The 144,179-nt window shown below is 37.3% G+C and overlaps 2 protein-coding genes and 1 long non-coding RNA gene across 6 annotated transcripts; 2 read left to right on the top strand and 1 right to left on the bottom strand.

Annotated features, from left to right (window-relative positions):
- The first annotated feature begins 30,637 nt into the window (after positions 1-30,637).
- Positions 30,638-54,407, top strand: LOC134796674 (uncharacterized). The gene is made up of 6 exons (XM_063768824.1): positions 30,638-30,768; positions 42,721-42,875; positions 42,951-43,158; positions 52,400-52,515; positions 52,846-53,032; positions 53,841-54,407. Exons 1-6 carry the CDS (start codon positions 30,729-30,731, stop codon positions 53,888-53,890), a joined length of 756 nt encoding a protein of 251 aa, XP_063624894.1. The 5' UTR covers positions 30,638-30,728; the 3' UTR covers positions 53,891-54,407.
- An 894-nt stretch (positions 54,408-55,301) lies between these two features.
- LOC134796675 (uncharacterized) lies at positions 55,302-56,006 on the top strand. The gene is made up of 2 exons (XR_010144986.1): positions 55,302-55,657; positions 55,888-56,006. It is a non-coding gene; the product is annotated as an uncharacterized LOC134796675 (long non-coding RNA).
- Positions 56,007-57,422: 1,416 nt separating this feature from the next.
- On the bottom strand, positions 57,423-142,920 carry LOC134796690 (uncharacterized). Of its 4 annotated transcripts, none has more exons than XM_063768858.1 (15): positions 142,840-142,920; positions 140,275-140,344; positions 88,086-88,186; positions 81,130-81,270; positions 65,427-65,920; positions 63,979-64,198; positions 62,321-62,954; positions 61,689-61,829; positions 61,334-61,493; positions 60,687-60,796; positions 60,158-60,377; positions 59,516-59,636; positions 58,999-59,153; positions 58,252-58,396; positions 57,423-57,663 (listed from the first exon to the last, which is right to left on the bottom strand). In XM_063768858.1, the coding sequence occupies exons 1-15, from the start codon at positions 142,894-142,896 to the stop codon at positions 57,466-57,468; spliced, it is 2,967 nt and encodes a 988-aa protein (XP_063624928.1). In that variant the 5' UTR covers positions 142,897-142,920; the 3' UTR covers positions 57,423-57,465. The 4 variants fall into 4 exon arrangements, with proteins under 4 accessions (XP_063624928.1, XP_063624929.1, XP_063624927.1 ...); XM_063768859.1 differs by having other exon boundaries at positions 140,275-140,341; positions 142,840-142,911; XM_063768857.1 differs by lacking the exons at positions 140,275-140,344; positions 142,840-142,920 and adding an exon at positions 93,846-94,742.
- Positions 142,921-144,179: the final 1,259 nt, after the last annotated feature.

Below are 144,179 nucleotides of genomic sequence, written 5' to 3'. Positions count from 1 at the left end.
CAGTTAGCACAACTGACGCAGTTAGAAAGACAAACAATTTGGAAAAATACATTAATTGGGATATTTTCAAGCGCTTAAGAATAATAATAAGAAAACATTTATTGCCAGACACAAAAAGAAGAGAGATTACAGAGTATGTTAAAAATAACATGAACAATTGGCATGCGCGACAAAAGGAACGGGCTCAGCATATGTTGCGTCAGCCATTTCGTTACAAATTGACAGCTCAGCGCTGATTTTCAGTCCGCCCCCTTATTTTTTAACAGAATGTCTAAGTGCAGCCGGCCTAGCCAATGTGACAATCGCTTGCGCTACGACTACGAAACGCTTTGTCTCTCTATCACTCTTCCATATTAGTGCAACAGTGACAGTTGCGTATATCGGTACGGCTCGCACACAGTTTGGTCCTAGTTTTGCGTCTGCTATACTGTTGTTCAATTTAGTTCAGTTTAAGGCCACATACAGGGTGTTGCCTGTAACACGAGCAAAAATTTAAACTGTATGTGGGCTGTATTTCTCAAACAAACCAACATTTGTTCAGCGACTAGTGAAGTCTTTTAGACTTCCTATTTTTCATACAAATTAAATATTACCGTCAATGTACGCTGTCATCAGTGTAATTGACGTTGCTTGTCGCGCTTTAAACATAACAAAATTCACAATACATTGCGTCTTAGAATAAACTTTGAAGTGTTCTAAAAATTGTATTACTAATTACTTTTAAAAGCAAATTTTGGTTAGTTTCGGGAGTACCTACAGCCTACAGTTTAAATTTTTGCTCGCGTTACAGGCCACACCAGGTACATGACATATTTCACTGAGGTTTGATGTTCATATTCGTCGCAACGAGCCCGCACGCTAATGCGCCTGCTGAAAAGCCAAATAAGATTTCATCGGAAAGTTATTTGCAGTGCACGAGATAGCGCTGGATATTGTTATTGTTTTCGGGACATTTGCTGCCATTATTTCTTGCAGTAGCTTCTGCTTCTTACGGTACATTAATTTTGGCGACAATTTTAGGGTTCCATATAGCAAAAAAGGCGCATGAAAGTCGTTTTCATCTCTGAAACTCGTTCTATTTCAAAGCCTGTGTCGTTTTAAAGTCCATAAAAAAAACTGCGGGATTTTCCATTTTCTAAGACTCCATAATTGACTAAATAGATAGAATATTCGTTGTTGGCAAAGCTCGGTAAATGATACAACTAATTTAAATTTATGGTTAAAAAAGGAGGGAGTTTGAATTTATTTCTTAATGTGTACATTATTTAAATGAAAACTTTTAGCTGACTGATTGAAAACTTATAGCCGTAAATTTACTAAACGCAAATTTCAAATTTCTCATATAACTTGACCTATAGATAACCTTTAAAACTTTCTATATAACTTCACCGTTCTAATTATTTACGTCTCCAAATGTTATTTGATAGTCTTACCTAGAGCAACTTGTAGGTCCTAAGTTGCTATACAAGAGTTCAAGAGAGAGAGAGTTAAGAGTAAATATTTAAAAAAATTGTCGCGATGATCGTCATAGGTCATAGGGCAAGAACTCTCGTATTTGAATACCTACTTCGCTCAGACACAGACATAAAGGAAGAGCTTCGCTCTTTCTGCTTTACCAACTTCTGTAAGTGGTGTATATGTACAAATGCAAAAGTTAGAAGCGACGAAAAAGCTTGCAGACGGCGTAACCTGATAACGATAATTAGCAAATGTAAGGGTGAAAAAACATCCCATCACATACCATCGGATGTCGTGAGTGTTGTGTGTATGCAAAGTGACAACCCTAGCGTACAAGTGAATCATCAAGATCAAGTGCGGGTAGTTCGCAAAACCCGCGCAGCAAGAAGATGTTGATACAATTCCTCGCCAGTCTGCCCGTGACCACGAACGTAACGTCACGTTCGAAATGTCAGGCCATAAATAAACGTAAGTTTTACGCGATTAAGCCCCGTGTTAGTTATAAAAGTATGTGTAACCTGATAAATTTTCAATAATTCTATTTTATTTTGATAAGTATTAGCGCTGACTAATTAAATACATAACAAACAAATTACCTCAACCATTATTTGTCCCTATACAGAGCACAGAGCACTCGATTACATTTATTTAGCTAAAACCAAGCTCTCAAACTGTCAATACGGACTTTCCTTTCATACTTGCGCCAACTCTTGGTACAAGTACTATTATATTAATAGGTTTCGGTGCTGGACAAGCAAACAATGCCACAGAAACATACCTTTTGAATGCACCGTATTTCCTGAATGTCGGTTTCTGCTCTTAATAAAGGTCACAGTAAATATTCATAGAAAAACAGTATGTTAATGTCCTTGTTATATGACTATATAATCCTAATTCTTTATAGGACACAATAACATATGAGGCATGAAACCTTATAACATAAAAATATTTTTTACTACCTTATAGTTTCTAGTCCTTATGGTGATCTGAGGTAATCTAGTCCGTCAAGGGGCCCACTGATTACCAGTCCGCCGGACAAATTCGGCCTGTCAGTTAAACGCAAAATTTGATAGCTCCGAACAACTGACAGGCTGGTATCGTCCGGCGAACTAGTAATATGTGGGCCCATTTAAGGATTAAAAAATTATATTGATATTTATTGGAATAAAATTTTACAGCATTACAGCTAAGGGGCGCCAATGTGCTGTAAAATTAAGTAAGTTATAAAAAATTGAGAGTGAGGGTTTGCAGAAAATATAAGTAGAATAAGTCGTTAAGTGCAAAGTTATCACGCTTTCCGCTACGTAAGACCGAATGTCATTTGATATTTTATTGATTATTTTAGCTTAGGTAATTATATTAGTCAGCGCGTTGTTCACAAATAAATATTAGTATTTAAGTTTAAGTTTGACCAAATTATAGTTGATTTGGATAGTGTTTTTCATTTTTAGGGTCCCATATGAAAAGGGTACAAAGGAACCCTAAAGGATGACTCGCGGTCCTGGTCGAGGTGTTCGACACTTCGTTTTGTATATAAAGCATCACGTGATCACACATCACCCATCATAGAAAACGAAGGGCCGGACGCCTGGGTCCGGACCCGGATCGTTATAGATCGGATGAGTCATCCTTCATGGTGCCCGACTCCGTCCGTCTGTCCGTCTGTTACATCGTGATCGCTAAATATCTCTAGATTTATGATATATATATCATAAGCTCTGCTATGGATTTGAAATAGTTTTATTGTTTGCTTAACACAGTCATGTTCTTTGTGTAACGTACTTGAGGATTGAAATTGATTGATTTTACTGTTTTACTTTATACACTGTGGACCCAGGTTAAATTGCATTTCTTGCCTAACAAGCTTCTGCACTTTGGTCGCCGTCTTATTGATCTGCTTACAAGCACTAATGTTTGAGAAACTATTTTAAAATGGGACTAGAAATCCTGGACGACGAAGGAAGTCTGTAAGTAAGTGAAGCAGAATAAAATCTGCTTCCAAATCGAGTATAATAGTTATTTGTTTTACAAGGGAGCAAAGTTGTTGTTTAACCCAAAGTGCTGATATTACAGCACGTACGTAGCGATAGCGTGTGGTTCGAAATGTGGAATCTTCAGTGTTACGAAGGTTTCAAGGCACGAGGGTTAATCCTTTACCAGGCTAAGGGCCACTTGCACCATCCCACTAACCCGGGGTTAACTGGTTAAACCTGGAGTTACCATGGTTACCAGTACAATTTGACACTGGGTTAACGGTTTAACCTAACCGGTTAACCCCAGGTTTGTGGGATGGAGCAAGTGGCGCTAAGGGATATATGTATATTTACCACATAAGGCATTTGTGTTCTATTTTCGATGAGTAAGGCTTACATTCGATTGTCATTTTTGAAATGTCAATCTGGTAAAGGGTTAAACAAACTTTCCTACCTTACATCGTGTGATATATCAAATAAATGGACTTATTACAAGGATCTCGAACATTTCATTCACTACTATTGATGCTGACCGGACCGAATTGAATTGACCGGACAAAACCCTTTAGCTAAGGAGATACTTTTGCAGAAATTGCGCTGGATAGGACATGTTTTACAAAGGCCAAACAATCACCTAACCAAGCAAGGGCTGACTTGGAAAAAGAGGGCAAGGTCGCCCACGTACCACCTGGAGGCGCACAGTGGAAAAGGAGGCTGCACCAGTTGGCCTCGGCTGGGCGAGCTGGAGGATGCCGCGCTGGACCGCGATAAATGGAAATCCCTTCTTAGAGCCCTATGTCCATGATGAAGGATAACAGGATATTATCATCATCACGATGCTGACTGTACAGTGACAAGCACTTTAATTCATAAATTATGTTAGAGGGTTTTTTTTCATTTGTTGAAACAAGCGCCCTTAAAATCGGCGCAGCGAGCCGGCACGCTAATGATGCTTACGTTCAACGTAACATAGATTTCTGCGACAGCGGGAATAAATTAGCCGTTTCTAATTTGTCCGCTTTAATATGAGTTAGAATCAATCACGGTTCGACGTAACCAACTCGCGCTTAATTTGATTTATTTGCTTAGTTTCTGGAAGCTTCGTTGGATATTATATTACTATTATGAATGATAACATTAATTGATAATTACGAGGTAGTCGTTATTTTAATCGAATTCATTTAACTTATCGGCGTGAGGTCCGGATCCATATTAATTGTTTTTAAGTTACGTAATGTTCTTTATTTTCTTCATTAATTTATAGGCATTATTATGTGATCAAAACGTACCAAGAAATTATAGAATTATGTGTAATCTTCTTGTTCCTACCTGTGCCATACCTGTTTTCGGTTATTTATATTCTGCTACCTTAAGGTTGTATGGAAGAGATCGCTTACAGCGATAAGACTAAGTCCTTCCGGATCGTTCCCAACAACTGGGAAAGGGAGGCCGAAGGTCGCGACCACTGGAGGAAAACTCTGGGTGAAGGGGTAGTTGCACACGATGAAGCGTGGTTTAGCCTTGTTCACACTAGGCGAGAACTGACGGCGCGATTCAGGAAATGAATTAGAGATTCACTAGATATGAAATAGTAAAGATATGTGACCTTCCACGACAAAAGGTACCATTGCCCGGGCTGAATATTGGAGCGGCGTTAATAATAGCGTAAGCCTTCATCTCTAATTCATTTCCCGAATCGCGCCGTGAGACACCAGCGCGCCGCTCTCCCACCTTCGTCACCGGGCACGGCATTCTCCTGCCAGCTGTGCGGTCGCGGCTGCCGCTCTCGCATTGGACTTAATAGTCATTTGCGAAAGTGCCGCACTCTTATGGACGCTGTTTAAGCCATCATCTCATTGATGTTACTGGCAAATGATGATTATGATGAAATCTGTAATAGATTTTTTTTTTTCATTTTGTGGTGCAATCAAAAGTGTATTTACCTACTTACTTACCTATATTGGTAGGTGGCTATAATTTTAAAATGATTTCTTGATCTGCAGTTTCTACAGAAAAATAAATTAAAAAAAACGTTTATGTCAATAAACGTTTTTTTTAATTTATGCCTTGCCTGTCAAGGCAAGGATCACCCATGAAAAGGAAAAATATAAGAAAACCTTAGATACAGCACTTAAAGCAGAATAAAAGTAATAAAATGCAACGAAACATTTATAAAATTGAATTTTGTAGAATTTTGAAACATACTACTCGTAAAAGTAAAATCCTACTCAGGAAAATAAGATATAATCCTTCAAAATGGAAGCTCCGTAAATGCAGTTAAAGTACGTGTACCGTCCGGTGGTAACGTACGTTTGTGGTGGACCTAAACTAGGTATTATTTTTCTTTAATTTTCTGTGTAGTTAGCAGTGGTTTGGTATTTTTACTGTTATGTTTAACTTGTTTGAAATAAATAAATATGGGCGTATACAATGTTTAACCACTTCTCCATACTATTGTATTATCAACCATAGTTATTCTCCTATTTGTTTGACTTTTGAAAAACAAATTCCATACACATTAAAATCTCCTTTTAAAATAATTAAAAAATCTAAACAGTCAAACAATGGGGGAAAACTGTGGTTAATGTTCATTAAATTGATTAAACATAATTATTTTCTTTAATGTTAATATCCAGAGAGGAAAATGGGGACTACATTTTAATAATTGTTCTTGAGATTATTTTCATGAAATGCCATCAAACGTGGTGCACCAATAAATTGAGAATTAAGTATGAGTAGGACAATAGTGGATTGTGTCACAAGGGAGCAAAATTACATAGTTACGGCGAGGGCGTACATTGAGTCTTGAACGAAGCGAAGAATTCTATAAATAAATAAATAAATAAATAAAACGTGTTAACGCCTAAGGAGGAAATAGTTTTGCTACCTTATGACACATACTGCTTTTCATATCACCTATGAGCAAAATATTATGTTTCAAAATATTATTTAGCCTAAAAACCTAACAAAGCAGGGAAGAAAAGTCCCACTTTGATTCCCGCTAGGAGGCGGGTGGTCCTTTAAGGATAGTCAGTGAGGGCTTTAAAAAATGTCGTTAGTTATATTGACAATACAAAAACACTGTTGAAATTATGTTGTTCATGTTATTACTCCCGCTTTCATATTATAGTTTTGTTAAATTTTTAACCTGTAAAATTGTTAAATATTTCTGATGTAAACTTGTTTTTGCTGTCCATTACCCCCGTTAATCCGTCAGACGTCCCCACTGTCCGACCCCCACAACCCCACACGTCCGCAACTTACAAATTCGCGATTAAATATTTTTAAGACTACAAAGTTCTCAGATCCCGGGCGGGATTCGTCGCGAAATCTTCTTATTCGAGTAAGAAGCTTACCCGTAAGTCTTTCACAATCGAATACGAGCAAGATTGGGGACCGCCCTGTTAGAATTTCAACGAATTTAAATTTTCCAAGCTGTCTCTGAGTGAATTAATTTCAACGAACGTTAATCCGGACACCTCTCGATTTAAAGTAATACATCCAGAGACGTTTTTAAGTGGGCTGATTTGTATTCAACGGAGACGCCGGGTTTATGGTGTGAAAAACGACCAAAGGATAAAGTTCGTAGTTTAAAACTAGAATTTAGCGGGAAACTTGTGCTGATAACGGTTATCTGTTCTATTGCTTCGTGAAATTTATTGTTCTCGCAACTATTCTGCGAGAATTCAAATGGAGATAGTGAAAAAAACCTTTTGTACGGACCGTGCAAAATTAAATCTTGTTTCAATGACACAACGGGTTTAGAAGTAGGTTTCTTCTTATTTTATCTGTATTGAGTTTCGTGGAACCTTTGATACCGTTTACCGATTACCTTTGGTTTCGCGAAACTCCGATATCAGTTACCTTGGAGCCTAGCCAATCGACAATCGCTTAGAAAATAATCGATGCGATTCGGGAAATGAATTAAAGATTCACTAGAAGATTAGTGAATCTCTAATTCATTTCCCGAATCGCGCCGAATGTTAGCACTTTTTGTTTCATTGGTCATCCTAATACAGTCAGCAGCAGAAGTTGCTAAGCGGGCGAGGTGTTCAAAATTACCTTGACACGCTCTTATTCTCTTAACAAGTCGCGTCAAGATTTTGAACGCCTCGCCCGCTTAGCAACTTCTGGTGCTGACCATAGGTACATACATTTATACGTCTTTTCGATAGCCGTTTGTATATAAATAACAGTTCCAAATCTCTCCTGTCCAGAGTAGCGCTAGAGCAGCTAATTAGCTATAAGGCATGAAATGAACTTAGCCGTTATTGACGGAGTGAAGTGCGCTGTCAGTGATTTGAATCTTATTTTAAATTTCTAGGTATTGTGGCGCCACCTATTTAAGGTTTTTAGCGGACACTCTTTTATAGACAGAGACTGTTATTTTTACCTGATGACATTAATTTTGACACTTGTCACGGATAAAGCAAAGAGTATCGTGACGGAAGTATTTCAAATGTAGGGTGACCATGCATGGCATGCATGTCGTAAATAATTAAAATATACTTTCTTTCAACACTAGAAAATAACGATGTAACAGTTCCTAGCTTATCATTTACTGAATGCCTAGGGTTGTAACCTGCTCACGATTCCTAAATCAGCCAGTAAATAAATTTTACCTTTGTTCAGATCTGAAAACATATTTGAATTATTCAGCTTTGTTTATTTAAATAAAAAAAACAGTACTCATGTTAGGCAGACCGGGCTTATAAAATATAACTGTGGAAATAAAAAAACATTTTATCAAATTTACATTTAACTACGTAATAAACTAAATATAGAAATTATTCTGTGCCATTAGAACTAATTTCTAAAGAAGATCTTGATACCGGCTTTTAATAAAACAGTCTTATAGAAATCCTTATTTCTTTAGAATTAACTTAGAGAAAGAAAATTCTACCTAAAATTTCTAAATTATTCTTAATCTAAATGATAAATGACAGACTCACCGCAATTTCAATTTCATTACGTATTTTAGTTGCAATCAGCTAGAGGTAGTAATGAAAGATTTCCACGAAATATCTTTATATCTCCAAAGAATTCCAAGAACACAAACAGTGAATAAAAAAGTCAGTATATTTTTAATTAAAAAAACAAGGTAGCGCGCTTGTAATCCAGGTGACCCGTTATCATTTAGCTGAGCTCTGCTGCGAAGGTAACACAACGCGACTTATATTTTTCTGCACCCAAGTGCATGTTTCATGGGAACGTATAACTTGTAATACAAGCGGAAAGATTTTTTTTTACTACATTAGCTTGTAAAGGCTCTCTTTATACTTAAAAAACTGATGAGAAAGTTGCATTTTATCCGCAATAGTGGAAAAATAAGTTGATGCAAATTTTAAGTTGATTCCTCATTGTCTGGTAGAATAGACTTTTAAATGATATAATTTAACGGGCCAATATGGGCCATATAGCAACGCAACTAAATAGGAAAAGTATCAGATCTGTAACAAATTTGAATAGAGCATGTAGAGAAGGTAGAGAAAGGGCCAAGGCCATAGGCGAGCGGACTTAGGCGGGTATTTTTTAACAGAATTTTTTCATTTGATGGCAGTACAAAGTTGGTCCTGTATTAGAAGAAATTGGAATATCTTTTTGAACTTGTGATACCTTTCATCCCGCTCTAACACAACTTGAATGATAATCATGGAAACAATTGAACCCTCAATCTACCAAGATGTCCAAAGCTTTCAAAACTGTGGTCGGAAAATCAGTATTAAAGCTGTCAATGTGTCACTTCATATTTGTCACTCAAGTCAGGACAAAGCCTCAGTCACATCGTAATTGTGGGATTATTTGTAAAAAACTTTTTATGAAGGTAACACTGTGGTAGCTTTGGCAATGTTTCCTTTGTCTCATAACAATGGGAGACGCGGGCAGAATTCTAAATTTGAGTTCGAACGAAAAACAAATATTGTTTGGTACATTAAAAATTAGCTCGCGCAAAAAAATGGCGTTCATTATTTTATTTTTGTACTGTTTCTCTGAAATATTTTACAGAAAGATTTATTATGTTTTGGTGCTTTTTATTGAAGCTCACATTTTTTTAGAAATTTAATAGCCAAGATATTATATATTATTGAAGTTTTTATTTTACAATGTAAGTAGGTATCCTTTCCGACGGCGCGATTCGGGAAATGAATTAGAGATTTACTAGATTCACTAATTCACTTGTTAGGTTTAGTTTTAGTTATTTTATTTTATAAGGTACTTAAGTATTACTAATTGTATGTATTTTTGTTCAATAAAGAATTAAGTTTTCACTAGATATGAAATAGTAAAGATATGTGACGTTCCACGGAAAAAGGTACCTTATGGCAGCTGGCGCTTACGCTATTTATTAACGCCGCTCTAATATTCGACCGGGACAATGGTACCTTTCGCCGTGGAACGTCACATATCTTTACTATTTCATATCTAGTGCATCTCTAATTTATTTCCCGAATCGCGCCGCGAGTCTTTCAAACTTTTGACATTTAACTATTATTTTCGCTTGACATCATATTATAATTAGTGCATGCTCCATCTCTTCTGATTTTATATTTGTATGCCAAATGGAAAAACATAGTGAAACATAAAGTACCTACTTAGGAAACGATGAAGTTTATAACTTATCTTGTGATACCGTCAGCATAAATAGTAGCGGATGAAATAACGCACCAAACGTATCTGCCACCGTGGAATATTTTTCCACATAGAGATTTATCACTACAGCTCGCGTTGAACCTTTTTTTTGTCACAATCAATCTAATTAGGTTAAGGTTTAAAGATATTTATTCTCATAAAAGACGTACAAGTCACTTAAACGAGAACAGAGTTACAAAGTAAAAGTAATCCTATCTACGGTAGCATACAAAAGTCGCTCGAGACACGCTCACACAACTATTTTTTAAGGTGGGTAGTGGTTTAAAATGTATTGTATAGTTTTAAACGCATTGAATGAGATGAGCCTATCTCTCTCAGATCAGACGGTAATTTATTATAAAGCTGTGGACCTTCATACGTAAACATTTTTTCCCTAATTGTGTTCTTTACGTCTACCATCAGTTTTGACATTGACATATACGCTCACGTCTACGTAACTTACTTTCTATGCATCTCGCTCGTACTCGCATATTAGTGCAAGCGAGATGTACAGAAAGTAAATTACGTAGACGTGAGCGTTATGTCAATGTAAAAACTGGTGGTAGACGTACTTATCTTTGGTAAAACAATGAAACTCGCACGACGAGTAGTTCGTTTGGATATTCGCTTCTTCGTCATAAATGCTAAGTTAGTATGGAGTGCACTGTTTAATATTTTCCTAACAAGAATGCTGGTACTATACATATACAATTGTTTAATGTTCATTAGGCCAGTTTCTGCATATACATTATACGTGTGGTAGGTGTTAGACGGTGATAGTGAAAAAGAATTTTAATTATTTTAATTTGGAGTATTTGTAGGGAAGTTAATTCGTAATTGTTCTACATTAGAATAAAAATAAGAATAATTTATTGATAATAATTGGGAATACAGTACATGTACAGACATTTATTTTTAGTTAAGCTGTTAAAGAATGGTAAATACTTTTGACGCGTAGTCTGATCGGATACTTCTGATACTTACTGTATGATTGCATACTTACTTGGATATATCATCCTGTTATTGCATGTACAGGTCAGAACATTCATTTAATAATAAAAATAGCATTGTATCAATATAAATACCGAGATAATAATATCCAACAAACAATTAATAAATCACGTTATTTACACTCGCAGCGTAATTAATTCGTTTCCTGCCTACTTAAAATTCCAGAAATAATTTCCAATTTGAGCCAAACAAATTTGTAATGTTCAATCTTGCGAAATTTCACTTTAACCTTTTGGCATAAATTAATTTGAGGGAAAAATCTATCGTGAACGACTGGTACAATACAGATTCTGTAATTTATTTAAAGTCAGGGAAATATTTGTTCATTAATAACATACTAATATTGCCTACTGACTCATGAGCATACGTGTGCTCGGGGCTCGATCACTAAAAGTTATGTTTATTATTAAAGTTTATTACCTTAAGAGACTCGATATTAGAAATAATATTTAACCTCTTTACAGTACCAAACAGAGGATTTACAATGAGCAAATACATAAATATACATCCCACCAAAACATTTTCATGTAAAATGTTTCCAAGGCGAGACCATATGGCTCGCACTGTCAAAAAGTTATTAGATCTCATGTAGAGCCAAGCTTCTAACTATACATACCTTCACTCTCCAAGCCCTAACTTCGCAAACTACACCTTAGTCAAATATGTGGCTTGGCCATTTAGTTACTAACAGAACTAGAGTTAGACCAAAATAAGTCTAACTCTAGTTCTTTTCAGTATATAGGATAACGTTTTAAACGTTAACGTTTAAAATAACGTAGTGCCAGTGTTATTTTAAAATAACATTTGTACTGCTTATGCTATCAAAATCGTTGCAGACTTTTCTTGGTTTAACTCTATTATATAAAATTAAAGTAATGAACAGTGAATACATTTTTCACCTTACGCCCATGTGACTGTAATGAAACGCGTAAGTAACGCCAAAGAGAACTCATGTAACAGGGAATCCTAATAAAAGAAAAAGGCCAAAGTATCTCCCAACTTCTCGTTATTACAAAATACTAATTTCTTAAAAACTTCAGCATGATTAGAACCCGTCATCTGAGATTCCATTTTCCACTCCCACTTTCGTAGATTTAAAGCTCTTAAACTGAAAAGAAAGCGAATAGTTATTAAGTAGGTATGAGGACAAAGCCTCTGAGGGCTCTGAGACTTGCACTAATCTTCGAAGAGATAACGATATGGAAGAGACAGTATTTATTTGTTTTATAAGGGGGCAAAGTTGTTGTTTAACCGCTCGTGCTAATATGTTCGAGTGGTTCGAAAAATTGTATCTTGAGCGTTGCGAGGGTTTCAAAGCACGATGGTTAAACAAAATTTGCCCCCGAGTGAAACACGAAAATTTTCACCACACCAACCCGAAGCAGATAAAAGAAGTAAAATTTCAAACAAAATCAAACCAAATCAAATCCAAATGAATGTTATTAATCTAATCATCATTTAAAAGTCAATTCTATCAGCAAACATAAGAAAACAACTCAAAATTTGCATTTGATTACTTTGCCTCACATGTGAATAAAATGCAACTTTGTTATTAGTTTTTGAAGTGCAAAGTAAGCCTTTCCGAGCTGAGCTGGTGTGGTGAAAAAAATATTTTTTAAATGTGTGTCGTTGGATCCTGGATGGTTTTCATGGATGGGATGTCATTAGCTTTTCCGGTGTATAATTCGACAAGTATTTTATGATTGGTTAGAAAAGATTATCTTTTGTAACTCTTAAGCTTCGAATTTCTCATTTCCATAACTTACTCTGTATTATGTTTACAACTGGTTATATTTACAAAGAACATTAAATTAAATAAGTACTAGTAGTTTCAACTATTTCGCGGCCTCCTAGCCTAGTTAGTAGTGACCCAGCCTACGAAGCAGGAGGAGGTCCCGGGTTCGAATCCGAATCTATCATTATCACAGATATTTGTTCCTGAGTTTGGATGTTTCTTATGTATTTAAGTATTTATAGATATCGTCGTCTACCCGTAACACAAGCCACATTAAGCTTACTGTGGGTCAAGGCCGATGTGTGTAAGATGAAAAAAAAACCCTAATAGATACAAAAAAACGCGTTACCCAGGCGACATAATTCCATAATGTTGCACATCATTGGCCGAATTATCGTTAACTGTTTATTATTAACATTATTTAAAGATTCATAAGCGTATTATTGTCTTCGTGCATGACTGTGGCACTACCCTAGTGGGTGTGGGCCATTTATTGCTTATTTGACAGTTGGCAGCTGCCAAATAATATGAAGATGTAATCCCACGAAAGTTCATATTTTCACCACGTCGTGTGCGGCGTCGCTTGTATTGCCCCCACCACCAACTTCGCATAGCCAATAATTATGCCTCTGGCTATGGAAAGTACAAGTTCTTCCAGTAGCGCAGCTTCATGCGTCCGATCCACAAAGAGTTTTCAATTGGCGACGGATTTCCCAGACCTCGGCCTTAGTGGACTATATATAGCGCCAGAGAGAGTAGACTTTGTCATAGCGCTAAAGAAGTAAAGATATTGTACTGTCTCTGACGTCTGGCCATACCTAAGGTGGTCGCACTAGTGCTCGACATGCTAATGCCCAATAGATGACACCCTGCTGTCACCGCTATTGACAATAACTTAAGTAGTACATGTCACTACTGGTACCGCGTCGAGCACCAGTACGAATCTTATAACGAATTCTATGATTGTGCTTCTTGGCAAATAAAAAGAAGCTTCGCTAGAGCTAAAAATATCTTCTACGAAGAAAATACAAAAGAGGGTGTAAAACTATGTATCTTGTTATATACAGTGCCAAGATAGTAAAGGGTTACGTAGTAGTAGTAAAACATTTTATTGTCAAAAAGTATTCGAACGTGCTGCCTTATATACTTACGAAAATGGCTTGCCAGACTATATGTAAGTAGATAAACCTATACGAACTCATGTCTCTTACGTAGAATGATACCAGATAAAGACAGCCACATTACGAGAATGTTCAGGGTATAAAATTCAATATAATTTGACATTTCGCGTTACCTGCACAGTTCGCTACGTGCGGCGTGCCTGAAGGGCGTCACGTCTCATAAGATACGTTGGGCCGGCACGTGGCCTCTATTACTTACAGCCCAACATTCGCCTTAAGGCGCCGTGAGTTCAGGTTCTTTTCTCACTCTCACTGAGCGTGAGCGAGACGGCTGTGCTTGCCCGGGATCGCGGATACCTATCATTGTTATTTAAATGTTATTTTTAACATTTAGTTATATACCAAAAAAAAATTCCATGTAAGTAAAATAAAATAGCGCATTTTGAAAAGTATTTTTTTTTTCCTTTTGTACCCAAATTTTAAGGTGCGTTTTAGGCTTATATGTTCGTATTTTTTTTCTAACGAGCTAAAGTTGTTTAATAAGATTTCGAATCGATGAAGTTGCTATAGAAAGGCCTTAAGATTGCTATTCATTTTGTTTGGCAGCCGTATAATGATCTACAAAAGCGCCACGATTTTTCGATAACTCAGCTGGCTGAACCCACAGTACCTTAATATACGGAATGTTTCTTTAACTCTGAGCTAAAAGCGAGCGACGACGCGAAAGAGCTTCAATATGGGGACTTCATAATAATTATTAATAACATTTACCATAGGAGCAATTCCGGAGTCGCAGAAAATTAACTTTCTATCATTTTCCTCGCGTTATCCCGGCGTTTCGTCACGGCTCCTTAGAGCCTGAGGTCCGCTTGGCAACGAATCCCGAGAATTGATGTGGGCACAATTTCTTATGATAGTGACTGTAACTTAGAGTCAGACCAAGAAAAGTCTGCAGCGGATTTGATAGCCCACGCAGTGCAAGTATTATTTTAAACGTCAAACTTCTATAAAATTATGACGTATGTATAAATAACACTGGCACTGCGAGGGCTATCAAAATCGCTGCAGACTTTTCGTAGCTTAACTCTATCAATCATTGAATAAAATGTCAGCTAGTTACATAAATTTACTACCGGTAACATTGGAAACTTACTGGTAATACTCCCAAATTGAAAATTACTGTGGTGACAAGAATTTATTACCTAAGACCCCTTACCTCTTTGCTGGTCGAGGGAATCAATCAGACCCCAGTGCTTCGCATGCATCGATCGACTCTGAAAGCAAGTCTAGACACAAATTCGAATTGTTTTGAAGAGACCTCCTAACTTGAGTCCGCAATCTCGTCGAACTGTCAAGATGTTCGTGTAGGTTGGTGAGAGAATGAACAAAATAAAATTAATATACTTAAATACTTAATGGCGCAGCGACCGCGAAGCGAAAATGAGTCTTGGCCTCCGACACGAGTGGCCCTAAGCGCCACTTGCACCATCCCATTAACCCGAGGTTAACCGGTTAAACCTGGAGTTACCATGATTACCAGTACAATTTGACACTGGGTTAACGGTTGAACCGCTTAACTCCGGGTTAGTGGGATGGTGCAAGTGGTGCTTAGTGATTTTGTATGTTAATTCACTAATAGAATTTTAAGTTCCCGATGACGAAAGTGCCGTGCGTCACGTGCGTGGGTTTTAGAAGCCCTGTACAAACCTATTGCTCTAAAGTTTTAATACAACTTACATTCTCAGTTGCGAAATTGTGATATAACTTTTTACTTTTTAAAACTTTACTTTATAAAACTAAAGAAGCCGTAGTTATTACCAAAAATAATTTAATATAGATGCGGATTGTCAAATTATTTCTTTAGCCACAGTAGATTTATTGCCGTCTTTCGACACATGATTAAAACTTTTAGAAAGCCATTTGACTTTGATCCTTGTTCTTTCACTGATATGTTTAAAATTTTATAATGTCAAAAAGTGTCAACATCTACACGAGCATAGGCCAAAGGTATGGCTAAGGTAGGTACATCTTTAGTTGGCGCCATACCTTTGACAATCCGCCTCTATACCAGTGGGGAGACACTCCTCACTTCGGTCGAACTCAGCTCCGTTCGGCTCAGCATTGCTCCGAGTAATTATTAGACTTGGCACCACTTGACTTCCTTTTGCGTGCGACCACAGATAAGATAATTAAGTACTATAATTTTGACAACCCTAAATAGTCGAAAGGGATAGTGCCATAAGTTAGAAAGGGATATCATGATTCGACCCTGAATCGCTATCAAACTTCGGTTTTGTAGGAAGTGTCCTTTCTGTACGGTAGTACTATTACTTATTCTGTGTCTATGCTAAATTCTCTTTGGTTATTACTAACAGCATCCAACTGAGCTAGTAACTTAAAGTTGAACTTTTAACGAGGTTTTTGGGTTTATTAAAAACTGTGGAGCTAGTTCAGTTTAGTACCTGGCTAGTCTTAGTTCAAAAGGTTGCAAGTAACATGGTTTTCCTATAGGCTTCTGTCATATTTGTAAAACCCGGTTTTACCTAAAGCGGTGAGCACTTTTTTAATCTTGTAGATTAGATAGTCGTGTCTTGCACAGTAGGTAAACAACTCCTTAATACTTTAAGAACTTGTATGCAATATTTGATATAAGTATTGCTAACTCCAGAGTAGTAATAATTAAAATTAAAGACAATCGAATGCAAGTTTTTGATACGTCTAAATGTGGCTATAGAGTAAGTTTCACTTGTACGCACACATTATTAAATGTCAAATCCAATTGCACCCGTCAAATCGGGGTAAGTTTAGCGCTGGTCGCCTAGCGGTAGGCGTCACAAACCCGGTTTCACCGAAATCGAAAAAATCGGCTAAACCTTTAAGTATTAATATAGTTTTTAAGCCTTATAATATGTAATACTAACACAATGGGATCTCTGTTATCTTGAATTAAATAAATAATTGAATTGAATTGAATTAATACCTAATAATAATAATAATAATGGCGCACACCTCTCGATACCCCTGAGCCGCTCACACCGGTGTTGCCCTTGAGCCATCCTAGATGTCGCTCTTTGTGGGGGCCCATCTTGTGAGGGCGAGTCACCGTCTGCCGGAAATAAAATTGCATACCGTTTTATTAGGCAGGCGTCCGGTTTTTTACCCCATAGCCTATAGCTCAATACTTAGTCCATCGCTTTCACCCAATAACCTAGTTCATTTTCGATACCATCAACTCTCAATAGCCCTTACACCCTGGCGGGTGCTGCCTCTGCGTGCGTCCCATGACACGGGTAAGGGCAGCATCCGCTCGGTGTACCTCTTACATTTCATTAAAGTGTCAAAAGGGCCTCTACGTGTTGGCTTCGGCTCCGCGCACGCCTCCCAAAGGTCCGGAACACCATTGTTCCGTGATGGGAAAGACATAATAATAATAAACCGGGTTTACAGCCAATTGCAAAAACCGGGTTTTCACTTTGATAAAACCGGCTTTTTCGAGTTTTTCGATTTTACAGTTGTACAGTCAGCTTCAGAGTTATGTGACCCCCCCAAGAATAAGGCATTTCTACGGTTCCTGGTTCAAATCTCATAAAGACCATACTTTTTTTTTTATTAACTGAATTGTATAATTTAAACAAACATTTAAACATTTTGTATGACAACTATACAAAAAAAAGATGACGATAAAGGTAAGTATTAGAAAGAAATTTAAAAAATCCTTCCTGCCAGTCATACCTAGAACAATAATTTCGTCAGAAGAGCAAACGGCCGTGTGGCTTAACGGTTAGCAGCATTGACTATGAATCGTAAGGTTAGTAGTTCGAACCTTGGCCTGGGGAATTTTGATGTTTATTTTTTATTTGATGTTTTATTTTTTTTATGCATAATATTATGTTATATTATAACATAATTAAAAAAATATATGTCTTATTATATATGTAAATAAAAAATCTATAGATGATGATCATTTTTTATTAATTTATAAAAATATTGTTTACAAAATCAATAGTGCGGGTATCACGCGGGTATAGATCGCTACATCCACGAAGACGCGCAGATTTGTCAAATTTAACCGTTAATAACATGATAATAGGAACCAAGGCGCATGTCTTCGTCAATGGCATGATCTACAATAGTAAATTGGTTTCCTGTGAATTAGAATTTTGAGATAGTTTTATTTTATTAATATGATCTGGCCAGCTAGCAGATTATTACATCACAAAAAACAAGCTTGAAATAACAGTGTAAAAGTGTTATTGTTATACTGTATATCTTATACAATACATATGTAGATAAGCCAACATCTGAAGGGGTTTTAAAGCAATTTGAATTATGTAAAATTAAGACGTAAATACCTTCAGCTTTTTAATCTTCAAAGTAACAATGTCTCAACATTTTTTTTGGTGTGTTAAATAAGTAACGTGGTGGTTTACCAAAGTAATTTTGTTTATAATGTTTTGATTGTCAGTTGGCACGTTGGTCGTTTACTTTCTAAAGGTGCGACCACACACATTTTTGATCGCATGCAAAAGTATGGAAAAGACATGACGCGAACGGCACGCGTATATTGATTTTCATACATCTGAATTTCCGGACCGTCACCGTTTTTAGGGTTCCGTATTTAAGCAATGTGTGGTTGCACCTTAAATACCAATGTCATGTTTTCTTACACCTATGTAAATATGTGTTGAGTCTTGCAAAAAACGCATAATAATTATTATATATAAACAAATCCGATAACTTCAGTACAGTATAAAAAAAATACTTTCAGTTACAATCTTGTTGACAAAAGGAAAACTTGTAGACGTAAATTAGAATCAATTTTAGATTGGACCATATTATATGACAATATACCACAACGTTACTTTTCTTTCTGATTGAAATAATCTAAACGAACTTTGACGTTACAGCGAGAAACCACATGTTATCAAAGATAACAATATTCATCTCCTGTAACCGTCGGCACTTTAAAACAATTATAATACAAGGGCTTTCTCCACTAAATGGGCCGGATTCGATACAGTCCCTGTTTAGTTAATTTTAAATTGCCGATAAATAAAAAAATGTATTTCGTAGTTAGCTATAGTATATATATAGTATATATATAGTATAACCGTAGTTGCTAAATTATATTACTGTCTAAAAATGTGACGATACGATTGTGCTTATGTTATTTTAAATTACAGGGAACTGTTTTTGAAACCGTGGGTCTCTTTTTTTTGTTTAGAAGACTATTATCGAGGCCTGTTAGTTAGGGAAAAAATAATGAGTTAATATTTGAACAATCTGACTCATCCATAAAGTTAACTGTAGGTATTTAAAAAAAATGTGATTACTTTCTAATAAGTTTAGTTATTTTAATTTATTTGAATACTTACATAGAGTTACCACGTCATTAAAGTCGAAATATGTCGACCTATTTTCGACCTTATATAATTTCAACATGTCTTATTAATTTGCTTTAACTTGCCTAACACAATTATTTCGCCAATAGTGGAGAAAGACCCAGAACACAAATGGAAACACAGTAGGTATATTTTTTTCATTAATCAATAGCGAAGAGGGTATCCATCACATTCTTCGACTTGTTTGAGTCGGCTTTTCATGCTCGCCACCATGTTTGAACAAGTGTTCGAGTTCCTCAACAATTCCCAGGTCCTGTGAACTTCGTCGTCTAGGTTTTTTTTGGATCTGACTTGGGTAGGGTCCCAGTTAAGCACCATTTGACTCCACAAGTTCTCAATTGGGTTCAGGTCAGGACTTTTAGAAGGCCAATCGAAGACTGTAATGTCCGCCTGAGAAGACAACCAGTCTTGAACTATACGCGAACGATGCACGGCACTATTGTCTTGCACTAAATAAATTTGGCCCTCAGGGTAGGCGACGCGAACTGATGGCATCATTACGTCACGCAATACCTCAAGGTATCGCTCACCGTTCATTCGTCCTCCTACTTCTACAAGCTCACCAGGGCCCATGGAAGACATCCATCCGTAATACGCTGAAAATAATTTTTGTGATAAATATCATTTACTTATACCTATAAATATCTATTCTCATACCCATAACATAAAAAAGTATATATTTTACCTAACGTTATCCTTCCGCTTGTTCTAAGGTCTAGCACATTTTTGGGGTTAAATCTCTCCCCGCTTCTCCGCTACAATATTTTTCGGCCATCTTTGTCGGACTTAAAACATTTTTCGTCCGTAAAAATTACGATTTCATTCTCCCAATCGAAATTTTCGTATTTTTGTGCGAACCCTACACGTTCGTTTCGATGAGCTTCTGTTAACTTTATCTTTTTGGCTGGTTTAAAATGGTGTATGTTAGCAGCATGAAGGTGTCTTCTAACCGTGCTAAGTGACACTTCAAAAGTTTCCGCAGTGGAGCGAGTGCTGGTAAACGGAGCATCAGTATGAATTTGCACTATATTACGATGCCGCTCAGATTGTTCAGTGTAAGCCGAAGGACGAGGGCCTGGTTTCTCACATTCCACGTCTCCCTGTTTTTGGTAACGTCTTACCCACCTACGAACCGTGTCTCTCTGCAAATAAAAATAAGAGGAGAACGTTTCATTATAAAAAAAATATGAGAGAAATATTTAGTGTATATATTTTATACCGTTTTGATTGAAATTTGTTGAGTCTATCTTGCATATATTGTAACTATACAATTTTACAAGTTTGTTGTTTACATGTTTAAAATAACTGCATGTAAAACCGTCCTAAATATGCAATAAAACATCACATGGACCCCTTTAAAATTTTATAGGTATTAATATTATCTTATGTAACAGAAAAATACTCTGCGAAGATTTTAACTATAATGTTGCGGTTCATAAGATACAGAAGATGGGACAATTCTTTAAAATAAAGTTAAAACACAATTAAATAGTAAACCGAATTTTTAGCTACGACTAACTTACTTTCACAAAAAATACTCCCGATGTGTTTTATTTGTTTGGGATTTCTCTAAACAGCCCCAATTCAAAAAACTCTTTTTATTATATATATACCCACACACAATATATCTGTTGGTTTATCTTATTAGGTAATACAATATGCTACATTGACAAACAGAAAAAAAAATCATTAGTCACAATAGTTACTTACCGTAATATTCAACTTTCGTGCTATTTCCTTGATACTTTTGTTATCTTCCCAGAGATTTACGATTTTGGATTTAAGAAAAACTGTTAATCGCACCATATTGTTGTTAGAAATTAGAATCGGGCGTGGGCTATTAAATTAATTGATTAAGAATTCAAAGACAAAGGTCACTAAATGTAATTGCTTTGACACACGGTAGGAATCACTTGGATCGTAAATTATTACTTGCCCTCAAATTGTATTTTTCTACACGAAATCACAAAACTGAATTACTCCAGATCTTCAACCTTAAATATAATTACTTAAAGTCGTTGTTAGTCGTCTTCGAAAATAATATGAGGGCAGGAAAATATTGATAAACCAAGACAATACTATATTGTAACACAAGCTTGCTAAACAGGGACGCATATATAATAATAGTTGGAATCATTTGCGTCTACGGCGCCGCCTGCTACTGGTTCAAATTTTCACATCCTTAAGCAAGCGCTCCCGTAGCCCAGTGGAATGAGGGCCGGTCTAAAGTATGGCATAGTTAAGGCCAGACATATCGCTGAGGTCCAAGGATCGATTCCCACTAGCGGACGTTGAATAGCATCGGAGAAATACAATTTTTGTAAGAATCGATTGGAATACTGAGTCTCGGCCTGCCGAGCGGCGAGTTAAAGTTTTCGATTCAGGGGGGTCACATATCTCTGCAGCTGACTGTACATTATTTTGAAGAGCAAATAAAAAAAACAATACATTATACGCACTAGTTGTATAAATAAACAGCTTTTTAGTCTCCAACGCTATATCTATTTGCGCAGTTTTGCATAGATAGGCTGCTTAGGTGCTCCTTAAAGTTGAGGCTTCAATCTAGGATGCTTCGGAGATATTTAGGAAGGAAGTTGTGTCGGAGAAGATTGCCCCTGAATAAACCCTCAGCTCCTCGTTGGCCAGTTTGTTGCACTGGTGAAAGCAGGACACCTCGGTCTTGGAAGTGCAGGGGCTCAAACGCCACCGAGAGAAATAGTCATCTAATAGATCCGTGTCCTTTTCCAGGCTATTTTGTCCCATTTCCAAGCTGTCTTCTTGTGTCACATACAAGGGCCAGGGCATCAGTATAAGCAAACTTCCGCGAGGTGGTGTTAGGCAGGATACGACTCAACCATCGGTATTTTCAGACCTATGACAACTAATACTAGGCGGTATTGAGAGTGTCGAAAATCCGCTAGCGTGTACTGCTCGGCGGCCACTGAGGTATCATCTATTGCTCTCGTGAAGACTAGGTCCGGGTTATGGTCACTTTTCTCCATCGATCTGATTTGAACGTTCCTTTGCCTTTGTTACAAACGGGTAAAACAGTGTTGTTCGTATCTGCCCAGTCCATGATCGCCTCACGGTTGTCGTCAGATTTCCTATATCCCAGCTGGACCAGATTTCCCAGCTGGTATTGTGTATAATATGTTGTGGAAGATTTAATATTAAAGCATTGATCCTAAAAATATCTACTTCCTTATTTTAAAAATTATACGTAAAATCGAAATCACCGAAAAAACCGGAAACCCGGTTTTGCTGTCTCACAAAAACCGAAAACCGGTTTTCTAAAATACGCACGGTTTTGTGACCCCTACCTAGCGGTAAGAGCGTGCGACTTTCAAGTATCAATCCGGAGGTCGCGGGTTCAAACCCCGGCTCGTACCATAGAGTTTTCAATATTTACCAGTAGCTTTTCGGTGAAGGAAAACATCGTGAGGAAACCGGAGTAATCCTAACAGGGCCCAGTTTACCTTCTAGGTTGAAAGGTCAGATGGATGTCGCTTATTTAAAAAGTTGTGCCTACGCCAAATTCTCGGGATTAGTTGTCAAGCAGACCCCAGCCATGAACCTTGGCGAAAAAGCCAGGACATCGCGAGGAAGATGATAAAACCGGGGTATATAATTAATCGTAACCTGCATGTGGTTGCTGGTTGTGGTGGAGGGTTTTGCTTATAGCGGTTGCAACTTGTAACATCTAAACAAGTAAGTAGGTATCCGTGCTAGCCTAGTTGTCTCCCACATCAGAGCTCAGTTGTCATAAGCCCTGAACCACTAAGCTTAACTGGGCTTAAAAACGATTATGTAAATCTGCCTTCATTAAACGTAACGAACCCAGTCCTAGGGGATTACTGGAGTTTTTCTCTCTTCTCGTTACGCTGGAACATTGTTTCGTTCGGAGCGATTTGAATTCGGAGTTATAAATCATACGATACGGCTGTTCCGCGTGTGAAAGTTTTTAGGATTTACGGACCGCATCGCCTAGCAAGTGTGATGCTGATGAAAAAATACATCGCTCTTGGTCGAAATTTAGGATTTACCGCATACACCTACGTGTAATAATACCTTTTACAAGCAAGTCTGATGAAAAAATTATACTCGTCATCCCTCGTGATCTTTATGAACATTATATAAGTTATCCCAGCGGGGTTAGACATTTGGTAAATAAATTTAATGTAGATACGCGATAACCTCTCGTTTTATTAAAATAGCTTCTACGACACCGAATTCACTCTAATGGCGTCGTTCTCGCGTCAATCGCCCGCGAAAATTAACCCAAAGCGCCGAAAAATCGCAATCAATGTATATTGTTGTTCAAAACTCCTGAGGAAATTCGTTTAGAAAATTTAACATTAAAATCAAAATGCCCGTGAAGCGTTCTCACTAATGGAGCAGAGGTGATTAATGCTGCTGCCGACATTACTTAAATGAGGATAAATTACATCTTTGAGTGTCTCTGTAATAGCTTTCTTAATTATTCTTTTGCTTGGTTTAAAGCTGTTAGCTTAGTTAGCGATGGGTTTCAGGTGGGGCGGAGGAAAAAGCCAGTCGAGAACTGGTAATTACATAGCGTTGCATTAAGTTATTGGAAGTTTTAAATTATTCACCTAACGTTAACTTTAGGTTCAGTCGGTAGTACAGTCAGACTTTAATTGTTGAGCCATTTAGGGTTCAAGCTAATTTGGTTGTCAATACTAACAGTACCTATGAAATGTTCAATGTAAATTAAGTCCTAAATGGCTCAACAATTAAAGTCCGTGACTTACCAAACCGTCAGTTTCATAGTTCACTGCCGACCGCTGTTGTCTATTTAGTTGTATTGACAAATAGGTAAAATATACATAAATATTTTTTTCACGCCACTGTTCGGAAATGTGGCAATAGATGGTCTAAAACCAAGCTGGAAAGTAGGCAATAGCTGTAGCGCCTGAACCACCACTACCACAATGTTTCTTTGTTATCATCATCTGTCATTGGTGATGGTTCACTACAGCAATGAGTATCATTTAAAAAATCAATAAAAGGTATTTTTTGGCGCAACTTTTTCCTTCAAAAATAAAATTAGATTATTTGTTTAACCATTTTTTTGTTTAAAAAAAGAAATGTCAAAACCATTCTGTTCACGCTTAAGGCGTTTTTTACTTTTGTAGCTGTTTGTGGTTTTTTTTATCAAAAACGCTTCTAAGTTTAGAGTCGGTTTGAAGCAAACAACCGAAAAACGCCTCTTAAAAGTGAAAAAAAAGGCGGGATCGGAAAATACTTACAGAATTGGATAGTGTACATTGTGTTTGACTAAAAAATACAAGAAACACGTATCTACGCTTGCTATAAAAATGAGTTCTTCTAGTGAATACAATTATATTCTTACTCTGACGCCTACCGAAATTCAAGAGACAGCAAAGGCAGTGGCTAGTAATTTGCTACCAGAGAAATCGCGGGCTAGTACTTATAGTTATGCAAATGTTTTCTTATTTCGTCGCAGTAGTCGTGAAAAGCACTATGTATAATGCCTCGGCCGGAAACGCTAAAGATGGACTCGTATTATTTAAGGGCCTCCACTAACGTGTCGGCCCTCAAACTCACTCGTCCATCTTTTAGCGGTTTTCGAGCGTCTCCTACAATGTACTAGTGAAGTTTGCGTTCAATATTATCTATTTACTTACTACGACCGAATGACGCAATGACCCAAAGTAAGTCCGGTCCTCCGACATAGAAAGTCCAATCGGGCGTCTCCCATTTGGTTGTCCCAAGTACTCTTCACGGAACGATCCTCTCCCAGTCTCTCTAAATATCCGAGCGACTGAAGCCTAGCCCGTTTGGTCAATATTATCTGCTACATTAACTTGTTCTACTGTTGATGCTAACTTGCTGACTTTACTGTAGGTACAGTAAGTATTCGGCAACCACACGGCCATTCCATTTAATTTAAAATACACGCCTCCTCTACAAATGCTGGATGAAAAGGTACATACATAAGTACCAGCATTTACAAGAAGCAAATACCCTCCATTATCAAAACATTTTTATAGCCAGAAACTTCGCAAATAAAGTACCGCAAAACCTCCGAAATATATAAAAATACGGAGTTAAACGAGGTCTTATTTAAACATTAATCCTCATCCCATTAGCGGGACCTAGCCTTTATTAATGTTCTCCATTTACACAAGATACATATTTAGTTGTATTTTGGGGCTCAATTTATTAAGATCAGAATAATTACACACAGTAATGAGATATACTTATTTCATGTTTTGTAGAGTTTTGTAATAAAATTGGGAACATCACCTGTGAGGAAAAAGGGAATAAAATAAAACTTTTGCTTTCGGACGGTGTACATTACTGCCCTAGGTCGAAATTTAGGATTTACGGACCGAATTGAATTATTAGTCCATCTCGTGGACGATTCACCAAAGCCTCTTTTTCCAATACTATTCAACACGACGGACACATTTAAATTTATCAAGCAAATATAGATATAACTCACAAAAGAACTTCGTAAAACTTCCTTTTTCTTTTGACAATGAAAATTTATCAATTTCATCGGCCGAATGCAAAGTATCGGTAACTTTTTTATAATCATTAGGAAGTTTTGATCACGGAAATGTGTTGGTGGTGTTCAATCGGCCATATTGAATTTCTTAAGTATTTTTGAATTATTGGTTCATCGTTTTAAGTTACAAAAGGCGCAGTTTTAAACCCGTTTCATTGAATTGTGTTTTAACTTTGTAACTTCAGGATTCTGTCCAATGTTCTCAATTAAGGACACATTTGTGCCGATTTCTGAATTCCTGGGCAGGAATGTTATATAAAATAAAGGGTTTATTTATTGCGAAGATTTAGTGAGATTAGGTTGAAATTGCCTGGCAACAGACGGATGGACGTATGGACAGGCGGACACCGGCACCCAAGTGATTGAATTCCCTTCTACCTACGAGTATTTGTGTTTTAAAACTTTCTGTTTGAAAATGTAGAAATTCAGGCTAGTGCTACGACTTGGTAGTAGACGCAAGGACGATTGATAACAATTTGACATCATTTTGTCATCAAAATGTAATTTCGAATTGGCCTCCTAGTCTCGATTTCCGGATCAATTTCGTAATAAAAAATGTTACACAAAATCCATCAAAGCAAAGTTCTGTTAAATGGAATAAAACTTTCGAAATAAAAAAGGCAAGAAAATAGAGAAACATATTGAATTTTCCGCAAAGGGGATTGAAATTTTTTAAATTTGGGTTCGGTGTACCGGAAAATTACTAGGTAAAAGTCCGGCTTCGACACGGGTACCCGGTACTGCAATGCCCTTTATACCCACTACTGGGATTGGAGCCTTTGTCGAATATATCCTATAATGGGAAATAGATTGGAGAATATTTGTTAGATTCAGTTACAAATTAAATGATGCGAAGGCGAGTAGATATTGTGACATCTCTCGCTTGACAAGCTGTTTGGTAAAAGACCAAATAATTTGTCTTTTGAAGACAAGTTACTATCAATTTTTTTTGATACACACTTTTATTCCTGACTATACTTCTCAAATGCATGTATATCGAGTACATCTTGAGACCTATCTGATGAGCCTAAACTCGATATGGTTATGTTCTTCAATCGAGGAGTCCCTTTGGGTACCTTCAACTGCATCATCTGATCAGCTCCATGTTAGCATATATTATCGCATTTTCATCGGAATTACGGAAGTACTCCAAATTTCAACTGGATCATATATCAGGAAGTGGTTTAAATTTAAGTTAAATATATACAAAGATACAAATATACGCAGGGAAGCTAAATAAAAGTGTGTAAAAAGCTTTCAGCGCCACTAATAATTTTGCTATGACATATCTATTGTATAATTTATTTAAAAACTAAGACCAAAAATGCAATTGCCATTTTCACATTTTAAGTAGTCTATCATGTGAGAATATCGTTCGTACCAGTATAATAATTCACGGAACATTGTCATAATAATTCATGAATAGCTCCTAAAATACATTTTCTTTTTTAATATTGTGTCGTCAAATAACTCATAACATAACAAATTGAATATGTAAATACATTCAGTAGAGAATAATACGAAGCCAATAAGTTTATTGACTTTTTTGAGCTCCAAATATAGTATGAATACATTGCTCCATTGATTTTATCGCCATATGAGATTTGGAGCGGTGCGTAGAAACAAATTTCCGTTTTAGGAGTATATTTTTGATATTTTTACGTGAAATGTTTCTTCCTACATTATTGAGTTCCGAAAAACGTGATCTTTGAGAAGTGGATAAGGCAATACGGTCCATTTTTATGAAAGGTAAATAGGGGTTCCCCGACTACCTGATCCATATAGGTACATATTATATGTAAGTATACATACATATCATTATTATTACTTTTAGTGTAGTTAAATCGAGGTAAATAGCTGTTAACTAGTTCTTGTTTGCATTTCTGGTCACTTCTATTTGAGCTTGTTTTAGATTTAGGTACTAACTTTTAATTTAAGATAAGATAAGAGCGCACCGCCAACAAACTGTTATACAGTTTGGCAAAATTATTGTTACTTACTCTTTTTGTATGTGTTTTTTATATAACAATAAATAAAAATAAATATTGAGATTTTTGAGCGTCATTATCGTCCGTCATTTTCTGCTATCACATGTTATTATAATGATACTTATAATGATTGTTTATGTCCAACTAAAACAATTTGATTGTGTATAAGTTTATTGTATTGTAGCTTTCAGAGTACCTACCTAACTGTAATTGGCTTTTAATAGATTGTTATTACATTAATTACATTATACCTATTAGGATTAGTCTAGGTAAATACTTTTTCAGTTTGACAACGTCAGGCATTTAATCACATCATTACTAAGATCGTAAATTCATAATATAAAAAGATAAGAATATGAACCACATGTTAACTACACACTTACAAATTTAATTATTTAAGTAGCTTTTTGAATACCTACTAAACCTACGTGTACGATTATTCGAGATTCGGTTTTAAGAAAATTATTTCGACGTAACACAAATTCATGTTTACTAAGGTCAATTTAAATAAAATATAAAAACAGCTTTCAGCTAAATTTTCCCCACATTAGCAACCCTTAACGCAAGATCGTTTACTGTATGCATAATAGCAACGCATTCAAGCGAGTAATGCGATCAAAAAACGTTGAATAGGTAATTACTTACTTACATGTGTTTGGGGAAAATCTCTCGTAAGCCCTCGCCCTGCCGGAGTTACCCTGTAATCCTGTTTATTATTTTAATCCAATTGTCCCTGGATTTTCGGAGTGCCCCTAGATATGCTTTAAAATATGAGATTTTTATAACTCTCGCGTCGAATGATGGTTCCTATGACAGTTCATTTTTATATGGATGTTTCATTTTTATATGACAGTTCATTTTTATATGGACTATAACGTAACATGTTTGTAAATATATTTTTTTAATTTACACATTAATTTATTTAATTATGTAACATTTAAGTAATAAAAATACGGTAAAAACATGTTTGACATTTTTTTTTAATTAGGCTCAGCCAAAAAAGACTGTGAAGGAATTGTCACAGGGACCATCATCAGTCTACTCGAGAAGTCTTGTATTTTAAAGTCAAGGAATTATTATAAATTATAAAGCATATTTTTCTTCTTTATTTAAATCGTGACTGACATTTGCTTGCTTTGACAACAATATCTACAGCAATCCAAAATTTGATGATGATATATGATATATGATAATAAATAAGTTTTTGGCAAAAAAATAATTTTATACCCAATCAATTTAATTATCAAACTTAACACAGCTTAACACTGACAGTTCGGTATCGTATCGCTGTGACTTCTTAGAAGCATTGTTCGAATTGGGTCGACAGTCGTCGGTCGCAGACAGTTAAGAACGTATATCGTTCATCAAACTGTAAAAAAAAAAACAGAGGGCGTGAAACAAAATCAATAGTTTAAAGCGTTCCGATATAGCGTGACGCTACATATTAAACCAAAACTCGAGGGCTGTTCATTATTCTATGCTCATTCAATTACAGCGCGCCGAACACCGATTAAAAGCAATTATTTTAAAAGGCCATCGACCAATCATAAAAGAGCTGCAACCCCCATACAAACGGCAAAATAATTTCACCCTTACAGTTTCGCGAAGGGTTCAGATTAAAATGGCTACTATTTTGATATTCCGATCATCGATAAATGACTGTAGTTTGATCATCGCTCCAAAATTATAACTCCGCCGAAAATTCAAAATACGTTTTGAGGTTGAAAATAGTTTATTATAATTGAGATTTGGCGTAATTAATTGATATGGATTTTGAAGTGAATAATAGCTTTGAATATGAATTATTCGGTTCTGTTATGGTAATTGAATTTCAGTCATTGAGATGAATGTCGCGTGGAATGGAATTTCAAATAATTCGAAGTGTTAAAATATTTAAATGCAAATGACTATTACGCGATGCTTCATATTTTATAGCAAGGTTTATTTTATCCTTTAGGAAGGAGCTTGACCTTGAGTACATTTCTTGTCGCCTCCATCTATTGGTATCTGCAAGTCTGTATACTGTTGTTACAAGCCTGTTGGAAAATGTAGGGCTTCTACGTAAATATACGTTCTGTTATATACACGGAGTTTCTCGTCTTGCATCAAAACCTTGTCACCCATTTTGCATCTGACCTTTAGTTACACTTACCTACTAATTCTACTGATTATTCTCTAAAATATTATGTCCAACTACATTTTTGATTTTGAGCTTAGTTTGTTGAAATAATATAATTCGTTTCCAAAAGCTCATCATAAAAATAATAAATACTTTGCGTTTACTTATGTAGATAGTACAGGACTATGTAATATCAATATGTATTAGCTCCTGTATACGATGGCCCAGCGCTGGACCAGTGAGATGGCCATGCGATGGATGAGAGCACGCAATATTTATTTATCGTCTCTTAACAATTATCCTTACAGGTAAACCCTAACACAATAGTGCCTTACTAACTATGTTGTGATGTATTCATTATAATTATATGGAATTGGAACACGTGTAGATGCGTACGCACCATCGCTGGCCCACTACCTTTGAGCGGACGAAAAACCGACACCGTGGCCATCCCATCGCCATCCCGGTGCGACAGTCTCTACACGCTGGCCCATCTTAGTGGGTATCTTAGTATGATGGCCCATCGTGTAGAAGAGCCATAAGACAGCATGTTAGTCTTATTACCAGAACAGGAAACATCTCAAGAAACGAAACAACACTGAACGCTCTCATTCATCAGTCGTACGATTAACTAATCAAAATCGTCGCCCGCGCAGTCAGCGCTAGTGTGTCATCGCGAGCAGTGTCACACGGACCTGTCAGTGTTATTAGTGCGCGCACTTGACTGTTGTGAGAAAAATGAGATTTCGAACGGCTACCAGTCTTCTATTGTTATTAGGTAAATAATTAATATCTAGTTACTATCTCTCTCTAGGTAATTAGTAAGAATGCCTACTAATATAGTTTAGTTTATTCATAGTCAGTTTTAGTTATGGTAATTTTTTTATTGCATTCTGCTCTCATTGTTATTGGGTAGGTAATTTGCTTTTGTTTAATGTTCATTTGTTTTAAGTGTATTGTTGTAATTAGCGGGTGACCGTGTTCACAATTGAAATGGGTTTTGCAAATTTTGGCAATTTCTTGTTTTAATGGACCTTATCTTTTTTGACCGTATTTTGTGGTGTTTTCCCTTGTCATTTTGATAAGCCGAAAACATAATTTTCAACTTTGTTTTAATTTTTAGGGGTTGGTATGAGTGGTATGTTTTAGGTTTTACTTAAATTTACTAGGTTTCTTTTTTTTGTGCTATATCAGGTTACCGATATAATTATTTTGTTTAAGCTTAGGTAATTACTTCATAATAAAGCTGTAATTTTTGTATAGGTAAGCAATTTCGTAATAATGTTTTGTTCAATTTTTCACTTTTGATTTCATCATTATGTATAACCGTTTTATGAAGTATTTTTAATCCATTTTCAACTTATTTATTTAATGATTTACATATTTAAAAAGGCCATAAAAGGCCAGAAATAAATATTATAAATTATAATTAAGTTGTGCATCAAAACAAAGTAAACATGTAAGTATTGACGTAAGAGAGTTGAACTGTAGGCATTTAAACAAAATACTTTGTACGTACTATGTTTTTAATACATCATTTTAAAGTGTTACAAAGGTAATCACAAACAGTAATTTAAGTACTTTTAATTTTATATCTCTGCTGTTACCATCCCTTTTTCAAACAATAAATTATTTATTACTAGTTTACTTTCTTACAAGCAAGCAAAATTTAAATTCAAAGTAGGTAACCTAAAGATTTTCATATTCCAACTGTCTCTAGAAGATTGCCAACATGCATTCCAATTAGAGTCTTAATGAACGTAATAACGGTCAACAGTTTAATTGACCCCGGCTTAAGTAGGACCCTTTTAGGGCTCCGTATACCGACTTGAATATGTGTAATATTCGTACTAGAATTTCAGTTACCAGATTTGCAGTCTAGGTCTATCCATATACAACACGTTTAAATGGGTCTGTATTGTTTGTCCGCATTTTCGTTAGTCATAATTTGGTTACTTCATAACGTGTGAGTTTTCAGGATTGCCATTAAACAAACCTAACCTATCTATAGGATAACCTTAAGGTGGGATCAGACGGTTCATTTTGTGTTCATTTTCGTGTTTCATTATTCATCTTTCACTCAAAGTGACACGTGTGAACACAAAATGAACCAAAAGTGAAAAATGAATTCATTAGTGAAATGATCCAACAGTGTTGGATATTTTCATTCGGCATCTTTCACTCGCACTCCGAATGAACAAAAAATGAACAGTGTGAACACAGAGTGAATGTTCATTCCGATTTTGCATATTGTTCTCGAATCCTGTGGGCAGTAGTACCTAGACTTAATGGAAAAAGCAGGATATGGTATTTGTAGGTACCTACATACTCTGTAAAAGTATTCCAGAATTCCAAAATAATCGCCAGTAGCAAGGTATCGCAGTAAAATTTGATGATTTATTCGGCTTGGTATATATATATATACTGCGGCTGTAGCACGGTCGCATTTTTATCGCCTGTTACCATGCCTTTCACGTTCTAACAAGTGTGTAAGTGCGAAACCGACGGGCATAGTGACAGGCGATAAAAATATAACCATGCTGCCACCGCTGATGTAACTAATAGTAGAAGTTGCGATACAATTCCGGATCTTCAATGGCTAGTTTCCCCAATGTATTCGAAGCTCGCGCCCACCACCGTCGACGTTTTCTTTGCTTTTTGCTTGTTAAGATCTTTATTAAATTATCACATTTTTTTTAATCCAAGACGCACAACTTCATTCGACCCCATAGTGAAAGAAAATGAAAAGTGAATAATCTTAGCACCAGCCCCGTGTGAACATGCAATAAAAGAAAAATGAAGCATTCACTCAAGTGAACATTCATTCGAGTGAACCGTCTGATCCCACCTTTACGAATATCGTAATAGACGTAATATTTTACGTATCTTAAAGGTCGGTTCGGGCCGTCACTACCGTCAGTCATGGAAATCTTCAATTACATCATTTAAACATTTTAAATAAGAAGACAGTTGCGATTTTAATCAAGTTCAATTGAAGCCAAATGCTAAGTTAAGAATGACTGTCCCTGGGTCCCGGTTACAAAACGTTCATTAAGACTACCCATTAAAGCATTTGCGTTTTTATTAAGAGGAAAGGGGACGATCGCTTCTACATACAAAGGTAGTCCTCATTTACCTTCTATATATTGTTCATCATCATCATCTCAGCCATAAGACGTCCACTGCTGAACATAGGCCTCCCCATTTGGGGGGGTGAATGCCATAATCGCCACGCTTGGCAGGCGGGTTGGCGATCGCAGTCGAGTACACCGAATTTGAGGGACGCTGGTGCCCGTCCACCGGTGGTCTTGGACGTAGTTTAAGGACATACCCGGGTATATATTATTATATTGATTGATATAATAAACACATCTATGCCCGCTCGTTCCGTTTATTTCGATTTTTATTATGAGATCACTTCGGTTTTGTTTAATTAATTATAAGTGAAAAGTGAAAAACAAATCACACAAATTATCAGATACATGATTAGCATCAAATTGTGTCAAAATTTTTCAATAATGATAAAATCCAGAGAGGAAAATGGTAATCCCATTTTCCTTCCCGTTTGTATGGAAAGGTGGTTTCGAGGCAGTCGTTTACAAGTCTTAACATCATATTTTTATACTTACACAGAATATATGTAGGCATCATTATGTATGTCCACTGTTTTTTTGTTCCGGACACTTTTTCTTCGTCGTTCTGAGTTCAAATAACCCAAAAGTTGATCGTTTTTCGAAAAAAGTAAATGGTACATACTCGTACGTATACTTACCAATTACATACTAACAAAAATCTCTGTTTTGAAATTTCGCTGGAACATTTGAGTTATCCATGAACATGACCAGTGTACCTAACCTACGTCAAAGCGTTGGAAATAAAGATGACAAATAAATTCGCGATAGACACAAAAATATTGTTGTTAAAATAGATAAGGAGTTTCTCACATCAGAATACTCAGAATAGGTCATAGTGTAAATGAGATTGACTTAAAATACATACGACGGCTCGTCATAAGCTGTGAGTCACTATCTAAATAACCAATTGACTTGAAAATTGGTACGCGTGTAGTTTTCAACAGAGATCAGTCACTTAATAGATGAACCATACGCGTAGAAATGAATGCATAGTAACAAAATATTATAACTAAACAAAAACCGAAATTATCGCAGGTTTTTCGATTTTTGACAAAGTTGCGTTCGGCGCTCGAGGTCACCAACTTGGATTATTCATTGGACCAACATCATAAATAAGTCTGCAAAAAATCAGAACTACCGGATTTGACGCAAACGCTAAATGTCTAAATTTACTGTATTACAGTTACAAAATCGGATATTGAGCAAATTTTATTTCTTGTTATAAATTCAGTTATTTTTTTAATTAAAATAACTGAACTTAATCTTCTTCTTTCCAGTCGTATCCTCATTGCTGAGGGTCGTGATTACCAACGCTTAATACCACTTTCTTCCAGGCACTCCTATCCTGCGCCATTTGCAGGCAGGTCTGGGCCTTGGATCCTGCGTATGCCTTTACTGTGTCTATCCACCGGGTAGGCGCTCTTCCTCTACTTCTCTTCCCTTCTACGTGACCGACCATCATCAATACCTCTAGACTATCTTCGCGTCTAGCCACGTGTCCGAAGAATCGAAGTATGCGCTGTGTGCAAATAGTGGAGAGTCGTGTTCGAATTTTCAGCTGGCTAAGGATTGATTCCTTTGTGCGGCGGTCCGTCCACTTGATCCCCAGCATTTTCCGCCAACACCACATTTCGAACGCATCAATCCTTTCTTTTGTTCTTGCCTTCAGGGTCCACGTTTAACCTGAACTTAATACCTACTTATTTATCCCGCGGCGCCAACATATCATAATACACTGATTTAAACTTTCACAATTTTTACACATTATTAAATTACTAATTAATTATTAAAACTTAAATACGCGATTAAGTCCCGCTGTACAAATTAATAATATCACATCATATACGGTGGAAATCTCAAACATCTATACAAGCCAACGTTTCCAAAATATATACACACGACCTTATTGTTAGTGTCATAGAAGTGTGTAAATATATTCTTAGAGCGTTGGATTGTAAAGATTGTAAACTCGATTGTACATTCTAATTCACATTTCATCGAGTATCCGCGTTCTCATAAACACATTGGAAGTGATGTCCTAAATACGGAACATTAAAGTATTAAGGGGCACACGACCGCCCAATTGAGCATATTAAAGCGTCGTCTTAAGGGCGGCGCGTATAAAGTAGGGACTACGCTTTGAGCGCTCGCGGTAGAGCGCAAAATGTACCATCACCAATCACCACCATCACCACATAATAACTAATAGTACTACCGTACAGAAAATTCACTCCTTCACAAAAGTCAGATTTAGGTATAAAATTATACCTATACTCGCCGCCTGCAACAAAATTGAAACTTATAACCGCGCACGAACCGTGAATCTTCTTTGCGCGAGCACCACGTGACACGACTATCGTGAGGTCGAGCGGCAGCCCACTGCCATACGCCTGCCCTACCCGGGAGGCCAGCCGGCCAAATGTACCTAAACTGCGTACTGACACCCCCCTGCCATCACGCTGTGCGATTGTTGCGCCATTTAGGGTCCTAGCTTAGTAAGCTTAATTGGTTGCTCAATAAGTAAGCTATAGAAAAAAAAAAAAAAAAAAAAAAAAAAAACTATAGAATAGAATTTCCAATTTAGCGAGAACCCTAAATGGCTTATAATTTTTGCGATAATAGAGATAAAAACCTATTCTTTACCTTGAAAGAGTGGGTGAATTGTGTTTTAAGAAGATATTTTTTTTATGTACTTATAAAGTGTCATTAAAAACATTGATCACCTTAATTTTTATCATTGCCGTTCAATGTTTTTGAACAATATACTGACTACAAAGACATGATGAATAAAAGTATCCAGTAAATTGACACAACAATATAATATGAGACAATAATTTCTATTTTTCCTGAGAATAAAGCACTTGTTGCGATTAGTTAATAGCAGTTTAACTTTGACAAGAACGTTTTTATTTTTAAAATTAGTTTGAGATTGATCTCCGAATACTTTTAGATATTATGGAACTTGCGGTCACATGGACTGGTTCATTCATTGGAGACTAAAAATAAGTAATGTGAATCACGTTATTCGATTAAACGAGGGCTGATTGCCTTTGGTTCAATGGACGGAAGCGAGTATTAAAATCAAATCAAAATCCTTTCAATATTGGTGCTTATTAATGCCATAACAATGTTTTCAATTATTATTTAAGGCAAATAGAACTTAATTCGCGGTACAGGATCAGAGTTGGATATTTTGATTTATATTTTATTGGTTTTGAATGAATGATTCAGTATTGTTTTCCAATAAATGTAATCTTTTCCACGTAGAATTAAAACAATAAAACAGCATAATATTATAGAGGATTTCATACCTTATTTTTAATTAGATTGCACGATATTATATTAATCAGTGCTTTGTGGTCATTAATTAAAAATGGGACATACAAGCATAAACAATTTTGTCCAAATAAGTAACGTTAGTTAGGTCAATGTACGTAATCTTTGCATTTGTTTCTAAAATATTTTCACCTTTCAGACTCACTGTTCTAAAGCAAATAGGAGGTTGCATTGAAATTTTGGTAGAAATTAAATATTTAAATTATATTGCAAGAATATAATTAAAATTTTCTTACAAGGAATTTCCTTTACACGTCGTGATAAATATTTAAGATAGAACTTAAATTCCTGTTAATATTTTATCCTGCATTTTATTTTATAAATAGTGTAGTGTGACAAACTAAATAAAAGCATAGGTACCGTAAAATGGGGTTAGTTGGGACAAATCCGAAGTTCAATAAAAATTTATTTTTATATGTGGCACGTTGATTTATATACTTGAAAAGTGTTCCGATAGAAGGTGTGAACTTTAGTTTTTCAATGATAATATGTCGTTTCATTTCATAGATTCAACGATAAACACAAAATAGTAGGAAATCCCAGGTCACCCCGTAGTCGGGGTTAGGGGGGATAGGAATTGAGTGAGATGGGACAATTGCTAAAATTGACACAATATTACAATAGCTTGACTTCTCAAGAGAATAAAGTATTTACGTAACAATGTGATAACTCTGGAGTCTAAAAATACCATCTCACCCCCCTACCCTCGTAATCCCTACTCACCCCATTTTACGGTTCTAAGTATCTGTCTATCTACTGGGTTGTAGGATAGATTATATATGTGAGCAGTAAAGCTTCATGAAGTGCGTCGTTAAAACTATACAGCACGTTTATAGCTAATTTTTATTTGGTTAAGTAATTGTATTACAAATTTCGCTGCCTGATTACATTATGATTCAAAGAAGCGCTGGTGGCCTAGCGGTAAGAGCGTGGGACTTTCAATCCGGAGGTCGCGGGTTCAAACCCCGGCTCGTACCAATGAGTTTTTCGGAACTTATGTACGAAATATCATTTGATATTTGCCAGTCGCTTTTCGGTGAAGGAAAACATCGTGAGGAAACCGGACTAATTCCCAATAAGGCCTAGTTTTCCCTCTGGGTTGGAAGGTCAGATGGCAGTCGCTTTCGTAAAAACTAGTGCCTACGTCAAATCATGGGATTAGTTGTCAAGCGGACCCCAGGCTCCCATGTGCCGTGGCAAAACGCCGGGATAACGCGAGGATAAGATTATACATTATGATTCAAGTTTTTTTATGTCGACTTCAGAATTTCTTAGAAGTTTTTCAACTCTTCAGGATCTTTGAGTGTTCTTCGATTTCTTGAAGACCAATTTGGAAAATTATGTCTTAATTGGAAAAGGAAAATTTAAGGAGAGACAAGTACTGTTCACGGTTGGTCCCGATAATCTGATTATGATATCCAGGAAAAATCAAATTATCTGTAATATAATAGATATTATTAGTCATTTTTAAAGCAAATTATTTATTTCCTTTTGCAAAGCGGAAATGGGAGCGCTGACCGATTTTGTATATAACAAATTACACTTAAAACATTTTTTTTGTAATAAATATAATCAATGAATAAGACTGACTGCTACGTACATCAAAAACAAACAAACGGATCATGTTTTTGATCAGCGCTCTATTGTCTGTATCTTTAGGTATTTAAAAAAGAGTAAACAAAATCTACCCTCAAATAGCTTCTTAAGTTAGTTGAGGGTTCGGGAGTAACGACCCCACGGACCCGAGTGCTCCCGAGAGTCGGTCAGGGTCTCCGTCTCCGGCGTGTCTTCGTCGGTCGGAGTGGACCCCAAGGGGACCCGCAAGACTCTCAGCTCTGGCTTGCCTTCATTGGCCGTCCAGAGAGGAGTCGCTAGAGCCATATGCTCCAGGGGTGGAAGTGAAAGATGCATAAGACGCGAGTTGGCACAGTGGCTGGTAACAGCCACTGGGTAGAAAGCGGCGCACACCTCTCGACACCCCTGAGCCGCTCACACCGGTGTTGCTCCTGGTCGTCTTTACGACGGCAGTTTCAGGGGCCCATCTAGTCAGCGGCGAGTCACCGCCTGCCTCGATGACGGTGTTAACATTGTTATGGCAGGTGTCCGGACCTCTTTTACAATAGCCCAGTCTCATTGTCCACCCAAACATCAATCCATAGACCGGCATACTGTTCACTTTTTCTACAATAGTCCCAATGCCTGCTGAGACCGGTTCATGGGTGTCTATTGTTGCGCCTGTGAACGGGTTCCAGCAGGCGTTCTACATGATATTAAAGCTCTCCAAAGGGCCTCTACGTGTTGGATCTATATCCCCACGCAAGCCTATCAAAAGACCGGGATTTATAGGCCCGTGATATCTAAGGAGATACAAATAATAAAAGATGAAAACATTACATGATCAAATAATTAAAGTCAGGTCGTTCAGTGACAGATCCAGGTGGTTTGGTATTTGGTTGGTTAATCAATAAATGTTATTATTACCCGAAAATTTACAAATTATTTGTTTACTTTTATTTAAGTACCTTAAGATACAGAGTGTAGTAAAAATGTAAATAAACGAAGGGCGAACCCTGAGCGCTCATGATCAACTAGTCAACAAACAGTCCAATTTAATGAGATATGATGGCTCGTTCCCTCTGTAATTCGTCTAATTTAAAAATAACACCGGTCAAGTGCGAGTCGGACTCGCGTTCCAAGGGTTCCATACATTACTCAATTTTTAACAATGTACTTTTTTATGTGGAACGTGAATGAAATGTCTTTTTAAAACCCGTAGGGGTCGGATCAAAAACTTAGTAATTAAGTCCGACTCACGCTTGACTGCACATTTCTAATAGGTTTTCCTGTCATCTATAGGTAAAGAACTATTTTGTGTATTTGCAAAATTTAGATCCAGTAGTTTTGGAGATAAATGGGGGGGGGGGAATGGTCGGACAGACAGGCAGACGTACAAGCGATCCTATAAGGGATCAGTTTTTTCTTATTGAGGTACGGAACCCTAAAAATAAAGCGAATTGTTACGTAAACCGGCAGTAATACGGGCTAATTTATCTCAGTTTAGGGCCCGTGGTAAGATAATTTCGGTACTTCCACTTCCGCGGCCATTACCGGCGTGTCTGCCATTTTGTGTCGCCCGCCATTTTGCATGGCCCACGAAGCATGCCGAACATTCCCGAGTCAAGTATCGAACACACCAGCGTATGAAGACCTCCAAATCAGTTAGAACTATGCGTAATCGTAGAGCTCCTTATACTGGTTTGTTCGTGATATTCAAGTGGTTGGAATATTACGCCTTGTGTTGCGGTGTACCTACTTTATAATGCTTGAAGTTAACGTTAAGTGATATTGGCTGTGGGTCTTTTCTCGACTGCTTTTGACGCATTGAGATTGGATCGAAAATTTTTGGATATACTTAATCAAAAAGTAAAAAAAAAAGAAAAGCAGCATAATTTGAGCATTTAAATATACTGAAATGTAGAAAGACTGGTTAATGGCTGACTTACTATGGATTGATTGACATACATACGTAAGTTTGTCCACCTCCGATATGGAGACGGCATATAAAGAAGAAGTATGCGAAGCCAGACTTTCTGCACTTAAGCTAGGGGTCAGACAAAAGCGTAAGCTCCACTGGTGGGAGTGGGGAGTGGGTACTAAGTAAATTGTGCAAGCTTAAACAATTAAATAAATAAATAATAAATAAATATTAAATAAATATTAAGGACATTTTCACACAAATTGACTAAGCCCCACGGTAAGCTCAAGAAAGCTTGTGTTGTGGGTACTCAGGCAACGATATATATAATATATAAATACTTAAATACATAGAAAACAACCATGACTCAGGAACAAATATCTGTATCATCATACAAATAAATGCCCTTACCAGGATTCGAACCCGGGACCATCGGCTTCATAGGCAGGGTCACTACCCACTAGGCCAGACCGGTCGTCAAACAAGTGCGAGTCGGACTCGCTCACCGAGGGTTCCATACTTTTTAGTATTTGTTGTTATAGCGGCAACAGAAATACATCATCTGTGAAAATTTCAACTGTCTAGCTATCACGGTTCGTGAGATTACAGTCTGATGACAGACGGACGGACAGCGGAGTTTTAGTAATAGGGTCCCGTTTTACCCTTTGGGTACGGAACCCTAAAAAATAATGTCAGAACCTTACACCATAAAAGGTTAAAATGCACGAGTGAGACAGACAACGTGGCGCTATCTCGGTCTTACACTTAGTGAGTGCTATTGAACCTGCTATTCCTGTTGCGATCGATGTTACTATGTACTAGTTTTTAATTTGTGTCATACGCTGCGGTGGCGCAATGCACTAATAAGTAATTAATCAAATTTTGTTTGATTTGAATTTGATTTAAATTGTTGTCGCCGAATAGATGCGCTGTTTACTCAAGCTTGTCACTTAGCTGTGACAAACATTCGTGGTGCTTGGTTTTTGAAAATTGCAGTGCCTTGCATCCGGTAAGTTTATGTATGTAAAATAAATTTTACGTTACATAAAATTTCCCTTTTCAATAAATTTAACAAATGACCAAAATTTTAAAATAATAACCTACAAATACTTGAGTACAAAGCACGATAAGGGCAAATAATAGTCTGGAAAAGGTCGAAAAAACTGATAGTGGTTAAGATCAAAGAAGTTGAGCGTACTCGTATAATCCGGTCTCTTGCGCGTTTTTTATTTGTTTGTTACTATCGTAGCAAAAAAGAGCGTAGGTGCATTTATATTATCAATATAACTTAAAAGAAACAAATAGAGTAGACCTTAGTAAGGTCAATGGGGTAAGACAAAGACTGGAGCAAGAGTAACACTTGTAGGGAATCCTCATACTGTTACTTATGCCCCGAGTAAAATAATCTGTCTTAACCCATCTGACCTTATAGATTTTCGCCATACCTACCTCATTTATATTATATCTTCAACCTTCAACGTTACCTTCTGGCGAAACGATCCTCATAAAACCCAGGTTTTACGATTATTAATTGCAGATACTTACATTATTAGATTGAAATTGAAGTACATATTGTGCGTGATGCCTCTCCGTTATACTAAACTACTTTGTATGACGTTCGCTACAACTCTTACTACTTTGCAATACATGCTATTTTTCTTTAAATTCTCTTGCTAATAACTTTGTGTGTTCACTGCACTGTCTTATTATTTGTAAAATAAAGGACGTATAGATGTATGGAACTATCATGTACATAAGTCCTTCTGGATTGAGCGGTATCCAGACCGGGTATTTACATAATTAATTTGTTCAATCCACCCAGGGCCCATTGGTCGACTAATATGGGACTATTACAGAGGCAAACAAAGGTTTTATATCTTAACTACGTAGTTTATTTGCTTGTCCCAGTTGGGTTGTTAATAGAAGTCTCTGGAGTAGGTAGGTATTAACTTTGACTTTAACTTTTGGCTTCCTAATGTATTTTCCGAAAGTTAAGCAAGAGTGGAGTATTATGTCTGAATAGAAGCACCCAAAGCTAATAGATGCAAAGATAAAAAGAGTGAAACAACTGTGGAAACATAGAAGAAGACACCTAAAAAGCATAACTCTAGTGCGTTAACAGGTCACTTATTTCAAAGGAATTTTGACCAAGATATCGGACATTTTAGACTGTAAGAGTGTAAGCTATCCTACATTCTAAAATGTCCGATATCTTATACCTATGTATGTGGTAAGGAAAATGAAACAATGGTACACATTATGGTGTAAATGTCATGCTTTCGATAGACAAAGAATGAATTACTTTATATAACCAAAGGAATTTAAGGGCATGAGCTCCATCATTCGTTACATGGAAATGATGGGTCAAATTCTTGACTGGGCGCAGTGACTGATTAACTTCATAAAATATCGCAATCGGACGAAATGGAAGGGCCCCAAACATATGATAATTTTATTAATATAAGATTTGATATGCTGAATATTTTTGTGATCCAATCTTGGATCTAGGCCTCTTCCTTCTTCTTCCACTCCTGTCGATCTTGTGCTCGAGTCATCCAGTCCCGACCTCCGTGTCATCGGATGTCGTCCACCCAGCACCCTCGGTTGTCCGCTCTGGGCCTCCATTCAAGGACTCGTCTTGACCAGCGACACTTATCCATTCTCGCAATGTGCCCCGCCCATGTCCAATTTCACTGCGCTATGAAGGCCATGACGTCTCTAACTTTGGTCTTGCTTCGGATCCAATCCAATCTTACAAGACCAATATTTATAATTTGATTTACAGGTGCAACGTACGGGAAAGTAGACGTGGGAATGACTGGACATTGGAAAGAGAACGTTGGCTGGCAGCTGACGTGCACCTGGACTTTGGACAGCAGACCTCTACAGTCCGTACGGCTGTACAAAGACGATACGCAGTTCCTGATATACAGGCCAGAGGTAATTTGACTTATTTATTTATTGCATTAAAGATCGAAAGCGCAAATCATTTCATACTCGTGAAAACTACTTCAGAAACAAGGAGTAAACTTCAACTTCGGGTCTTCAGCTGACGACTCGCGACTGACGGTCGACTGCCATGACACCGGGAGCACGGGAAAGTGTGAGCTGGAACACGAGCTGTTGACTCCTCCCATGTTCAACACGACGTACAAGTGTGAGGTGTCGGAGGAGGCGCCGAGGTTCGAGATGAAGTTTGCGGAGTATACCATCGAAGTTTTTGGTAAATATTCATCGAGTTTTGAAGTCTTCTTATAGGATGGCCGGGAATCCTCTGGAGTGAAACTCGATGTTGGCAATATAGTGTTTTATTACTACGATTACAAATATATTACTTAAACGAGATTAGTGCGCGAGGATACCGAGAGCGATTCGGAGCTCAGGGGTATTGACGCGATGCGAACTTCGGTGTGAACTGCGTGAACTGTACTGTGTTGTCCGTCGCTAGATCCCGGGGTTATATCCTGGAGCACGACGGGTTGAGTAGTAGGGGCGCGTGCCCATGCGTCACGTAGGCATCCGGAAATGTCTTAGATTTTTGTGTGTCTGGTATTTTATCACACTATCGCCCGTTGCATTAGCAAGAGTCATACTATTGTTTGCACTTGCACATCGTCTTGTAATGCACTGATAAGACTTCACTTTAAACATATCAGATACAGGGTCGCAGCAGGGTGCCGTCTGGCGCCGGTGTTATGGTGTCGCTGGTGTGGGTCGTGCGTCATCTCTTAACTCCTCCCCCCTTAGAAGAGAGCTTAGGGTGTAACGTGTTATACCCGGGCTCTCATTGTTGTGCTGATGATAGATTGAGTAGCCGCACACGCACAGGCATATGATTATGAGGAACAAGATCACTGTCCAAACGCTGGGAATCCATACATGTGTGGTTAGATCCGAGTCCCATTCTAAGGGTCTTAGTTGTATAGGATCTTCTTGTGTTATCGGCGATTCTATGTTGTGATCATTTTTGAGGTGCATTTGTATCTGTTGAATCTCGTTACGAAATAGGTGATTGCTTTGACTAATGATGCGGGTGGTGTAGCTTCCGAGTGTTATCTCGCAGCCTGCGTCCAATTGGATTTTATAGGGTCCTTTGATGTTCTCATAATGTGTTTCCATACATTTTATTTTCGCTCGCTGGGTATCCCTGGAGTAGATTAAAAATATCCCTTCGCTGATGGCTTCGATGACTTCCTCATCGTTGACGTTGGTTGTAAGACAGGTGTAGTTGTTCTTGAGGTGAAGCGCTTGATGCACACAGTCCGGTGTAGTGTTAGCGTCTTTCCACCAGACATGATGACAGAGTATGCTGTTTTCCTTCTTTCGGCATTGACTCTCTTCCGGATACGCATACCTTGAGTCTTTGATTAGGATTAGAGGATTGTTTATTTTTAACATTTGACCAAGGGAATTAGGGAAAGGGATGATATTATATGCGCTACCTCCTATTACTTCTACCTGAGGTACTTTTGCTACAAAGCTTATGACGTTGTTTACAGTATAAACTATTATGGATTCTACATCGACGCTACTAATCTCTTCAAAAATGTCCCTACAAGCTATGTTAGGTTTTGCTAACGTGATACCTAAATCTAAAATATTAATAATGTCCTCTATTAATATAAAACTAGTTACGATGTCTAAATTAACCTCAGTATTATAAGTTCTCTGAGCAATTTTGTTCAGATCTTTTCTAATGCTAGACATTCTTATTTCTACCTTAGAAATACTTTCATTTAACTCGCTATAGATTATATTCTCATTATTTGCTAAGATTTTTATGCGATGCTGTATCTTTTGCAAATCGTTCGCATCCGGGTTTCCTGCGATAAACTTTATTACGGTTCCTAAACCGTCTATTAGCCCGCGCTTTGACCGTTTCGCTGGGTTCATAATACTACTTAGTCTTCCTACTAGATGCAGATATAAATCGTTTACATAATGGTTGTCGTTATTAATGCGTGTAGCCATTAGTTTCGCCATAGCCTCTTGGAGTTCGGTTAAGTTGCAACTCTTCGTAAAGTATTCATAACCGTTAACCTCTTCGATTATACCTATTTCCTCGAAGTACACCCCGTTCGGGTTCCCAAGTTGTGAGATCTGGTAACTCGTGGCGGTGCAGCTGGCCCTGCAACAGGGCGTAACTTATTAGCTGATCGCCTTTTTCCACGTTTATCGAGGTATACTTTTGGTGCTTTAATGTCGCGGATGTATGTTTTACGCCTTGTACAGAAAACATTCGCTTGTTTATTATTAGTTTTCGGGCATCGTTCATGAGTCTCTAATTGAGGTTCTGGCAATTCGGTATTTTGATTAAATTTATCCGTTCGTCTAATTTGTGCTTCGCGCTTAATTTTAAATATATATTCGTATATTATTTTTAGATAATCCCTATGCTTGCTTATTAAACTATTTAACAATTGAGAGTCGTGAACAAAGTTTAGTAGTGATTCTACGTCTGTATGCCCATAAAGTATTTCTTGTGGAGTTAATTTAGTGTCAGACTGGATTGAGTTATTATAGGCTATCATGGCTAACTTCATTTTATCCTCATGAGGTAATTTATTGTTAAATTGTTCTGCTAACAACCTACAATGTTCGCGTAATGTTGAATGAAACCGTTCTACTACTCCGTGCGAGTTAGGGTTGTACGGGGTTGTAAAATGAACCTTAATTTTATAGAGATTAACTAATTCTTTTAACAAAGCAAACTCCTTGCCCGCGTCTGTCGTTATTTCAAGAGGCACGCCGAACTGAGCAAAAAATGTTAAAAGCTTAGACATTACTGTCGAACTGTTTTTGTCCCGTAGTTTTTTAATAACTGCGAACCGTGAGAAACCATCGATAATTGATAGATACTGCTTCCCATCAATGACAACAATGTCACAAAATATATGACTTAAAGGTCTGACGGCTATTGGAGGTAACAACATTGGCGGTTTATACGGATGACGTTCGTACTTTGCCGATTTACATATCTCGCAGTTGTTAATGAAATTTCTAATATCTTCCATTATGTTTTTCCACCAAAATTTCCTGCTAATATGCATCATTGTTTCAGTGATGCCCCTATGGTTTGTTTTTCCCTCGTGATAATCTTTAATAATGGCTATTTTCTTTTCGCGATCTGTTATAGTCTCAACAATTTCCCTACAACGAGTTAACCTAATTTTTGGGTTGTGCTCTTTCGTTAAGATTTTAACCATTTCTTTATAAAGCTCTTCTACGTAAAAGAATCCGTAATAATGAATATCCGGTTTCATGTATTCACGAACAAATTTTCTAAGTGCTTCAGTAGGCCGTTTTGACGTATACAAACTAACTTCCATTATTTCGTTTCCATCTTCCTGCTTCACTTCTACACTATCTAACCTATTGTGTAATTTAAAATAAATTTGATGTTTCTTTTTATTAATTACATCTTCTACTATAGGGATACCCGGGTGGATGTTGTCGTCTTGGGAGTGTTGAGTTTGGGTTTCCTCTCGACTGTCGTCCTGTCCCTCGGGTTCACCTGTTTCGCTACCATTTTGAGCTAATATCGACTCGTTGTCGTTAAAATTAATCTTGACACGTGATAGAGCATCCGCGTTAGAGTTGATTTTTCCCTGTTTATACTTTATTTCAAAGTCATATTCTGCTAACCTAAGCCTCCAACGTGTCAATCTGGAATTTGGATCTTTTAAAGACATTAACCACTCTAAGGGTTTATGGTCCGTGTAGATAGTAAATTTGCGACCATACAGGTATGGCCTAAAATGTTTACACGCCCACACTATAGCTAAAAGTTCCTTTTCCGTGGTGGAGTATCTAGTCTCCGTATCGGATAACGTGCGGGATGCGTAAGCGACTGGTTTCTCGACATTATCTTCCTTTTGTGAAAGAACAGCTCCTAATGCGATATCACTAGCATCAGTTGTGAGAATAAAAGGTACTTCGAAATCGGGGTACTTTAAAATAGGTTCGTTAGTAATCAACTCCTTTAACTTATCTACTGCCTTTAAAAACTCTTCGTCTATTTTTATCTTAGCTCTTTTTTTTAAACACTTTGTCAGTGGCTTCGTTATTTGAGCGTAATTGTTTATGAACCTTCTATAATAACCGGTTAAACCTAAAAATGACCTGATTTCTTTCTCTGTCTTTGGAACGGGGAAATTAATTATATCCTGCACCTTACGTTGATTTGGTGTGAGACCATTGGGCGTTAACTCATGTCCCAAATATTCAACGTGCTTTTTTAGGAATTCCGATTTGTCGGGTTGAATTTTAAGGTTGTGCTCGCGGAGCCTTTCAAAAACTCGCCTTAACTTTTGCATATGTTCGTCTAAGGAAGTTGAATAAATTATGATATCGTCTAGGTATACTAAGCACGTGTTATACAGAAGATCACGTAATATTAGGTCCATGAGACGCTGGAATGTTGCAGGAGCATTTTTAAGCCCAAATGGCATTCTAAGGAACTCCCAGTGACCATGATTGGTTGTGAATGCAGTCTTTTCTATATCATCAGGATGCATTTCGATCTGATGATAACCACTTGCCAGATCTAATGTTGTGAAGTATTGCGCTCTACCTAACTTGTCTAGTATCTCTTCAATATTAGGCAAGGGGTATTTATCCTCTATTGTTTTACTATTTAATTGCCTGTAATCTATGACCAAACGCCATTTTACCTTTCCGGAAGCATCCGGTTTCTTAGGAACGATATGTACAGGACAACTCCATGGTGAGTTTGATTCTCTGATTATACCGTTATCAAAAAGTTCCTTAACTTGTTTATCGATTTCTATTTGTTGCTGAGGTGGTTTTCTATAATTTCTTACGTAAATTGGCGTTTCGTCCGTTAACCTTAGCTTATGTTTTACGGTATGTGTAAAGGTTAAAGGTGCACTGCCCGTATGAAAAATATCTTTGAATTCATGAATCAGCTTTGTTATTTTGGCTTTTTCCTCACTATTCATATGTTCCGTCCTAATTGTTAACTTTCCTTCTAGGATACAATTAATCTTTACTTTTTCGGAAGTTACGGGCTCACTTTGTTGCCACCACGCCGGTATAGGTTCGAGAAATTTATCGAAGTTATTGCGTACCGGTTGTGGTTCCGTTCCTATATTCACTAGACCTAATCTATACTTTCCATCTTGGACTAACACTAATGATTCATTAACACGGACGGTACCTCCACTGATTTCGGGCAGTAGGTACTCGCCATCTGGTTTACTTGAAACGCATGTAATTAGATTGTCCGAGAGTGCGTCGATTTTCAAGACTCGCTCCGGATGATCTATGTAAATTGGTAATATATTATTAGGCATTATGAGTTCGCATTTTTCTAAGTTAATAAGCGCATTAAATTTTTTTACTAAATCAAACCCTAACATTCCTGCATATTTAGGATCGAAGTCGTACAGCAAAAATTCATGCTGCGTGTCTTCGCCTAGTGGCAGTAAACTTAATTTGATAGCCCCGTTGTGGTATGTTTCTTTATGCGCAGTTTTTATAGAAAATTCTTTATCTATAATCTTATTGGAATAGTCTGGCCTATCCTTAATAAATGACGGCTTAATTAAACTCCTTGTGCTACCAGTGTCTATTAAAAACCTGCCTCCCCATTCGTTTATCACTATATAAGGCAGATGATCCCTATCAATATAATTTAATTTTATTTGCAGTCGTTTTCCCTTGTGCCCTCTTGAAAAAAATCTACCCCTTCTTGATCTTGGTTTTCGTCCTCAACCTCTATTTCGTTGACTTCTACTGGTCTTGGACGGTCAAATGGTTGGCGCCTACTAGCTGTACGCATGCTAACGTCAGTGTTTAAATGATAATTATTCCGATTGGGTTGTGGAACTTGTGGTCGAGGGGGATACATTCGCCTCCATTGCTCCGGTGTCGGCCGGGGAGCACTAGCCCAATTATTGCCTTGTTGATTTTGGTTTGGCCAATTGGGTCTTATTGGTTTGTTATTCCAAGCAGGTCTAATTGGGTTCTGTTGCGCCTGTTGGAATAAAGGCTGAGTGTTCCTATTAGAAAATGAAGGTTCTAAACGTGGTTTCAAAGTGGATTTCTCCTGTTTCCTCGCGAAGTATTCGGGATGTAATTCTATTTCGTCTCTAAGATGATTATAGGCTAGATCAAACGTCTCATGGCGAGCGCCTCTGATTAATCTGTCTGTTGAAATATCTAAGTTCTTGCAAAGTTGTTCGATTGCTATATTTTCTATTATTGTATTTGAACTAGGATTGTTTGACTTGTTTTTGGCTGCGTATATCAATTGTTTCAGGCGATCCGCGAACTGGAGCGCGCCCTCTAGGGGTGAACGTCGGGCTCTGGTAATCTCCGAGATTATTTGCTCTAAGGTACGGTTATCCCCTAATTTTGTTTGGAGGGCGAGTACTATTTCCTCCAAGGTGCTATTTGGCGAATGAGCTACTGCTTTTATGGCTTCGCCTTTTAATTTACTTTTAATTATAATTGGTAAAAGGGCCCTAGCGTCCGGGTCCGCTGCCCTAGCTAGCATTGATATCTGGTCGATAAAAAAATCTAGTGTATCCCTATCACCGTCGTAAGCAGGAATATATTTCTCAATCGTCATATGGTTGAGAGCCATTTTGTACGAAAAATAATAAATCTAAGAGAAATAATAATAATTTGAGACACGGTAGCGCACACAATAATGTTAGGAAAAGGAAATGAAAGGTAGACTCACAGTATGGCCAGTAGTATAGTTGCCGTCTTCATAAATGTTGGGGGTCTGCTGTTCAGGTTAAAACCTTCCGATCTTCGTTGCGATGCGGAGCTTCGTCGATCAGCAGCAGATATCCCACCGCTGTCACCAGTTTTGAAGTCTTCTTATAGGATGGCCGGGAATCCTCTGGAGTGAAACTCGATGTTGGCAATATAGTGTTTTATTACTACGATTACAAATATATTACTTAAACGAGATTAGTGCGCGAGGATACCGAGAGCGATTCGGAGCTCAGGGGTATTGACGCGATGCGAACTTCGGTGTGAACTGCGTGAACTGTACTGTGTTGTCCGTCGCTAGATCCCGGGGTTATATCCTGGAGCACGACGGGTTGAGTAGTAGGGGCGCGTGCCCATGCGTCACGTAGGCATCCGGAAATGTCTTAGATTTTTGTGTGTCTGGTATTTTATCACACTATCGCCCGTTGCATTAGCAAGAGTCATACTATTGTTTGCACTTGCACATCGTCTTGTAATGCACTGATAAGACTTCACTTTAAACATATCAGATACAGGGTCGCAGCAGGGTGCCGTCTGGCGCCGGTGTTATGGTGTCGCTGGTGTGGGTCGTGCGTCATCTCTTAACTATCGTCATTTTCTGTTTCTATACCGGCCTTAATGCAAAATGCAGCAGAGCACAGTATTGACCTTACAATAAGACAGTAAAAATAACTAATTTAGGGTGCTACTAAATTTAAGAGGCTACATTATACAGGATGTAGCGTTCAGTTAAGATCAACGAGTAGATCACCGAATAAAAGCATCATTTATTTATTCATTCATTATTTCGCCCTGCGAGTTACCGATTTGACTCTTATGTAGGTAAATTCAGCTAAAATTAACGGGTCCCTAGAAATTATACTTACCTATTTGGCTTCAAATTACATTGATAAACACCTGCAGGCGTATTATGGATCGATTCACGTGATAAAATAACTGTCACTTTCTAACTCCGCGGGATAGAAAGTGACGGACACCGTTTTATCACGCTGTCACGTAGACGAAAACGACCATCATATCCGTACAGGTTACTTTTAAATCATATGTGGTTAACATGAATCTACTAAGATTCTGATACAGGTACCTAATTATTAATTTCCATTAATTCTTTTTGAAAACAATCCGGTTACAAAAGTTACGTTAGCACGGTTCAGCATGTACACAAAATCGATGATTTCTCCGAAACCAATTAATTTTCCACTGAACATACTACATCAGTACTGACCTCTTATTGCTCCTAAGGTCCTTTATCATTAGCCTATGTATAATTATCCTATATAGTTAGTAACTATAAAAATATTTTTTCTCAAACATGCAATGAAATATTGATGTTATGTTCCTTATAATAGGCTGCGAAGTATGACGTTTCAGGTGCGGCTAGGACAAAAGGTCGTTAATGGAATTTCATACACATCTTGCAGGCCTAGGCCGGCAAAGTCCTCTTTTTTAATTTTCATTTCACAGATATTTGTGACACAGCATCGTGGCATTCATCCATTAAAAAAAACTAGAGGCAGTATTTGCTTTATGGTTCGTAATGACACTCTGCCACTACGCCTATAAAAAAAAAAACAAAATAATGTTTGGTATAATTTGCAGTTTTATTTGTATAAAATCAACATGAACTTAATAAATAATACATTCTATAATTTTATAATTTTAAATTATAAATTTAACTATACAAATAAAAACATTTAAAATATTTCATCTAAACGTTAGCGGTAAAAAGGTCTACTCAAACACGCGTAGTTATATTTTTTAAATTGTTATGGAGGTAAAGTTGAAAAATATTCATTCTGTTTTATTGGATTTATGGTGCGTTGTTGATTTTTTGACTTTAATATGAGTTCCGACGAAATAATGAAATTAATATTAATTGTAATCGTCGGTGTTGGAATTGGCAGCGTAAGCAGAATTGATTTTAATAACTTGCTGCCTCTGCCGCCAAGTCAAAGACGAAGTATGTATATGGTTGCTTATGGCAATTTTATTATTTGAGAAACTAAGAAAAATGGCTTACAGTTTATTAGAAACAGTTTTGTGGCATATTTTAAATGAATGTAACTACAAATTCATCAACACTGTGGAAATTATACTTATTTACTCCATGTATAAAGCAACGATGTATGTGAAACATGATATCAACATGAAAGACTATGTAAACTTATGTGACGAAAACGACAGTCAGACGGATACAAGGCGAAAAAATCAAAGATACATGAAAATATACGGGTAGTAAAAATACACGACTCGTGTAAAACATACGCGTGATAATGATATAGGTACGTGTTGGTTATATTTTGGGTCTAGTTTACTTTTAGTTTTTTGTATAAATAAAACTTGGGTTTCGTGGATTTTTTATTTTATTTATTTCATTGCATGTTTGAGAAAAGCACTATACATACCTCGGCGGGAAATGGGGTTGCCCGCGCTCAGACCTATCCGGCCTCGCGGCCGGCAACCCCTTTCGTCCCGGCCTCTGTAGTAATGTACTATTGTTCGTCTTTATTTTATTCTTTCGTTTTCCCTATTTTTGTCTACTGTCATTGTTATTGATTCATTAAGTCGTATTGCTTGTTCTACAATTTATTGAAGACTGAAGTGTGTTTAGGAAAGTACTTATTAAATATCATATGCATGTGAGCGTGGGCCAGTCACACATATAAGATTTTTTAAGCAGCTTTAACTTATATCCTATAATTTCTTTTGTTTTATAGTACCACCGTTATATCCCCAATTGGAGATATCATCACAAGACAGTCTTGTAAACGTAAACTGCACATCGGCGGCCATCCCTGCTCCGAGACTGGTGTGGCGTATCGGAGAGCAGAGAGTAAGTTTGAACTTGTACTTTATTGCCCGAGAATACGGTAGATAATTGAATCAATTTCAAATATAAGATACGATCAATTACGGTCACACCGCTGCTCAAAAACGGTTACGGTACGGAATCGCAGTGATGTGCCAATTTTATCGCTTGCCCACCAAGCAAGTCGTGAAGCTTACGGCACGTCACTGCGATTCCGGACCGTCAGCGTATTTTGAGCAGCGGTGTAGCCGATCCTTTATGCATTGTGGGGCTGGGACTTAAATCCTATTCAATTTCCCAAATGCATGGGATTTTCTAATGGTGGAGGTAAACTGTATCTACAAACCCTTTCAGATTCCAGAGAACTTCTCAAGTCGTCGTTGGGACCCCACCAGCAAGCTGTGGCACTCGTGGTCGGTGGTCACAATGTCCCAGGGGGAATCTCTGGTATTGGCGTGCGATGTCCATTTTGCGAGAGCTGGCAAACTCATCATGGGTCAGAGCGTTGAAGCTATTGTCAATTCTGCTGACAGTGTTATGGGTAAGCTCCAACATGTTCAAAGTTTTAAGTACGTCCAGTTACAGAGACTGCCCATAAAAGGCCATCCAATAATGGCAATTCAATTAAACTAGTCAATTTAATTGGCCAAGATTTTTGTAGACTAATTTTCCTGGAGTAGTATTGTACTTAATACTTATAACCTCTCGCGTCTAATGATATTCCTAATTGTTCATTTTTAGGGTTCCGTACCCAAAGGGTAAAACGGGACCCTATTACTAAGACTCCGCTGTCCGTCCGTCTGTCACCAGGCTGTATCTCACGAACCGTGATAGCTAGACAGTTGAAATTTTCACAGATGATGTACTTCTGTTGCCGATAGAACAACAAATACTAAAAACAGAATAAAATAAAGATTTAAGTGGGGCTCCCATACAACAAACGTGATTTTTGACCGAAGTTAAGCAACGTCGGGCGGTGTCAGTACTTGGATGGGTGACCGTTTTTTTTTTGCCGTTTTTTGCATTATGGTACGGAGCCCTTCGTGCGCGAGTCCGACTCGCACTTGCCCGGTTTTTATATGTAGTAACTGTCACGTTGCAAGATTAGCACATTCGTTTATTTAAATGTAACATTTAAGTAATAAAAATACGGTATAAACATATGACTACATCAATTTATTAAAGTTAAGCCTTACCAAAAAACGAATTTAAGGAACTGTCATAGGGACAGTCATTGGACGCGAGAGATAGGGGTATATTAGTATTAGTACCTTATACGAATTCGTATAGTGTAATTTAAAACTATTTTTATTCGATGCTAATTTAGAATTATTTTTGTTTGCTTACAGGTTTGAATGCCGCTTTTTTGGCAGCGGCTCTGATGGCACTACTACGGTGACCGCAAAATAACTGTTGATCGCAAAAAACTATTGAACATACCTACATCTTATGGACAGTTAAACTGCTGAAAGGCTTTGTAGTAGGTGTTTAAAATAAAAACCAATCTCAAGTGTGAAGTGGCTTTAGTAATAAGGAAATTTATTTTAGGGCGACCTTAGGAGATTAGCTATTGTTTCTGTTACCTGCCATTTGAGTTTATAAATAGAATAGATTAGTACCTAAGCTATATTTTTGTTTTAAAGAGACTTTTTCATAGAAGTTAAATAATTTTAGAAAGTAAGTAGGATTCGAAGAGGAAGGCGATGATGAAATGTCAAAACCAGAGGCAGAATGAAAATAAATTTCAAAAACTTTTCAGAGCTCCTAAGATCCTGCGCACAAATTTTTGTACATATTACACAATCTATTTTGAACTTTTATTGAGTAACTAAGGGTTCCAAATTAAAAATAAACCAATGCTTTTGGGTCTCAGGAGGCTAGAGTGCTATAAACCAAAGAGTATAGAAGAGCATAATAAGCGAAAAATAAATGCTAGCGCTGGGGTGTATTGAAACTGAAAATCTGAATCAGGTATCACTGACTACTTCTTTGTTGGTTGGCAATAAGGTGGCCAGTGGGCAAGCTAGATGGTTTAGGTGCATGTAGGTATGTGTTAGTAAATTGGTGGTCTGATCATTGTCAAGTAGACATCACTAAAAGAAGAGATGTATAAAAATACTAACAACTTTCGTCACTATTTTGTATGATGAATATATCTTTTAACTTTATAAATTGATAAAAAGTTGGACTATCTATTTTTATCTAGGTACATTATTTTTATAAACATACAAAATAAAATTTATAGTAGCAACTAAGTAAAAAGGTTACAAAAAAACAGCAGATATTATATAAAAAATGATTTTATTACAAAATTATGTACAAAATGTTATTGTCTATTGAGTACATTGAAATATTGTCGTTATTTAGGTACTTACCTACATAAAGTAACTATTAATTATTATATTTACAAAAAAACGTATGTACACTTTTCTACATCGGTATGGATACCCAAAATCTTATTGTAATTATTTTATGTGAGCGTAGTTGAAGTTAGAGTCTTTATTGACAGAATACCGCTTTAATTTTTAACGACTTTAATTAGTAGGTAATTAGCTTATATTATTCGTTGTACGCTTATCACTTTTTGAACAGTATTGTCTACTGGAACCAAAATTTGAATTATACTTTTAATAATCTACTGTATTGGACACAGTTTCATTTTATCAAATAGGTATTACGTTTATAACAAATGAGAACGTCTCTTAAATGTGACTACCAATAATAAGTAGATATAGCTGGTCAAGCAGATCTTGTCAGTAAAAAAAGGCGCGAAATTCAAATTTTCTATGGGATGATATCCCTTCGCGCCTACATTTTTCAAATTTGCCGCGGATTTCTACTGACAAGATCTGCTTGACCAGCTATATGTTATAATTTTCTACAGCCAGAAAATTATATTAGGAAAAAACTACCTTAAATAAAAATGTCAAATTCGAAACTCAACTGGTATTTTGATTCAGATTAAGGAAGTACTTGTTCCAATTTAAGAAGATGGCCTCTGTGTGCATTTTTTTTAATTTAGGTACATCATGCTTCCCATTATTCGTTTTTATAAACCATGAGACCATGCCCTTATCATTTGAAAAAGAATATTGGACTTCCTAGGTTGATCTTTTATTTATTTTACACACACCGAAATAATCTCTTTGGCATGCCATTGCAGAGTGCGTAAAACTTAGAGGATATAACCAAACGGAGTAGCCATTAACAGGCGTTCCCCTCTGTCGAAAATAGGCGGCCAAAAGTCATACACATTGTATGGACTGACGTTTATCTGACGGCTATTGTTACGTTGCCTACGTATACATTTGACGTGCCCCTCCCCAGCAAAAATCGGCCGACTTTTTGTACCGAAAATTACAGACAAGGCGTCTCCGTTTGGATATATCCTCTAAGGCGTAAAATGTACAAAGTAATACTATTTAGTTTATTTAGTCTACGATGTTTTATATCTATGTTTATAAAATAAAATTTACATTGATGTTTTACAATAATATAAAGTGAAGCGGAGTATTTTTCTTTGAGTTTATTTACAAAATCCTTTTTACGATCTAGAACTGTGACAAGAGAAAGTCAAGGTCAAAAATAAACGCAATTTTTGTATCAAGGGTAGTCAAGACAATACATGACGTTGCAAATATAAACAAAAATCAACCAAGAGGCCAATTCGAATTTACATTTTGATGTCAAAATGATGTCATTCGCTCGCGCCAAGACATGCACGAACAAATACGAGCGAAATGCACGCGCGAACGATTGCTAAATGAAATCTTTTATTTTATTAAAATGTAAGATTAAATTAGCCAGCAAGGTAGTTATAACAAAATGACAAGAAATGTTTTTGTAAAGACAGGGTTCTGCAGATAAACTAAACAGTAAATTTAAATAAAGACTAAACTCAATAGTAAGGCTAGTTAATAATACTCGTTGTGTGATGTTTATCGTTGCACTCTTTATATAATGACCTACTTACCTTTCCTTTCCTATGATATGATCTCAAAATTACGTGGTTACGCATGCTAATGTTCAGTAAAAATAGCATACCCATAAAACAATATTTATAACGGGTCACTTGGAATTTTTGGTCTAATTTCTCTCAATGTTTCGATCCATTACGAGGATCCTCAACTGGACTAATCCGACAGCGACCAAAAATTTCGTCGACCCTATAAAAATATAATTTTAAGAAATGTGTAGCGGAAAATGGCAAGCGTACCTAAAGCGAGTTTCAAAATGTTTCACCATTGTGTGCTACTTAAAGTCAACCAAGTCCATCGTCTATTCAACTGACCTGCTAGCATGAGTTGCGTTCTCGCGCGCGAGTCCATGCTTGAAGTCGCGCTAGATGTATAGAGTCGCACGCGAGAACGCATCTCATGCTAGCAGGTCAGTTGAATAGACCATGGACTTGGTTGACAGAATGCAACTCATGTAGCCGAATTTTTATATTAAAGGAAAAAATGGAAAAATTACGCTTCCGGCAAGACTTGAACCCGCAACCTCCGCAATCCGTGCGTTAGCTCTCCTAATTGAGCTACGGAAGCCTACCAGAATCTCGCGAATCTTTCCATTCCTTCCCTTATTCCTTCATGTAGCCGGTCAGGATGTATTGACACCTCTTTGCGTCGTAATCCTCAGTATAGAGGGTCGTGACCTCCCTTATGAATCACCTTCTCTCTCACGATCTCTCTCCATGTGGCTCTGTCCTTGGCGGTGTGCAGAGCCATGTGTTGACAACATGCCACTTAAACTATAGCCAGTGCAGTGCTAGTATTGTGATGGTCATCTCTCGACATGTGATGCATATCGTGGTGTATCCCGGCCTCCTTTAGTATCCGCATGCGTGGCCCCAGGGGCACCCCCAGGGCCCGAAGTTTAGTAGCTCAACATTAGGCTCATCAACTGGTTGACCATAGACAACCAAGTCTAATATGGTTTAGGTCTATTCAACTGGACGTCTTATCAACATGCCACTTAAACTATAGCCAGTGTAGTGGTAGTATTGTGATGGTCATCTCTCGACATGTGATGCATATCGTGGTGTATCCCGGCCTCCTTCAGTATCCGCATGCGTGGCCCCAGGGGCACCCCCAGGGCCCGAAGTTTGTCTTCTCCGACGTATGGTAGCTCTGCTGCTCCGACTTTCTCCTTTTCCAGCAGAGCTGCGTATTTCTGTTGATAAAAATAAAATTATTGTTGAAAAACTCTGTTTATGGTAGGTAAGTACAAGATTTAAGAGTGATCCTGAAGAGTCCAGGTGAAAACGAAATTTTTTTTTCTTAATTCACACTCACGTTTGAAGTTTCCGCAAAATCAAACTACGTCATTTATTTACGTAAGTACGTTCTTCATCTCTAATTATCTGACGACTTGCCGTACAATGCTATTTGATTTTATCTTTACATAATCTACATAAATAGGTATTAATAATAACCTCTAGCCGCCCATATGTCAAACCTTGCCAAGCAAAGTGAAATTTTATTTTGTCAACACAAAGTTCAAATTAGAATGGAACAGGAGACCTTTTTATAGGTCTCTGGGCGGCTAGAGGATAAATCAGGACCTCCTGGGTCGCGTGTAACTTATAAGAGTTATAAGCCAAACCCATGTTGGTGTCTCTTTTTACCAAATAAAGGTACAAAAGAGACAGACAACAACGGTTACAGGTTGGCTACATGCCTTTATAAAACGCGAACATAGTTTATACTATGTAAGTTTTGAAACCCGAGCGTGAGACTTAGCGAGTTTAAAGTTAATGACCTCATATCCGAGCTTCTTAAGGAACAGTCTCATGAGCGGCGGCTCGTCTCCGAAGAACTTTGTCAGTCGCTTCACTCGGTCCGGGTTGCTGAAGGAGAACGGGTCAGACAGCGGCAGCTGACCTGTGCGGAGGTACTGCTGGGATCTGTAGACAAATAAATAAATAAACAAATATTAAAGGACAATTTAACACAGATCTATCTAGTCCCACAGTAAGCTCAGTAGGTAAGGCATGTGTTGTATTGTGGGTATTAGACGATGATCCATCCATAACTCAGGAACAAATATTTGTGATAATCACCAGGATTCGAACCCGGGATCTCCTGTTTTATAGGCAGGATCACTACCGACTAGGCTAGGAGGCGACTAGGTAGGAATAAGTAAAAATATAAATAATGTAGAACATGCTTGAGTGTCACGTGGCCAGTGCAGAGCGTGGAGCTCTCTTCCCTGCTTTCTGATCTACTTTTTTCTAGACCGAAGCGACCTTTAGACTTTGTTCATCTTTCCAATCAAAATCACTAAGAAGTATAATATTCTTACGGTATTACGATATATTCATACGGTAGATGGTGCTAGGCATCCCCCTAAGGCGCATATATAGAGGATATGACGGAAGTATTCGCTGTCATCGGGAGTCTCGGTTTCTAGAGCAGTTGGGCTGGTATCTCGGAGTCGTGAGTTCGGGTCTCACCCAAGACAGTGAGTTTTTCAACTTTTTCTTCATTTCTACATATCATCACTTACTTATACATATGCCGCAGCGCAGTGATCTCCGCTCGGATGGCGTCCATCTCCTGCATGACGAGGTGCTGGGTCCGCATCTCGCTGGAGAGATGCGCCACCGAGCGCGCCAACGTCACCACGTGAGACTCTAGACGCTGGAAACGCTTGTTGATGCCCTGTAACAGATACAGTAGATACACGGTTAATATTCGTATTTGTCGTGCAATTTAAGTGAACCTCAGTACTTTTTGTACCGAGACTGACTGAAAAGCAAGACACGTTCGTACGTTTCCGTGAAAATAAGATGAAAAATAAGTATGCACTACATCTGAACTTTGAATGATGGTCCGACATTAAGTTTTAAACACTATATCACATTACATTACAGCTCAGTCGCCATAGATATATCGGAGCGGCCGAGGAGCTTAAAAATATCTGAACATTCTGAACACGCACTCTAACTCCTTGGCAATAGGCGTATTCAGATATTTGTGGGCATCTTGGGCGCTCCGATATGTATGATGGCGACTGTAGGTACCTTGATGTCATGTTTTTTCCTATTCTCATTGGAACTTCGCCGTTTTTCCCGAACTGGACGACTGCTGACTGAACTTGAGGGTAGGGAAGACATGCTACCATACCGGCGCTTAGACGTCAGTCTGAAACAGTCAGGATTAGGTTAGATTACTGATAGAACTGGGGCGTCTCCTCTGTCACTGTTCAACGTCGTATCACAATATTCTATCAGATGGCGTTAACACTTTCTTCGTCGCGCTTACGGAGTTCCGAATATCACTTCGATCCCCAGGCTTAACACTCGTCTGGAGAGGGCACTGTCTAATGGCCCTCTCTACCTTTACCACAGAACTTTTGAATTGTGTTAATATCTTGAGCCAAAACCCCTTCTTGAATAGAAGGTGCCCTTCTCGTACAGCATGCAGTATTTCCCTTTTGTTTGAAGCGGATGTGCAGGAGTGGGGTGCATTCCCAAATTCCACTCTCGATTCACTACTCACATCTGTAATGACGCACCAAATTCTTACAGTCAACCCAAGAAAGGGGCTTAATCAGAAAAACCATAAATATATTTTAATTTCAAACGAATACAACACATTTTCTTTATTTTTAAATCTTAGAATTACTTATTGTTTCTCATAGCAATCGAGAACTGAAAGCATACCTTGCTTCCCACGTAGGCTGCTTAGCCAAGCTAGCCGGCTTCCTCACACCCAGCAGCTGCAGCACCTCAGCGTACATGGTCTCCAGACCACGCAACTGTCTACGGATGGCTCTCGCATCCCCGCCAGACGCGTCGCTGTCGGTGCGCGCGTCGAGCAGCGATGAGAGGTCTAGGCTGCGTGTTGTTGTTGATGTCATGTCTGTTGTGTCGAGGCCGAACACTGAAATGGTAAAAAAGGATTGAAGAAGTAATTCCCGTTTTGCTTCAACATGGAGGTTTGTCACGTGAGGCGATCACGTTGACTGAAACATGTAGAGCAAGTATTTGACTTTATAAACTTTAGTGACGCGTTTTTTTACATATTTAGGGCCACCTGTCCTGTGTAATTTTGCGTATGTAACTGGTGCTATTTCAGAAATCACTTTCTTTTCGGTTATTCAGCAAAATAGGTGCTGAAATCTAGTCGAAAATTTAAGTAAAATGGTATTCTTTAACTTAGATGCCATATCAAATTTGTATGAATGCTTACGATGCTTTTTATAGTGATGATCCCTTTTCGAAGAGTGCTTCTTGTGTGAGTGCCAACGCGGTGAATCTCTCCCACGTCTTCGATCGTCAGAGTACTCTCGTCCTGGCAAGCTGTAACAACCATAAACAAGAATAAGCATCTTGTCTGTATGTATGCAAAGGCAATGCCATATCGTAGGATGGAGGCAGCATCTATAGTTCGTTTTTTTTAGCATTAGAAATAAGGTAAACAATCTTGATGTGTCTTTTAATTGAAAAACACATTTTAAAAATAAGTTACGGCAAATATGTAACAATTATGAATCTAATACGATCATTTATATTCTTCTGCTTTCATAAGTAATATAAAATACTTATATTTTATCAATAAAAGTTCTGATTCTGATTCTGATTCTAAGTAATAGTTACTGATTTTTAAAAAGCGTTTTTCAATTAATAGACATGTCAAGATCGCTTACCTTCTTTCAAGTTCTTTCTAATGCCAAAAAAAACGAACTATAGACTGGATCCGATCATATCAAAGTATCATACACTCTTCAGTGAAATCGACGTAAGAAAGTTCATTCAAGTCTTGTTTTTGTATCTTTTTTGATCGGTAGGACTGTAACTTTCGGCAGTTTTTCCTGCACTTTACTATGCTTTTCTTACCTATTCCTCTTATTGTGGTCTGAAGCTGGCGACAGCGGTGGCAGCGGCGGCGTCACTGAACTCAGCGAGCTCGCCGAGCTGTCCAGCCTCATGCCAGCCAGTTTCGGCTCCAGGATCTGACGCAGCTCGCACTCAACCAGGTCTGCCCATTCGTTCTCAGCTGGAATGTTTAAACATAGTGTTTGAATTATGTACTGGAACACTCTAATCGGTAGACCTTATGCATTTGCAATGAGGTTTACAAATTGTCAGTTAAGAGTGGACGTAAAGCCAGAAAATACACAAATAGACAAGTTTTATAGACACAGAGATCGGCGTGAAGATGGATTTGGGGACAAAAGCGTCAAAAGGCTACCTTGCGGCTGCTGCTGCGCAGGCGGTGCTCGATCCGAGTCTGCGGCGTCAGCGCCGGGCTCGGGCCGTCGTCCGCTCGAATATGCAGCGCTGCCGCGACCTGAATCCACATTCGAAGATTGCCCACCATTCTTGTCATAATCTGTAAACGTAGATTTGGACTGAAGAGTCTTCTTAAAGGTCCAGAACACGTCCGTTTGCGAAAGACTCACTAATGTAGATGCACGTTTGCAATTTTTTTGTACAAACGGTTTGACTTGATTACTTTTTCTTAGAGGAAGCTTTGTCGATAAATTAAATTAATTCTTTCTGAAATCAGACTCATTAGGACTGAACTTTGAGTTTGTCCTTTTTAACATGCGTTACAACGTACGTACATTGTAGTGACAACTGAACATTAAGAGTTTTAATTCTTCACTAGGTAAGTATCTTATGTTTTGGTAGTTAATACCAGAATTAAAACTAACTGAATGAATCTACCGGGCGGAACTCTAGCGATAAATTCAGAGAAAGTCAATTTGACGGTCTGCTTTAAGTGAGCCAATAAATGTAAATAGCTTATTGTTGTGCGTCTGTCCATACAAAATTCTCCCACAATCTGTCAGAGTTAACGAATGTAAAGTAACGACATACCTGAACTGGCACCCGATCCGTTAGCCCCCTTTCTCCCATGCGCTTTCAGATCTTCTATCCTGTTCGGTGTCTGTCTCGACGACGACGACGGTTGTGGAATGTAAGGTTCGGCTTTCCCACTTGAATTGTAAACACTATCAGCAGATTTCTGACTAGCCCTTTCGTCTCTTTCAATTTGTGCTGACGACGAGGCTTCTTCTCTTTGTCTTTGGCTGATTGAATCCGGGGTTCTCCTTTCTTTGTGACTGTCAGGTGTTTTTCTGTAGCTCTCCTGTTTCTCTTGTCGGTTAGACTCTATAGATCTACCGCTCGTCCTGATACGTTCTTCGAAACTTGATCTTCCTTGAGCTGTATCTTGAGCTAATCGGGCTCTAAACCCACCGTCATCTGATTCTCGCTCATCGCAATTTCGTTGAGGACTGTCAACAGATGTGCCCTCGAGGAGATTTCCATGAGAATTTCTTCTTGATCTGTCGTGGATTTGAGGTGTGGTTACTTGAGGTCTTTGTCGTGGCTCGTCGAGTAAGTGAGGATGAGATGAAGCACGTCGGTCGTCTGTCAGGTATCTTTGTCTGATGACTTCTCTTTCTAACTGCTGTGGGCTTCTGAGATCTGGTCTTGAGTGGGACTCAAACTGAAAATAAAAGCGATTTAATTAGGTTAGGAATCTATTGTAACATAAATACCACAATAAAGGAATGAAAACCTTGGAATGAAGAGCTTATGATCAAACAGAATTTACGAAAGTAATTTCTCCTAAATGTCTTAACGTGCAAAATAATTAAAGAGAATGAATGTGAGACTTTCGAAAGTCGTCTTCGATATCGTGTGTGAACTATGTATGGCGTCGTAAAATGGTAATATTCAAACAAAATATTCACTGCATTGTATTGTAATGTTAATGAAACACTCGTAATGTAACTTTCAATGAAAAGACGCTAATGCAGCAACTGTAAGGAAGACAATCACGACATTGCCAACGACTGTTGACGAAAAACAGAACAATGATCCAGTATATCAATTTCTTGTTACGCTGCAACTACTGCAAGAACCCATTCCAGATAACCCAAGCGCGGTTGTTATTATAATTGCAAGCTGCCGTGGGAAGGCATTAATTGCTGGGAACTATTGTAACCTGCTCTTTGTCTCAGTGGGAAAGATCAAAGAATTACAGGGACGCTGGAAAGAGCTGCCGTCATTTTATTCCGTGATTTTTGGTCAGCCATTATAACGAAGTGTTTATTATAACGAAGTGTTGCTTCATGAGTTTTATAGTAAAAGTAAATGTGGGAAGTTTCTAAAGGTAGGTAATTCTGACGACATTTGCGGAAAGAGGCTGATTGTTTAAGGTTGTGTCAAACGTGATTCTGCAAATCATCAGATAGCTTCCACCAGATATTTCCAAATGCGAAATGTAAGCGATGTGACTCGCAATCGCAACTATTAAATTATACATTAAAGATCTCCAAGGTATTGTAAAACTTCATTGAATTACCAAAATTTAGATACTGCTGTCGACATTCTGTCTTATGATTGTTTTAGCGACATCAACTGAGAATGCCCCATTTTGTAAAAGAGCACTGTATTACATGAATGAAGTACTTATTTAAACACATAGCCTACCAGCGTAATTATACGACCCGAAATAACTTAATTACCTGCGTCTGCGGTCCTGTCTTCAAAGAAGTAAAGTTTGCCATTGACCTGACATCCATGTCTCTTTGGTACATCGCACTCCTCCGTCCAGGTGGTCCGTACTGCTGGTATAAAGCATCGGCTCCCAAGGCCTGAGGTCTGTGTGGGCTAGCCAGCATCTCTTGGGACCTGGCTGCGCTGAGGAGCATCTGCTGATGGACTATCTGCTGCTGCATTAACTGCCTGGAATAAAAAAATATTTTTGTTTACTTTATTATTTTACGCTAATGTGTTAAAAACAGAAAGATAAATATACATATTCATATTTGATAGAGTAAAAAAGAAGGAAAGATAAATCAATATATACCTACCAGTGGCATCAAGTTTCATTCAATACCTACATATATTATTTGTCAAACTTATTTTTTTTATATTTAATGAAGAACTGTATCCATGATGATACTTTTGACTTTCTGGTAGAGGTCCCTGACAAAACCTCTATAAATATAATTGAAAGGTTCTCCTCTACATCGACCAAAAAGTGTCACAAAAATTTAGGCGGTTGAAATGCCTGTGATAATATTAGTATTGTTCCAAGATCCTTACCTAAACATTTAAATTTTAGTTTATAATATAAAATTGCTAATCTGACACTTAATCATATCAAAGTTCCAACCAGTAGTAATACTAGTAATTAATGATACCCATTCGATAGAATACAATTAGCATGTTCATTAATCTCATCTATATAGCGATCACTCTGACTGAAGCAGAGATTTTAATACAATTTTGCATAGTGTTATGGACTTGACCGAGCAACTTATAAATTATTCAATTGAACGCTTTTATTACTTATATCGGAAAAATAAAGTATTTTATTGCCACCGATAGTTAAGTACTGAAACTGGTTTACTGACCAGGTTTGATTCTAGACGTACAGGTTATATAAAGTTGGTACCTACTACTTGTCAGCTAGCAGCTAGATCAATGTTACGTAAAAGTTACATCTAAAGTAAATTTGTTATAGCAAATCGAGATAAATCCGCGAAAACGGAAGTTGATTAGAATGATTAGTCATCCAAAATAAAAGATAAGTAAATAACATAAATCGTACTTCACAGCGGTTACTTATGTTATCAAATTTACATAATTCTGTCAAATTGCGAGATTTTGATAAATAGATGAGATTAAGAAATAAAGTAAAAACTATTTTTTAAACACGGCTAACGAGTACTAATAAGGAACCATTTAGTACGTCACTCGCATAACGAAGACGAATCTTTTGAAACTCCGCGCATTAAGATGTTTGACTATAAAAGATTAAAGAGGTTTAGCCACACACATATCAGACAAAACCTTCACTACTTCAAGTTATGATGGAACGACATATATACTTGACACTTACGAGTATTAGTTACTCCGTTGTTAATAATGCAAGTAAATATATAGAGTTAAGTTATGATAATAGTACCTGTGCGGTGACGGACTCTGATAAGCCGCATTATTCGCCATTCCATGACTGTACTGCATCTCCGGCCTATTCTGAATTTCCGGCCTATTCTGCGTCATAGGTCTTCCATATATCTGCTCCTTCCTCGCTGGCTCTCTCGTCGGCTCCGGCTCCCTCTTTCTCTCTTCACTATTATTCAAATTCACTTCAGGCTCCTTCTCACTTTCATTGTTTTCTTTACTTTTGAATCTACTTGATATCATGTCTTTAAGTGTATGATAGGTCTTGCTTACTGATTTGGCGTTTTTAGGAGCGTCACGTGTATTGTCTTTCCCTGTTTCGACGGTGACTGTGATCATTTGTGAATTGTTTTGTTCTGTTTTAGGGCTGTAGTTTTTGGCGGGTACCGGTGGTTTGGGAGTGTCATATCCTTGTGGTCGAGCGGGGTTTTGCATGACGTAGCCATAGTTTTGCTCGTGGTATTGCCTGATGTCTCCGGAGGTGCCAGCTTGGTTCTGTAAATAGATAATACAACTTGAGCATTACAATACAATACGTTTTATTGCACACCTCACATAGTTTACAATAGGTAATGTACAGTAACTTAAACAGAGACAATTGGATAGAGGTAACAACAGGCGGTCTTATCGCTTAAGAGCGATCTCTTCTAGACAACCTTTGCGTAGCATTAATTAAAATGATTATTTTTGATTAATTAATGGAAGTAATATACTGAACAAATTTAGTTATCCTGTCGTAGGTCGCGGAATATTTTGTGATAGTCACTTTGGCGACTAAACAAGCTGAATGAAATAATTTTGGCGCCCTTTAATTTGCGGCTAACCGCAAACGCTCGACAATGAATATATTGCAAGATTAGTATAAAAATTGCCGTATCCAAAAGTATCATGTATTAATAAAATTGTAAAAAAACTTCAATTGCATAATTTAGTAAAGAACGAGTAACCTTTTACCACATATCAATAGTTTAGTCATACATATAGGAAAAAAAAAATCAACCACGAAGAAGAAATATTTTAAGAAAACTTTACATTCCATTTACCTGCTAGCGGTCGAACCAACGACCTCTCCTTACGGTCGCCATCGAATATATCGGAGCGGCCAAGGCGCTCACAAATATCTGGACACGCCTCTATTGTCAACGCGTCAGAGTTTCTTGTTCAGATATTTTTGAGCACCTCGGCCGTTCCGATATATCTGATGGCGACTGTACCTCCACTGGGTTATAACCTCTGCCAGTTAAACTGTTAGATAAATATTTATTGTTTTCCTGGGAACTGCAAAACAATGGGACGCTCTGATTTGATAGAAGAGATTTCAAGTTGTGTCGCCATCAGATATACCAGAGCGGCCGAGGTGCTCAAATATATCTGGACACGCACTCTAACGCCTTGACAATAGTGGCGAGTTCAGATATTTGTTAGCTCCTCGGCTGCTCCGATATATCTGATGGCGACACTGTATAAGAGATAGTTTTCGACGATTCAGAGGAAAATGTGACTTATTGTTTAAGTAATAGTGCTATAAAAGTAGTCAACGACTATTTCTTTGAAGGGTTGCGTGTATAACGGTTCGGTCGTAACTGTTTGAGGAATTTAAGATTTTTAATGGTCTTAATTAGGTACAGTCGACGTCAAAGATATGTTTACATTATTCGCCTTATTACTGTTATTACAAGGGTGTAAGGAGCAAAAGTGTAAACATATATCTTTGACGTCGACTGTACATTTATGTTAGGATCATTTTATGATGATGGATTAGGAACTGTTCTGCTTGTATGTTTAGCGTTTATGGGCTTGAAATACAAATAAAGCCACTGATCCTGGCATTTCACTTTTAGCCAGATTTTATGTATGTATTGGGCGGTTATAAGCTATTGTATGAAGGGAAGGAAATATAGAGGCTATAATATTAAAATAATAATAAGTTATTGTTATAAGGTGTTAAGGTGTAGGTTAAGGTGTTATTTCTGTTCTGTGTAAACTTGTTTATGTGCAATAAAGTGCATGACATACATAAGCTATATGCCAAATCACTTTTGCTATAGGTAGAGTGCAAAATAATCTCAACATTAGACCCTACCTACACTACTGTGTAGGTAGGTCTAATGTTGAGATTATTTTGTTTAGTAGCCTCGAGGATTCATAATTATGGTACCTATGGTATGGTGAAACTTTAATTTATAAATTATATAAAATGAAATAATTTAAATATATTTGTACAGTTTCCCAAATAATATCCTACGGATTCATTCTCACAATTATCCTTACAGGTCACACCTTGTATAAGTATGTGCACGTTTTGTCCGAAGCCCAAGTTAGATAATATAAACAAAGGTCCATGGAATATTAATGGGTCAGTGAACGGCACAATAGAATGTGTTCTTCGGAGCTATGGTGCCTACCAATATGACTGGCTTCCGCAGTCAAGAGGCTCTATTCTTATTGGTTAAACTAGTGGCTCTCAGTAGATTTTTTTTTTTTTAACATAGAAATCTGAGTCGGCCGGAAAAATCCGGCCCTATTTCTCATTACCCTAAAGGCAAAAGTTTCCTAGCCAGAGTAGCTTATAACTGAATAAATGTATAGCCCCGCCGTTTGAGAAATTTTCAAAAACTGGATCGACAAAAAAATCTTCATCGAACCGGCTCACAAAATTTCACGAGAATCGGGTGAGAATTGCAACCTGTAGAAGAGACCATCCGGACATACGAAAGCATTTTTGCCCAAGCTGAAACGGAGACCTTCGCTAACGCTCGGTCAATAATTGATATTGGTGAAAGAAGTTTTTTACGAGGACTTTTTAACGGGAACTGAATACTAGTAGGAACTGGACACATAGTTAAAAATTAGTAAATTAAGATTTTGTTTACCTAAGTTTGGTTTGAGCGCGGCGTAAATGACTCCATTAAGTAATTTAAAATATTTAGTAGGTTAATGAACGATTGAAACAATTGTTTATAAAGATATTACTGTATAATTATTTATTAAACTTATAACTTAATCGTGTAAGAAATATTTTTACTGTTCATGAGAAAACATAAAAAACATACCGATTCTAACTTGCTGTTGTTTTAGTTACACTAACACAAAACTACATTAATTTATAACTTGGTCATAATATTATTTGGTTCTTACTGAGTTTAAATTTAAAAGAATATTTTTCACGCGTAATATAATTCATCATAACTACCTTTTAAGATGAAGACTAAGGAAAATAAAATATAATTTCGATGCAGTTCCACGCCCATCTCAAATAGACAACATAAATTAATCATTATTTAATCAAATTACTATTACAAACAGATTATTATTATTACTAATAGAGAATTACTATTACTAATAGAACTTACATTCTCAAGCGCAAACTCCACCATTTTCCACTCACTACCAAATTAATATCACAAAACTAAACGCATATTCACACACGGCTTGATCCACTCGAACACAAATCCCTGCGCTAGACCGGATGCGCGTGCGACTGCGCGCAGACTGGCTTTGTCTATAGACCGGGGGCCGGCGGGAGAATCTCGACGTCATCCGATAAAAAGTTTAAGAGGGTTATAGAAATAAAAGTCAGAGATCACAATCAAGCAGGTCATATTTTAGTACTTAATGTGGTAAAAGGGTCAGAGATCATAATCAAATAGGTCTATTTGACCACATTTTAGTACGTCATGGGGTAAAAGGTCACAGAAAACAATATTTATACATTAGCATTCTGTTTGTTAAAGACTCTGTTCGAAAATTGAGCGATGCATTGTACAGCCACCTGCAATAATATGTTACACAACGAAGGCCGCAAAATTTTCTGGCACAATCGTATTTGTAGAGCCATAAGAGCCACATATTTTGCGGCCTTTGAAGAGTAAAGTAACATAATAATATTATTGCAGGTGACTAGCTGTACCTACTCCATACTTACAAAGGGTAGGTATATCATTTAATCGGTCAGAGTATTCGTCGGGTGAAAGCAAAAGTCACTAAGTACTATCAAAAAATTAAAGTAACAATGCACTTTATTACACTTGTAACACGGTTTATTGTCCAATAATTTCAATGGTGTTAGTTAGTGACTTTTGCTTGTCACCCGACGATATTTTCATTTAGGTGAGCAGAGAAATGACAATCATCTTATGACCAGCAAACATTTTAAAATAAATGTCATATTGGTTTTGTCGTAACTGAGTGTGTATTCGATCACTTGGGGCTACTTGTATTTGTAGGTGTGCAATAAAAGGTGCGGGCTTGCAATGCAGTATATGGTGAACCTAGTCTATTCACTGTCTCGGGCGAGACTCGAACTTGCAACTCCCGGATACTTACCCGTTGACGTTGACCCGCATCCTTCATATTACGTGCCTTAGGGATACCGCAAGGGCATTACACTTCTAAAACGGCTACCGGAGTTCCAAGTCTAAGCTTAGTCGGAGTTTCTAAGCTCTCTGATTAAACTCGTTTGGAAACTAAGTAGTACCGTAAAATGGGGTGCGTAGGTGCAAAACTGACATTTAAACCTCGATAACATTTTATTTTTACAATATGCAAATTAACTGAATGGTGTATAAATAAGTGTTCCGGACGTTTGTATGTTAGTTTTTATTTTATTTTGGGTAGTTCCATTTCATAAGTTTCATAACTTTGACGATAAACAGGAAATCCCACCTCACCCCGTAGTCCCTCGTATTTGGGGTGAGTTGGGTTTTCATACAAAGGTGATTTTGGAAGATGGTTGGATCGATTTTTTTTATTATGAGTATTACTATAGACCCATTTTAAATTGGAATACATAATTTTTGTAGCAGTAGCCTTAAAATCCCATCTCACCCCCCTTTCATTCCTTCTCTCCCCATTCATAACTCAACTCTCCCCGCGAACCCTACTCACCCCATTTTACGGTACCTATCGTCTCTTTATAGCGATCATCGTAGAAAGTATAGCAAAGCTGCCGTGTGCGCATCATCTACGCCTCATCGTGCGATTGGAGCCGCTTTACTTTCGCGCGCGCGTGCGCCGTTCGTCACTGTATCCATTTATGTTACGGTATAATCTTATCCAAAATTAGGAAGAGTATGACAGCATTATTAAATTCACAACGGGACTTAATCGCGTGTTTAAGTTCTAAGATTTACCTCCGACCCCCGAGTCCCGTTGTGCAATTTAATAATGTTTGATAATCGTGAAAATTTAAATCAGTATGACAGCAGTTTGAAAAATATTTTGTAATTAGGCTTATTTATGTAAGAATAACAGTTTAAATAATTTCAAGTCACAAAAAGTTAAGTTACTTCCTAAGTTTTGAAAAGAGATGAGATTTAAGTATACTTTGTCTAGAAAAACTTCGTAGTTTACCGCGTCTCTGTAATATCGATGCAAATTTTTATTTCCACTAAACACAATTAGTGTAACAACATAAAATATTTGCTTCATAATATAGAATCCACCACTATGACTCAGGAACGTCCTCATAACAAACAGTGAGGGCAACCGGTAAGGGCATTTCTTACCGGATTTAAACCCCGGATTTCATAGGCAGGGTCACTACCGACTACGATGCCAGATATATCTTAAAATTTTTTGACGAAACTTTTAAATATAAGTACGCAGAAGTAGACAAATATGTAGATTTATATCCAATACACCACAGACCATTTCAATCGTGACAAGCGATCATTATTGTTACTGAAGCGTGGCATACTGAGGTGAAATGCAAATTATCGATAGCGTCGAGAAAGCGAGACTGATGGTACCATATCGCCTATCGACAGGTGTCTCATACACAAATCGAAAAGGAAAATTGCGCTACTATTCTGAAAATTTTGACACTTACTAAACTTAACAAAAGTTATAAGTATAGGATAATAAATGTAGGAGTTCCTGTCTGACACTTCACTATACTTAACATCTTGTAAATAACAATTAGCCTAAAATGACATACATTGACATATTTGTTCCTGAGTCATTGTTGTTGTTTTCTAGTTGTTTTCTATGTATTTAAGTATTTATATATTATATATATCGTTGTCTGAGTACCCACAACACAAGCTTTCTTGAGCTTACCGTGGGGCTTAGTCAATTTGTGTAAAAATGTCCTTAATATTTATTTATTTTATTTATTATATTGTCCGCATTTCCATTAGAATCTTAGTGTATCGGGAGACCCAAGTCCTCCAGCAAAATGTTTAAATTTATACAATAGACTTTTTTTTTTAAATTGTCAATGTATGCTGCAGCGAACAGTTTAAAAAAGGAGTTTATAATTTCTGAGGTAGGTAGTTTTGACTTGTATTAAATTATAGGCTTCAGCGTCTCCGAAATCTTTCGAACCTTAATCTTTGTGTGACATAGGGTGTTACTACACCAACCGATCGATGGCATCGATCGACGTCGATGTCGATCGAACGACGTCGATCGAGTTTCTATCTAGACAAATCGATCGATCGACGTCAACGTTGGCAACGTTGAATGCCATCGATCGATTGGTGTGGTAACACCCTTAGATTTCCGACCAAAAACAAACGATTCAATGGAGTCATGCCGTTCTGTCGCCTTAATAATATTCAGATTATTTATTTGAAAATGTATAATGTGCTTGTATTATTTGATTTGCCTTGTTGCCGATATTATCCACATTTAAATAAATAAATATAGCCCAATAATGACGTAAATTCGTCGCAACGAGCCAGCACCCGCTACCAATCACCGTTGGTTCTACGTACGCTAACTAACCGCCGAGGCGCTGTTGTGAATTTTTATGGACCTCGACTGTGTCGACCTCAGTACTAACTGTATCTTTGACCACCGATGATCTTTATGTATTTGTAATAGGGTTTAGAAATCGACTGCTTGCAGTGCGAAGGATGATATCAGATCTACCAACCGTTTGTCCATTAACCTCTAGCGGCTACCATACAAGAAAAATTAAAAATATAATAAATATGGCTCTTTCTTAAAAAAACATACAGTATACTTTTTCATCGCTTTCATTGTTGTTTTTTTTTTTTCGTTATTGAAAAACCCTTTATTAAAACTTAAAGTGCAAGTTCAATTCAATTCAAATGATTTATTTGTCCTAGTTTTCTGTAGGTATTACACTCAAAGTCTAACAAATGTGAAGTTGTAATCAAAGTATGATGTATGACTATACCTGCATGCGCATTCTAATTTCAAAAATATGATTTTGATTTCACGTTACTTTTAAAACCATCTTGTACGCTCCAATATAGGTAAGTACGATCGACCTACACTAAGACCACAGATCTAGAATGACGCTAACGGTTAAAATTAAGTGTGTAAAAAACGGTAGGTATATCACGTATATCAACACTTCATGAGTGCGAAAGAGACCGGCAACCGGCAACCGATTCAATAAGTGACAACTTTGGGATTTCTGTAGCGCCCTAGCTTCCCGCTAGAATGTACCAAAACGTAAGGGTTAGCGGATTAAAAAATACAAAACACTACATACAGGACCTGTATGTAGTGTTGATATGTTGCATTGTATCACCTGGTGATATGTTGGATGGTTATAATATCTTGGAGTAATGCTGTTACAAAATCAAATAATTTATAAGATCACATATGAATTCTGAATTCAATACTTTCAATGATTCTTGACATCATTCTGATTCTCGTTGCACGGTAACAAGCAATCTTGTACATTCAAGATCTGTGACCAAAACATTACTGCCCGCTAAACCAAAGAGCGCTATCTCAAAAGAAAATTAATTGCTAACTTATACTTTAGTTTCTATTACTGAGAATTCCATTTTCAAAATCATTTGTTTTTGAGATAGTGCTATTCGGCTTAGGAGATCAGAATGTCAAATCAAGATTACGTTTTCAAAATGGGAATGCGCCCGAGCCCTGCGCGGCGCGGGCGCCGTGACGGTCTTCGCGATCAACGCGCGTGACGAAGCCGGGTTCCTTGCCCTGCTAATGCAGGTGTGTAGACAGGTCACCACAATATGTTAGGTGGGTGCACTTGTTTTGTAAATGCTCTATGTAATAAAGGCTTTTATTAACCTTTAGCTATATTTTGCAAGGTGACACTGAGCAACTATTATTATGAGACCAACCCGAAAAACATGAAAAAATTGGCCCTCGTATTATCTTCTAAGACATAGACATCCGATGTGCATCTGATCTGCCAAAATGAAATGAAACAGGAAATTTTCTTTTCACGGTTGATGAAACCATAATATTATTATTAAAAGCCATAGTAAACGTCGATTAAATGTGATATTTTGCCTTATTATGTCAATTATGTGATAATAAAAAAAAACCTATAAAAAAACAAAAAAAAGTTGTCAGAAAAACCTCATATAACATCATCCGACAATAAGTGCAGTATGCATAAAAAGTTAGCCATGAGTACCCATTTGATCTAATTTAACCAACTCAGACTCAGAGCCTTAAAGTACCATAGTTAATAAACACAGTTTAATGACTCATTAAAATCCCGTCCCGTTGCGGGTAACCCGGTCTAGGGTAACGGTCGCAACAAGTGACACGGGGCTCAATGGAGCTTCGGAACTGCAATGTCAGCGTTACAATAGATAATGCTACAGATTTTTGCGTTAGAGGTGGCCGCCATTGCTAGATTTTCTAAGAATTTCTTTTCAACCATTCTAATGCAGAAAACATTTTACTAAGTAACTGCCTTCTAAACAAATTTCATTAAGAAGAAACTTTCGGTTAGTTCAATTAACCTATAATTATAATATGATTATAAAATCTTTAACAAGATAAATATTTAACTAAGTATTTAATAGAAATGAACCGCCATCGTACTCAAAATAATAAAATACAAAATACGAAAACCATTCCCGACAAAATATTAGTGTAAATAACATCAATAATAAAATGACTGTAATAAATATATATTCATTATAAAATATAATCATTCTGAATGGAGAGCAGAATATGACATATCGTCGTTGCGCTTTCCAAAGCTGATGTGCTCGATTTTTGATTGACAAATAGTCACCTAGCAACAAAATACATAAGGTATTAATTCATTTGATTAAAATCTCGCACATATCAGATTTGGTAAGCGCAACGACGATATAAGTACAACAAAAATAAAAGCTTACTCATAATACAGTAAAATTATACATTTTGCGTTTGCGTCAAATCCGGTAGTTCTGATTTTTTGCAGACTTATTTATGATGTTGGTCCAATGAATAATCCAAGTTGGTGACCTCGAGCGCCGAACGCAACTTTGTCAAAAATCGAAAAACCTGCGAAAATTTACGTTTATGTTTAGTTTTGGGCGATTCTAACCCTAAAGGACTAGTTTTTGATAGTACCTTCCTTAGACGTTTTTTAACAAGACTAAATTTGCTACAATACGAGATTAGAATTGTCTCTGTAGATTGAATAGTTTCCGAGATAACGGCTTTCAAAATTTAGATTTTTTTGATATTGAGCTTGTAAGCTAAGTGAGTGCAGTGAGTATGCACTTTTGACTCAGGCGATGCCGCTTGGCACGGTTGTTCCCAAGGTCAAACAAAGCTAATTTGGCCCAGTAGCTACGAGATCGTACCGTGGATACCCCCCAAAAAGGGAAGGGAAAGGTCGGATCCACAGGTTCAATCTTTGTATACTCTTCAACTATATACCGGATTTGACGCAGAAGAGCCACGTTCCAAAATTCTACAATTTCACTGGATTATCAGAATATCCCACCTAAAAACTAAGTACAGTCAGCAGCAATAGTTGCTAAGCGGGCGAGGTGTTCAAAATGAGCATCACGCGACTTTATTGTTAAGAGAATAAGAGCGCGTCAAGGTAATTTTGAACACGTCGCCCGCTTAGCAACTTCTCCTGCTGACTGTACAGTAAAGTACAATGCTAGTGTTATCTTGAATCATAGACTAGGAATCCTCTAGACCGAGTTTAGAGCAATTATTTCATGCAACCGATGATGCCAAAAATGCGGGGGTGCGCGGGACGAGGTGAGCGAAGTCCCGTGCCGTGATTGGTCCGTTCAAAGACACGGACGTCACACAAAGACACTTTCGACTCGAACATGGAGTAAAATTACCGTATGCGTGGCAGAGGGGGTAGCGCGACTATGCTAAGTCTGGAGGATGTTTTGTCTGTGTCTTGAATGGACGATGGAGCTGTTGGAGAGTATCCATGTTAAACAAAAATCCTAATGATTATTTAGAATTACCGGTCAATCAACTTCTTTATTTTTATTGTGTTATAGGTACCTATCTCTACTAAGCGCCACTTGCACCATCTACTAACCCGGGGTTAAGCGGTTAAACCGTTAACCCAGTGTCAAATGTACTGGTAACCATTTCAACCGGTTAACCCCGGGTTAGTGGGATGGTGCAAGTGGCGCTAAGTGTCAATGGGTCGTCGAATCTGGCTTAAAAGTGCTATATCACCATCGCACTCAAAACAGCACTTTTTACTGACCTATTTTAGACCTTACGTCTTTGCAGTAAGATGCACAAATGCTCAGCTAACTAATTCGCCTATGGTACCGCAAGCATGTAAGTTAATGGTTTTATTTTATGTGCGATATCAAAGCTGTATCATTAGGTACCTCTTTATGTGGCCACCTTTAATACTTTCACAGATTTCATTAGGGCGAGCGAAGCGAGCCCTATCACTATTCGACAAACTATGCATTCTTGTGGTAAACTTTACGGAAAAACTATCGCACTTATAGCTTTGAAATTTAACATAGTAATTTAAATTAATGTCAAGATGTGTTATCAAACATAAAAATATCATTTTATAAACCTAAAATAATAAAATACAGGAATAACACTTTGTACTACTACTAGCGCCATCTGTTAGAAAAATTATGAATTAAAATTCGTGCTAATGTACTATGTGCTAACAAAAATGAATACAAAAAACTGGTCAAGTGCGAGTCGAACTCGCGTTTTAAGGGTTCCGTACATCACACATTTTTAACAATATTTTTTGTACGTGAAACGACGTGAGTTAAACGTCTTGAAAAACCCGAATTGGTCAGATCAAAAACCAGATGTAACATGAAGTGTTACGGAGCGGTGGCTTATATCTCTGCAACTATGCAAAGTAGCTTGGATAGGAAGATTACATCCCGAACAATAGTACCTACAACTGTCCAAATGCGAAGACTGAAAGCCGAGCTCCGCGTAGAGCTGAAAGCTCGGAGCGTCCGACGGGTTCGCGCTTCCCACAACTTCCGCAAGTGTTTTAAAAGCGAAGGCCGAAGAGAGGTAATACCTATAGTGCTTTTTTAAACACGTAACAATAGTAACCTAAGCAATCAGTAGTACAAGTACCATTACGGCTGTGTGCCAGATACAGCCTAGTCGCATTTTTTGTCTTGAGTCCGACTCACGCTTGATCATAAAGGCACGTCTCATCGGGACGCTTCGGGGCTTCGTTCTTATGCGGCTATCGGCCTAGTGCCATCGCAATAGCTGTCTACACCACGTTTCACGTGGGCCATTGCGGCTGTGTCCCTAAAAAAGCCTAATCGCATTTTTGTTCTTAAATCCGACTCACGCTTGACTCTAGATTTTTAATAGGTTTTCCTGTCATCTTTAGGTAAAGAACTACTTTGAGTATTCTTTTCAAAATTTTAGACCCTGTAGAAACGGAGATAGAGGGGGGGAATGGTCATTTTTTATCTATTTTCTTGAAAACTTCTAAACTTTTTATCCTAAATTTATAATATATTTGAGATTCTCACAATGAGCCCTTTCGTTTGATACGTAACACGATATAGTTTGCAAAATTTTTGTTTTTTAATTTTCTCATTTACCCCCCAAAAGTAGTCCCTATGTTTAAAATTAATTTGTTGACGTTACATGCCCGTCTTTGGGTCACAGACTTACATAATGTGTACCAAATTTCAACTTAATTGGTCCAGTAGTTTCGGAGCAAATAGGCTGTGACAGTCGGACAGACGGACGGACAGACAGACGCACGAGTGATCCTATAAGGGTTCCGTTTTTTCCTTTTGAGGTACGAAACCCTAAAAAGGGTTAAAATTTTGGATTCTGACATCTCGCTTCGGTCGGTTTGATTCCCAATTTAGCAATTAAGTTTCTGTGAATACTGGAACATTCAATCTTGCTGTATATTCACTGCGGAGGTCAATTTACTCATATGTCCTGTTCTGTGACGCCGATGAACTGATCAGTCACGTTGTGTTAGTAAACTTAAATCGGGTATTTTCAGTTCGAGAAACAGTTTTAGTGTTACTATTGCTTGAAACCGCCAAAATTATAAATAAAGATAAGCATATTAGGCCGTCTGTATCGGCGCTAAATCACTGAAGTTTGTTAATACAACCCGGCTGCAACTTGTATGGAAGCTGCACGCCGACTGCACGCCAATTGCAACGTCGGCGTGCAGTTCAACAAAATGACCCAGAACCCTGGCAGTACTTAGCGGAACTCAAGTTTGGTGCAACATAGGCAAACGCTGTTTTGGTCATCCGACTCGTTTTTATGAGCACTTGGGAGATACCCAAAATAGAGCTGTGTAGCTGAACCCTGGCAGTATTTAGTGGAACTCAGGTTTGTTGCAATATAGGTACACGATGTTTTGGTCATCTCACTCGTCTTGATGAGCACTTAGGAGAGTACTACCCAAGATAGAGCGGATGCTGAACCCTGGCAGTACCTAGTGGAGCTCGGGTTTTGTGCAACATATTAGACACACGCTGTTTTGGACATCCGACTCGTCTTTTTGAGCACTTAGGAGATACTCACAATAGAGCTGTAGCTGAACCCTGGCAGTATTTAGTGGAACTCACGTTTGTTGCAACATAGGCACACGCTGTTTTGGTCATCACGCTCGTCTTGATGAGCACTTAAGAGAGCAAATTATACGTAAGTTTATGTGCGGAGCAGCATGATTACCGCCAGTAGGTGTCCAGACGGGATAGTTTTACGCTCAATTGTGTGGTGTGGACGCATAAATAAATTCAAGGACAAGGACTCGCTGACCCAACATTATGGCTCCTCTACACGTTGGCCCAACCTATTGGTCCAATATGTTGGGACAACGTGTAGAGGGGGTATTGGTGTCGTTTGGCTTATTGCTATCTCATTCTACCGCATGGCTGCGTCCCTTGGATTGGCCGGCGTTGGCCCATCGTGTAGAGGAACCATTATGTAGGAAAGCCAGTTGGCTTCCTTACAATAAGTACTGGGCGACCGTGTAGGATGTAATAAGCGCTTATGAAATTGTATAGTACGTGTGGATGATATTAGCAATTTGATTTTGTCGTCTGGACACGTTTTTAATGGACAAAGTAAAAGCTGTAACAGACAGGCGTACCGGACAGCGACCGGGGTTCAATTAGTAGGTATATTTCTTTCTTGCTCTCACTTATAGCTGCGTCCTTAACGGACTTATTACGTACCCATTCGATCGAACATGGAACAAGCCACGGACTGGATCAAAGTCGCGGTCCGGTACATTTAGGTAAAAAAACTCCGCGAGCCCTTACAAAGCTCTGCTTTTTGCTAGTGTTTAAAACACATAGCTAAGCTTTAAATTATACGTAACTTGTTTTGGACATTTTTCAAAATATAGTATGTAAAAAAGTATTGGAGGATCTAAACATAAAACCAAAATATGTAACTTCGTATAAGACGAATAAAGTCTAAGGAAAAAACGTGCCTCGGAATTCAAGTAAAAGTCATTCTCGAATAGATGCCGCACACACCTTTAGCCTATCCTCGGCTAGATGGCGTGACGACACCGTTTCATATTTAACAATTTTAACACATAGATATCAGTGAATGAACATGGATCAAAATGATATAAAAATAATAAAATCATTTATCCATATATATACATTTTTTGATAACTTTATACGTTTTCATTTTGAGTTTTAGTCGTGTGTCGATAGATGGCAGTAAATTTACAGTGAGTACAAAATTTACAATGACAGGACCCCTCTATACTATCTATTCTTTTTGATAAAACCTAAAGAATGAATCACGTTAGACTGGACTGGGCCGGGTCCGGGGCTTCCGGCGCTTACTTTTCTATGACAGATGACCAGTGATCACGTGATGCTGTACATAGAAAACGACCCGGGACCTGGCCCGGTCTAACGTGACGTGAACTATCTTTAAAGCTGGCATAAAATAATAATGGCTTTAATACCGTAAGATTTATGAGCCATGCCACAAAATATCGTCAGCCTAAAAATCGACTTTCTAGTATTTTTAAATTTACAGAATACCGTTATATGTCAGTGTCAAAAGTGACGTTGTTGTTTTAAGAAACATTACTTTTGACACTGACACCTGATCCATAATCGTATCTAGAACTAATATTTCACGTAAATACTTATATTAAAGTTCGAATCGGACCGTAACTCTAATGCTGCTCCAGTTACCTATATTTTACTTTTCACTTAATACCAGCAATATAACGAAACTAAGATGCATATTAAATAAAAAGGTATTATTGGACATCCGGCAGTATAACTGTGTTAAGGTCATGTTAAGGTACTCATACTATCGTCGGGAGAAACCCCGTTATTTGCTATCTGCTCCAGATATCGCAAACTTGCAATTTGTGTTTCCGACACTGCTCGAGCTGCAAAACTGGACGACAAATGTCCTACTCTAGTTGTTAGACGATAGACATTGTCGTGTTGTCGCTGTCCATAGTTGTTGCAACTAGGCACAGTCAAGTGTAAAATATGGGTGCACTCATCATACTCAAAAATATGTCCCATAGCTCTTTTATGTCAGCGAATTATAAACCATTTATTTACATACAAGATATATACAGTGATACTACTAAACGAAATTGATAACTAGCTTAAATCTAAAATAGGCCCTTGAGGCATTGTACCAAGGATGCTGGCGGCATTTCCTCGCTGTATCGCAATGCTGATACGTTGTGCGAGGTAGCCGCCAGCTCTTTGGCCACCAGTTACGTCAACCAGACACTTCGCGATTTCTGCGAACAACTTGTGCGCGCTGGGACCCCATGGACCTAGAGTGTCAGCGAATAAGAGCTATGATACATATTTCTGAGTAAGTTGTATGCACCCATATTTTTACACTTGTCTGTACAGTGCATTTATCAAGTTCAACTTGTTAAGTTTTTACATAAAAATACACCGATCTATCTTTTTATATACCGTTGATAGCAGTAACATATACAGTGGAACCTAGATATCATGAATCCCAAGGGAAACGCTAAAAAGTTCGTTTTAAAGAGGTTTCGTCTCATGGGCATCGAATTAATTTTCCTTCTTATTTCCTGGCCATACCCCTCTTAATCGACTACGTATTTTCAACCTAAGCAGCCTCGTAAGAATAGAATGGCAAAGCTACTCCCATTGGCATGAGTCCAAGCGGCAAGTGCGTTCAGAGGCGTATCTGGCGCCACAGGGCTTAAGCGCCCTCGCCTTATTTCTTGTTGAAGAATTGGCAGCTTCGAGTTCTAGTCCTCAAAGGTCAGATACATCAACGATCTATTTTCAACCCTCGTAAGAATGGAATGACAAAGCTACTCACATCGGTATGGGTCCAAGCGGCAAGCGCCTTTGGAGGCGTGTCTGGCGCCACAGCGCCGAGGCGCCCTCACCTCCGTTCTTGCTGAAGAATTGACACCTTCGAGTTGTAGTCCTCAAAGGTCACATCAAGTCTTAACTTAATCAACAACGTATTTTCAACCCCCGTAAGAATATAATGACAAAGCTACTCACATCGGCATGGGTCCAAGCGGCAAGCGCCTTTGGAGGCGTGTCGGGCGCCACAGCACCAAGGCGCCCTCGCCTCCGTTCTTGCTGAAGAATTGGCACCTTTGAGTTCTTGTCGCCCGACGACAGGATCACTTCGCGTTCAATCTGTTGAAAGTAAGATCGATACTTAGAATTGTACTGATTACAACAAATACAATTTTTTAATATTAAACTGGTTCTTACAGGATAGATATCGGGGCAAAGGAGGAATAAAAGAAAGATGGCGGGACGACCTGGGCACATTTATGTAAGAGGGGAGCTTTCTCAGCTTAGGTAATAAATATAAAAATATATCAAAGCTTACTTAGTATTTAGCTACAAGTGGATATAAATACGAGTAGATTTCATTTATAAATATAATTATTGTCACCCCTATTGACACCATATTTATTCATTTTATATTTTACAGTACATATGGTCCTGTTTTCCCGCACTAGTGCGTAAAATAGCACTTTTCGTGCGTATGTCAAAAGTTTAAAGAGCCATATGTACTGTAAAACGTTGTACGATACACGTGCGAATAGGTAATTCGCAACTCGTGTCGATTTAAAACACTCCCTTCGGTCGTGTTTTAATTTATCGCCACTCGTTTCCAATTTCCTCTTTTCCGCACTTGTATCGTAAATAACTATTACGCAAGGAAATATAACACGGGAAGCCCGATAAATCATGTAATAGGTAGGTACCTATAGTTATCATTCGTCCATGGATTTCGCATGTAACTGTATGTATTATTTAGTGCGAGCGAGACACATGGGAAAATGAGAACAAAATGACATCATTTATTATTTTGATATCAAAATGTAAGTTTCGATTGGCCTCACGCACTAGTGTGAGTCATCGAACTTTACCGATTATTTCGGGTACCACTAAGCACGTGTACCGTAACGTTAGAACGTATCGACAGGTACCGGTACTCAATAAAGCGCGAACAATGATCACTTTCACTACGCGAGAGCAGAGAAACCGCGGCTTGTGTGTAATTACCGGCAGATTAAAATATACGTTACAGAGGTACATGGTTTTTAAGCCAAGAAGGTAAAAAATCGGACAAGTGCGAGTCGGACTTGCGCACGAAGGATCCGTACCAGTACGCAAAAAACGGCAAAAAATCATGTTTGCTGAATGGGAGCCCCGCTTAAATATTTATTTTATTCTTTTAGTATTTGTTGTTCTATAACAACAGCAATACAGATCATATGTGAAAATTTCCAACTGTCTAGCTACCACGGTTCATGAGATACAGACTGGTGCCAGACAGACAGACGGATAGACCGACAGACGGACTGACGGACGGACGGAGGGACGGACGGACGGGCAGACAGACAGACAGACATACAGGCAGACAGACAGACAGACAGACAGCCAGACAGACAGCCTGACAGACAGACAGACAGACAGACAGACTTTATACTTCTTAGTGACACTTGCACCATTCACTAAACCGAGGTTAGCCGGTTAAACCTGGAGTTATCATGGTTTCCAGTAAAATTTGACACTGGGTTAACGGTTTAACCGGTTAACCCCGGTTTAGTGGGATGATACAAGTGGCCCTTAGTGTAAAGATTAACATACCGTTTTATTTTATTTGGATTGGAATCTTGGGACTAACAGAAATAATATACCTGAATTTTAATAGGTACATACCTACAGTGATATACACTTATTATTCCAAGGAACTCTGACTTTACTAAGTTGAAAGCCAAGAACAAGTTACTAAAACCCCATCAACTATCACATTTCAACGTTGTAATCTTAAAACATAAGTTTTATCTAGTGTCATTACCCGCAGATTACCTGTTCAAAAAAGTTGTTTAACAGACCACTGATCCCCACCATGATCCTTAAACTAGTAACAAGTATAAATAGACAGAGTTCAGACTTGTACCGGTAAAAGTAAAGATGTGACGGAAGGGCAAACAGTTTACTATATCTTGACGACCGGTCTAGCCTAGTGGGTAGTGACCCTGCCTATGAAGCCGATGGTCCCGGGTTCGAATCCTGGTAAGGGCATTTATTTGTATGATGATACAGATATTTGTTCCTGAGTCATGGTTGTTTTCTTTGTATTTAAGTATTTATATATTATATATATCGTTGTCTGAGTACCCACAACACAAGCCTTCTTGAGCTTACCGTGGGGCTTAGTCAATTTGTGTAAAAATGTCCTATATTATTTATTTCTTTATTTATATTTATTATATACATGCAGGTGGAGGCTTAGAGCATTTAATAACCAGAGTCGCCTTTAAGAGCTTACCCCTCTGCCAAAAACCTTGCACAATTGTATGGACTGACGTTTATCTGACAATACTATTTGTACGTTACGTACAAATCATGTACAAATAGCCATACATTTGACGTGCCCCTCCCCCGCAAATATCGGCAGACTGATTTTTACAGAAAATGACAGCCAAGGCGTCTCCAGTTATTAAATACTCAAAGTGAGGGTGATGATAATGCGGGTGGTATGTACTAGTGAATACTCCCGATACTGAGTTTGTATGACGAGAACCGGGAATTCCCGGTTCCGGTAGTAGATACTAATGGTCCACGATGAGTCGATCTAATAGGTAAAGCCGGTGAGTTTATGGTGATTTAGGGTTTTGTAGATTATTTCAAATTGAAGTAACGTCCGTTGAATTTTGATGGTAATAAGCAGTGATCGTACATTTTCCAGCATTTTTGGTGCAGCAAAGTGGTGTTAACGGAATTGGTATAGATAATTTCAACTGAAATGGTAATTTAAGGTTAATATTAACGTAATTAACGCTAATTAATCATTAGGGTTGAAATTATTTATTCCAATTCCGTTAACACCACTCCGCTGCACCAAATCGATTCGCGTGGTGTTAACGGAATTGGTATAGATAATTTCAACTGAAATGGTAAATTAACGTTAATATGTTTTTTTGGGCACAAACCACTGACTTAATATTAGAAATAGACACACAGAGCGGAACAAAAACGTCAACAAAATGTGGGTCAGAATGACATTAGCGGAAAATTTGCATTGATGATAAAAACGCTTACGTAAATTTTGAGTCAAGATAAATATTCTGTACGGAAAAGAACTTACTGTCGTAAGCATTAAGTGTCAAATTTGTAAACATTAGTACCAACACTGTTAAAACTTTTAAGTCCGATGGCACTAAACGTAACGTCACCATTGTATTTACGTCAAACAACGTCAAACGAGAATAATGAACGAATAGAGTCCCTTTGGTACATTTTAATAGGTATTACTGTACAGAAAAATCAAAGTAATAAATGAAACAAATTTAATTTGATCGGGAGTTCAAATAAAATTAATTCATGGTAACAACCACAGACCAACCCCTATAGACATAGCTTATAGGACGACTCGCGGCCTCCACTCGTGCGAGCAATAGCGCTTATAAAATATTTCACGCGCGCCGCTCCGATCAGTTGCGTCCAAATTCACGACCTGTTAACAGTGTGCGCGTGTTTACGAAAATAAATCGCAATTTATTCAAACCATGGGATTTTGCAGTGTGAAATGGTGTGGCAAGTCATCTAAGACTTCCAGTTATAAAACAGATGGAATAACATCCCACAGGTAAGTCAAAATCACTATTTTGTTGAAAATTATTTCTTGTCCGCGGGGTTCATTTTATACTGGTCAATATGGTTGTACTGAGCGGCAGTGAAGTAGCCCGTCCTTTTCCGTCAACTTGAAAATGCAATGTGCTATCCCTTTCACGTCAACAACTAGTGATGTGACGGTGATGGTTTTGTCAATTGCGGTAAATTCGTGCTTTCGCTCGAACCATATTGTAGCATTTTAAGAAATGTAAAAGATAATTGTGATTCTCTTTCATTTTTAATTGAGAATAAATAAAATTGATCTGTAAAATCTATAGTTTTAATTAGGTAGTTGGTAGTTTATCTTAGTGGGTATATGTAGTATGTAGTTTAGTTTTTAGTTAGTAGTACCATTATTGAGGTAGCATCAAAATAAGAAAATGATCATATTTTAGCAGGTTTTCAGAGCAACGCCCATGTGACATTCTCCTAGTTGCAAGCGCCATTAGTTAGTAGTATAGTTTCCATAGGCTGCGTTTGCCACCAAAGTATATTTTTGAAATTCATGATTGATTTATTAATAATAAATGAATGATGTAATTTTTTTTTCAGAAGCCAGGTGAGCAGTTAGGTCACGAGATGGACCTGATGATGAACTTTGAAGAAGTGCAAGGGAACTCGGTGATGGTTTGTGATAGACACATGTTGTGTGGGTTTGTTAGAATCCTCTAGGTGAGCAGTACGGTGGGGGGGGCACGAGATGGACCTGATGATGAACTTTGAAGAAGTGCGAGGGAACTCGGTGTTGGTTTGTGATAGACACATGTTGTGTGGGTTTATTAGAATCCTCTAGGTGAGCAGTAAGGTGGGGGGCCACGAGCTGGACCTGATGATGAACTTTGAAGAAGTGCGAGGGAAATCGGTGTTGGTTTGTGATAGACACATGTTGTGTGGGTTTATTAGAAACCTCTAGGTGAGCAGTAAGGTCTTGGGTTACGAGATGGACCTGATGATGAACTGAAATGGACTCCGACGAAATGTGAAATTTATTACACATTTATATTATTTTATATTTGTTTATGTTATTGCCGTAACCAAACTAATTTTACAGATGTGCTGGGATCATATACAAAATTGTCGCGTCGGTTTATTCGTAAACGTAGGTACTTAGATGCTTTAAATAGATTATGCATGGTTGTTTAGTATGAATTAGACTAGGAAAATAATACAGTATTTTTCATTAGCATGCATGCATTGGTGTATAGCGGCTTTTGCCTTTGTGTCAGTGACGTGGTGCCTCAACGGTACTACTGTAGAAAACAGCGTTAATAAAAACTGAATATCTGAGAGACCGAGCTTTGCACAGCAAACATAAAAAATCTAAAATGCGCGTTTTCCTAGAGTTAAAACGCCTCGCCTCCGTAAACCCCCATATAGCAAATTTCATCGAAATCGTTACAGTTTTTCTTATGTTTACAATCTTAGCTCATTAATAATATGCAAAGTAACATTTTTAGATACATTTTTAAAGTACCTAATGAATGATTATATTGTATGAATATTCTGAAGTAATTAATCTGTGGACTTTATTGATAACAATTATTTTACCACAACAGATTACGGTACCATTGGTACCAGTACCACTGCAAGTAATGAACATGTCCCATCCCTACGCTTACACGTGTCAGCGCGCCACGACCAATCGCAACGCCGGGAGCACCCCTCCCGCGCCTCACAGTTTGGTGATTTGCGTCGCGAACAAAATGGCCAATATTAGGTTTCTAGTCGGGTGTTCTGTGGTAACAACCCTTGTAAGTTATCATAAAACAAATTTATTTTTAATAAGTAAGCATTCGTCTTTAAATACTATTTTCCTTGAAATAAATTCAACTTATTAAATAACTGTGTATTTTAGATCTACATAATAATCTTCGCGCTTTAGTTCTTTGCAATATAGTGCACGGGGACATTTAGGTCGCTACTGGTACTGATTGGTTATGGTCTTTATCAAAAAATCCTGTGGTTGTCACTGTGTTCAGACAGGTTTAGCATTTACAGTTAGTCGATGACCTTATTGGTCGTGTATATGTCGGAAACAAGGAAATGGGCTGAACACACAAGTGCCGTTTTGCCTTTGTTTAAAACTGCGTCACCCCTATCTCTTGCTATAATAGCAGTCCACTCTGCACGTCGCATAGGTTTTCTTGGAAATCTTGAATTTAAACATAATATTATATGTTACGAATTCCATATAAAAATAAAAAAGTATTAACCTCACATCGACTCATTAGATTTTTGTTCCTACACATCCCTTCTTTGGTACTAACAAAATAATTTATTCAAAACCATGAAATTACCACCAGATTACATAAATTATGTAATGCTATCCAAAGCACTAACCGAAAGAAATACATTCCATGCTTTTTCCTTGTTTTATCATTGTTATTTTTGCATATTTTTACGACATTGTTGACAACTTCACATTTGAGCGGTCCATACAAGACTAAACGAAAAAGTAACGCGTGATCTGTTTTAACGTTACTTTTGCGGGGCCATTTTTTGCGGCTGATTGGGTATCCAGTTCTTATTCTATATCAATGGCACAAACGGTACAATAATACTTACAGATATTAATATTATTCAATACATGAACCAATGAAGTTGCCATATCAACGTAATAAACGCTAATTAATCATTAGGGTTGAAATTATTTATACCAATTCCGTTAACAACACTTCGTGCACCAAAAACGCTGGAAAATGTACGATCCCTGGTAATAAGTAATATGTGTTACTTGAATGTTCATGTCATTTTAACATGTTGTTTTTAAATGAGAGCGTAACTTCCATTGTATGGCGGCGGCCAAGTTATTGTGACTAATACAGCATGCAGCCTATGAATGGCAGAGATCATACAAGTAGAGTATGCAATCCGGATCCGAAATGTATGAAATTATCCGGATCTGGATCCGGATCCGCGGATCTTCCCATACATTTCGGATCTGTCGTGCAAACCCTACATACAAGGTATTTAAGTACATTACCATCTTCACCACTTAATGTATGTCGCTTAACTTCAAACTCGGGTAAATCCATTCGACCCTCTCAGCAATGATTACCTTTTCTTAATCGCATAATCTGACAGATGGATTCACCCGAGTTTGAAGTTAAGCGATTCATGTGCAGACTTCAACTGTGCATTTCTCCAGAAACTTTCTGCCTAGCACAGCTTAACGGTGGTATGAACTGTCTAACACATTACACACCCTCTCATTAGTTTTTTTGTTGATTTCAATGTTCCCAACTTCCCAAGATCTCATTTTATTAAGGTTCTATAATCTATCTTGCCATTCTAAAAATAGTAAAAACACTTACAGGAAACTTATTGGAGTGTGTATGGAGCGCGGCCGGCGCGGGAGCACCGGGCAGCGCCGCGTCCGGCGCCGGCGGCATCCTGTACGGCGGCACGTCGGCAGCTGCAAAAAATACGTGTTGTGAATTTTCTGTACGATACTCGTAGTAAATATTTTAAGCAAAGGCAGTCAATACGCGCTGCGTCAGAGCGCTGGCAGCCTAGCAGTAAGAGCGTGCTACTTTTAATCCGGAGGTTGCGGGTTCAAACTCCGTTTCCAAAGTTATGTAGGAACGAAATAATTATAATTACATTTGATATTTACCGGTCGCTTTTCGGTGAAGGAAAATATCGTGAGAAAACCGGACTAATCCCAATTAGGCCCAGTTTCCCCTCGGGGTTGGAAGGTCAGATGGCAGCCGCTTTCGTAAAAACTTGTGCCTACGCCAGTTCTTGGGATTAGTTGCATTGACCCCTTGGGCAAATAAATATATTGGCTATTTTGACGGACAAGCGTCGACGTTTTATCGTATTCTATAATAACAGTACCTATATTTAAAGTCAATCTACATATCAAAACATAATCTAAAGAAGGATGCAGCCGCCATTCAAAGTCTTGTTGAGAAACCTGCGGTGGCCATTTCCTGCTATAAATTATACCCGTTTATGACCGTGAATGTCATGTGGATGTACAGAAAGTGACATTTTTGTACTAATGTCAGCCAGTTATACACGCTTTTACTGAGCTTTACTTATTTGTTTATATTTTTAATTTTTCGTCTGTTAACTATAAAAAAGAAAAAGCTTGAAAGTATTCAAGCTTTCGTTCTTTTCTCTTGTTTATAAACAACTTACTTGAAAAATAATTTTACAAGCAAAATTTTAGATCAAAATTTTAAGAAATTCTGAATGTTGAAGTTTTAATTTCAGTGAAATTGTAATTTTTATATGCTAACACAAACCTGATCTGGTAAAGAAAGTAAAAAAGTGACCAATAAAAAAACCGGGTGACGATGAAATCAGTATAAAAAAAATATAATTCATCATCTGGGGTTCGCTTGGCAACTAATTCCATGACCCTGCAACTGCCCTGCAAAGTGCAAGGTGCGTATTAATTTCATTGGTAAATATAAGTACCTACACGTGATGAAATCGTATCATCAAAATAAAATACGCCTTCCGTTTATCTATATATACTTACCTATACAATCTCAGTAAACAACCGGTAAAAACCTCTCTTATCTGCCAATTCAAACTTTCATTCCAACATCAAAATTATATCCAAATGATGTCAGTCGCCCGTGCGCCTCGCTTACGCCGAGGGTTACCAGATGTCAGGGATTTTCCAGACATGTCAGGCATTTTGCGGCCGGAATAGGTACGAAAATGTCAGGAATTTCAGTGAAAGAACAGACTTTTCTATTATGCACCTAAAAAGGTACCTACATTATTCAAATTTACTAACATAAATCCAAAACAAATCAAATTTAAACAATGTATCAAGCACACATAGATAGAGACGCTTACGGGTTAGCCTAAATATTCGCTAGTCAGGAATTTTGTCAGGAAATCCCAAATTTGGATCAGTACGGTTACCATCAGTTTGTCACTGACATAAACGCCGTCGAGAACGTAATTTACTTACTATACATCTCGCTCGCACTCGCATATTAGTGCAAACGGGGTGTATAGAAAGTAAATTACGTTCTCGACGGCGTTTATGTCAGTGACAAACTGATGGTAACCCTACAGTCACGCTGATGTCGCCAAGCCAATACTTGTACGGAAAAGTAAGTACGAGCAAACTGCACGCGCGACTGACATCATTTAGAAATCATTTTGATGTCAAGCGTAAGTAGAATTGGCCTATTCGTTTAAATGAAGTTGTAAAACTCAAGAGCATCGGAACAATCGGAAGCATGTTGGTGTTATCGGTAACCGGTTGTCGATATGCCCATTGAAGTCACCGCATGCCGACAACTTTAGACGGTAGTGGACAACCGCTTTTCCATACAAAATCTCTGTCATTTAGGAGCGTAAAACAAATTCCATGGAAATTATACAAAGCTCTTAGTTCTTATAATAATCAAAAATTAGAATAAAATAACACGATGGGGCATAGCTATGGTTAAATTGGTTATACTTACAAATAAATACCTAAAAATACCTAATAACCAAAAAGTCTAGTTTTGAGCTTGGGTTTCAAAGTTTTTGTCCTACGCGCGATATGCCGCATCCATCCGATCACACATCAATGCCCTCGTAGACGTGTTATCTGCGACCGGCCAGAACAACTCAATGCACAACTGTCCTGCTTAGCAACTAAAAATTACCCACAAATTTAGACGATATTATATTATTGTTAATGTTTAGATTAAGTTACTAATAACCTTATCGTTAAATACTGCACGTTAAAACTAACTAAATATGTATATTTCTCATGTAAACGAATTTAATGTAATTCTTTTGAGAATAAAGATTTAATGTGAAAAAAATTCAATTCAGACCAGATAACAAATATTTCAAAAACTTTGGGAGTACGAAAAAAAAACCCAATAAGTACAACTGCTATTAGCTAAAAATTCATCTTACTCCTACAATGAGTAATTTCGCAATTGCAGAAGCAAAAAACCTCTTCAGTGAAACGGCAAAGTCAACAAAAGTTCTATTTATCCCACAAACACTCGGTTTTATACTCAAAATTACCATTTACTTATAGAATCTACAATTCCACATAGTTGGATTGAAAGTTATTTTTATGACACAAGGAAAATTCTAACAATATCTCAATAATTTCCCAACCAATAATTTATTCTTCTCAGAAATCACGTAACCACTTATATCTCTATAAGTATATAGAGATATAAGTGGTGATACGAGTATCAAATATCGAACCTCTAACGGATATTAATCGAAAGCATTACAAAACAATAACAATATAAATCGCCCACATTGCTTCCTGTCAGATTTTCCCCATATTTTCTAAATACTGATGAGATATCAAAATGAGTTAATCAAATTTCAGCTTTATCTGTATGAAATTAAGATTTACTTTCCCATAAACTATACAACGAGATAAGAGCCTTCGTCAGTTCTTGATACTTCCGCCATTTTATATTGGGATATAACTTTTCCCTATTGTTTTTAATATTTATGCAATATAGCTGATTACAATGTTTACAATTACATAATAACTGTTCTACTTTTAGATTTCGGCGCAACAGATTTACGATTAATTAATCATGTTTTCCGGATTAATCGGTTGCATCATCGATTAATTCAATTTTATTCATCGATACGCTTAGTAACTGACTTAATGTACCATCGGACAAACTGCTTGATGGCTTGGTTCTTTGAAATTTGGTGTTATAAGACTTATTTGTTTGTGAGAGAGAGGCGCAATAAAGTAGTAGGTCGATTATACGTCGGAAGTAGGTTGGTTATGGTTTATTTATGCAATAGATTTTGACACCTTACCAAATTATGTTACTATCATGACGCATTCACTTGACAACTTAATTCTCTTTACACATTATCAGATCATCATCATCATCATCATTTCAGCCTATATACGTCCCACTGCTGGGCACAGGCCTCCTCTCATGCGCGAGAGGGCTTGGGCTATAGTCCCCACGCTAGCCCAATGCGGATTGGGGACTTCACATACACCTTTGAATTTCTTCGCAGATGTATGCAGGTTTCCTCACGATGTTTTCCTTCACCGAAAAGCTAGTGGTAAACATCAAATGATATTTCGTACATAAGTTCCGAAAAACTCATTGGTACGAGCCAGGATTTGAACCCGCGACCTCCGGATTGAAAGTCGGACGTCATATCCACTCGGCCACCACCGCTCCATTATCAGATACAAATTTTAAATTATATAACCGGAATTACTTGACTATATTATAATGTAGGTATTATAATAAAAAAAATATTCTATCTAATAATTGAGTCTAACAATTGTTAGAATCACAACAAAATAGTACCTAAACGCAAAAATGTCCTGCATTTGCGTTTAGATATTTTAATGACTCAAAACAATGGAAGGTTCAGACAAATTCTGAATTACTTGAGGTTGAAATTCAAACTTAAATGTTATACAGCGAAAGACGAAAATTGTTTGTCATTAAATTCGACGACAAGGGTCGTTGAGACAGGTGTAAGAACCTGGGGTTTTTTGTCGATGTGCGTGCCGAATAAGCACCTGTTTTAGAGTTTGAATTGTCAAATATGGCGTCTTATAAGTAACTACAGCTTTACCTGTCCTAAAAGCTGATTAGGAATGAAAAACTCTCTTTATCTATAAACACAAATTATGGTTCCTAATGGTGGTGTGACAAACTTCGAGTCGATGACCTTCCCTTTGTTAAAATTTTCTTATAGAGTAAACGAGCATGGGATTTCCCGCAAGTAAAAGTTAATTTAATAAGTCAAGGGCCATACTTAATCATAAAACTTTACGGGCCTGATTTAGTTAAATTATGTTTTATCCCTTTCTTACAAATACATAATACATAAGTCAAAATGACAAATAAAGACAAACGATTATGTACCTATTAGCTAATCGAGGTTTGTAGCGTGTTTATGAATAAGGGGGTAGACTATATAAAAATGGTGCAGTTTAATATTGCGTAATTTCTGACATCCTTTTGCCTCATTAATAAGCGTAACATGGAGATTTAGTAATTAGCCGGGTACATAACCTATGAACACTATTGAGCATTAAATAGTAACTTATCTATATCCATTTAAAAATTTAATAGTTATTGACTGAATTCATTTGTTAGAGTCCGTCTAAGTTTCAACAACATTTGTAGCAACAATTTGTAGAGGTGTCCATTATAAACATAATATTTTCATTGGAATTTGATGCTTGCCAAGTCGGTACAAAGTTAACTTGGAGTAACTCCAGTAATCAATGCAAACGGTTTTCTATTGACATGGCCACTTGCATTATTCCACTAGTCAGGGGTTAACCGTTTAAGCCTGGAGTTACCATGGTACCAGTAAAATTTGACACTGGGTTAACGGTTGCACCGCTTAACTCCGGGTTAGTGGGATGCTGCAAGTGGCGCTAAGTTGATGTTGTGTTAGCCCTATATTGCCAAATAAACCTCACCTTTTAATCGTTGTGAATGCGTAATTGTCAATTCGCTTCACTAGTGTCGATCGACACAACTAACAAATCTAACAATGTTGAGTAATACTGTGGAATCCCTGCATTGTTAAGAAATAGTCTTGTCGTCCGCTGTTTAATAGCATAGAGAAACAAGATTTCTTGATTCGTTAAATTTAATGGCTCTCCTGGGAAAAAGCAATTGTTTAGCTTAATTTACATTAACATGTCTTGTACACATAGTATGAATACTAATTAGTGACCAGTTTATCTGCTTTAAAAGCAGTTTCTTCGCTTATGAAAGACTGAAGTATGTTAATTATGGGGGGATAAAGCTGCCGACCTTGAATAATAAACTCCCTCAATTTTCTGAGGATACAAGCAAAGTATTCGCCAAAAGTAACAAAATAGTAAAGTAGGTACATACCGGTCTAGAACAATGAACTTCTTGATAAGTTGTAACGGTTACAATCACATCGGCATCGCCACATACGGAGCTTTCCAAGCTTTCGCGCATTAACACTATTGTGACATCCTTAAAAACCTCCAAAAACGAAACCTTCACCGAATAAAGTGACTCAACCGAAACACATGTGACAGATGATAAAAACACAGAATGTACGATCAAAAAAGAATTGGTATTCAAACGGAATAAGACATTCACCTCTTGTTGAAGCGGCGCGCGCACTGGCGGGCAGGCGGCTCGCGGTGGAACCTGTTTCGTAGGAAAAAATGCCTCTTCCCGCCGCGCCGGCCCCTTGCATATTTCCCTGGTTGCCACACATCGTTCCCGGGAACACGGGACCCTCTTGTAGCTTCTCTGGGACTAGTTGATCGCTGAGTTGATTGTCCTTAGTGTCCTTCGCCGCCATGTTAGTCTGATTCAGGTTTTGGCGCGAATCTAAATCTACTTGATTCATAGTTCTCGGTATAACTGTCGGTATTCTCCCATAAACGGGTTGATTTGTTGTATATTTTTGTGCGCTGTCTATGACTCGTGGTCCGGGGACCGGGTTGGCGAAAGCGTTCACTTTGAGTATCTCATTGGCTTGTTGTAGTAATTTTCTCTGTATGCTTTCTATCTCGCCCTTAGATGCTCTGGAATTTTGAGAGAGTTCCGCTATGAGTTTGTTGACGTTGAATTCTTCCATTACCGTAGTTGTTGATGATGTAGCTTCGTTGACATTATTCTTGGCAGTTTTGTCATCGCGTATGCCCGGTGCCTTGACCTTCATGTCGGGGGGAGTGACAACTATGGCTGGGAGGGTGTCCTGAGCTGGTTTACCAGATTCCTTTCCTTTACGTTTCACCCTCCGCACGGTCCTGCTGGCCATTACATTGTTACAGCCGTCCTAATGATGATTGCTTCAACATTTGCACTTTTTACCTCCATTCCTTTAATTTTCAGCGGTGTTAAATCTAATTGCCTTCGTGATTGACTTGACGAAAAAGGTGAAGAATAAATTAACCGGTCGATTAGTCCTATTTTATTCGATCGTTAAAAACTTTAAACCAAATTGGTACTTGTATTGAAGTTTCTTGGAAGTCATGTTGTATTTTGCGTAGGGCGTCCATTAAATGTCCTATACTAGTGGCTCTGTGAGCTGTAGACCTCGCGAGCTGAGCTTAAAACTGAGTAAATGTATGGCTTCGTTGTTTAGAAGAATTTAGTGAATCTAATTTGACAATTAAAACCTTAACTATCGAACCTGCTTACAAAATTCGGGAATTGGTTTAGAAATGCGACCAGTAGAGTAGAACAGATGGACATACGAAACAATTTTTGGCTAACAGGCCAATTCAAACGTACACTGATATCAGAATGACGTCTAACTGATGTCATTTAGTTATCGTGCATTTCGCTGGTTCTTGTCCGTACATGTATTGGCGCAAGCGAGACGCACGATGACTACTAAATAACATGATAAAAATATCATCCCGATGTCAGTGTACGGTCGATGCCCCTTAAGTATACACGTCGCCATACTAATTGTATAGAAAAGTGGATAGAGTTAGACCAAGAAAAGTCTGCAGAGATTTTGACAGCACACACAGTGCCAATGTTATTTGTGCCAGTGTCAAAATCTCTGCAGACTTTTCTTGGTCTAACTCTACTTATGTTAGGAAACCAACATTACCTTTGAATTAACCTGTAAACTGCAACTAAGAAGCTTCGTGGACTCGCGAGTGTGGCCCATAATTTCCGAAAATCATTTTTTCTTCGAGGCAATTACTCCGTTCTCATATTTTGCGTTGCCCATAATTTCCCGAAATCATTCATTCTCGGTAGCAATTACTCCGTTCCCATATTTTCCCAATGGTTTTCTTCCGCAATCGCCTATTTTTAATATTTTTAAATTAATCTTTTCTTTCTTTTAAATATCTAGGATAATATTTTCTTGTTACTGTATGTTAATAGTGTAGTAATTATATTTGTTACTTGTAGGTATTTCACATACAACAAATATCAAAAACACTAAAATTAAAGCATAATCTAAAAAACTACAAGTAAAAAACCAAACGCTGTCAGCCAATAACTCTAACCTACCTATCTCTGGGAGCAGATTCGTTTTTAGGGTCATCAAAAAAAAATAACCCTAACCTACCTATCTCTGGGAGCAGTTTCGTTTTTAGGGTCATCAAAAAAAAAATAACCCTAACCTACCTATCTCTGGGAGCAGTTTCGTTTTTAGGGTCATCAAAAAAAATAACCCTAACCTATCTATTTGAAAAAAACCTGGTTATTTTTACCACTAGCATTAAAAAAACCGGCCAAGTGCGAGTCGGACTCGCGTTCCAAGGGTTCCGTATATTACACAATTTTTAACAATCAGTGCCGGATTAAGATATTTTGATGCCCTAAGCATTTCTAGGTGCCCCCTCTCCCTAGGGTCATCAAGATTACATTGATTTTTTGGTAAATTGAGAGAAGTTCATTGCCGCATTACAGCTGAGAATGGAAATCAGTCACATCATTTTATCACGAAAATTGACAGTGCCGCAGCAGTAATGTTGCAACAGAGTACCTAATGCTGTTGCAGTCGCCACCCGAATGTCACCTTTATCATAGCGTAGAAAGTAATAGAAACGCGAGCGAAGCGAGCGCGGAAATTTTTCGATATAAAAACGCAATATGATAGACAGTTGTACATTTTTACTTTTAGTATGGAAATCAGTCACATCATTTTATCACGGAAGTTGACAGTACTGCAGCAGTAACGTTGCAACAGAGTAATGTTGCTGCAGTCGCCACCCGAATGTCACCTTTATCATATATCCTTATAAAGTAATTGAAAACGCGAGCGAAGCGAGCGCGAAAATTTTTCGATATAAAAACGCAATTTTAATTTTAGTCCCAACCAGGCGCGAATCCAGGATTTCATACAGAGAAGGGATGGGACAGTTTTCTATCAGCCTGTTTTCACATAGGGCTCGATATTTAAGGGTCTCAGCGAGGTTGTTTTCATGCATAAAATATGCAAGAAAGCAGAGAGCTTGGAATTGAATTGGCGAAGTGTGAGAAAGGCAGTAGGCCCAGCTGCGAAAGAGGAAAGCTTGGATTTGGATCCACGCCCAAGTGTAATTAAGGCAGAAGATCAACTTTGCCGTAAGGCAGAAGGCCTCGCATAAGACCTAACGCCGAACCGCAAAAGAGTGGGTTGAAATCGAATCTATGCATGTAATCACGACTCTTCTACTGCTACCGATTGTTTCCCAAAGAATTACGCGCCATTATTTTTGCAAATTAGCTTTTGGACAGCTAAAAAAATCGTGTGGTAAAAACGATGTGTCTGTCCCTAATTTTAAAATTTGTTCACCTTTTTCAACCTGGCATTTTGGTGCCCTCCCTGAACGTGGTGCCGTAAGCACGTGCTTGTTTTGCTTATTGGTTACAAAGTCTTTATTAATTCAACCATTAAAGTCGATGAGTACAAAAAACTTTAAGCTAGCTCTCAATTTAACATTTTTTTTAAACATTATTTTTAATTTGACCTTACAATTACTCGTAAGTAGGTAAGACCGTTAAATATTTAAAATGATTATCTTATCAGAAAATTATCACCAATTACTCTAAGAAAACTACTACTCTAAGTAATTCGGCACTGTTAACAATGTATTTTTTATGTGAAACGTGAGTGAAATCTCTTTAAAAAATCCGTAGGGGTCGGATTAACTGTAATTAAGTCCGACTCACGCTTGACTGTACATTTCTAATAGGTTTTCCTGTCATCTATAGGTATAGACCTATTTTATGTATTTTTTTCAAAATTTTAGACCTAGTAGTTTCGGAGATAAGGGGGGAGGGAATGGTCATTTTTTGCCTATTTTCTTGAATAACTTCTAAACTGTTGATTCGAAAATTATAAAAAAAAAATATTTGAAATCCTTACAATAAGCTCTTTCATTTGATATGTAACATGATATAGTTTGAAAAAATTTTTTTTTCATTTACCCCCCAAAAGTGGCCCCCATGTTTAAAATTCATTTGTTTACGTTACATGTCCGTATTCGGGTCACAAACTTACATATGTGTACCAAATTTCAACTTGATGATGTCGCACACACCTTTAGCCTATCCTCAGCTAGATGGCGTGACGACACCGTTTCATATTTAACAATTTTAACACATAGATATCAGTGAATGAACATGGATCAAAATGATATAAAAATAATAAAATCATTTATCCATATATATACATTATTTGATAACTTTATGCGTTTTCATTTTAAGTTTTAGTCGTGTGTCGATAGATGGCAGTAAATTTACAGTGACTACAAAACAAAGAGGATTTGAAGAAGAGAGTTACTGTCATGGTAAATTATGTAGCTACAGTTCATTTACTGCCATCTTTCGACAGAAGATTAAACCTGTTTGAACGCCATTTGACTTTGATCCTTATTCTTTAACTGATATGTGTTAACTTTTTAAATTTTAATATTCACGCCATCTACTCGAGCATAGGCTGAAGGTTGTGGCGCCATCGCTCGAAAACATGGAACCATACCTTTGGCCTATAGTCGAGTAGATGGCGTGAATATTATATTTAATAAGTTAACACATATCACTGAAAGAATAAGGATCAAAGTCAAATGGCGTTCTAACAGTTTTATGTTCTGTCGAAAGATGGCAGTAAATTTACAGTGGCTACATAATTTACTTTGACAATCTGTCTCTATAGACTTTATTCTCTTTGCTACAAAATTTACAATGACAGGACCCCTCTATACTATCTATTCTTTTTGAGCCCGGGAAAGCGCAACGTACGAGCAACCTACAGCTAGTTCCCTGAGCCCAAGGTCGACCACTACCCTAGGCAATGTTAACCCCTCCGATTTATGGATGGTGACCGCCCATGCTATAAACGTAAGTGGAAATTGACTCCTGGAACAGCCATGCCCTTGAACTAAAACCGCTAAAAAAATGTTCAAACAAAAACTCAAACGAATACGCTTACCTCGCGCTTCGCGCTCGCTTGATCAATCAGCAATACGATGTTTAAGTGCAAAAAATAAATAAAAAAAATTGCATTTACTGGGGATCGAACCGGGTACCTATCCCATATCCTTGCTTGTAAGCGTCTTTCCAACTGCCCTATGATAGCATTTAGATGAGCTGACGAAATTTGGTTACTTATTCTCGAGTAACAATTTAAATATCTAATCTAAAGAGAATAAAGTGTATAGGGGACGTGCATGAACTATAGGGGGCAGCACAGGAGTCGTCAGATCTTTGGCGCGAAGTGTAGATGAGTAGTTTATGATTCCGATGTAGCCCACGAGATGGCAGAACCTACTATGCACAAGGAAACGTACTTACGAGAACGGTAGATGGTAGCACTTGCTTTGGCAATGTACATGTACACATATGTTTCCGATTCAGGCCACAAGATGGCAGGCCCTCCAACGCGCACGGTCCCTATAGTGGGCGTGCGTGAACTATAGGGGGTAGCATAGGAGCCGTCAGATTTTTGGCGTGAGGCGTAAATGTGACGTTTATGCTTCCGATGTAGCCCACAAGATGACAGAACCTATACTATGCACCTATGCATAAGGAAACGTACCTACAAGAACGGTAGATGGTAGAACTTGCTTTGGCAATGTACATGTTTCCGATTTAGGCCACAAGATGGCAGACCCTCCAACGCGCACGGTCCCTATAGTAGAGGGTTATTGTCATACTAAATTTTGTAGTCACTGTAAATCAGTGCTGTAAATTTACTGCCATCTTTCGATACAGGATTAAAATGAAAATGAATAAAAAATATCAATAAATGTATATATGTATGGATAAATGATTTTTTTTATTTTTAGAACGCCATATGATTTTGACCCATGTTCTTTTACTGATATGAGTAAAAATTGTTAAATATAAAATGGTGTCGCCATCTAGACGAGCATGGAGGCCAAAGGTATGGGCGCCGTATATTCAAGAATCAAATTTTCTTTAAAGCGCAAAAAGCCATCATCTCTTGCAAAAATTAAACGAATACGCTTAGCCCGCGCTTTTCAAAATAAAATAATAAAATAAAAAACAACAATTGATACGAAATTTAAGTACTTATAAAAAAATACAAAAAGTTGTGTAGCAGCATACGATTACTGGGGATGGAACCAGGGACCTCCCGATGCAAACAAAAAAAGCGAACGTTTGCAAAATGCGTCATGATAGTTCTTACTAAAGCTGACGAAATTTAGCTACTCATTCTCAAGTAAAAACGAAATATCTAAATACCGCCAAAACCAGCGATACAAATTTTCTGAATTTTTGGACATTTAATCTGAGCTGTAGACCTCGCGAGCAGAGCTTGAAATAACATGGTGCTAAGAGCTTTAAATACACCGTGTTTTTTTTTATTTCCGTTAATTTCAAGGGTGCATTCCTGAGCTTAAATCAAGTAACTTTCTCAAAGACACCGATGTTCTAATTAAGTCCATTTCGGAGATAATCCATAATTTATTTTTTTACTATAAGGCCTCTACAAGCGTGTACACTTGCCTTAGGGCCGGCTTACATATTGATTAGTGTTTAGAATGAGTTCATACATTTGCTACTAAACTTAAGTACAATCTCGGTCGATTGATGTACGAAATGACATTGATATGTTACAGATTTCAATTGTTTGGTTGAGTTAAATGTAATGCCCGTGTTACAACAACGCTATATGCTACATTTAATTACTTTTTAAATAAAAAAAAAACAAAAAAGAAAACAAAAAAAAAAATTATTTTTGAAAATTAACTATGCCATTTAGTTCTTATAAACGTACTTAACTATACCCCGAAGTTAACGGAATTCAATAAAAACACGGTGTATAGTAAATTAAAGAAAAACAATACGAAATTTATGTGTAAAAAAATACAAAAAGTTATAATATCCCAGCATACAATTACTGGGGATCGAACCCAGACCCTCTGTGCAAACAGAAAAAGCGAACGTTTACAAACTGAGCCAAATAGTTCTTAGATGGGTTGACGAAATTTAGCTACTCCTTCTCAAATTAAAATTAGTTAAAATTAAATATCTAAATACCGCTTAAACCAGCGATAATTTTTTTCTGCATTTTTTGCTATTAACTCTGTAAACATGTTTCAAAAAGAAAAAAGTCTTATGATATCGATACGACTATTTGTTTAGGCGCCAGGTATCACGACTCCGCCATTTTTAAAAATTTCCAAAAACCGGATTGACAAAAAAATTTTATTTAGTCATAAAATTCGGTCACAAAATTTCACGAGAATCGGTTAAGAATTGCGACCTGTAGAGGAGAACATCCGGACATACGAAAGCAAAATGCCCGAGTCAAAACGTAGACCTTCGCTTCGCTTCGGTCAATAAGGCTAAGCCTTTAGCATAATATTTAGTAAGACACTGATATGGCACAGTAAGATAGTTTCATAAGTCTTTTGTGCCGAGTGCACGGGAAAATGGGTCATAAGAGCTATTGTCGTCTATTATAATTTGATTGAGTAATTATATTGTGACATGGAGCTTAAGCCAAGGTTAATCTAGTCAAATGAGCTTATCATCTTACAACTGAAGCGTATCTTTAAATTTTCTACTACATATACATAAGTTATTCAATGAAGAGAAACTTTCTTAGGTATTGGTAACGATAAACAAAGGATAGCTTTTATCAAATGCTTTTAGTAGGTACCTAATATACCATTTTGCTTCAAGATATTTCCTAACCCTAAATAGATTTTGGTAAACGTATTAAATATCAAAACAACCATATTTTAATATAATTCTATCATCAATATAAATTTCGCCCCATTAAAGTCTAAATATACCGTCTAGTAATCCGAAGCGATTTACCGCAAGCATAATGCTGTCACATAAATTAACCCATGATTTTGTTGCTAAACGGATCATTAAAATGTATTAAACTATATCATATTTACTTGTTATAGACTTGCAAAACAACATTGTTATATTTACAACCACCAGAAAATAGTTAAGAGCAATGTACAGTTGCCAGCAGAAATGATAATCATCGGACAAACTCAAATTATCCACAAAATAGTCAGATTTCAATTTATTTTTTGGTAAAACTAAAAAATGGCTTAATCGATCATGTTCGGAATAGTGTTCATCCCCACTTTACATGGTACCCTATTTATTATTTATTTCTTCTTTTAATTTTACCACTTTATCGGCATGATAAACATACGCATACCAGGGATATAATTATGTAACTCCGTATAAGATGAATAAAGTCTAAGAAAAAAACGTGCCTCGGAAATCAAGAAAAAGTCATTCTCGAATAGATGGCGCCATTACCTTTGGCCTATTCTCGGCTAGATGGCGTTGACGGCACCGTTTGATATTTAACAATTTTAACACATATGTGAATGTGAGTGAAAGAACATGGGTCAATATGGAACAATAAAAATTAAAAATCATTTATCCGTATACATATTTTGATTAATCTATACATTTTCAATTTTATTTTAAGTTTTAATCGTGTGTCGATAGATGGCAGTAAATAAATGTACCGTGACTACAAAATTTACTATGGCAATAGCCGTCTATACTATCTATTCTCTTTGCCCATACCAAATTGCAGCTTTCTAGTACCTACCAACAATGACTGAGCTAAGAAACGGACAGACAGAAAGACACATATTAGACAGACATGGCGAAACTATACGAGATTTAATTTACGACGGAACCCTAAAAATATTTTTGATTCGTTTGGCAGAAAATATTTGAAGCACATTTAGAGTACCTAAAATGTATTGTGTAACAAAGTCGAACTGAAATATGATGACATAATATGAGTTTAACAGATTTAAATAAGTTTGACATAATCCTAATAACCAGTCAATGTAGGAGGAACCTGACACTATTACACCAGTGACTGACAACTCGACTTACAATTTACATACGGTACTATCAGACTTACTTACAATTGCCGGGGATTTCCCAGAAACCATTGAAAAATAAACCTTATTTTCAAGTCTTTAAGTGTTTCAATGTGTAATAGTGATGGTAAAATCTTTGTAGAGTAGTATCACGATTATCACAGGGTTTTTATTGGTGGTCCATGACCTTAAGTGTCTGTATATTGTTACGGTTTTTTGGGTTCGGTGACAAGCGGCAGGTTTCGCCATCGTATTGATTGGAATTGACAAAACTTATATCAGCGGTATAATAGTGCTGTCAAAATATATAAAACAGTAGAATGTAAGTTAATCAATGTAGGGTGACTTTGAAGTCACGACTTTCAAGTCGTGATACAAAAATGTATGTACAAACAGCCTGTCCATCGGTGGACCGTATGCCTTTATTAATAAGGTTTACGAACGATCAGTTAACAGTGTGGGCCATGGTACCTTGTAACACTGGCTTAAGACAATTACATTAATAATGTGCAATACAATAGACATAAGAAAAAAAATTTTTTTTGGGTCTGCACCTGCAGTCAGGATAAAAGGCTCACAGTACAAAAAGTAAGTTTATTTCGCAGTTCCTTACTCATGTTAGCAGGACACTTCCTGTTAGTACCTATAGTGTCAGTTGTGCGATAAATAATGTAATTAATGTAAAACACGTCTATATGCCTATTAGAAGTTTAAGACTCGTCTTAATAGATTATTAAGTACTAGATCAGCAGGGACATATACTTCAATAGAGTGCTCATTCATGCATCAATAATTCAATACTTGCATGGTCGCTGAAAGAGCTGCAGAAAGACAAAGGTATCTCTCTCTCTATCTCTCTCTCTGTCTCTCTCTCTCTCTCTCTCTCTCTCTCTCTCTCTCTCTCTCTCTCTCTCTCTCTCTCTCTCTCTCTCTCTCTCTCTCTCTCTCTCTCTCTCTCTCTCTCTCTCTCTCTCTCTCTCTCTCTTCTAGCTACAGAGAGATAAATAACAATGTGTGCGAATTATGAGGGATATGCAATTACGTTGGCAATAGTGCTAACAAATAAACTAAAAAAAACTTAGTTCATATTCTTTTAGTTTTGTGACTTGGCTTTACCATTTAAGTATTGCTTTCTATTGCACTTTGCATGGGTACTCCCTTGTTTAGCGCACTATATACAACCCAACAGTGACATTATGGTAGCGGTTGTCCCATAAAAAAACCCACGCTTTGCTGTTCACTGACATAATTATTAAGTTTTATGCAAAATGGCGAACTTATGTTGAACATGTATGGCAGTTACTTCCTTTTATGTATGAAGGTCAAATAAGGCCTAAAAAGTACAGATGACTCATGTTTTAATATGCAGTTCTTATTGTGGAATGATATATTTAGATGATGTATACTTAAGGCATTATAAATTAATCATTTTAGCGGTTAATATCTTCGGAATACACCTTGAAAATACTTTTTAAGTGTGAGGATTGTGTAAGGTTGCTTACTATGACATAACATAATTAAGAAAATTTATATTCTTCTATTAAATCTTTTGTGCAGTCGAATTTAAACTGTCTGGAGACATACTAACATTAATCTAATTTTACGGTCTAACTCACGTGTTTTTAGTCACGTGCGATATTTTTCGGAGGGCCTCCTTTCTCCAGTTACCCCATTTGGCTATACTGTCACAGAAAAAACAATAGTACTAGGTACAGAGGGTTCACTCTCTAACAAAACGCGTATATTACGACAGATATGACCGCTAGTTGGCGCAATCGCGAGCAGGCGTAAGCGGTGCGCGGCAACTAATACGGCTAGACACCAAAATTGGTGTGGGCCGCATGTACATGTAGCGCCTGATACTGTGTGGTTTATTAAATATATATCAATCCCTTTTCCTTTATTTACTTACTACGGAAATGGGTGTTTAATTCAGTTTTTGTTATGACTCCACGCAAAAAATAACGATTATTGTTCTTTTTTTGTCCGACAAGCGGCATGTTTTTGTTCATTAAAAGTCTTTATGGTTCAAACGAGCAATATCAACATTTGGAATAACCTTAATAGCCATATTTGCTGCAATAAAATTAAAAAAGCAATACTAAAAAAGGTAGTTATTTTCATATTGGACGTTGTTTGTGTCACTTTTCCTTTTGAAGCTACTTTCTTTAGTTTCTTTAATAATAACAAAATAATTTTCTTTCTTTCCCATTGCAATGAGGCTTTCGATAGCTACAATAATCATTTTAAATTGGTAATTCGCCCCAACAGACAATTTCACAACAAATACTGGCATTATAATAATATAATATGTTTTTTTTTTGACAGTAGTACGAGTTGAAGCCATCTTTCTAGACCTAATTTAGATTGTTGCTATAAATATGCACCTATTCTTAGACAAAAAAAAATATAATTTAACACTATTATTTTTATTGAAAGTACAAAAATACTATATATTATAATTATAGTGTACATTACATATGGGTAACTACTCATAGTACTTATTTAAATTTAATGAAATGTTTTGTTTTGCATTTCTGCAAACTTTTTCTCTATTTGTTTCAAAACGGAGAAATGATTTCTTCATTGCATACAAAATCGACCGTTTCATTAATTTTTGGTAAAATAAATCCATTTAATTTTCCTCGCAACCAAGCAATAATGATAGGCAGGGTTTTTAACTTTTTACACCTTACGCATTACCTAGGCATTCTAGGCATTTTTATTTAACACCTTGTATGAAATGTGTGATGGTTAAGAAATAGGCATTAGGCACCTACTATTTACCGTTCATAATCACGTGCTAACGAGAAGTTAGCAAACTCTTGTACAGCTGACTAATTAAATAGGTGTAGGTTTAATTGTTCCATTGTTGGCGTTTAGTGGACTGTGAATCCGCCCGACAGCCTAAACTAAGGTTCGACGACTTATGGCGCTCTTTGACACGTTTGAAATGATGAAAATGTCTGAAAACACCGGCAAGTCAATTTTATTACAAATAAATCGATCGAAAGTATATCGGGCTAAGCTTAGTGTAAGTTTATGTGAGTGTCTGGATAGATAAACATTTTAATATAACAAGAGTACGAAAAAATATATTTAGTTACTCGTTCTTTTCTCTTGACTTTTTAAATTTTCAACCCTTTATTTATTTATTCATTTAAACTTTATTGCACAAAGTATATACAAAAATGTACAAATGGCGGACTTAATGCCAAATGGCATTCTCTACCAGTCAACCATAGGGCCAAACAGACATCTACAATTGGTGCAGAGAGAGAAATATACCTATTCAGTGAATATAAAAAAAGCAAACTATACATATAAACTACATAAATAAATAAAATATATATAAACTACTACATATTTATACAATACATACTATAAATATAATAATGATGGATATTATTCGAACTCTTGTTTTAGCAAATGCTTACGCAACAACCGCTTAAAAGAAAACTTACTTGGAGCTTGTCTAATATTTAGAGGGAGTGAATTCCAAAGACGACTAGCCTGGACGGCGAAAGAATTAGTCATAAAACCAGTACGGTGAGAAGGTATGGTCAGTTTGAGAACGCGGGAGGTACGCAGCTCACATCCTGGACGAGGAGTATCGAAGACGAATTTACTTTTGAGATATCCAGGAGCAGAAGGCTCAAACAGGATCGAAAATAGGATACAAAGGATCCGAAAGGACCTACGACGACGGATGGAGAGCCAGTTGAGCTGCCGGCGGTAAAAGGAGACATGATCGTATTTACGAAGTCCAAATATAAATCTAATACAGTTATTGAGTAGACGGTCTAGTTTATTGAGTGATTCCTGAGTGGCATTAGTAGTACACACGAATGTAGGGTAGGAAAAAGTCCCTCTGACCTCCTTTTTGATTTTTTATTTATTTATTTATTGATTTCCATTACATATGGACATAATAAGTAAATAATAATTTTAACCATTTTCGTTAGAACAATTGAACATCAACAATCAATTGAATATGTATTCAATAAAATCGATATTTTTTTCAAAACTAAATACCTACCTAGAAAGTAGATTTTGAATTAAAACTCTGGTCGTAAATTGCTCCCAAAAAGAACATCACTAAGATTATTCGTTCATAGCGAAATAACTGCAAGCAAAATAGTCATTACCGTCCCACTTTTCGTTTCAAACATGGCACACATTTTACAATACGCCACATTTTTATACAAAAATGGTCACCGCTTAATGTCCAAGTCGGTCGCTTTGAGTTTACTTTACAATCTTGCCGTAAGAATAAATAAACACATTGCCTAACGTGGAGGCGCGAAATGTCATCATTTCTGCACTTGTCCTACAATGAGATGGAAGGCCTTCATTAAGGTTTTGATCGTTAAGTTTGTACAATTTACCAATCAAGGTTAAATTTTGTAAATTTTTATTCATTTGTAATCCTTTCTTTGAGCCCAAAATCAAATATATTCGCCCGCTTTTAAAGAAATAAGTACACTTTGCAAATACTACAAATGAAGAAATAGGTAATAATACCTAAATATACTCCTTTGTAAGTAAAATACCTACTTATTACCAAAAAATTTTTAAAAATACTAACACATTGTTCGACAACGTATTTTTTTTTAAATGCCTAATATCTAGTAAATTAACTTCAAAACCAAATACAGTACTATATTAGCTTTTACAGTAGTACATCTGGTGCTCCATTACGAGACACTGTGCTTTAATAACCACAGTCATTACGTAACTACGTCGAAAATTTAAAGGGCCATATGTACTGTAAATCGTTGTTTGATACCCGTGCGAATAGGTAATTCGCAACTCGTGTGGATTTAAAATTACTCGTTGCGAATAACCTGTTTTTGACACTTGTATCATAAATAACCATTATGATGGTGTTACTTCACGCGGCTTACTTTACGCATCCATAACTTTGCAATTTGCATTCATACATGTGAAGCATAAATTATTATATGTATTACGTTGTTTAGTTTATGAGTCTATGAAGTCATAGTTTACTTATTTAATGAAATTGAATACTCTATTATAATAACTTTACAGTTTAAGTACCTACCTGTTCAACTGGTATTAAACATACCTAGGTGTATAACAAGAAGAGAATAATAATTTTGTATGGAAATTGTATTCTTTTTCCTTGATCTTAGCTATAGATAATAAAATATCTATAATAAAAACCTACATTTCACAAATAGTTTTCAAACTCCTAAACAGTCTAAATACTATAGGTACCTAATTAACGGACTGTCATAAAATTCCGCCTTTTCTGGCCTAATATATTTTTAAAACAATGTACGTCAAATGACATTAAATGTCATAAAAATACAACTAACTAGACTTAAATTAACCTTCCTGTGACTTCTGTTAACGTAGACAGGTCATTTAGCTGTTTAAAATGTTTTTTTTCCAATCGACGTGAACAACTGACAGCCAAATCTGTTGAGCAAATTTTAGTCGTTTATTCAGTATAATTTGGATAAGTTATTATAAATATGTATATAAATCTCATATTTGTGAAATATATAATGTTTAAAATATTTGCGTATTTGTTTTTTTGTCAACCATACTTTGCTACCAATACAGCACGTTGATAACGATCACTAGATATTATGGCATTAAAAAATTAAAAAAAGCTCTTATACGGTTATTATACCTAATATGAAACTATGATTAGGTATAGTTTTTATTTTACTATACCTACTAATGAGCTAATAAACATATACAGTACGATACCTATCTTCTTTATTGACAATGAGCTAAGATTATCTATACCTATATAACTTCATGCATCTAATAGTATAGCCGCATGATAGTCATGACAGAAACGTCCAAACATACGAGTAACTAGTAATTTGATCGTACGTCAACCTGTCAACGGTACAATCACTTTCCAAGAAACTTCACTCCAAATAATTTTCCCAATTACGAAACCAAAAAATATCTCATTCTCATTACACTTCCGTATCACTGGCACAGCACTGAAACAAAAAAAATCGCACGAAAATTTTAAATTTCGAGTCTCCTCAAACGTTCCGCGCGCGAACCAAATATTTGCATTAAAATTTAAATTTGGAATCGATTCCGATCAGACAGAGGACCTCATAGAGGCGCAAGAGCACAAAATACACTGAACGTTGCGTACATTCGGCCATTGAGATTCGCTTTCTTGCGTAGAGCAGCGGAAAAACAGACACGGCCGTGTATTGTATAACCATTGTTTGATTATTAAGGTTTTTCTCAGCTAAGGTTTGGGTTGACCTAGATGCTTGTGAATTTTGAAAATTATTTTTAGCGAGGATGATGGAATAAACTATAAACACTTCATATGGAATAACGTGTGATGCTGATGAGTTTACGTTAAATGGAACGATAATTTTGTTGTTTAAGTGGGATTGTTTTTGCGATCATAACTTTATGTAATGACTATTAACATCATTCCTTGTTTATAAATAAAATATTTTGGCTTCTTTCATTAAAAAGAAACAACAGGTATGTTGGTACTTGGTACCTATATTTTTTCTCTTTTTCAGTCTTATCAGTATTAGTTTCGTGGCTTATGTTCTACATACTCTACATACCTTCGGCAAACAAAACCACATACCAACTAGGTGTTTATCAGAACGTTTTAGGTAGTCAAACAAAATGTACAAAACCTGTCTAAGCCCCGTGAGATTTTGTTTACTCTAATTTTTATTATTTACTAAAGTACAATCGCCTGCACTCGCGGTGTTCCAGTTAAGAAATATTTACCTTAATCCTTGCTACCTGCTAACTGCAAGGCGTTCAAACGAGTATCGCCCTAAGGGTGAAATACCGCGAGCGCAGGTATTGAGAGGTACCCAGAGAGTGTACGTCAGGTCAGGCGTGGCTCACTCCGCGATTTCGTCGCTTTGCTACAGGTAGCTAAAAGTACATCCGTTCCACACCAATTTTAGGGAAAGCCATAAGCCGCGCGTGGCGCTGTCGCCACCTAGCGGCCATATCTGTGCTGATCGTAACAGACGCGTTTTGTTAGAGAGTGAGTCTTCTGTACCTAGTACTATTATTTATTCTGTGGTCAGGTCTAAAGCTTCATTATCCCTCATTACCTGTGCAGTACCGTCTGTCATACATCGCTGCGTCGACTAATATGCGGTCTGGGTCCACTGCGCAAGGTGTAAGACGGTACACTAACCGCAATCATCTTTGCCCTTCTTTCCAACTCCTTTACACTCAATTTTAAAGCGTAAGAAGATAACATAAAGTTGTTTTTAGCAAAGGGATGTTGGAGAGATATGGGCTTAAGTTAGTTGCGGAAGCTTTACCATGGAAGGGTGTTGAACTGGTAAGGTCCGTCTTGCTAGCCACTTTATGGTGTTTGAAAATTATATTCCATATTGTACCTACACGGGTGTATATTTCGACATATAGGTAATATCCCAACTAGCAAATCTATGTGCTATAAAAGTTGAGAGCACGTTTTTATTTTCACTTTTTGGTGCTATAAAAGGTGTTAAAACAGTCGAATAAAAGTCCTGTAAGCGTTTACTCAACGCGAAAAAGGCGCACTTATACAGACTAAATGTGTTATAAAAATCGAGTAAGCGCTGTATAAGAAGCAAATCGATGCTGCAAGAGTGGAGTAAAAGTGGGTAAAAGCGCTTCTAGTGTTTTAATAGCAACGATAGTGCTTTTATTCGACTGTTTGTTCTATAAACATTAGCAATTTACTATTACTCAGTGAAAGTGTTCTATAAAAGCAGCCGCACTGCTTTTTCTCAGCAAAAATGTTTCGTAAAAGTAGCCGAATTGCTTCTACTCGGCATTTTAAATGTGTAAGAGTGCAGTAAATGCTTTTATTCAACTAATATGTGCTAAAAACGATCTCAGGTAAGCGATTATATTTCAATTATTTTATTAAGTTTGAGGCCTAATCGTCTTCACGTGTCTAATAAAACAAAAAGGTACTTAAGTATTTTTTTACTGCTGTCATCCATGACATTTATTTTTACCGTGATTGTGTATATAAGTTTTTACTGTCTGTAAGTACACGTAATACAGTAAAACCTAGCGCGAAAAATACTTTATTGATAAAACCAAAGGCACTGGTTCATATATATTCATGGGCCGCCTATTTTCTTAAATTTCAATAAAAAAATATTAATTAAAATAAGTAAAAATTTGCTTACACGATCTAGTTTCTGTTATATCTCATTAATTCGACTATAAGTCGAGTAACTGCGTTTACTGCTACACTTATAGCACATTATGTCGCCATGTTTATGGATTTATAGTCCGGTGGCCGACTGCATGAAACTCTACCTGATAAAAAAATAGAAAAATCCTACTCTGTAGGGGTAGCTGACTTTTAGCAGCTTCAACTGCTCTTGGTCGGCCGTGGCTTAACTTGGCAAATTTTGCGCAAGTGGCAAAAAAGTGGTACAAATATTCATCAAAAAAAACAAAAGTGGTCAGCTACATCCTGTGTTGGCTGGTTCCTGTGTCCGACCGAATTTGTGGTACCACGTGAGCTACAATTTACCTCATCGTAAAATAGAATGTCACTTGTATGGTAGGATAGCTGCCATTGACATTTTTTTTAATGCGGACGGACTGCAAAAGCTGTCAGGCTAAGGTGAGACCGACCAAGACATACGTCAACAAATTTAATGTAGGTATTACAATCAGTTTTTTTCATTCTATTTTTCGATGAGGTAAATTGTAGCTGTCACGTGGTACCACAAATTCGGTAGAACACAGTAACCTGCCAACACAGGATGTAGCTGAGCACTTTTGTTTTGCTGTCCTCAATTCTACTATACGATGGGGTTTTTTTTTTGATGAATTTTTGTGCCACTATTTTGCAATTTGCGCAAAATTTGCCAAATTAAGCCGCGGCCGACCAAGAGCAGTTGATGCTACTAAAAGTCAGCTACCCCTACAGAGTAGGATTTTTCTATTTTTTTATCAGGTAGGGTTTCATGCAGTTGGCCACCGGACTATATTGAAACGACAACATGGCTGACTTGTGCTGTTAATGTAGTTCAAAACTCTTTAAAAGTACTCTAAGCTGAATACATTTTGAATAAAACCTGTAAATACACTTCAGCTCCTATAACAGCGGTTTGAACCCCATTACCCGAATTATGATATAAGCGCGCTGTTACAGCAGCATTGTTGCCAAATGGTTATTGGATTGCTTTTAATAAGCTTTTATAGCAACAGAGAAGAGAATTGAGTAACAGTTGTATTAAAGCGCCTTATTCAGACAATTAGCTATTCTATAGCTGTTATATGATTAATAGAACAATTATGCTGAATAAAAGTGATTTAGTAGCGCTAACTCAGCATTTATTAAAAGGTGGAATAATATATTAGGTATATTTGATTATTGATGAGGAAATGGATATTCCGATGTAATACTGTCTACTTCTTTTGTTACTTATGCTTTTTTTTTGACATTTAGATTTTATTCTAGAATTTCTAGACTAGTATTTTTTCATACAATCTTTTTAATGTTTGACGATCTTTTTGTGAAATTTTTAGTGTTAAATTTGATATGTATAATAATCCAATTTTATTATGGGATAATATTAACATCAATAAATTGCTCTGATAATTAGATGAAGATTAATTACGATTCATAAGAGCTTGTTGCTAGGCCTACATGAATAAAGTAAATTTTGTTTGTTTGTTTGTTTGAAAGTTATCAGATCTCTTGTAGAGCCAAGCTTCTAACTCTTCAAGCCCTACTTCACAAACTTTACACCTTAAGGTGACAGTCCATTTCCAACGACAGCAGCACTACCATTAATTTTACTATGGAAATTGACAATAACACCGACGCGTTCCTACTAGTAGTGCAGCTGCGGTCAGAAATGGAATGTTACCCTTGGTCAAAATATGTGGCTTGGCCAATTCGCTACCGTCACATCTTGTCGGTTACCGTCAGATCCCTACTTGAAAGATCCAACTTATCTTATTGCTTATCTTGACAATTTACTTATATTTGTGCGTGGGGATCACCCCGAAGATCGGCTAACAAGGAGTCGAATTAGTCGCAATGGAATCGGACGGAAGGATCTTTGTTTTTCATTTGGGCCTAATAATACTTACATTAGACTAACATTAGACGGTCGCGCGTGGCGTTCGTTAATAGGGTGACCACACGTCTCCATATTGGTTCAGGATATGTCCATGGTATAATAATATACTCCGCCTGGTACTCTCTTCCCGTCTTTTCGTGGTCACGTGACTGACACAAGTCTACTTCATCATGCGACAGCGCTATATGATAATATGCGATAGCGCTATATAAAGTGGCAATGTTATTGTGACGGAGGCTTGTGTCACTCTGGGAAGAGAAGGCCATGTTTTATTAGACTATGGATATGTCCCAATTAGGCGATAAATATAGGATATTTATTAAAATGTGACATATTTTATTTTACAATATAGAATGAATATTTTTTAATGCATAAGTTTAACTTCCGTAAAAAAATCCAGCAGCACTAAAGGGGCCCACAGATTACCAGTTCGCCGGCTATATCAGCCTGTCAGTTAAACGCAAAAGACAGCTCCGAACAACAGACAGGCTGATATCGTCCGACGAACTGGTAATCTTAAGGTTTTAATGCCCGTTGTCTTCCCAATTTTCAAGCCCAACAATACCTTTCCATCACCAAACGCGACAACTCAGGAACGCCAGTGGTCACCGACGCTATATCCTGATCACTCGGATGTTGTATACGCGAATGTACCCAGATGGTCATACCGCGCAGAGCGCACTGCCAAACCATTATGTAGTCGTCCGTCAACCTTCTGTAGTTCCAAACCGCCTGCTGTAGAGCGAACCCAGGCTGTACATAATGATCCTTGGCTTCGACGTTCCCAGTGAGCAGATTTAGCGCATAATTCGCGTAGTTTATAAGCACGGGGTTATCTTCTCGCGATATATTAACGCCGTATGCTGTTTCGAAAGCTGCTAGTCTCTCCTCAGTAGCTTTATATATTGTATTAGTAGTGCACCAGATAGAAGGCCCCAAGCCGCCGAAGTAAGTGTATTTTGCAACTTCGTACCAAACGCCTTCTAAAAAGTCGTTGCTAAGTTCGTTGTTGTAGCTCCTTCGGCATTCTTCTGACACTTCGTCGGCCAAAACATTTTGGAACACAGCAAATATGCAAATGGTGCATATAAGTAGTACACGGAACATGATGAAGTGTTAATTTTTGCAAACAAATGCCCTTATTTATACATCCGGATCTTTGATTTTGCTGTTGATAAATTAGATTACGGTTATTTGATTTGAATCTTAGATGACTGATAAATTAATAATTGATATACACAAGATTTTGTCTGGGGATAATTGGCAACAAATCAGCGATAACTTGTTACGTAATTTTTTTTATCAACTACAATGTTGCTAGGTTTAAGTTAGGTACATAAAGCGCAAGAAAAGTCGCAACTCTCATGCGATCAGACAATCGTGACCAACTTTACTATGGCGTGTCACAAATTATAACCAAACAAACGAGTACAATTAATCACAAACACATAACCGCTTACGCGCATGTTGGGTAAAGTGGGAGTTGGCGGAAGCCTGCGCATTCTAACACGCTCAGATGCCGATGCGCCGGTTTTCAGTGTTAAAAAGGTCGTAAGCGTCATATAAATTAGACTCCCATAAGCCCTTTTTAGGAAGATGTAACTCATAATTACTGGGAATGGTATAAGTTATGGATGCAGTTCTATGAGTTCCACAATTGGGCATATTACTAAAACGTGTCTTCATGAATGTTTTTGTTTCGTTTTGCTAATATATACAAAACATAATAAAACAATAATTTACCTACGCTTTAATTATTGTTTTGTGTTTTGACTTTCGTACCTATACTTTTAATGAAATAAATAAACTAATAATCCTGATATTATCTTGATGTCAGAATGTAAGAGGCAAAGAGACAAACATACATATAAACATAACACACACACAAACTTACATTCCAACATCAAAACGATATCCAATTGACATTATTTAAATCATTTCGATATCACATTGTAACATTGAACTATGTATTACTTACTTATTACTAACGTATTGAACCGGCACAGAGAACCAGTTCATCCAGTACCTATTTCGCGCCATGAGTTGATGTTGTTTTGACATACAACCATACTCGTAGAAGCGGAGCGTAAATCTCGCGACCTAAACGCCAAAGCGCCATGAATTTAACTAGTGCGCTTACGACGCTTTGGTCGCGTGGTACAGGTTGTGATTGCGACAATTTCATTGTTTGGTATGGCTTCTCTATAGTATACTTAACGTAATAATAACTCAATGCATTGCCTTGAGCCATCCTAGATGTCGCTTTTTGTGGGGGCCCATCTTGTGAGGGCGAGTCACCGTCTGCCGGAAATAAAATTGCATACCGTTTTATTAGGCAGGCGTCCGGTTTTTTACCCCATAGCTCAGTACTTAGTCCATCGCTTTCACCCAATAACCTAGTTCATTTTAGATTCCATCAACTCTCAATAGCCCTTACACCCTGGCGGGTGCTGCCTCTGCGTGCGTCCCATGACACGGGCAAGGGCAGCATCCGCTCGGTGTACCCCTTACATTTCATTAAAGTGTCAAAAGGGCCTCTACGTGTTGGCTTCGGCTCCGCGCACGCCTCCCAAAGGTCCGGAACACCATTGTTCCGTGATGGGAAAGACTCAATGCATTGTAAGTTTGAATTGGCCTGTCTCTTACAAGTGGGCGAGTTTTGAGTAAATCGGGACACGACGTTATGTCCGAAGCTAATCATCACATTATACATGATGGATGATTCTTACTTCACGGTTGCGCCACGACGCGCTCGGCAGCGCGTGGCGCTCTGGTTAGGGTGGCCACACGTCTCCATATTGGTTCAGGATATGTCCCAATTGAAGCGACAAAAGCATAGGATAGGACTCTTCAAAAAAGGCGTCTACAGGCTTTTTAGGCGAACCCTTTGAATGCCACGCCTATAGTGCACGGCGCGTCATCATGAACCTTGTTCGAATCTTGTTGAACGAGAGGTATTTGCCTGTCGAAGGGTTTAGCAAGTTTAAATCGTTCATGGTAACGGCTTATCAGTCGAGCCGTAAGCTTGTTTCCCACTCAAAGAGATAACTGCCAAAGCCTGTTTTGAAAGAAGGTAATACAATATCTATTTGCCGAAACGTGGCTGCTAATGCTAGAGTCTGTGCGGAAAGAGAAGAGTCGTTGAATGTAAGGGAGCCCATACAGCTTACGTCTGTTCTTTTTCCGCACGGACTCTAACAGTCTAAGCTGTGAGATAATATTAGGCCGAACTATATTATGTCAACTCGGCGGGACGAACCAATTTTTTCGGTAGGCATCCAATTGAAGTCTAATATGTATTTTACGTCGATGTGCTTTCACCATGCGTGTCGTTCTCACGTTTACAGTTTCATTCAGAGCAAGGCAACTGTCCGGTAGAAATCTAAACTCATGGCCATAATATTAGGTCATTACCTATGAAATTGGCGTTTTGTTCGGAGAATTTCAACGAAACACGAATTTCCATACAATTAATTTTGCGGATATTTTTTTGATGGCTAATTCAAACCAAACAAAATTTTTCCAGTAATTTTTGACACCTTTAAGGTATGTTTTCAATATCTCCATTTCTTGAAAATTGGTACCATTAGAAAAATATAAGTAATTTTAATACTCGAACCGACAGCACATGAAAAGACCTATTTTCAAGGCTTAATTCTGAACACTTAACAATAAAAAATAACAATTAATTGTATGTAAAATCGTTGTTTATTGAGTGCACTGTAGTTTTATTGTAATTGTGTATGTACTTTTGTAAAAAAAAAAAACTAGGATCAGACTTATATCTATGAACAAAAACGCCAATTTCATAGGTAAGGACCTAATAATAGGAACTCACTTGTAAGAATGATATCCAGCCTCAATCTAGAGCGTGCGAGTTTTTGCAACGCCTTCTTCTATACTAGCTTTCAAATTAAAAAGGTTGTATATGTTTAGAAATTGCATAGATAATTGGTGTTTTTCTCCTCGAGGAAACAGTGGGTGAAATAATGACTCGAAATTCCAAAAGGTAGTAAGTTTAAAAAAGGGATTAATATTTACCAAAGACAAGTAAACGATTACTGCTTCCACGCGAATATAGGTACGTCTTTACAATACATAGCCTTGTTTTTGTAAGATCTTAGTCGAAGGTATTTCTTTGTATCCTGGGACTTATATTACTTCGCGACTAGTTCAAGAACCGTTAATGTTAAAGTGCAATATAATATTTTACTGATCCACAAAGAGACACCATTTTACACAATTTGCCCGAATTCTGAGAATATAGGTAATAATATGTGGCTTAGTTATCTTCACATGGCACGTAAGGACTCTTTTCTGATGGAAAGGTCCTTCTGCACATGAAGCCACATTGAGTCTATATTTTTAATTAGTCTCTGTATTAACTTACTACCTTTCTACTTCGATCGAAATTGTGGGTAAATGAGTGCTTGTAAGGTGTTCAGAATGACATTGTTCGATCCGTTATTAGCTGAATAATACAATGGATGGCGAAAAAGTCGCAATCGGAATAATAGGACAAGATAAACTACTGTTTCCTGTCAGGTTAGGTATTGGGATTGTGTAAATATTACGAAATATATATTTTATAGAAAAGTACATTTCAAGTAACATTTTACAGTACCATGTAGCCTTACTATACCACGACCGCCTTAGCAGTGTAAAACTGACATATTCGCTAACGTCTGGGTAACTTATAGGTATGCGAGTAGGAGCGAGATACATAGAAAGTAAGTTACGCACACGCTAACTAATATGTCAGTGTCAAACTAGTGGTAGCTGTATAGAAAATAAATGAAAATTAGACAGGTATTCATGTGTTTTTTTTCTATGGGCCAACTTTAAAGTCTAGTTTCCATGGCATTTGCCCGGGGTCCCTTTGTTTGACATAATTATTGATGTGATAATGTAATGATTGTCAGATTATCATTAGTCAGAATTCTGAAACCGTTAACTTTTCAGGATTTTCGTAGGGTTATCCTATACCTAGAGGTTAGGTTAGGTTAGGTTTGTTTTATAGCAATCCTAAAAAGTTACGCGTTCCTGAGAAAAACATGACTAACGAAAATGTGGACAAATAATACCTACATTATGACTTAAAACTTTATAGTAAACAATAGAGACCTCATTTGCCCGTAGTTATAAAGTGTAATAATGCAATAAGTAGGTATTAAAAAATTTCTTTAAAGCGGCATTAAAAAAGATTAAAAATATTTTCTACGCTGTCACGTAAACAAGTGCGACCATCATAATATATCCTCATGATCTGTGTTTACAGGTGTACCAATAGTTAGTCACTTAACCATTGCACTGCCAACATGCCACCGTTAGGCAAATATTTGACCAAACAGTTAAGGCCAGCGTGTATAAACAACAGGCACGTGGTGTACCTACTGCCGGTCGGTATAGTCAGCCAAGAAACCACTTTCTTAACTGACCGTACTTAAACAAAGAAAACTGTGATTTTTATGCCGGCTGTAGGTAGGTACACACTCGTCGAGAGGCCCCGAGACAGGCCGAGAACGAGTGTGTACGTACTCCCTTCTTGTCTCTTCTTACTCCTCTCGTTTCGCCCTTCTCCGCTTGGGTCGGTGTTTTACCGAGAGTGAAACAAAAAAGTAGGTTTGTTTTTCTGAACATTCTTTTCTGCTATACTAAAAAACACTTAAATAATGATGGCAGTTGTTTACTCTACAATCTACATCTTATTAAAAAAAATCCCCCGCCGCGTCTGTCTGTTAGTGTGTTTGTATGTTCGCGATAAACTCAAAAACTACAAACAGATTTTCATGCGGTTTTCACTTATCAATAGAATGATTCTTAAGGAAGGTTTAGGTCTATAATTTATTAACCCGTGCGAAGCCGGGACGGATCGCTAGTAACTGATATGACGCAATGTAATAATCTTGTATCGCAAATTGCACTTTTTACAAGTGAACGATTACATACAAATAATTTGATTACGTTATGGCTTCATTTTAAGTAAATCATTATAGTTTACCAACTTAATTTTATTGGTCGGCAAGTTATGCACTCGGTTTGTATAATACGAAAGTGGGTCCATTATTAGTTAGTAGAGTCTTTTTAACGGTATTTGTAAGTTTGTAGTTAAAATCAATTGGGAATTATATGAGTTAAGTAGGACGGAAGTTTTATACATAATAATACAGCATAAACTCGATATTTTTACAAATCACCAGGCAAATTAATTATTAAGAAACCTGCCTTTACCACTTACAATATTACTTAAACTAAGAAACGAAATGGTGGAATTTCACAGTAGAAGAAAGTGATGTACAGTGAGCTGCGAAATTGCATGTACACATTAGGTACCTATGAACGTATTGATTCATATAATAGACATGCAAGGCATTCGACACAGTGAATTGGAGGAAACTCTGGCAGGTACTGTCAGAAATGGGAGTTCCCCAACACCTAATATATCTGGTACCATCGCCCACACTGTTAACTGGACATCGTTGGACCTTATGCCATTTGTAATAAGGTCCACCGATGTGCAGTTAGGAGTGTTGCTGTTTGTACAAAGGCTATATGTCGACAGTACTGCAGCAGTTCGCGTGGACGGAGTTGACTCGGAGAGTTTTAAGACATTTTCCTTTTTTGTACAAACATATTGTATGGAAAGGTATAATAATTATTTAGAAAATGAATTCCCCGTCCCTAAATTATACGAAAATGACATAAACCTTGCCCTAGTTGCTAAGACTAGGAAGGAATATAGCATTGATTGGACCTGGGGAGCCGACCCTTTCACCCCCCCTTTTTGAGGGATCTGCATGGTACGATATCCCGGCTACCGGGCCAGATCAACTTTGTTTGACCTAAGGAACAAGCGTGCCAAGCGGCATCGCCTGAGACTAAAGTGCATGCTGTTCCATACATTTATGTTCCTTACTAAACCTACTACTACACTTCTAGCAAACACAAAACAAGATATGGAGGAACTCTTGACGCGCCTTGAAGAAACCAGTCTTAACTTTGGACTTGCCATAAATAGGGATAAAACAAAGATGATGATAGTGGACAGGGCCAAACAGAACAGTACAAATATTAATAAAATAGCGAACTGTGAAGTGGTACAGAACTACATATATCTTGGTTCCTCTATTTCCAATACCGGGGGATGTGATCAGGAAATAAGAAGACGTGCGCCATCACTAGGTCTGCAGTGGAGAAGTTAGGCAAGATCTGGAAAGACAGGAGAATAACCAAAGCAACAAAGGTTCGATTGATGAAGTGACTTGTCTTTCCTATACTTCTTTACGGAACTGAAACCTGGTCACTAAGGCTACAAGACCGCCGGAGAATTGATGCCCTTGAGATGTGGTGCTGGAGAGGCATGTTACTAATCCCTTGGACAGCTTTTCGAACCAATGTATCCATTTTAAAAGAACTTAGGATAAGGGAACGGCTTTCGTCGACTGTGCAAATACGAAGTTCTTCGGCCATGTATCCAGAAATGTGGACTCATTGGAAACTCAACACAGGGCCAGATCGAAGGGAAAAGACCCAGAGGAAGATCTCCTACGCAATGAACCGACCTTTTAAAAATAATGACGAAGTCATCCGTAGTCGAGTGCACTCGCAACGCCATCAACCGTCAGAAATGGACCGACATCGCAAGAGAAAATTTTAAGTCCACCAACATAACCGGAAATGAAGACCAGCCATGTGCGTCATCCAAACAGCCACGACCACTCTGACAAGAGTCCACGACTGAGAAGAGAATAGACATGCAATTTTGCGGATGGGTGTACATTTGAGCAAGTGTATTGCATCGCACATTATGGGGTACCTAAAGACACAAAACACTTTTGAGCGTCAGCGTCAAGTCAGCACTATGGAAAATGGCGTCGCTGCGCAGTTGCGCCAATGCTGCGTCGACCAGCAGCCATAGAGTTGACTACACGCCGACGCTCCGGAGACGCTAGTGTGGGGGTCTTTTTAACAAGCTCGTCTATGTTAACTTTTGATATTCCATGCAGTTACCACAACAACATTATTGTTGTCATTTTAATTTATTATGATTAAGTTCTTCTTCTTCTTCAAGTGCCATCTCCGTCCAGGAGGTCGGCGACCATATGTCTAATATGTCTCTCTATGTTCAGTCATGCGAATTAGTCTATCTATGCTGTTCACTTTTAACCAGTCTCTTATATTTTCAGTCCATGATGTGCGCCTTCTACCACGGCCACGCTTCCCTTCAATTTTTCCTTCAATTATTAATTTCAGTAGGTTGTATTTATTGTTTCTATATAATATGTCCAAAATATGCTGCTTTCCTCTTCTTTATCGTTGATACTATTACTTCTGAGCCTTTTTTCATGATTTCCAAAACTCTGACATTAGTTATTCTATCTGTCCATTCATCATCATCATCATTGTATCATGATTAAAAAGTTACAGATGTCGGTTGATGTTGGGTTGAAGACCGCCAGGCTAAAGTGGGACTGGGCTGGACATGTTTGCCGGATGCATGATGATAGATGGGGGCCAAAATAGCCACTAGCTGGCATCCCCAGTGTAGTCGTGGCAGAGGCAGACCGAGAGATGGCGGGACGACTTGGATGCATTCCAGCGAGATTGGCGGGATCTTGCTCAGCACAGGGAGGATTGGAAGGGGAGAGGGGAGGCCTTTATCCTGCAGTGGGACACACACGTAGGCTAAAAAAAAGTTACTGATGCTGTGTGCAAAACGGGGAGTGGTGCAGAGAAACTAAAGATAAAACCAGTGCACTTCCAAACAAAGGTTTTATACCTGCCTAACCAGCCAAGATTAATGATCCACGACCCTAAACCATTATTACAAGTGTAATTACACGTATTACGAGCCGTGTGGAAGTGTGCGAAGGTCGAACTGACCAATCGCTTATGTGATTAATACTTTAGTGATTTGATCTCTTTATGGCTCAGGTTGGCTAAGTAAAATATAATCCGTAACGTTGTCGTAATATTGTCGATAAGCCGAATAAATAATTAAAACAAAGGAATGGTGAGTTAAATTAAGTCGTAGTGTATTTTATAATGATAACGCATGGTAGCGAAGTAATAAAATTTATTTGTTGATATTGAGTTATAATTTCAAAACTGAAAAAATATATTCCTAAGGTGAGATTGATAATATGGCATAAACGTCTATGATCTATGATAGGTACTACTGGAAAAAATATTAGAAGAAAACTGATGATCGAGTGACTGATGTTGTTAATTTATTAAAGTAATTTTAAAATTTGTTATTGTTACTTTCATAGGTATAAAAAAAAAACACATTGTAAATACTTACCTATATGTATACTTACTATAAAAAAATTTATAGTATCAATTTATTTTTGGTGATAGTAGGATAACTCCTTTTAGAAATCTAATTCACCGACAAGTCCTATGTATCCGCTTTATTTACATGAAACCATTATGATTATTTCAAATTATTACTACGCTTCTTTACAAACCATCTGTTCACTCCCCTCCCCATTCTTCCCCCCACAGGTGGCTTGTCCTTGATATTTGCAACCCCTATTCCCCCTTCGTTGCGCAAACGCACCTGTCACAACGGCTAAATTACAGGTTAACAAAGTTCATTCATGTAACGTTTGGTATTTAGACTAATTCATCTGAGCATAATGAGAACAAGTAAACTGTTTAATTTTTCTGATACACCTTTTGATGAAGGGCGATATTATGATAATGGTCCATTTTTCTGTTATTAGGGTTCCGTACCCAAAGGGTAGAAACGGGACCCTATTACTAAGACTCCACTGTCCGTCTGTCTGTCTGTCAGCAGGCTGTATCTCATCTTCTTCTTCCTCGCGTTGTCCCGGTATTTTTGCCACAGCTCATGGGAGCCTGGGGTCCGCTTGACAACTAATCCCAAGAATTGGCATATGTAGTAGTTTTAACGAAAGCGACTGCCATCTGACCTTCCAACCCAGAGGGTAAACTAGGCCTTATTGGGATTAGTCCGGTTTCCTCACGATGTTTTCCTTCACCGAAGATATCACTCTCGTCTAATACAACGGATACGAATACAACTTAGTCGTAGGTACAGTCAGCTGCATATATAATTGACCTCCTTGCATAGAAATTTGTACATCCTAAACATGTAATTAGACCACATGCCTGGTACCCAGTGACCCACTGTACAATTATTACCTACAGTCTATCTGCTTATCTCAAGGTGGTCTATTATGTTATTAGCAAGGTGTTATTACGATAATCACGCGTTCGATATTATTTCGCATACTTTCGTTCAATGCGTAGGGTTGCACATAAATTCGATGTAGAATATAATTATTATAATTAGTGAGACATAGAAGTTATTGTGGCAAAATAAAGTGATTTACAAAATGAAATATCGATATGTCTGACGATGTTACCTTAACTTTATCATAGATATTTATAACACTGTATAACATAGCTACCGCGAAGTACACAACACGTTCGATATCTTCTTTGATATTTTGTTAGTGTTCTATTCTTTTGGCACTGTTTACTACAGTTTACGTTTTTATTTTTAAGTACACTAAATATAATAAAAAAAAAAAAACATTTCTTTCAGACCTTGGTCCATACACTTACATCGAAAAACTAACTACAAACTAACTAAATTTACCTTAAAATAAAGTTTTGTACTGAAATATGAACTAATTAAGGTACTATAAATAGTGTTTGACAGGAGCCGAGCACATACACCGGTAATAACTACATACACTCATGTGTATGTAGCCACCACCGAGTGTACCCTGGCCCAGTGCGCAAGAAGCGTCAGGAGACTGTTATAGGTAGGTAGGAGATATAGTAGGTACATAATAAAATAACAAAACAGAAAAATTGAAATTCAATTCCTGCATTTACTTATTTATTAATAAAATTTAATACGCTTTCACACTCGTAACGTAACCTACATCGAACTAGATCCCTATCTAAAGTAATTATACCTATTATTATCTATCTGCCAGCCCTATCAGCTCCAATACGAGACGTGTAGCAATTAGCGATACTTTTATGATGGATAGTTGATAGTTGCGTGCCGTTTCTGACATTACCGATAAATGGGGGCCTACCGCGAACCACGTTCGACGTCCCCTCCCTGTCACACTTACGTACGAATTTACAAGTGTGACAGAGAGACAACATGTCGAATGTGGTTCGCGGTAGGCCCTCTGGTTCCATGAAATTATGCCTGCAGGCTAGGGATGCCACACATTATGCATTCTCACGGCAAAAACAAAGCGGTAATAGATTCTGCTTAGGCCCACTTGCACCATCCCAATAGCCCCTTAAACCGTTAACCCAGTGTCAAATTGTACAGTACTGGTAACCATGGTATCTCCAGGTTTAACCGGTTAACCCCGGGTTACTGAATGGTGCAAGTGGCCCTTAGTGCCACGCTGTCACCTACCTATATTGACAATTACTCAACTGTTTTTAAAAGGCAGCTAACACAAAATATTAGTTTTTATATTTATTTTGGACATGTTTTAATGCGGTGTCTGTGTACTTACTTACATTATAATTGTTATAGCAACTTGAATATAGATCTATTGACATTTTTATATTTCCTCGTAATAGGGAAGTGAATCGGATCTATTAATTTCGTTGTTGATAGAAAACATAAGCTGTCCGCCCACGGTTGGGATTAGTGGGGCTTCGTTATGTGTTCTTATGAATCTTAGGTGCGTACTTATAGTTAATTCGTATGATCGTACTTGAAGTACACTGAGTTGCACAAGTGTATACATAGCCCTAGATAATAGAATATCACTACACTACACCTTATAAAACAAAGTCCCCCGCCGCGTCTGTCTCTTTCTGTTTGTATGTTCGACTGTTCGTGATAAACTCTAAAACTACTAAACGGATTTTCACGCCGTTTTCACCTATTAATAAAGTGGTTCTTGAGAAAGGTTTTGGTGTATAATTTGTTAACCCGTGCGAAGCCAGGGCGGGGCGCTAGTTAAATATAATCATTTGCTACAAATTGACCCAAGCGACATCGATATAGTCATTTACGGCAATAATGCAGTCGGCAGTAACGTCGCGCTGCAATAGTGCTACATACAGTAGTCTAGTCATAATGTATTGTTTGTCCGTATTTTCGTTAGTCATAATAATTTGAATTTTCTCAGAAACGCGTATCAGGAATGCCATAAAACAAACCTAACCTAACCTTAACCGTAAGGTTATCCTATATATAGGATATATATGTGACGTCCCACGGTCAAAGGTACCTTATGGCGGGTATGGAGTTATGCATACCCCAGTAATCTACAATAAATAAGCTATCGATAACACAAAAGATCAACCTTCTAGGTTGCGTAGTTACAGAGATATGATATTTTGAAAATAATGTTGTGAAATTAGCAACTTTACGATAGAGAAGTTTTAAGTTTAGCCGCCTAAAAAACTATGTTCCTGAAGTAAGTTACATAGTTGACTACAAATAATAATACCTTATATATGTGAGATTAAAAAAATATTGCGACTTGTTCTGTAATGCAAATAGAAACTTTTGATATCGACTGATTTATGTGTATACTAGCCAATCTCTTGAAAATAAAGTTTTATTTCATTTTCACGATTGATTGCAATGAGCTCTCAAGATTTAAATTCTATCTATTAGAAAACGACACTGACAGACAGTTTAAGCAAAAAACAATACCGATTTAGAGGTGAAAATGTATTTTCTGACTTTTTCATATAAAATCACAAAATTGAATATTTTTACTTTTATTGTGACACACAATCAATTTTTCTGAGCACATATGAAAGAAATTCTGTCATTCAAATGAAATAAATCCTAAAACCCCAACTAAATACTATATTTAACCCCTTATGCCACTTTAAACTTACATAACAATAACAGTATTTGCTCCATACATTTACGAAAAGGTACCTTATGGAAATAAATCTAATAATACATCACTACAAAATATCAATCATATTACAGTTTATCTTTTATGAATAGAAAATATTAATTTACATTAAACTGCCCCAAATTTAATTAGTTCTTCGTCATAATAATCTTAAAAAAGACCAATAATTTGTATGTAATGAAAAGGTACCTTGTGATTAAGTTACATGATGAGGCATGATGATGATGGAACAGTTAGGATAAACTAATAATATTTTGGGGTTAAGATGGTATAAATCGTCTATTTCTTATAAATAATATATTTCGGTTGCTATTGACGATAAGCGGCATTGAGGTTCAATGACCTCAGATATTCCATAAGGTAATGCGTCGGGTATTGGCATTTTTCAGCAAACCAATGGCTGATTTACTGCATGCGACCAAACCAAATGAAGATTATTCTAGTTAAGAAAGACTTGACGAGAGTAACTTTGGTATAATAGCAGGCTACTTGGATTTGTGATGTCGGTCTATGTACGGTTATAATATTTGCGAGGCGCCCCAACCAGAACTGAAATTATCAAATTAGTTTGGCAGAATGCTAATACAGTTCTCTACCAAACTTCTTTTCCCGTATTGACTAGTTTTTTTGGGAATTTTCAATCTTTTTTCCATAAGGTACCTTTTCTACTAAACTCTGAGACGACATTACTAGGCTTATAACTAACTTATAACAAAAATAAAAACAGGTAAACAAACGTTACGCATTAAGGTTTCAGATCACACAATAAAAAAAAATTGAGCATTTTTTCACCTCTTTACAAAACATTTCATATCTCCGAAACTAGAAACCCTCATAAGGTACCTTTTCCCGTGGAACGTCACATATAGGATAACCTTACGAAAATCCGGAAAAGTTAACGGTTTCAGAATTATGACATTTATGACTAACGATAATCTGACAATCATTACAATATGACTTTCAATAATTATGTCAAACAAGGGGATCCGGCTACCGACGGCATTACTGCAAGAAAAGTCGAAAAAATATTTTTATCGAAACATTTGTATTAAGATTGACGTTTGCGGCAGCATTGCAATTGGCAGTAATGTCTCACTGTAATACTGCTGCAGTAATGCCGGTGTAGTCTAAATCGAAACGGTACCTTAAATATTAATAGCAAAAAAAAGACTAAATTAATATTTAAGGCCGTTCCCGTACCCAAATGAAATCTACAATCGAGCCTCTCCTCACCCCACCCGTCCCGCCCCTAGATACAATGACGATACAACAGCGCCACGCAAGAAGTAGTGACTTAAATGAACTAACAGGACACTGATTTGTAAAACGTATTACTAAATACTGAAAAAAAGCATGCTGCATCTCATAGATGGCGTTAAAGTTAAATGGGAAAAATAAATGAAACATAGTGTAAATTAAATATTCATTTTAATGAAGTCAACTCTTATTTCAATAATATTTAACTATAAGGGTAAATACAGTTTATATTTAAACAAATTAATGACTGCAAGTTTTCTATAATATCATTATTTATTAGGTATACTGTGCAGGTATATCATCGATATTTATTAAAAAGTTAGGGCATACCGATACAAGTGAGAAAAATAGGTAATTCGCACATGTATCGTACAACGTTTTACAGTACATAATATGGCCCTTTAAATTTTCGACATAGTTACGTAATGTGCTAATTATCGCACTAATGCGGTAAAGTAGCACCATATTGTAATAGTACTTACCTACATTACGTTTACAAGTGCGGCAAATAGGAAATTCGAAACGAGTGGCGATAAATTCGAACACGACCGAAGGGAGTGTTTTGAATCGACACGAGTTGCGAATTACTTATTGGCACATGTATCGTACAACGTTTTACAGTACCTACAGTCCTACATACTAGGGTTTGCTCCCGGGAAATACCGGTACCGAAAGTACCGGGAATTCCCGGGATTTAGAGCCAAGCAAAGAACCGGGATTTCAAAATTAAATTCCCGGTACTTTCGGGATTTTCGGGACTAATATTTCCGGTACAATATTTGACTGTTTTCTGTTACTTAGCATGAAATATCATGTTTTTTAAAGAAATACATTATATAAATCCATTGCTGACGCTAATACTTTTACGACTGACCATATATTAAAGCAAAACAAAAATAGTCAATGGGTTTGACAATGCCAACAAAATAAAATAGCTTATTTTGAAACTATACAAGTGATAAATAATTTTATACGAATAATTAGTTAGTTGTATACTAAATACGAGCAAAAACTAGAGAGAATTGTGTAATTAATAAAATATTTCTTTTAATTCGAATACGGTATAAGAAACTCTTATTGATAAACTGAATGACATTTTAAAATGAATTAAAATATTATAGTGTCATGTCCTCTCCTTGGTAAATTCTTAATTCTGGCTGCAACAACTTCTTGATCCTTCCTATTGATAATTTTATTACCACTTTTACCTACTCACATGCAATTTTGCACATTTATTCAAGCCCCTTATCTTGTCTAGAATACAAAATTTCGTAAACGTAGCTCTAACAGTTATTCATAAATTAACGTTTTAAAACCGGCATTTTTGTGACTGACTGTCTAATAGATCAAAAACCTAACCCACTTCGAGCTGACCTAGAAACTTGAAATTTGGCACCAAGGTAGACTATTAGGAGTTTATAGAGGGAACAATCTAAAAAATGAAAATTATTGATAATTTGATGAAGAATAACATATATACTTATCGATAATAGGCTAGATGACTAATTTTCATTTATGGTATCAATCGATCAGGTTTGTCTTTAGGATAAAAAGTCTATATGGGATCCATTGCATTAAAGGAATACAAAAGTCAGAAATGATAGTCAAAGTCCGACAGTCGTACTTCACTCGCGAAACGCCCCGAACAAAACGATATGTGACCGTGACGTCAAGGTCACAAAGAGTCCATCTTGAAGTATGAACAAAACAAGAAAATTGCGATTTTGTCGGTGAAATATTGCGTTTATGTATATAGTTTCCATACAATCTTTTATTGGATAAAATGTGAGGTATCGAAATAATCGAATCGAATGGTAACTAACTGCGACAATTCTTCGACCGACGGTTTTGTCAGGAAGCTCTTCTTCCACATTGAACGATATTTGTAACTGAAAATAAAATATATTGTATGTGTTAGCATTTACAATTTGTCACATCATGTACAGTCGACGTTAAAGATATGTACCTATTGCAGCTTACTCCTTTGTAATAAGGTGAAAAATGTATACATATATTTGACGTCGACTGTACATATAAAGCACCGGTGGTAAAGAACCAACGAGAGAAATAGAAGTAAGACCCTGTATAATAGACTACGAATCGTGTGATAAATCAATTTACGATGGAATTCTGGCACACGAAGTTGAAACAATGTTATTCTAGCTAGGTAGTTAGTACAAAAGGTAAAATTGTTCTCTGCTCTACAATCAATAAGCATAATTAGCATGAATCACCTACCTCATGGGTATCTTCTTCCTCTAATATACTAGGAACCCGATAAGTGTCATCCACCTGTGCAATGCGTGGGTTCAAAATGTTTGAGCCGGTCGCCTCACTGTCAAAACCAAAATTAAATAAATGTATGATGTTTTACAGCACATATGGACTTTACCCCACTAGTGCGATAATGCACACACACATTACGTAACTATGTCAAATATTTAAAGGGCTAGTAGTAGTAGTAAACTCTTTATTGTACAAAAAGACATATTAAAAATAACATACAATTAGCAAGAAGTACAAAGGCGAACTTATCCCTTTGAGGGATCTCTTCCAGTTAACCTATAGGGCTATATGTACTGTAAAACGTTGTACGATACATGTGAGAATAGGTAATACGCAACTCATGTCAACTATTTTTCGCACTATTTTTTATCATCAAGTGATGATGAACAATAACAGCCACATTTTGCCTCTCATTAAGCATCCGGACAAATCTGTCGGTCGAAGAATTGTAGCAGCCAGTCATTTCTTTACAACATCACTCAATTTATAAATTAGTCCATTACTATTTCATAAATTAATCATGGACCCGCGAAACGCAGCATTCCAGAAATGCAGTTATTTCGAAAAGTGAGACAGACTAATTTCAAATTTTTTATGTAGGTACCTATATTATAACAAGTGATGACAATGGAGAAAACTACTTGAAAGTAAATAAACCATTGTGCTGGTTACAGGTACAGTCGGCGTCAAATACTTTGTAGCAACAAAGTAGCCAAATAGTAACAAGCAATAATCTAGCAAGTAACTAGATATGAGCGCCGCGCCGGCGCGCCGCCGCCGCCGACAAAATTTTCGCGCCGCCGCCGCCGACGCTGCCCTATCGGCGTGGCATCGGCGTGACCTTGTTAGATACTACTACTTTCAGAATCAGATAATATATATTTTATCTAGTTTAGATGTTTAACGGCGCTACTCTGAATAGCTTATAGACATTCAAAAGGTATTTTAGGTCCATATAATTAAAAAATATTGATGGTAAATTCAAACTTTTCTGTTTGGTAACCGCGCAACGCAACAAGTGTTAGGGCAACGAAATTACTAATTTTGCCAGCTGGCTAGCTCATCCGTCATTCACCGCGAATTTAATCATTGCAAGCATGGTTTGAATGTCTTTAAAAGGTGTAAAAAGGGGTTAATTTCAGATATTAAGCCTTTTCACGCCCAAAGGTTCGGCCATTGGCTTCGCACGGCAGGGCATCGGAAATTACTCATTTAAGCTTGGCCATTGTTCAAATTTCAAAATTTGCTCTCTTACAGCCCAATCTTTGGCCTCGCATCGCTCGCATAGAAGACGCTATCGGAACCTCGTAAATTTTCGGCCCTGTTTGGAGCTTAACTTTCGGGCTCGGTTTTAAAATGCCTGGTCATTGGTTCTTCTCCGATCTTAGCTTCACTGCAGCACGGCCTTTGGTCTCACACGAATGCACCTGCAGAAAAGCTCCAGGTCTTTAACACTATGGCCTCGGTCTTTATCGGCCTTCGGAATTGCTTACACTGGACCAATAGTTCAATTCCAAGCTCTGCTCTCTTGCAGCTTGGCCTTCGGCCTCACATAGAAGCGCGCCGTAAAAGGCGCTCCGGGCATTCGGCCGTCAGCCAAGCTCATATTTGGCGTTCGATTATAAGCTGTGTGCTTACCTGCAGCTCAGCCTCTGGCCTCGCATGGGAAGGCGTCGGAATCAGGTCTAAAGTTTTAGTTGGAGCTCGGCCTTGGGCCTCACTTTTTGACATAAATCGGTTTGTTGGGTCGATATTGGCTAATGACGGAGCTTGAATTTTCCTCACTTCGGCTCTTTGGAATGTCGACCAGACGTTCCCCTGATACAGTCAATCCGCTACTTTTTACTTAGCACAAAAGATAAGGGCTTCGCTAAGATCTTTCGGCCAGGGCCTCGCCAAGATTAAGACCGCCACTGTTGCCGCGCGATCGGCGCGATACCGTTTATGCTATATAAAACTTTTTTCGTACCTTTATTGAATCAATTTTGCTTGTAATTGAAAAATTCACTTATTTTATAGCTTTCTTACAGCAAAACCATGTTTTTTCGGTAAAATTTTAGTTTGAATTAGTTTTTCATTAATCAAAGGTGTTTCAAGGCCACGCCGCCGATTCGCCGCCGCCGCCGACCGATTTTGACCGGCGCGCCGCCGCCGGCTAAATGCCTATCGGCGCTCATATCTACAAGTAACATAATAAAATTGCGGTTTATGACGTAAGTACTAAAAAAAACTGCTTACTAGATCTCGTTCAAACCAATTTTCGGTGGAAGTTTGCATGGTAATGTACATCATATATATATTTTTTTGTTTTATCATTCTCTTATTTTAGAAGTTAAAGGACACACATTTTACCACTTTGGAGGTGGTCTCTCGCGCAAACTATTGAGTTTAGAAAAAAATGATATCAAAAACCTCAATATATTTTTTGAAGACCTATCCATAAATACCCCACACGTATGGGATTGATGCAAAAACAATTTTTGAGTTTCAGTTCTATGTATTGTTTTTTTCTATTTTTGTTGGAAAATCCAAGTTTCAACAGTACCTATAATTCTTATAGTTTCAGAAAAAAGTGGCTGTATATACGGACGGACAGACATACAGACATGACGAATCCTTATGGGTTCCGTTTTTTGCCATTTGGCTACAGAACCCTAAAAATGCTCTATCACAGGTAAATGAGAAATTGAAAATGGAAATAATTGCCCAAGATTATTAGTTTTATTAAAATAAAAAATCGGTCAACACGCTCAAGAAAAGGACATCATTTACTATTGTGTAGGGTAGGTATAATATAAAATAACTATCAGTTCATTAAAAAATACGTAAAAGAATAACGAAAGTACGGACAATCGGTAAATCCCGGGATTTTAATTTCCGGGACTTACTCAGGCAACCCTATTACATTCTACCAGTGTACATTTTTAGGGTTCCGTACCGTTCCGTAAAGGGTAAAAACGGGACCCTATTACTAAGGCTTCGCTGTCCGTCCGTCTGTCCGTCTGTCATCAGGCTGTATCTCATGAACCGTGGTAGCTAGACAGTTTAAATTTTCACAGATGATTGAATTTCTATCGCCGCTACAACAAATACTAAAAACAGAATAAAATAAATAGTTATGCAACAAACGTGATTTTTGCCGTTTTTTGCATAATGGTATGGAACCCTGCGTGTGCGAGTCCAACTTGCAATTGGCCGGTTTTTTAAAATTAAGTACCTCTTGGAGAATATCAAATAACTGATGAGGGCAATGTATCTCGTACGATATTATTGATTGGCGACATTTTATTTAGTTTTCGGCGAACATTTGCTAAGTAGGTAGTACTAATAGCCATCTAGGAAAATAAGTACTTACAAAATATGTCCAAATAATTGAGAATATCTATGAAAAGGGACCTTATTGTCGATGGCGCTTCCGCCATTATTAACGATGCTCTGATATAAATACCACGCCGTGCGACGCAGTGCGTCGTAAGCGCCATAGACAATAAGGTCCCTTTTCATAGATAATGCCACAATTAGAATTAGAACTTACTCGTTACTTTGAATGTCAGTGGTTGATGAAATCGGAGATTCCATTTCCATAATATTTTGCAGTCTGTAAATAAAGATAAATTGTAGTAGTGTATTGTGTTACGTAGGTAGGGCTAAAAAGCACAAGTCAAATAATTATCATGTTCGGCTGTGAAATTATCCAATTTTCTTCTTTTCCTAGAAAAACAAAAAAGTAAAAAGTTTAGACGCATGACAAATCACGAGCTGAGGTTCGAACCCTCGATAGGTGGATGGATTGCTAAAAGAACGCTTTATGCGTCTAATAGTGAGCGTTACATGTATCACTGTGTGCTCGTATTTATAGGAAGGCCCACTACACCGCAACCGCGTAACTACGACTCACGGAGCCGCACACATAGACGGCAATGTTTTCTGTCTTTGCCGTGCAAGGCTGCGGCGCTAGTGCCGCGTGGTGTAAACGTCGCGAATCGCAATATCCTTTTAAGCTATTTAGATGATGAATTGATGACAATGTTTAACCGGTAGATGGAGTGATTATTAAATTCTAGAATGTTTTAAGTTATATGGATTACTAATTAGTACGATCAGTATATATTAAATTAAGTAATAATTACGTATTTCACTGTGTAATAAATATACATTTTTACTTACGTTAGTTCCATTGTTTGTTGGAATCTTCCGAGTTGTCTTTTTCGAGATGTCTTCTTTTTATTCAATTGCTTGTTACCCATTATAACTTAAAGGTTTTGGTGCACACGGTATATCACTAGGACACACAACACAGCACAGTTTTTATAAGTAAATCTTATATTTGTTTTGGGGACACCTAGTACAGGTCCGTCTGGCACGAGCGCTCAGCCATCACTGTCTCATTTCGAAAGACGGACGGAGATAGAGCATGCAGGCCGGAGTCGATATTTTGTTACGATAGAATTAGTTGATGTTTATTTATTTTAAAAATATTGCCTCTAATTATCGTTTTTCTAAAGCTGTCAAATTACTGTTATAGTTATGATTGATTTTTCTCCTTTTTTTGTTTCATAGTGTCACATAGTAAAGAAACGAGTAAAGTTGGAGTAAAAATTCGAATTGGAGGTTACTTTGGGAATAAATTGTATCGAGCGAAGTGTTATGAATCGTGTATCGAAAGCTGTGTTATTAAAGATAATATAATCAAGAATTATATCTATTTTTCCCACGTCTACAAATATCACCGTTTCTTAGAAAAATAGGATAATTATTGGGGTATTTTTACATTTCTGGCTCAGGGAACGGCCTTAATTATTACACAAAAACGGGTCTACCGCGATATAATTTCATTGTTTTTACCATTAATTCCGACGTTTCAGCTGAGTTGCAGCAGCAAACGTCGGAATTTAAGGTAAAAACAATGAAATTATATCGCGGTAGACCCGTATGTGTAGATAATTAAATAATTATGTGTACAAAACACGAGAGCTTAAAGTGTTATAAACTAAATAAATTTCATGGACTTGTGTCGCTGACTGTATAATAAAATAATTTCGTATGCAGGCTTATAATAATCTTAAGCAGATTAATTAGCGCACGTCGCAATCAATGTCCTTGAAGCAATTCAAGTACCTACCAGAAATTAGGTTCTTTGTTTAAAGTTTCCTTAAGCCCCGCATTCACACTCCTACCTTGTAGTCCGCCTCGTAGTCCGCCTCGTTGGGTAGGATTGTGTATGGGGGTTGCGGACTACGAGCCGTCCTACCGTTTAGCCGTTTGTAGGACGGCTCGTAGTCCGCAACCCCCATACACAATCCTACCCAACGAGGCGGACTATGAGGCGGACTACAAGGTAGGAGTGTGAATGCGGGGCTTTAAGAACACCCTAAAGGCTGAAAGCTAAATGGTTGCATACGCGTATTGTGCGGTCTAAATTTAGTAAATTTATGCATGCGATAGATGTATAGAAAGTAATTTACGTAGACGCGAGCTAATATCAATAATATCAATGTCAAAACTGGTGGTAACCTTTACCCGTAGGACGTCACATTTTTTTTCAGTGTGACTATGTAAGGCAAGTTTTTTTATCGCTAATCGATTAAGAAACATGGGTTCTGTCCAAATGTCCACCCACACATGAGATTAGAGGTACCTACTAACACACTTAGGTACTTGCATATATGAATGACTCCTATATTCCCTATATTCATCGTTGCAAAAACAACCAAATAGCAATGGAATAAAGCCTCAATTTCCAATAAATGTCAATGTATAATACGAGTGTACGAATACGAAAGTTAGGTTAACGCGTTAAGTAATGCAATTTATTTATTTTATCTCATTATGCTAAATTGACCGTTTCATACGTAAGGAAGTCACTCGTAACTCGTAATTGTATCGTAATTTTACGCTTTATAGAGTCGACTTATAAAGAGTAAAGAGCGAAGCTCTTGCCTTCAGACCGTCTAGACGTCCTAGGACCGCTGGAGACACGAAGTGCACAAAGACCGTAGCGAACCTGGCGCCATCGACTGAACAGAAACGGCTTTGGACAGAGCAGCTCGCCGGTCCTTGGTGTTTGAGGCCAAGATGACCAAGATCCTCTTCGGATCGTTGCGCCAGAGCAGTAAGTAATTAAGCTTCCTCCAAGATATTTAGTTAGGCACATAAGTATGTTAGGATTGTTCTTGAAAGTTTTGCAATAATCAGCTCCTTGCTAAGACAAAGCACTAAACAACCCAAACAAACGTCTCAATAAAACGATTATGACCATGTCGGCATTGGTCAACAGACGCGGGCCCTTAGATGGCAGCACAATTGCACAGACATTAACGCCTACGAACCTTAGTCAAGTAAATATTTGGTTTGATTAGCAATAACGTAAGAATGCATTTCGTTTTATTGTTCTGAATTGCCTTTGGAATGCCGACATCTGTTTGTTTTAACAGTCATTACTTAACTGAAAACGTAAAGCCAAATTTAGACGGTTCAAGAACTTGCATGCAATTTTCGTTACATTGCGGTATTTGGTCGATCGACTGAATTCTTTGTACTTTATAATAATAAATAATAAATATTAGGGGACATCTTACACAGATCAACCTAGCCCCAAACTAAGCAAAGCTTGTACTATGGGTGCTAGGCGACGATATACATACTTACTTATATAGATAAATACATACTTATATACATAATTACAACCATGACTCAGGAACAAATATCTGTGATATCACACAAATAAATGTCCCTTACCGGGATTCGAACCCAGGACCATCGGCTTCGCAGGCAGGGTCACTATACCCACTAGGCCAGACCGGTCGTCAATAGTAAGCAATGTATTATAGTTAGCAATGTACCGATTGCACGTTCTTGAATGTATAAATGGGGCTTACGCCCACACAGCCCAGGGGTTTCCTGTGGAGTCAATCAGCCGTGCCGACAGAACCCTCACAGAGGCCTTGATCTGCTGACCAAGGGCCTTATGTCTCTACCTACTGCGAGCGCCGTAGACTCGTAGTCCTTAAGTAAGGCATATTTGAGGCGCTTGAAAACCTGGGCCTGGTCAGGTCAGCCACAGCGCCTAGGGTCTCCCCAGATATATCGACGCGCATTCGGCAAAAGCCGATAGGAAAAAGCTTTTATGTCCGCGCAATAATGCGGCCCATGTGAGCCGAGCCGAACGTGTCGAGCGCTCTTATTGCGCAGACATAAAGCTTCTTCCTAACGGATTTTGCCGATACCGCGTCAACCTTTCGTTTTAATGTTAAATTTAATTTAGCTGTATTTTAGTTTTTTACTTCAATATTCTGCATATTCTGATGTTGTTGTGTTGTTTGTTACCTAGTAAAATAATAAGAGTAATATCAGTACAGAGCGTGACTTTAACTCCGAACAAAACTTTAATAGCCTAACATTAATTAGCTTGCATGTTATTATTATTAAGTGGTCATAAAACATACTTAAAGGTTCGCGTGCAAGGCCGATCTCTGCTGCCCACGTAATTACGATCGTTTCTTAGGAATTTTGTACCTGAGCTGAGTAAGCTGCATATATATAGGCTTTACAAATTGATCTCCTTTTGACATTACCGTGGTAACGTGACTTTGAGCTCAGAATTCTCAAAATTAAAAAATTGGCCCCTGAGTTAGCGCCTAGCCTAATAGGGTTCAAAAGACCAATTAGGTAGTTTAGGTACTCACCGCTGTAACATGACAAATCATCCAAATCGGTTAACGACCCGAAAATAGCTCTACGTCGAGGATCCAGCTTTTATAAACTATGAAGCACTTCACAAAAGAGTTTTTAATATTTTGCTTAATCACACTACGTAAAACTTAATTTTCCAAGAAATCTTCTGTTTGTTTAATAATAACAATAACACTTCCAAAAGACACATACACAATTACACAGTGCACTACTCTTTCATTTTAATGTAATCTTATTGTTAATATACGAACTTATTAAAAATTACAAGTGTTGTAATAGGTTTTGTCTTTGTTAACACGAGTATTCAATAAAAATAAAGATTTGAATCTGCTTTGTTTTCAAATCACGCGCTGTTTGATATGAATCAGTATTTAAAATACACAGAATACACAGTGGACGTAAAAACGACACGGTGCACATAATACACACCATGGAGGCCAATTCGATCGTTCACTACATCAAAATGATGTTACTTTGTCTCGCTCGCGTACGAATAAGTAGCAGCTATCAGATATATCAAAATACCATTGATGTCAAAATGTAAGTTCCATTTGGCTTCACGGTGCACATAATACGCGACACGGTGCACAAAAACTAAAGTGCGGAGTCGACTCAGGAGTTGGTGCAAACTGAACACATGTTGGTTAGTGGAAAGCGTGTGCAAGGTCCTGGTGTTATTCCGATGTTTGCGATGTTGGAGTCCGTCCAGTGTAACAAGATCTCCAGTTTCGTAACAATATGAATCGGTTACACTCACTTGTATTTTTAGTCTGAGGAAGGACCCCCGACGGGCCCGAAACGTGTCGCCCCAATACCGACTAACTCCCTTATTCAAAATCAAATCAAATCGAAATCAAAAATATTTATTTGCATAAATAAGGGTACAATGGGTGGTATACAAAGTTTACAGTCTCATTCCTTATTTTACCATAATACGGCGTGCAAATAAAAGTCATGATACTTCATAAAACTTTACGGGCCTGATTTAGTTAAATTATGTTTTACCCCTTTCTTACAAATACATAAGTCAAAATGACAGATAAGGACAAACGATTATTAGCTAATTGAGGTCTGTTGTACCGCGTTTATAAATAAGGGGGTAAAAATACAATTTAGTGTAACCGTTGTGATCTAAATATTTTAATATGTATGATCTAAATAAATATATTTTAAAGGGTTTACCTAACAAAGTCAAATATGGTAAATCGTCAATTACTGGCCACCGCGGGCTATTAACTGGCTTCAATAACTGGCCACCCTTCAATAACTAGCCACATTATACAAAAATGAATTCTATTTATATGTGAGTAGAATTCATTTGTAGTTTAGGGTGGCCAGTTACTAAACATTGGCCAGTTATTAACGAATTACCCTACCACGTTTATAATTTATAATTAATAGCGAGGCGAACGCTCAATAGCCAATAGTAACAACACAAGGTTTTGGCCTTCTCGCTTCCACGTATGCGTGGGTGTTTTTATCCTTGTTTTTTTTTTTGTGGGGTGCTCAAATTACGGGTTTGGGGTGTTTTTTTGCATGGCCTGTGCACCGGAACAGGGCTTTATGGTGTATTTGAATGGGCTCTTTTGGGTTCAGATGTGTTGTTAAAAAGGTTAGAATAGTAAGATTAATGAGTAGATTCCTATCAAAATCATCATTTTTGTCATCATTATCATCATCATACATGATAAAAGTGTGACTCTTGTCGGTGAAACAATTTCCATGTACGAGTATATCGGTCCTCAACCCGTGGAACGTCACATATTTTCTAGAGGTTGAAACTTTCCGTTAAAAAATATTTTGTAATCAAATCATTACTTAATAGGATCAGCTTAAGATGCTTTGTATTTTGAAAGTCTGTTAAAACTAACGACTTCAATTTAAAAGCCGAACGTTTTCAAACCCAAACAAGCTAAACGCTGATTGGCCAATTTTCTCAAACAGAAATGTTTCCTTAAACTTCCATTCATCATTATAATTCGTGAGAAAGTACAAGACGATTCATAAGAAGCTGGCAATCGTGAGGGGGGAGGGGGTGAAAGCACTGAATAAATTATAGTACCTACTACCGTACAGAAAGGACACTTCCTACAAAACCGAAGTTTGACAGCGATTCAGGGATGGATCATGCTATCCCTTTCGGCTATTTAGGGTTGTCAAAATTCAAGTCATTATCTTATATGTCGTCGTGCACGCAATAGGACGTCAAGTGGTGCCAACCTTAATAATTGCTCGGAGCAATGCTGAGCCAAATGGAGCCGAGTTTGCCCGAAAGGAGGTGTGTCTCCCCACGGGTGAAAGGACTTATGTTTGCGTCCAAATGCATTAACAACCCAACATAAATTATAATTTCGTAGGTCGGCATGTCGGCAGGGTATTCAATTGTTCATCCTCACACCTACTAGAACCTAAATGGTTCGAAAACAGTTAGCGAATTCTATATTTACTCATTAGATTGTTTACAAGTTGAATTTAACTAATTTTCCAATGTCACTTTCGATGTAGGATGTAGGTAAAGTCGCCATCACAAATATCTGAACACGCCTCTACTGTCAAGGCGCTAGAGTTCATGTTCAGATAGTTTTGAGCACCTCGGCCTTTCCGATATATCTGATAGTATGAAAATTCGGGACCGCGTCTGCCGATCTTTTTGCAAAATACTTTGCAAAAAGATCGGCAGTATACTGATATACTGCCGATTCGAACTTTAAGATACTTGAATTAATAGATCTAGAAACGATATGGATTAGATGTGTCAATGTCAAAAGTGACGTTTTTGTTTGAAGAAACGTCACTGACATATCTAATCCATATCGTTTCTGGATCTATTCATTGATGTATCTTAAAGTTCGAATCGGGCCGATAGATAAAGTCGGACCACGCTAAGTTTTCATGCAAGTGCTACAGGTACCAGGTACGTCAAGTATGAAGCTTACTCGTACCTTATAATATAAGGGCCATTTTATTTAAAGTTGCTACACTTTCTTTTTTAATTTGTGAATTTTATGTTATTTCTACTCAGAATCACGAGCTCTTTCGACCCTAATAGGAGAAAAAAATTGTCCCGAGGTTTTTATTTCCATTCCGTTGCCTTTTTCATAGACTTTGTATGGCGGTCACGGAATAGAAAGATCGAAAATTGTATGGAAATTTTGGGACACTTTTTTTCCCCTATTAGGATCAAAAGAGCTCATGATTCTGAGTAGAAATAACATAAAAAATTCCAAATTTGAAAAAAAAGTGTAGGGGACAACTTTAAATAACATGGCCCATAAATGATATGGGTGATTATATACTTAGGTATCCGTCTTACTGCCAAATTTGTGCAAAGTTAGCGTGGTCGAAGTCTATTTAAGGTGTATTCGGGTATTACCGAATGTCGGATAATTCCGAAATTCAGATGAAAATCACCCTTAATTCCATCATAATAAAAGTCTCTTTTCGGAATTATCCGACAGTTTTCGACATTCGGAATTACCCGAGTAAACCTTACCTACTTACTAACCAGGATATGTGGGGATCGTGGGCTCCATGACAGCATTCGGGAGCGGCATTTGCTCCTGGTGTCCCATCTTCTGAAACAATTAAAATATATATAGTAATATATAGGGAATATAAGGCAAAGCTCTGCGTAGGTGGCACATACAGTAAACAAACCTCATTGACATCATGAATGACACATCATGCATCACTAGGTCAATCACGTGGGTATACACCCACTTGCCAGAATTTCATTTGCCATAATTTCATTTGCCATAATAGTCAACAGCCATTATATTGTTTCCCATAATTACATATGCAATACTTATTGTTTACTATATTAGTCACGTGCCAGAAACTTTGTTTCCCATAAAATCAATTTCAATAATATCATTTGTCATCATCATTGTAAGCCATAATTATCACTAGCCATAATAATTTTTTTTTACAGAAACCAAATGCTACTAGAAAAATGGGTTAGGTTAGGTTTGAACTGCGACCCTTACAGAAAAGTAATGCTACTAGAAAAGTGGGTTAGGTTAGGTTTGAACTGCGACCCTTACAGAAAAGAAATGCTATTGGAAAAGTGGGTTAGGTTAGGTTTGAACTGCACCCCACACAGAAAATAAATGCTACTAGTAAAGTAGGTTAGGTTAGGTTTGAATTGCGACCCTTACAGAAACCAAATGCTACTAGAAAAATGGGTTAGGTTAGGTTTGAACTGCGACCCTTACAGAAAAGAAATACTACTGGAAAAGTGGGTTAGTGAGGTTTAAATATTCTATTAAATAATATTATTACAATTAATAATATGGACAACAACACGTATGGCACTCGTACGTTCTGGAATCTAATAATCGGGTAAACAAAGAGTATGTCACATAATTTTTATGGTAAACAAACAATTCGGGCAAATTAAATTCGGGCATATGAGTATTATTTTATATAATTTTCGGACAAACAATAGACAACCAATCACATGACCTACCGTGAAACACGACAATCGAAAGTACGGTTTCTGCCTCTCTATCACTCTTGCTTATTCGATCGATAGAGAAGCAGATAAAGAAATTTCGATTTTCGCGTTTCGCGGTAGGCCACCTGTAAACAAACCGCCTTGGTGCATCAATGTCATAGTGAAAACTTATCAAAAAACTGTTTAAGGCCTAGTATATATAAGTTACTCTATGGTTTACTAAACAAATTAGTGCTGTACTCTAGCGGCAGAACATTGCAGTAATACTATAGTATAATAATTCTGAACCATAAAATTACATTTACTTACATACTTAATAGGATATTTATTTTGACTACTAGTCACATCAGTTTATTTTTTCGAATTGTCAATCACAGTACTATGAAATAGATATGAAACACTAGCCTGTGACGTCACAATCAAATTACCTACTCTTTATAGTTTTATACAGGTTTTAAAATAGAAATTTTGTCTAAAAATAACTGCTGTCTAGTGTCTACGTCTCTCTATTAATCTTCTGGTGCTTTATTTCATGCATGGTGTAAAATAATTTGTTTTAAATACAGTCAAATACGCTATTCGGGCACATTTAAATAGTTTTGGATGTATTTGAATTATGGATGTACAGTCACCTGCACTAATATGTTACACAACGAAGGCCGCAAAAATATCTGACACGATCTTATTTGTAGAACCATAAGAGCGTGTCACATATTTTTGCGGCCTTCGGAGAGTAACATATTATTGAAGGTGACTGTACCTTGTATATACCTATATTATGTAAACAAGGTTATCTGTAGAACAATAAAATTTTACTCACTTTTATTTTTAGTAATTAATTATTATGTAACATGCGTAAACACACTGTTAAAGAATAATCCTGGAAATTGGCTTATAAATAAATGCAAAATAATACTTTTGAGAATAACGCCACCTATGCGTGTCAGTCTGAACTAATAAAAGTACAGCATATCACTCGAGTAAACGTACAAGACGTGGATGGAGTACGATGCCAAGAAGTTACCAAGTTATTGTATAGATGGCGTTACCAAACAATATTTTATTTTTTCAACACAGTTATAATTAGGTGCGCCTAAAAATCTACTTTGCTTTTAATTACACAAAACTCTGAATTATTAAATGAATTATACAATGGTATAAACAAAATATGGTTTAAAGGCGTCCTTGTAGTGTGTTTCATTTTTCCGAATTTTCGATTTTCATCTGACTTCGCTCGAATTCTTGTTTTAACTGATAAAACAAATATGATATGCTGAAAAAATCGGTCAACATTTAGAGGTTGCACAACATCAACAAAGATTTTACAAAGGTTTTTCAAATAACCAACGACTCTACATCGGAGGGTAGAAAATGGTTTAAGCGGCTACCATCAAAGCGGAGAGTAGAAACCTCTAAACGTTATTCGATTCTTTTAAAAATTGAAATATGTAGATAGTTTTTAGTGTGGGTAGACTCCATTGATTGATAGCGAAGTCAGGAAAAATATTACAACTTTTTTTTTCTCCATACAAATGTGAAACACCGAGGGTTTTCACTTTTCCATTTAAAAGCTTCATTAAAAGAAACACTCAGTAAGAAAATAAATCGACTCACTTTTTCACTGTCGTTGTGCGCTTGATCGAGACTTAGATTGATGTTTTTAGTTTGCATTTTCCTCCAGATACCTGTAACAATAGAAAATTATCAGTATTCAGAACAGCGAAAACCTTTCATAACTTTCATACAAAAACACCTTTTGAATATTTATCGGAACGTCTTCAACTTTTTACCAGTTTTATTACAACGTAAAATAAAAATGTAACCTATTTTTGTGTGGCTTGCGATATAAAGAAACAATTGAATGTGAAACACACAATAAGAAAACGACTTTTGAGAAGTTTGACACGAGAGCGAAATAAAGCAGACGTATTGTCGCAAAATATTTTAATGTAGGTAATGTCTTACAGGTCCTACAGAAGTTAGCGTTGTTGGTCCAGTCGTTTAGAATTATGTCTTTACTAGGTACTTAATACGAAATTTGGTCTCAACTCAAGCTAGCTCTAGTATCAAGCATTGAGAAGAAAGTATCTAAGTCTTTTAGAGTGCTCACGCCATACATATACCTACAGCTACACTAACTTATTCAATAATAAGTTGTAAGGGAGGTAGAGATGCTACAACTTACTCGTATACTGGAGTATATACTCTTATACAAACAACACAACAATAAAAATTACACACACACATTAAACATTAACAATAAAGATTATGATTTTGATTATGATTATATCATAAACTACGATAAAATTTAGAATTCCATTAATGCAGACATAATCTAAGAGATTTCGCCAGAACAAATCCAAAATTTTATGGAATTACTTCAACAAATAAGGAAGTTACGTTCCGTTCTACCTTTGAACCGCTCGCCTGCAAAATCCTGATTTTGCACTTCCCTCGGTATACTTAGGGGGTATCGATATGATGTTCGAATCTCAGTAACATTTTTCCGTTCGAGTACGGCCTTAAAGACCGTATTTCTCTTTAGCCTAGTTTTCACAGCATTCATTTTCCTCTCGAGAGGCCGTGAGTAGGTATTTCACAGCATTGTAAGCGCGCCTGGAGCCGCTAGAATAATTTCTTTTGTTAAAGTAGCTCATTTGAATCTTGTTTTTTTAGTAACTTCGTTCATTGTCTGCATTTCTTTGATTACATTTTCGTAGTAGGAGCACTTTTTAATATTTAAAAGTAGGTACCTATATTCAAACATCAAAGATTCGATAATATGTATATTAATTATATATCTTTCAATCCTGCCTTGATATACCTTTTGTAACAATATGTACATCTGACAACTACTATGGGATCCCATAGATAATCCTAGGTTTTTTATTTTATTTTTGAAATCTGTTCCATAAAACTATCCCTTGGAATAAATTAAATATATCGTGTACTAG

This window comes from Cydia splendana, chromosome 14 (genome assembly GCF_910591565.1).
Source record: "Cydia splendana chromosome 14, ilCydSple1.2, whole genome shotgun sequence".
Lineage (NCBI taxonomy): Eukaryota > Metazoa > Arthropoda > Insecta > Lepidoptera > Tortricidae > Cydia > Cydia splendana.
This window is presented reverse-complemented; position numbering and strand designations above follow the sequence as displayed.

Excerpts from the sequence above, each read along its gene's own strand:
- LOC134796674 (XM_063768824.1), top strand. The coding sequence starts at position 30,729 with ATGAGATTTCGAACGGCTACCAGTCTTCTATTGTTATTAG. Across the intron at positions 42,876-42,950 it reads TCCTGATATACAGGCCAGAG|AAACAAGGAGTAAACTTCAA; the intron begins GTAATTTGACTT and ends AAACTACTTCAG. Across the intron at positions 52,516-52,845 it reads GGCGTATCGGAGAGCAGAGA|ATTCCAGAGAACTTCTCAAG; the intron begins GTAAGTTTGAAC and ends AAACCCTTTCAG.
- LOC134796690 (XM_063768857.1), bottom strand. The coding sequence starts at position 94,515 with ATGGCCAGCAGGACCGTGCGGAGGGTGAAACGTAAAGGAAAGGAATCT. Across the intron at positions 65,921-81,129 it reads CCGCTTGGACCCATGCCGAT|AACCAAGCTGGCACCTCCGG; the intron begins GTGAGTAGCTTT and ends ATCTATTTACAG. Across the intron at positions 60,378-60,686 it reads TCATCACTATAAAAAGCATC|TGTTCGGCCTCGACACAACA; the intron begins GTAAGCATTCAT and ends TTACCATTTCAG.